The sequence below is a fragment of the Sturnira hondurensis genome, unplaced genomic scaffold, assembly GCF_014824575.4.
Source record: "Sturnira hondurensis isolate 20B ecotype Veracruz unplaced genomic scaffold, ASM1482457v3 Scaffold0011512, whole genome shotgun sequence".
Taxonomy (NCBI): Eukaryota; Metazoa; Chordata; class Mammalia; order Chiroptera; family Phyllostomidae; genus Sturnira; species Sturnira hondurensis.
The window spans coordinates 121-139,574 of NW_028084143.1; the positions used below are offsets into that span (position 1 = coordinate 121).

Consider the following 139,454-nt stretch of genomic DNA (forward strand, 5'->3'; position numbering starts at 1 on the left):
GCAGGAATGCTTCAGCCAATTCCAGGACCCATGGAAAGGCCAGGGTGGAGGGGAGAAGGGCAAAGAGAGTGAAGACGGGATGGGAGAGGCAGCAGAGACCACAGTGGGCCTGTCACCCACCCAGTTTTTTGTTTGTTTGTGAGCAAACAAACAAACAGACTTTTAAATACAGAAAACTAACTGATGATGGCCAGATGGGAGGGGGGTTGGGGAAATGGGTTAAAAAGGTGAAGGGATTAAGAAGTAATTAAGAAAGTGCCAGTTATCAAATTAATCAAAGAGATGTGAAACGCCTCACATGGAATAGAGTCAATAATATTCTCATAACTGTGTGTGGTTCCCAGTTTATATAAAGGTCTCATCACTACGTTGTGCACCTGAAACTAACATAATATCGCGTGCCAACTGTAACTGATAAGTAAGAGATTATTTTAGAACATTGCAAAAAAGACAAAAAGAAGAGCGACCCATGAATTAAGCGTTGTAACCACCAAATGCAGCGCGGTGGGGGCAGGGCACGGAGGTCCCATCGACACTGTGGTGCAGATCAGCCATTTAGGAGTCCGGCAGTCGGGGGAAATTTGAATGTGATGGGTAGTTTGCGATATAAAGGAGGTGTTGCTGACTTTTTGAGGTGCCACAATAATCCGGTGGTGGAGATGCTTGTCTGTGCTTGTCTTTATTTCATTTGGGTGTGACGGACATGCAGGCTTCAGGCATACAACACAATGTTTCAATATTTGTGTATTCTGCAGAACGATCACAACAGTAAGTCTATCTATCACCATACATGTTGCCATTTTTTTCTTTATGATCAGAACTCACAAGATTTACTCTCTTTAGCAACTTTCAACTCTACAATGCATATCATTAACTCCAGTCACCTTGCTGTATATTACATCCCTGGGACTTATTTATTCCTGGAAGTTTGTACCTTTTCACCCCTCTCCCCTTCTGCCCACACCTACCCCTCTGGTGACCTCTGATCAGGTCTCCGTGTCTTTGAGCTCATTTTTGGGTTTTCATTTTTAGAGTCCAGATGTAAATGATACCATGCCTTTCTCTGTCTGACGTCTATCACTTAGCATAATGCTCTCAAGATTCATCCATGTTGTTACAAATGACAAGATTCCCTTCTCTTAATTTCTGAATAATATCCGTATGTATATATCACATTTTCTTTATCCATTCATCTGTTGATAGACACCTGGCTTCCATCCATATCTTGGTTATTGTAAATAATGCTGCGATGAACGTGCACAGGTACATATATCTTTTCAAATTCATTTTGTTTTCTTTGGGTAAATAAATACCCGGAAGTGGAATTGCTGGGTCATATAAAGAGCCTGGGATTTGCATGTGTGCCTCCTGGGTTCACGCCCGTCACTCACTGACAGAGGCTTGGGGCTGAAAGCTGCCCCTCCAAGAGCTGAGATGGGTTGGTTATTAGAACTGCTGGTTTTGTCAGGTCAGACGATGGCACCTCGGGTGTGTAACCAAATGTCCTTTCTTCCTCTTCCTCCTCTTCTTCGACGTGGAAACCGAAGCATTCTGGGAGCAGGAAATGATGGGATGTTGGGGATTCACTCTACAATATATTCCAGCCAGAAAAGAAAGTGGCAGTGCCGTGGCAGGAGGAGGACCCAGGACCCAGGCTCAGCACAACGCTGGTGACGGCGGAAGCAGGGTGATGAGTCCATGGCGGGGGCTTTGTGCTCTCTGAGGAGACATTCATGTAACTTGGAAATTTTTATAATGGCAGTGAATAAACAAAAACCAAACAATGAGGCTTTTTAAAAAATTTTTATCGTTTATTTTTAGACAGAAAGGAAGGGAGGGAGGGAGGGAGGGAGGGAGAAAAACATCAGTATGTGGTTGCCTCTCACACGCCCCCTACTGGGAACCTGACCTGCAACCCAGGCAAGTGTCCTGACTGGGAATCGAACCTGCAACCTTTTTGGTTCACTGGCCAGCGCTCAATCCACTGAGCCCCACCAGCCAGGGCCAAACAACGAGGCTTTCAATTCCCATACCAAAATAGACATCACCGAGACATAGGATGCACTTTTCATAATTGCTCCCCTGGCGGTTTATTTTGATTCTCTGGGCGGGTTCCAGCTCTCATCCATCATCTTCTCCAGACTCAGGCTTGTCAGGCCCAGTGCGCAGGGAGGCTATTGTTCTGGATCCGACACCCACATTTTGAAAGTGACCAGTCTCCTCTTTGAAGTAACTCGAATACAGGAGTCTCATTTGAAGGTGTTGTCTCCCTCTGTCCCACTTCTGGGGGCTGTTAAGGAAAAACAGCATTGCGGGGAAGAGCCTAACCCCATCCGGAGAAGCAAGGCTGCGGGAAGGAAAGACGTAGAGAGTGGAGAGTGTAAAGCGAGGTTGGCGGTTTGATTGTCAGAGTCTCGAGGAGATAAAGAGAGAAATGAATGCTCACCACTCATTAGGGTGTTCACAGCTAGAGGAAGGAACTAGGGGAGTCAGAGCAAGGAAGAAAAGAAGAAAATCCGGGAATAAAATTGGAATGGGGGAGGAGGGGGACGGAAGAAAGTGTGAGAAATTGCGAGGCGGGAGGGGACTGCACCGGGCACAAACAGCAAAATTTGTCCATTTCGGGTCTTGATTAAGAACAAATATGTGTGCACACCTATTTATCTGCTGCGTTTTGATGACACTGGTGGTGAGGCATTCCTTTAAAAGCCTGGAAGGCTCGAAGTTGTGCCCCAAAGCTGCCCGCCCTAGAAATGAGCCCAAAGTTGAGCAGGGGGCTGCCCAGCTGACCACCTTTTCTTCCCTACAGCTCCTTGGAACTGGGCCCATGGGTGGGGGTGTTACGGTCGCCCCTGGCGAGACTGAGGGCGAAGGCCCAAGTCTCCCGTAGACACCTCAGCACCCGGGCGGGCAACTATGGCAGCGCATGGGGACGGGCCAGGGGAATGAGCTGGTGATGGGCCCAAGCCTGGAAGACCCGGCTGAGACTCAAGGGCCGACATTCAGCCCTGGGTGCAGTGCCGCCCTCCGCCGCACGGGGGCAGCGCCACCTGTCGGCGCAACGACGGCGGGCCTCGCGCCCCTCTTGGCCGCGTGAGCGGAGGCCGTCCGCGGCGCCCTCGCTCATTGGCCGCGGCTCGGGCGCTGCCATGTTGGCGGAAGCGGTGGCTCCTGTGCCGTGGAAATCGGTCGTGGCTGCGGCTGCGGCTGCGGCGTCGGTGGGCGCCGTTCCCTGCTTCTTCGTTTCGCTGGGGTCTCGGCGCTGACAGGCGGCGGCCGGCGGGATGGAGCAAAGCAGGATGAACCTGCCCAAGGGGCCGGACACGCTCTGCTTCGACAAGGACGAGTTCATGAAGGTGCGCTCCCCGGAGCCGGGCCGTGGGTGGCCTGCTGTCCCTTGCCCTTTGGGGACCCTGGTCGGGCTTCTCCTGCCCTGGTGCCCTCGGCGGGGACCTCACTGCATTTCGCACGGAGTGTTTTGGCACAGGTTTGGCAGGTGCAGCCTGGAGAGAGCTCTTCAGGGACAACGTGCTTATTGAGTTAAAAGGCCTGACAGTCCTGGGCAAGGAGTTTTGAGTTCAGTGTAAAAGCCCCTGTCGTTCCCCGACCCTGTTACTGTGCCGTGCGCTCAGATTGTCGGTCCCCTCGCCAGGCAGGAGCTTGGTGACTAGTGTCTGGCACGTGGGGCTCAGGAACTATGACTGAACAAAAAGGCTCTTCTCTTAGTCTAAAGTTTTTGCCTAACGTTAACTTAAATCTTCTGGAATGAGATAGTTAAGAGAGTCGAATATTCTTACTGATTTTGGTGCATTAGGACGAAGCAAAGCATTCTCGTTTTCTGCTGCTGCCCCACTTGAACAGGTGAACTGGAAGTTGGTGTGCAGGTAATTACAGGACATGAACTCACAGACTAGAAATATAATCTGAAAACATGTTACTGATCATCAAGATGAGTCAGGTCCAGCCTTGGAAATGTCCAAGATTTGAATCAGCTGGGAGGAACTGGGAGGAACCTGGTGTATGTATTCCTCTGGGTCTGCACTTAAACAAAAGTGTGTATGTATGTTTAATTTCTAAGGCTTGCGATTTTTGACACCTCTTAGTAGCTGGGTTCAGTGTTAAACAGTTAAAGGTCTTAGACACCTAAAGTTTTGAACGCGTGAGTTTTGCTCTGTTTTTTGGTGCATTCCAGTCATAATGATCTCTCTTTTTCTAGGTTAATAACCTGTCTCATTTTGATACTTGCTTTCTGATCACATCTCCAAAACTGGTTTTAAACAAGGATTTACATCTGGGTCTCTCCGGTGTGGCCATATCATTTTTAGTGTGCGGGGCTCTCCAAGCTCAGGAGTAATGTCCTCTGGGCCTTGTGCAGGGGTGTTTCTGCCCAGCCACTGGACTTGAAGGAGGAACTGAAATGGGGTGTCTGAAAGAGAGTGCAGGGGCAACTCACTGATCCAGAAATCCCTCATCCCACCCCCCGGCTGGGAGCCGCCCTGCAGCCAGAGAGAAACTCAGGATACCTGGTGGGAGAGGATACCTGCTGGAAGAAGAAAAGGAGCCCGTGGAGGTCGGGCCCTTGTTCTGACTTCAGGGATCTTGGAGCACAGAAAACGCTTAACTTGTCCAGCCCTGGTCTTCTTCAGGCTTCCTTCGGGCCCAGCACCAGTTCCCGTTCTAACTTGCTGTCCTCACTCTAAGCTGACGCGATGCCTTTGCTAAAAGCGGGTTCAGAAAGCAGAAATCTCAGGATATGCACAGGGAGAGGGCGGACTGGGGAAGGGGCTGGAGTGCCAGTCATTTCATATTCCATGGCTGTTCTACCTCCGCCATACAATCAATTTGTAGTGCCAGTAAGTGTGCCCCCTTCCCGTGTGGGTGAGAAACGAAAGAACAGCTCTTCTGTGTGAAATGTTATTGACTTTCTGGGTGGGGCCCGGAGGTAAAGGTTAATTGCAATTTGTGTTTCCTCTGAAGAGATGTTTGTCAGTTGTAATTCTGTGGCAGAAAGGCTGGGTGGAGAGCTTGCGGTTGGGGTTATACTTCCACACTGTATCTCATTCAACACATTGTGTAATTGTGTGGGTTTTAATGCCTGTGGGGAAGTTAGGGAATAGCAGGTTTGCATTAGGAATGCTAAGATTACTTGAAATCCAGTCATTTGATTGGAAACTGTTGTCATTCGTCTGCCAAGCCTGACAGGGACCCTGGGGGGACATGATTGCAGTTGCTCATTTAACAAACAGGCATCATCAGTCACCCGCTGTGTGCCAGCCAGCAGTCTAGACACGGTGGTACAAGGATAGGTGCGGTGTGGTTTTGGCTCTGGGGTATGGTGCTAGGAGAACCCTGGGTGCCGAGAAATTGCACAGTGTGGCTGGAGTTGCAGCGTGGCCAGGAATGAGACCGGTGAGGTAGTTGGGGCAAGGGGATTGCTGGTGCTTGAGCCTTGATACAACCATGAGGGGTTTGTGCGTGGTTCACTGTGGAGTTACAGTCCAGTTTAATGCAGGAAATCGGCCACATATGTTGCATTGGAACTGACTGGCGGCAGGAGGCTACTTGAGAAGTTATCTCTGTGGTCCTGTGAGATGTGACAAGAAGCACAGGGGAGGAGACAGGTTTGTGAGCGATGCAGGCGATCCGGAGGCAGGAGCGGTAAATGGAAGAACCTCTTGGAGCTGAAGTAGTGGTGTCATCACATTGTTAGCTTTGTCAGCTCTAAGAAGGTACAAAACTCCGTAGAGGGTTGACAGTGACCTAGTAGATGAAATTGGATGTAAGATACTGGCAGTAGGAGAGAGAAAGTGGCAAGCTGAGCTCAACTAGACCCATTTACCCAAATGAGCTGTTGAAATCCTAGCCTTCCCCTTCCATCTCGGCATGTGACTTCGTCTCCCATTTTACAGAAAAAAGCAGAGGCCATCAGATGGGAACTCCTTCACCTGTGGACACCAGTGCCGTTCTTGTGTTTATGCCCTTCCTCTTTCTCCTCCTCAGCTGGTGGGCAGGGCCCTTCCTCCTCCCCCGGGCGACTCTTCCACCTGGGCTTGGAGCCCGTGGCCCTGCTCTGTGCTCACTCCCACGGGCTCTCCAACACACTCCTGTTTTAGTCTCTTCCGCTCGGTCCTCCTGCCTCCCATTACTGCCCTGTTGCTGTCTCTTCAGTGTCACCGCCAAAGGCTCAGAGCTCTCCCTGCCCTCTCACCTGTCACTTGTAAACGCATTCCATTCTGTCTTCTGGCCCCACCATTCCACTAAGCAGTTCTCACCAAAACTGACAGACCTTCTCTCTCCCCCCGCTGACCTCGCAGCAGACCAGACGCTCACCGCAGAGCTCTCTGGTTCTCTCCTTACCGCTCTAGTCTTCGTCTCGTGTGCATAGCCGTTCTCCTCTTTGAAGCTATCAGTTGGACTGTTATGGGCTCAGTCACATGTCCTCTCCTTTCCCTGGGGATTCCTGCAGCTTCAGTGACCACCTATAGGCAGGTGTCACAGAGTCATATCCCCAGCCCAAAGGTCTCCTGAGCGCCAACCCACATATGGAACTTCTCCTTAACGTCTCTTCTTGGAAAGCTCTGTGCCACTCATGTTCAGACTCATGTCCAGAACTGAACCCATGAGCACTCCCCACGCAGCCCCCAGACTCGCCCTCTGGGGTTCCCCATTTCAGTGGCTGCTCCCCTATCTGTCCAGCTGTGAGTCAGAAAACCCGGAGTCCGGTCCTCTCCTCATCACCTCTCCCAAATCCAGTCTACTACCAAGCCCTTGGATTTCGCTTGCTAAACGTCGTGGGTCCATCTGCTTCTCTCCATCTCCCCTTTTCCTGCTGTTCTTCTGTTGTGACTTCTCAACTAGTCTCCTGGCATCTGCGTGCCGTTTTCCGGCCCACGGTCTACATTGCGACAGTGTGCTCATTGACAGTGTGCTCATTTCAGAATGCACGTCCGGAGCAGTGACGGGGCTCCTCAGTTCGCCTGGTCATGGGAGACTTTCCGAAATGCTTGACAGTGTTTCCCAGCAGTGCTTTCCGCCATGGGTAGTTCTCATCGGTGAACAGTCTGCTTCTGTGCTGAGCCCAGACCTGCCTCCGTTGAACTTCTTCTGCTCGTCTGTTCCCGTCCTGAACCTCCCTCGCTTAGCAGCTTGGATGGCAGTGGGGTAGGCGTGTGGTGCCTGTGATGGAAAGAGGAATGGGAAACCCTCCTTGCGGTGCCGATAAGCATCTACAATATGTTAAGAACTGGTAGAAGCCCAGGGAGCCATCGAGGTTCCTCCCCCTTCGAGTTGGCTGAACCATGAATGTTGAAACAGGAGGTGTGTCCCGTGGCGCCCCTGCGCCCTCGGAGCGTGTTTTGTAATGGACAGATGAAAAGGGGAGAAGGAGCAGTTGTTCAGACCATGCTGTGTGGGTGGGACAGCAGTGGCCTGGAGCTGGGACCCCCCAGTGTCAGCTCTGCTTGCTGCTCACCAGGGTGGGACTTTGGCTCCCTGTGGGCTCCAGTTTCCTTGTTGGCATAGCACGGTGGCACGGATCCAGGTAATATTTGTAGTCTCTTGCAGCTCTTGCCATTTTATGTTTCTGTGGTAAATGACCCCGGGCAGTGTTTCTGGTTTGCAGATAAGGAAATTGAGGCCCAGAGATGTGGTGGCTTTCCCCACAGTCACACAACCGGTTGGGACAACCTTATCGCCTGGCTCCCAGGCTTCAGTCCCGGGAAAATCGGGTACCACTGGGCTTTCCAGAGGCCGCAGCAGCAGGGAGCTCTGGGAGATGGGACGGTTAGAATAGCATCCCAAATAGCCCATGAGATGGCCCGTTTTAAAAGTGGGTTTGATTTTTTATTGTTAAGAATTCTTTGTACATTTTGGATCCAAGTCCTTTATCATGTATGTGTTGTACAGACGTTTTCTCTGTGACTGGTCTTTTCATTCCCTTGACAGTGGGTTCTGCAGAGAGGTTTTTAATTTTAGCGAAATCCAAGTCATCGATTTTTTCTTTCGTGGTGCATACTTTTGGTGTTGTATCTAAATGGTCATTGCCAAGTCCAAGGGCATCTAGATTTCTCCTCTTATCTTCCAGAAGTTTTCCGTTTTGCATGTAAGTCTATTTTGAGTTGATTTTTTAGATCTGTCGGTGTCTTTGTTCATTTTTCGTGTGTGGATGGCCCCTCGCTCAGCACCGTGTGTTGAAGACTTTGATGTCGTCGTGTTTGTGTGGCTGTCTTCTGTCCTGTGATGTGTCTCTTTTTGCCAGCACCATCCCGTCTCTACTCAGTGTAACTGTAGGTGGCTCCCTATTTGTTTCTTATTAATACACAATTCCCATAAATCATAAATTCCCTGTTACACGTCATTGGGTTTCAGTGTAGTTACGGTGCTGGGCACCCACCACCGCTGTCTGATTCCGGAACGTTTCATCTGCTCAGAGAGAAGCCTGGCGCCTGCTCGGTCTGGCTCTTCCCGCTCCCCGTCCCCCGGCGACTAATGCACTTTCTGTCCTTACAGACTTGCCTCTTCTGGGCCATCTCGTATCAGTGGGATCATTCAGTGCGTGGCCGTGTGTCTGTCTGTCTTCACTTGGCGCGGTGTTTGCACAGTTCCTCCAGCTTGTAGCCGTGTTTTACTCCTTGTTATGGCTGAACAATATTCCACCGTGTGTGGGCATACACACTTTGTTTATCCATTCATCAGTGGATGTGTGTTTCAGGGTTTTTCAGGTTTTGTGGGGTTTTTTTGTTTTGTTTTTTTCTGTTATGCATAATTGCTGTTAGGAACATTTCCTATACACGCTTGTGTATGAACTCCCGTTTTTGGTTCTCTCAGGTGTGGCGTTGCTGGGTAATTTTCTGATTGATTTTTAAGGAACTGCCAAACTGTTTTGCACCTTGGCTGTGCCATGCAGGCGACGGTTCCAGTTTCTCTTCACCAACACGTATTTTTTGTTCTTTTTCCTCACTGTATCGCGGCCGTGTTGGTGGGTGCGAAGTGGTGTTTCACTGTGGTTCCCTTCCCATTTCCCTGCTGGTCAGGGATGCTCAGCGTCCTTCACACAGGCCTGTTGGCCACGGGTGCGTTTTCCTTGGCCAATTGTCTGTTCCGGTCCTTTACTCATGTTTTAATGGGGTGTTTTGTCTCTTTATGGTTGAGTCATAGTTCTTTGTGTACTCTGGATACCAGATTCTCGTCAGATACACAATGTGCAAATATTTTCTCTCATTGAATGGTTGTTTTTCACTTCCTTAACGTGTTCTTGATTCACAAAAATTTTTATTTTGATCATACTCAACTTATGTATTGTTTCCCATGCTTTTTGGTGTCCTTTCTGAGAAATCATTGCCTAACCCAAGGTCACACCGATTTCCACCTCTGCTTTCATCTGGAAGCCTGACAGGTCCAGCTCTTCCGTGTGAGCCACGGTCCATGTTGAGTTACGTTTTTGTATGTGGCGTGAGGTTGGTGTCCAGACTCGTCCCTTTGCACGCAGGTACTTGTCCCAGCAGCACCATTTGCTGAAGAGACTGAATCTCAGCATTTGTGACAACAGGGGTGGCCCTTGAGGCCGTCATGCTCAGTGTAACAAGTCAGAGACGGACGGACACCTGTGACCTCAGTTGTATGTGGGTCTAAAAAGCGCCTCCAGAACCACGCGTGTCGGTGCAGAGAACAGGTTGGGGTTGGTGGCGGGTGGGGAGAAATGGGTTCAGGGCTTCGAATCTTCATAAGGTAAATAAGTCCAGGGGCCGTGGGGACAGCTCGGTGACAGTAATGCTGTGTTGTGTGGTCAAAGGTTTCTAAGGGAGCAAATTAAGATCTCGTCCCAAGAAAGAATTTCTGCATGGCGTGAGTGTTCACGACTTACCCGGCATACACAAACACTGAATCGTTATGCTGTGCACCTGAGCCAGTGTGATGATGTGTGTCAGTTATATCTCAATTTTAAAAGGTAATTCATATTTTAAAGAGAGAGACCAAAAAAGAAATCTGGCAGGGTGTGAATCACCATATTAAATAGTTAAAAAAATAGCATTTAACTGCAGAATATCCAAAGTGTGGGTGATTTTTTTAATCTGTTATACAGTTACTTCTTTCCAAGTTTTAGGTTGGACATTTGTTACTTTTAAAATTAAGGGGGACAGCTGTTTCTATTCTGAGAAGAGCCCATTTACACTGTCTAATTAAAAAGTAAAATAAAATCCCGTGTGAGATTTAGGCATCAGGGGAGAATGCTTTGGGCCGGGCCCCCCGCCCTGGCACCTTTGGAAGGTCCGCGGGACCCCGTGCCGCCCTGTGCACGCCGAGCGCTTTCCCTGTGGCCGCACAGCGTGTGAGTGTGGGGAATACGCGGGCGGCGTTCCCCGCCGGCGCTTCCTCTGACTTTGCTCTTACACACCAAGTGTATCGTTGCAGCAATTTTTGGCTTTCCCGGTCTTATTTTCAGGACGACTTCGACGTCGATCACTTCGTTTCCGACTGCCGGAAGCGTGTCCAGCTGGAGGAGCTGCGAGATGACCTGGAGCTCTACTACAAGCTGCTCAAGACGGCCATGGTGGAGCTCATCAACAAGGACTATGCGGACTTTGTCAACCTCTCCACGAACCTGGTAACCTCACATCCGCACTCCCTGCCGGTCGCTGTGTGTGCGCCCACACCTCCCTCCGCAGCTCAGGGGTGTTCTTTAGAGTGCTCTTTCCAGAGCCTTCCAGTTGACATTTCCCCTCAGAGAACTAAAGAGATGGCTCATTTCATTCATTAACGAAAGAACTAAGCTTTCTCGGGATACATTTTGGGTTTTTCTCATTTAAGACTCTTTTAGCTTATTTTTAAATTAGTTATTAAGGAAAGCTGTATGTATATATAGTTACATGTAAGCTATATACATACATAGAAATATGAAAATAAAGGACAGCAATACTATCAAAATACTTGTTTTTGCTGGTTGCCAAGTGATTGCCATGGCATCTCACTGGCTGAGACTGATCTGCAAGAGTTAGCATCAGATCCATTCTGAAGGGAGTATGTCGTTTGCTGTCAGGCAGTGTGCTGGCTAGAGCCCGGGTCAGGGGCCTTGGCCGCCGTGGCTCTGTAGGGGGCTGGGTTTTACAAAGACCTGAGAGTGGTTTGTGATGAACCTGTGAGGAGTTTATAAAAGTCGCTCAGAAACGCTTACGTTTTAATACTTGCAAAACAGTTGTCTTGTTCATATTTTATTTTGTTTTTAAATCTGTTTGTTTAAAGAAGTACAGAAAGTTCTCATCTCCATGGGAATTTCAGGAAGCATTAAAATTAATGAGCCATATTTGTTTTGGGAAATCTACCACTAAGATAAATGTGATAGATGTGAATTGAAAACTCAAAATATTTTATATCCCATTTATTTAATTTGGATTTTTCTCAAAGGTTGTAATCATGTTTAGAGGAAATGGAGCCCGTCTGTCAGACTTTTACATCAACTGGTGTTCACTTCCTGTTAAATTTTTTTCAAATTATTTGAAATTTCATCCAAAGGCAAACTGTGCCTAAGGAAGCTTTCACTTATTATGACTTCTCTTCTTTTATTATTTCATGTTTAGCAGCAGGTTTTTTCGTACTCTAGGAGCAATATTGATGGCAAAATAGCCTGTGTTATCTAGCCAGGTGCATACCAGTGTGTGGTTACGCAGAAGAAAAACCTACAGCTGGTGCTGATTTGGTCACTGAGCAGATGTGTTGCTGTCACTGCTGGCCCTGACGTGTTTGTGCCAACGTGGTTTTGCCCGTAGGTTGGCATGGACAAAGCCCTCAACCAGCTCTCCGTGCCTCTGGGACAGCTGCGGGAAGAAGTTCTAGTAAGTGTCCCATCCAGCGTGCTGTGCCCATGTGCCTTCTCCAGGAATGCTGCCCCCCACCGCCCCCCGTGTCTGGTAGGCGGGCGTGGCTCGGTGGTCCGTGACTAGCGAGCACCTTCAGAGAAGGTAGAGATGATTCTCGCTTTTTGCTTGTGATGTCAAAAACCTGTTCGGTTTGGCGATGACAGATTCTCAGAGTAGACAGCTTTGAAGTGTCAGGGTAGAACAAGAAGGCTCTTTCAGAATCCAGCCTGTGAGCACTACCTCACTCGTGTGTGAGTAAGTAGTCTCCAACTTACGAGTGGCTTATGTTTTTAAAATTTGTAGTACTTTTACAAGTACTCTCCCAGTCGGTGTTTTACATGTGGAAATGCCTCCAGACTGGTCTCCAGAAGCTGTTCACCACTTAGTCTAACTGAAGGGTAATGTCAGTACAGTGCGTACTTAGTAAAAGTCACATTTTATTGCTCCTCTGAGAAAGCCTCTGCCGGGGGAATAGGGCCTCCCACCCCCCTGGCCTCTAAGTCCCTGGGCACAGGGACTGCGTCAGCAGGAAGGGTGGAGGGGACTTTGGGCGTCCCTTCCAGCAGAGAGCTGTGCCGCCTTGTCCTGTCCCGACCCTCCTCCTACCGCCCCCCCGCCCCGCCCCCCCCCCCCACACTGAGCCCCTCAGGCAGAACCGAAGAAGCACATAGTAACAGCCATCGTGCTGAGAAGTTCCCAGGAGGGGCAGGCAGGAAAGAACTCAGACAGGGATGTTTCCAGAGCTGCACCTGGAAGCAGCAAGTATTCTGGAATGTTCAGATCTTGTTTGGATTTTGCAAAAGCTCCTTAAATACTTTTCCCTGGAATGGACATGGTGTTACCGGATTCCACATCTGCCCCTTCGTGGCTCTCCTGCTGCCGTCTTTGTGGTGCCCCGGCCTCCTGGCTGTGCAGCCTCTGCTAACCTCGGACTCCTCCCTGAGCACTGTCCCCACGGCAGATCTGCTCAGACCTGGTGGGCAGATCCACTCGGACCTGGTGGGCTGCTGCTCTCTCACGTGCAGGCCCCGCCCCGCCTCTCTTTGTCGCCTCCTGCCTGTCTCCCCGTCAGCCACGGACTCCCCCGCCCACCCCAGCCCTCTTCAAGCTCACCTCCTGAACCGGCCAGGGGAGCCTGCGGTCACTGAGGGGTGCGTTCTGTCCTGTTTGTCATTGTGTCCTCGCTGGCTGCCCCAACAGCCAGTGGTTAGTGGGTATTTCAGAATGTTCAGTGAACGAATGAACCACCTTTCGACAGAGTTTTTGTGATTTGTCCAGTTCATTCTCATTATTTGTCTTACCTTTATCTTAGACCTAATTCCTAGTTATCTCGTACTTGGCTAAGTTAATTGGCTCCTGGACATATTTCTCCACCTACCACCTGTCCCTTTTCCTAGTCAGTCTCTTTCCTCTTCCCAATATTCCCCAAACAGCATTACGTCGTGCTCCATTAGCACTCAGAAATTCGCTAGTTCTCCAAAAATGTATGGAATCTGTCTAGATACCTCATTTTGTCTAAGTGAAGTCCTCCTAAATAATTCCCTTATTTTCTACCGCTCTCCACAGTGAGGCCGACCGCGCCCCCAGGTGTCGTCCTCATCACCGTGAACATGTCATACTTGGTTATGTCTTTCTACCTTTTGTCTCCCGATAGTCTCCTCTCCACCCGAGTCAGCCTGCACACGTGCTAGAATCGAACTCCAGCCCCATCCCCACTGCCACGCCCTCCTGGACTCAGACCCAGACACAGCCCCTCCTTCCTCTACCCTGACCCTCTGAGGCTCTCGGTGCATGCGCACTGTTATTTTTTCGGCCATTACCCTGTGTGGCCTTGGCTTTATATGTCACTATGCCCCAAAATCAACAGCAGTTGTGTCTGAGCCCTTGTATTTTTATCAGTCTCTGTATAATACTTGCCTGCAGATACTGGAATTGAATTAAATACATGAATGCATTTCTGAAGAACTGAACTGAATGTGTGAATTTCATAATGTTACCAAACATTTTCACACTTTCTCTATTTTTTAGAGTCTCCGGTCGTCTATCAGTGAAGGAATCCGAGCAGTAGATGAACAGGTGTCTAAACAAGAGGACATCCGGGAGAAAAAGGTACAGTGAAGTGTCGTGCCATTGAAGCAAACACCCGTGGTGGCCCCTCGGAGTTAAGGCCCTTCCTCGCATGTGACTGGTTTGCCTCTCCGGTCCGTTTGCCGAAAGGAGATGGGAGAGGAGACAATGGTGTCGCTCGCCCCTTGAGGGGTTAGGAGCTGAGCCAGGTTAGTGAGGGCGGGGCCCGAGCCTTGGCCCAGGTCTCCTGGCTCCTGGGAAGCTCACACAGAGGCGTAGTAAAGTAATGAATTCTTTTAAGGACGACAGATTCTATAGCATTCTCATGCTGTAATTCATTTGCTATAGCATTAACATTTTTAAAGAAAGCTGTAGGTTTCGCAGGCTGCGTGCCTGTGCATGTTTTTCATTACTATGAAATTTTGTCCCCGGAGTTCTTTGACAGTTATATTGCATTGCATTGCATTGCATTATAATGTTGTGGTATGTATTTAAAATGGTGAGGCAGAATTTCAGAGGTACCCAAGGGGACGTAGATGGAAACACCTCACTTTTTCCCTAACGAGAAGGAGCAGTGACTGACATCAGCGAGGCAGCTTGCCGTTGCAGAGGCCCACGCATGACCAGCACCCCTGTACAGAAGGCACCCCCACTTCAGAGGCTAGGGAGGGAGTGGGCTCTCTGAGCGCGCCTTTCGGTGTTGTGCCCCAGGTTCCTTGCGGCAGAATGCCACTGTGTCGTGCTCTGGTTCTGCGCTGTCTGTCTCTTCTTCGGTTTCCTTCCTGTAAATAACCCTCTCCATGCCCTGCCTTTACTTTCTAGTGGCCTGTGTTTTCATTTTAGTTTCTGATGTATTTATCATCGTAATGATACAGTGGTGGAGTTGGAGTTAGGATTCAAGACTTCTGACTCTGGTCTGGAGCTCTTGGTGTTTTCTAAATTTACTTGTTAACATTTTTTTATTGTTATTCAAGGAGAAAAGCCTGTTATAGAGACCTTCTGTTTAAGTATGTTTAGGTATCCTCTTTAGGCATCCTCTAAGCTTTGGTCTAAAGATTTCAAGAAGGAAATGCATTCTGGGAAAGGTTATCAGCTTCTTGAGAGCAGTGAATTCTTATTGTTTCGTTCACTCAGGTCCCCACTTTCGAGAAGAATTCCTGTTCAAAATAGGTGGTCAGCAACTGTTTGTTATATGAATGACTTGTATCTTTTTGTCCTTTTAAGAATGAGAGTTTTTGTAATGTTCCTCAACCTCTTTGATAGTATTTGTGGTGTAATCGTGTATTTAATGAATTACACATTGAGACATGATAAATGTAGAGAGGTTCATTTAAGATAGGAAGAAGAAGAAGGAATAAGTACAGAATATGAGAGTAAAAAGTCCAGTTTCTTTTTATAAACTTGCGATAGAATATCGAATGCACTTGTGGTAGAAAGCTGAAATGAAGATCTACGTTCTTGGAAATTCAGTGTTGTATATTCAGCGTGCTCCAAATGTTCTGAGCTGACTTTTGGGTTTGTGTTTTCCTGCATTTAGCTTGGGGAAATCAGATAATTAAGATTAAACATCATAACATTTTTTTGCTTAATATTTATAGATGTGTGTGTTGAGACTTATACAAGTTATTCGATCAGTTGAGAAAATTGAAAAGATCTTAAATTCTCAAAGTTCCAAAGAAACATCTGCATTGGAAGAACGCAGGTAAGTTGTTGGTTTGTGGTTTTTTTTTTTTACTAAATAGCACACAGATTAATACCTTACACTTAGGCTATTTTCTTTCTTTTTTTAAAAGTTAGAACTCATTTCTGAAAAAGATGACAATCCAAGTCATTGGCTGAAGTGTCTTTGAATGTTGCCCAGGAAAAGTCGAGCGCACTCAGTGGTGACATTGTAGTACGTCGTTATGAACCTTTGGGGTTCTAGGCCGCAGCTCCGACCTCTCAGGGAGGCAGAAGCTGTCGGAGGCCATTCTTGTCTGTGGCATTGTCCGACCCAAGGTCTGGCAGCATCCTCGTTGATCTTCAAGGTGTGCAGTAGCTTTCGGCTTTCTCTGATGCTTTTTTAGACATGCCCAGAGTATTACTGTTGGTGTCCCTGGACCAGCACTGTGTCATTAGGAAGCAGTGTGGGACACACCTAGTTGAAATTTGTAATCAGGAAAGAAAAAGCTTATGAAATGGGAAAAAGGTGACCATTTCCTTGGTCGCAGTGTGACTGACTGTCTTACCACCTTCCTGGCCCGAGTTTCGAGTCCACCTGGTAGGTGAGTAACTGGGAAGTGAGCTGAGTGGGTCGCGGTGGCCGCAGTGGGACGAGCCACGGCCCCATGGGCGGAGCACGGGCTTCTGCTGTCCTGCCAGCCGGGCAGCCCGAGTCAGGGCCCTTCCCCGTCTCACCTGTGACTCAGGCTCGTGGCAACCCCACGCACAGGCTTGTCCGACAGTCACTGACATTCTGTCAGCCAGCCCCTGGCATACGCTGAGTAGTAGCCTTCTCACGTGTCTCAGTCCAGTCGAACATGAGCCTTACTGAAGGTTGCAGCGACAGCACTGGCGTTCTTTGTGTTAGTAACATCAGCCTAAGTGACATTGGCTTGTCTGCCGCGGAACCAACTGCACCCAAGTTGGATACTGTAGGTCAAAGTCTTCGCCGTGCTCTAAAGGCGTGTCGGGTTTCTTCTCCAAATTTGAGGCTTGGAACAACATACTCCATACCCTTGTTACGTAGATTTAGAGACGAGGCATCTGAAAGGGAAGCGAGTCTCGTGTCTTGGGTCTCTGCTTCCCTTCACTACCAAGCTGTATACCAGAGTGGTCGGTACTTGCCACACTTGTGCCTTGACCCCCGCGTGTGCCCCTGCGCTCCCGTCCCCTGGTCTGCACTTGTCAGTCACCACCGGAGTCCGTTCCCACCAGCCCAGGGTGTCTGCAGGCCTTGCTTCCCCGCCCCCCGTCGCACTGACAGCTCCTCGCAGCCGTGTCCTCCCTCCGCATCACAGGGCCTGCCTCCCCATCTTCGGCCCATCTCTGCCTTCCGACCCCGTCCCTCTGATAGAGACCTCGGTGATTCCCACTCTCCAACACCATGGCTTCGCAGTGTTCCATCTCGCACACAGCAGACATCGCGTTGTTTCTGGCTCAGAACCGCCTTTGAGGGCCTTTTCTTTGATTCCGGCCCACAGCTCAGAGCTGCAGAGAGGGAACTCGGGTCAGTGTGAGTGAGTAGTACATACATCGTGCCTGGTAGGCCATGGAATGTTCAGATAATCCAAAACTAATAAATCCACATCAGGTCACTCGGGAACAGGTTAGGAATGGACCTTTTGTGTTGGTCCTGCTGAGCAGTTCCTGTGCCTCCAAACTGGTCTGGGTGCGGCCAGGCTCACGTGGCATTTCGAGTTTCCTTACCCTGCGCGCTTCTTCCCCCATCAGTCACGATCAGGTACAGGCTGCCTCTGAAAAGCCCAGCGGGTACTTCAGTGCCTTGCTGTTTTCCATCTTTTGCTATTTCACTTCCTTTTGAGTGGTAGTGAGGCTTTATAATGTGTTTTAGCAGAAAGAAGGGCATTTATTAAACTTCGCAGAAGATACACAGTGAATGTGTCCTCACTGGGACATGACATAAACTGCTCTCAGCCCTTGGCTGGTGTAGCTCAGTGGATTGAGCACGGGCCTGTGAAGCATGCGGTCACCGGTTCGATTCCCAGTCAAGGCACATGCCTGGGTTGTAGGCCAGGTCCTCAGTAGGGGACACGTGAGAGGCAACCACAACTGATGTTTCTTTCTCCTTCCTGTCCCCTTTCTCTAAAAATAAATAAGTAAAATATTTTTTAAAAAAATTTAAAAAATTGCTCTCAGCCATTTGTTAAATGTCAATTTAAAGGAACCTGTCTTGAGATATTTCATTTAGTACTGCCAGAGGGCCAGTTGTGTTTTCTGGAGGAGACAACAGTATTTGATATTTGAGAGGTATCCGAGATATTTGAGAAAAGGTGTGAATAATGGGGCAGGCCAGGAGGAGAGAAGGAGGTGGTAGGTAAACAGGCCATGTGGGAGAGCCTGGAGAAGGCGGTGGGAATGGGTGGTCGCACCCTTACTGACCTCGTCCAGCTCCTGCTCTCTGTCCGGGCCCCTGGGCCAGCAGCCAGGCAGCGTCGGTGGCCTGGGGACTTCCCCACTGCATTCGCACTGGGCTGTGCGGACGGCTTGTGGTGAGAGTTGACGGCACGGAGGGTGCCTCGGCCTTCCCCGGGTGTCAGGCAGGGCGTGGAAACACTCTGGAGAACGTTGTAATAGTGGGTGTGCACACGACACCATTGCTCATCGTATGGTGTGTTCTCCTGGAAACAATACACTTCCTGGAAATTAATACACTTCAGGAATTAAATTTCTGTCACTGTCTCTGCTAGCCCACTTCTGACGGGACAGATTTTGGAGAGAATTGCTACAGAATTTAACCAGTTACAGTTTCATGCTGTTCAGAGCAAAGGCATGCCTCTTCTGGACAAAGTAAGACCAGTAAGTGTTGTTTTAAATTTTCATAATCTGGTATTTAGGAATTTGCTAAATAATTTTGGTTTAACCCAGTAATGCTCCAGGTAATTGTTGGTCTACAAGATTTTGAAGCTAGCTTTGAATGCTTGCATTTAGTTTTTGTGTTTTGGACCCTTGCTTCCTACACGTCATGTGTTCCAGATTTTGTGTAAAGACACGGGCATATTCTCTGAATTATAAGAGTAAAATTAACTCTGAATTTCAGGTAACTCGACACATTATGTGATGGAGTCAGAGTTAATTTCTCCCCAACTCTTAACCGGGCTTTAAAGTCATATATTTGTCAGGTTTACTCTGTAGCTTAGGAGGAAAATAACTTCTTTTCTAGTTCTGTAATTCTGTCTAAATTCTCTTTGAGGATGCAAAGGCTTATTAAGAGATTGTGGGGAGGAGGGGAACTTCATTGTTATTCTTCAAGAAATATCAGTACTTTACTTTTACATGTATTTTCTTCTATTAGAATGAAGGATCTGTTGTGTACGTATTTGAGTCTTTAGGAGCCGGTCCAATCAGGGCTTTTCCTTGTCTTTCCCGCGCAGCGCATCGCCGGCATCACGGCCATGCTGCAGCAGTCCCTGGAGGGCCTCCTGCTGGAGGGCCTCCGGACCTCCGACGTGGACATCATACGGCACTGCTTACGGACCTACGCCACCATCGACAAGACCCGGGACGCAGAGGCTCTGGTCGGCCAAGTGCTGGTGAAACCATACGTGGATCAGGTCTGTGCCTGTCAGACCCCGTCCCACAAACACCCTCTGGAGCGTCGGGCTGTCTCCAGCACCACGCTGAGTGTTGGGGGCTGACCAGAGTCCTTCCTGTAAAGAGGCCTGCATGCACTGCAGTGTTAGCTGTAAGAGGGAGGGCCGCGGTCGGTGGCCATCAGCATGCCGGCAGTCAGGCTTGCTCTTGTCTTTTTGAATGATGCCGCAGCCCGGAGACTGTCTTCATTTAGAGGGTGGAGTCTGGCCTGGAAAGGAGGTGTGTATGAAAACATTTTGGGGTCAGTTTTATGGTTTGTAAATCACACTTCGATGAAGTTGTTAAAAAGCCTTTTTAACTACTGGTCTTATGGATAGAGTAGAACACGCAGCAGATGGCAGTGCTGCCGTGCACATGCGTGGTAGGGGAGGGCCCAGAGAAGTCTGTGGGTGCGGAAACTGGGTTTGGGCCCAAGTCTTCGAAACTACGGAGGAGTTGGCCGGGCCAGAAAGGTGGAAGGGAGGGAGTATTCAGAGATAAAGGGCTGTTACAGGCAAGTTGCAGAGTAAGATTAATCCAGACCTTGGCCATGCAGTGTCCCTCCCCTGTTAGGATACAGTGAAGATGTTGGAAGTAAGTACATTCTGCCTTTGAGCAGCCAGAAATAGATTGTACCGCATGAAGATGCCAGGACTCGACAGCTTTCCGACCTACAAAATGGCAGCTTCATCCTGTGCAGACTGGTGGAAGTCACAAAGCCTGTCCCCAGCATGTGCAGACTGCCCCCTGGTCCCCTGTCCGGTGGGAGTTCTTCCTGTCCAGCGAGTACAGAACTTCTGTCACCGTGACTTCGGGATGAAAGTCTTCCACTTTTAAACCAGGAATATTGCATCCTGTTGATAGGGAAATTCAAGAATTGATTTAACTGTGACCTGTTAGTTGCGTTGCATTGTATTTCGCAGTTACCCCATTGGGGGTGGAAAAGGCAGTGACCTACAGCTCGTCAATGAGTGAAAACATTCGTTACTGATGTTTGCCTTTGTTTTTCATTGAACTGAATCTAATGTGCCAAATGGAAGAAATGGGAAGTTTCAGTGGCATATCGAGTAAAAGCAGGCCACATTTTTTAATTTTATTTACATTAGTCGGCTTATCATTTGGTTTACCTCTTGACTCTCAATCTTATCCCCAAAATAAAATTACAAAGTAAAGTAAAATGAATGATCTTCCATCTTTCTCTGTCTCCCCCTTCCCCTAAGCTGAGTGGTGGTGGAAGAGAAGGCCAAGGTCAGGGCAGTGAGAAGTTGTTGTCACTTACGTCCCAGCTCAGAAGGAAAGCAGATGGATGTGCCTGGTTTTTCAGCCTCGGGCTGGTCTCTGTCACCCAGCATCTGTCTCCACAGGGTCAGAACCGCGCACCCTTGTCCCGGGAACTAGTTTTGAGTGCAGCTGTCTTTACCCACTGGTCAGGAAGCACGTCAGCTGGGGAGGAGGGTGGGTGGTCTTCATCCTCTGAAGTGCGGAGCTCATACCTCCCCTTCAGATGCTTTCCCTTTAAATGCCGTCCCCTTTAACAGGTGGTTACGGAGCAGATCGTGGAGTCTCATCCCAATGGCCTTCAGATCATGTACAACAAACTCCTGGAGTTTGTCCCTCACCACTGCCGCCTTCTGCGAGAAGTCACGGGCGGAGCCACCTCGAGGTACTTGGCCGTTGTGGTGGCACCTGCCAGCCACAGTGCACGGCTGCTGTGCGCTGATGTGGGCCAGCTGGGTCCGGGGCACCGCAGTCAAGCGAGTCACATCCGTTCTTTCATTTCCTGGTGCAGTTATATCATAGTATCCTGTAGTTTGTTAAGTGTGCAGTGGCCTCATTTCTAAGATGAACAATGTGTCTACCTTAATTGCAAAATGTTTTATTGCTAAAAAAGCTAACCACCATCTGAGCCTTCAGCAGGACTTAGTCTTTTGGCTGGTGAATGATCTCACCTTCAATTTGTAAAAAAACATGAAACAAAGTGAAATACAGTAAAATACCTGTGGTCGAGGTACGCCTTGTTTCTAGTTCACTGTTGCCGCAGTGCCGTGAGGCAGGTGTCACGAGCCTCGTTCCACGGATGAGAGACTGGAGCGATGAAGCTAACCAGGGTCGCACCACCTCTCCGAGGGCAAAGCCCAGACAGACCCTTTCCTTCTCCACCCTCCTGCATCAGTTTGAAGTCGGTGTTGGTTTCTTTCTGTTGGTCTAATGTCACAATCTGTCTGGCAGGACTAATTCAGTCAAATTCAACAGAATTTTATACTGACTTGGCTGAAGTCATTTTCAGTTTTCCCTCCTCCTCTTGTTTAATTTCCATGACTTTCCAGTTCTGTGTCGTAAACAGCTCTTCGCCTTTCATCACTGCTGCTGCCCCAGGCTGGGCGCCTCTGCCCCCTGCCTCCGGAGTGGCAGGACCTCCCCTCTGGTCTCCCCGCCTCCATGCTCTTCCCCCCAGTCCAGCCTTTGTCACATCCACCCAGAGTCCTGGGATTCACGTGCTCTGCCACCTTCGTAAGTCATTAGTGGCTTCTCATTGCTTACTGAGGCAGCACCGAGGGTCCTCTCCACTCTGGCCCCGGGCTTCTCCACTGGAAAGCCCTCTGGTGGGACTCACCCCGCACCACCTGGTCTCTGTCCACACGGTGGCCTTGCTCTTCCCTAACACTCCCTGTGTCCTGTACCTGTGGTTTTCCTTCTGTCCCCTGCCACGATGGGCTCCAGCTCACATACCATTCCTTCGAGAGACCATCTTTTGTCCTGATCTCCAGCATTAACTGCATCCTCTGGATTCTGTTCCTGTCCCTTTCACTGCTGCTGGGGACCGGTTTCCTGTCCCTTTCACTGCTGCTGGGGACCGGTTTCCTGTCCCTTTCACTGCTGCTGGGGACTGGTTTCCGTCTTTGCATGTGCTTATCTCCTGCACTGCACAGCATTTGCAAAGAACCCAGTTCATTTATTTTCAGCATTAGAAAGGCAAAGTCTTCCTCTTCATGGAGTAAACAATATATTTGGTCTCAAATTTTTGTTCTTTGGAAAGAAAAGAAGCTGGAGTAATAAATATACTGCTTGGTCTTTGAAGTACTCTCTCTGTTTTCACAGCATGATTTCCCGTGAAACCTGATTTTGCCACTTTTGTTTAGTGATCATTCAGATTTGGGGGTAAGAACATAGGAGAAGTTATGAAGTAAAATGAAAGAAGCCACAGTTACAAGACAGCCGCTCATTAGATTGGACGCGGCTGGTCTTGTTCCTGAAATGTCAAGTTTTGAAACTTGTAAGTTCTTATCCACAGTTGTCAGTGTGGTAGGCGTCACAGGGAAGCCTCAGAAATGCGGGGGACCATTTGGTACTTCGGTAGGTGATCTTCCTTTGCTTCAGGCCCCGTCACCGTGCTGCCCTTGACCTTCCTTTGCTCACCTCCTGCCTTGAAGTGTCGAATGCTTCGTGTTTCCCTTTCTCCTGCATCGTCCTCCATTCCATTTGTAACTGGCAATGCCAGCGACATTCCGGCTCTGTCTTCCGAACAGTAAGGATTGGCTTTTCCGATTACCGTCTGTTTCCATCGTTGATCTTGCTCGTTTCAGTTTTCTCTTTGGGGCTTTGATTAGGTGTTGACCTTGGGTATGAGACTTTGTCATTTAATAGTGTTTATATTATGTGCATCTGTAGTTTTGAAGTCCTCGGTTTTATTCTTCCCTTGACCAGATACCTGAGTAGATCTGGTTCTTTCATGATGAAAACTGTATCACGGGGTGTGTGCAGCTGGCAACCTGACCTTCCTCGCCCTCCTCGGCTCCTCTCCTGCCCCGCCCGTGACCCCTTACCAGCACGTAACTGCAGTCAGGCTGTTGCGTAGCTTTCTGGGCAGTGAAGCACACCTTCCTGATGATTTGTTTTGTTTGAAAATTATGAACACTTTTTTCCGTTTGTTTTTAATGCATATCAGAATGTGAAGCCCCAGTTTGATCTTGATAATTTGACGACTTAGCCACAAAACTCACAGTTTTGCTAAAATAAGACCCCATATTGACTTGCTGAACATTTTAAAAGAAAGTTGTCTTAGAGCATATTACTCAACACACCACAGTCAAAGTGGGTAGATCAGTGAGACCGTTTGCCAGGGAGATGTTTATGGGTCTCTAAGTTCAAGAGAAACTTAAGGAATCTGCCTTTATTTAGTTATTTACTTAAGTGTTTAATCATCACTAACACAGCACTTACTGTTCGCTGGGCATCCTCAGTGCCTTCTGAATGTGATGGTTCACCCACGTGACGATCCTGTGAGGTAGATACCATCGCCATCGGCCTTTTCAAGTTAGAGAAACCAGAACCCAGAGCAGTGAAATGACCCAAGCTTTGAACTGAGGTGCCCAGCCCCTGAGGACCTGCTTTTACCTCATTGTGGCCTCTCCTCAGCTTGTGCGTTAGAACCCACAGTCTAGCTGTTGGCTAAAGATGCAGAATAAAGTGTGCATGCACAAAAATACCCTATATCGAGATTTTACGTGAAATAGCCATAGAATTTTACAACTGGAGGTAAACTGAGGGATAGTTTAGTGACGACAGAGCTGTCAGTAGTTGGTAAGTGAGTGTGTTTCCAGTGCTGTAGGGCTCGGTGGCGTTCAGGTCGAATGCGGAGACTGCTCTGTGTGCTGTTAGACTTCTTTGCTAAGGTAGAGGGTGGATGTGGTGTCCTGTTTTGGGGGAGAAAATTGTGCCCCGGCAGTTCGTTGTGGCAGTTCTGACCCATGCTTGACACCAGCTCACTCTGCTGTGTGATAGATTCAGGGGCTGTGTCAGGTTCAAGGTGAGACTCAGTTCGAGCAGTGAAATAGAAATTTGGAGACCAAAACAAACTAATTGACAGGGTTTCTTTTTTAAGGGTTGAAATATAAAATTTAGGCTTAGGAACTTCTGGTAAAAGCACCACAGTGGAATTTTGCTGTTTGTAAGTAGGAGACCACGGTGTATTTGACTGCAATTTTGTTCTTACCTTACAGTGAAAAGGGCAATACTGTTCCTGGATATGACTTTTTGGTGAACTCTGTCTGGCCAGAAATAGTGCGAGGACTGGAAGAGAACTTGCCCTCACTTTTCAACCCCGGAGACCCTGACGCATTTCACGAGGTACCTTCCCTCCTTCTTGGCCCTGGAGGACATTCATCAGGGGCTTCAGAATAATCGTGTTCTTTTCTGCACAGCCCTGGTTCGGTGATTGATTACAAATTGAAGTTGGAGTTGCTGAGTGAGCGTTTATCCTAAGATACACCCATCGGTTTATCCATGGAACAGTCCTCACTCAGTGCTTTAGGGCACGAGACTGTTTTTTTATTTTAAAGTGTAAAGTAAAAGTCAGTGTAAATACTTGTGACTAGATGTGTACAGTATTTTGTAAATTTTTTTAAAAGATTCTAGAATCATTAGAAGCTCATCTCTTCGCAGTTGTTTTCCATGAAAACTTAAGTTTGTATATTTCTGCTATATAATTTTGAAGGAAAAGAAAAATTATTGATTGGATTTTGAAATGTAGTATGTATTTGTCCTATATAGTTTAAAAGATGAGGCGGCCCTAGATTTAGGGATTTTTAAAAAAAATCACATTGTCATGTAAGGATTTCATGGTTTAGGTTTCAAAAGCGAGTCCGTGTGCTCACTTTTGGTTACATCGTGTTTTAAGGGCAACACGTAGTGCACAGTGGAGAGGAAAGACTCTCAGGCCGGCGGCCCGGCCCCCGAGGCCCAGCTCTCCTGGCCTCTCGGTGCCTCTCTGCCTGCTCCGCCCCTGGTTTGTTTTTTCATTCAGTATGACAGTCTTTGTCTTTCAGTTAGGTAATTTACTACATTCATAATGCCCGTAATTGCTGATACATTTGAGTCGTTGGACTTCCTGTTTGTCCCACTTTTCTTCCTTTTTCTTCTTTGCTGTCTTCCATTTCCACCTTCTCTGAATTTTGGGCTTTCGGGGATTTGTTCTCCTCCTCTATTCGGTTTCCCTCTGCTCATCCGGGGGTTCTGCCCGCTACGTGCGTACTCAGTAGCCTTAGCGGTTACAGACTCTGAAGTGGACCTGCGCTCCCCAGCCCCTTGGACAGCATGGCAGCGCAGGGCACTGTAACGCCGAGCGCCCCGTGTTACGGCGCGCGTTGTTGTCGTCTCCAGGGTCTTGTTTCTCGTCTCATCTCCTCCGCGTGATTCGTGTCGTCTCACGGTCGTTGTCCCCTCAGAAGGGCCACTTCTCACCACCACAAGCCTGTCGCGCCCTCTGCACGCTGCTCCCTCTTGCGTGGGAGACCCAGCTCCTTGGGCCCTTTCCCTTCTTCCTGCGATTCACGTGAGACCTGTTGGCAAGGATCTGTTGATGATAAACTTCGTTTCTTATAATAAACCCTTAGTTTGTGTTTGCAGGTAACCTTCTTGCTTTCGTGTTTGAAAAGTAGTTTTGCTGGTAATAGAATTCTCTGCGCTTTTGTCTTTTGACTTCCATTATGAAATTAGCTGTTAACCTAATTCTTGTTTCTTTGTAGTTAATGCCTTTTTCCCTCTGGCTACATTTAAAACCTCCTCTGTGACTTGGGCGTGCTCTTTCATTACACTATGTCTAATATGAGCTTTTTAAAGCATATTCTACGTGGGATTCATTTGGTTTCCTGAACCTGAGGATTGGTAGCTTGTATAAATTCTGAAACGTTTTTAAGCCATCAGCTCTTCAGTTGTGCCTCTCTGCCATTCTTGTTATTTTCTTCTAGAATTCTTGATCAGACCTCCTCACTGTATCTTCTATGCTTTCTAAATGTGTCAATACTCTTAAATTCTTCATCTTTGTCTCTGTGTTGTGTTCTGAATAATTTCTCAGGACCAGTCTTGTAGTTTACTGATTCCCTCTTCAGTCGTGTGTAACCTGATTTTTTCATCTGTACATTGTTTCCAACCTTAATTATCCTGATGCTCATTTCTAGAAGTTCTGTTTGCTTCTTTTTCCAATCTGCCTGGTGAATTTCGTTATTTTTAGAGTGTGGAGAGGCACAGGGTGAGTGTGGTGTGAGCCTGGGGCCTAGGAGACTTCAGAACAAATAAGGCGACATGTTCGGAGCTTTACTGGCCCAGAAATATCAATCATCTGTTCTCTTGGCTGAGTGTCCTATGTTACAGTACGCTGACAATGATTTTGTGATTTTAAAAGTAGGGTTTTTAAAAACATACTGTAAGTGGAGTGAGGTAGTGGCCGTCAGCATTTGCGATTTAAGACCCATTGCATTTTCCTGTTCTCCTTTGAGAATCACACTCATCGCACTGGGCCAAGAGCCGTCCCAGCTCGTAGCTGAGGCTTTCTGGTCGAACTTGGACTTGGGAATTCTGAAGCAGGACTTAATGTCCGGGGGCACAGTTTCCAGCAGGCATCTATCTAGTTAACAAATGCTTTCAGCCTCAATGTGACATGCTTCCTGTGAAGAGGGAAATAGTCTTGTCATCTTTTAGCATCCATCCCGTGCTGAGGCACAGTGTCACCCCAAAAGCGATGCCTCATACCTTCCTTTGCCTCAGCTCCACCCACCTGACCATACTCAAGAGACTCTGTAAGTGTCGCTCAAAACTAGCGGACAGGAATCTGAAACCTGCGGTGGTTACCGCACTGTAATGCCCTTGGAGGCGCAGACCTCAGCGCCCCCAGGTGAGCGGTCTGGCAGCTCAGGATCAAGCCTCTCGTAAACTGAGAAGTGCGTGGAGAGTCTGCAGGGCTCCCTGCAGAGCCCAGGACCCTGGGGACTAGCGCGCCCTTGACCACAGCCCCAGTTTTCTCCGCTGACCAGGGCTCTCTGTTCTATCTCCTCGCTTTGTCTTTGGGAAAATTCTCTGAGCCTGAACAGGAGAGGAAACGTCATCTGTAAAATGGGGGTTGATGACAACAACGGTTACCTTACGGGGTAGTTTTGTGGGTTGAATTAATTGATCCGATTTCAACACAGTTCGTAGTGGTGAATGGTAAGGAGTGTTGCCACTGCTCTGAATGGTGCCGTTAGATCCTCCACAGTCATGCGCCGTCTCCTCTGTGAAAGTGATTGATTATTCACACGGTCTGAGTCTTGTGTTCCGGAGATTTTCCACTTCTCCTCCTCCTGGAGAGACGATGGAAGTTACACCACTAGGTCTGCCATCTTGTCCGGTTACAGCGGACGGGGGGAGGGGTGCCCCAGGATATGAGTGCTGTCCCTCACTGGATGCAGGATCTCTGGGCTTCCGAACGGACTTGCCCTAGAAGACCTGGAGTGTGCCGCGCAGCCACCTGGGGCGCTGCGTGACCTTGGAGTGGGCACCTTGGAGGACGAGCCCTTAAGGTCCCTGACGGCTCTGGCAACTGCGGTTCTGTGTGCTGACCTTCTGTATCTCAGTTACAGTTTTTAGTGTGTGCTCCCAATTCTGGTTCGTTTGCCTGCACTGAAAATGCCACCTGTTGCTCCTGTTTTAGAAATACAGCGTAAGCATGGATTTCGTGAGAACATTTGAACGGCAGTGTGGATCGCAGGCCAGTGTCAAACGGCTGAGAGCTCACCCTGCCTACCACAGCTTCAACAACAAGTGGAACCTGCCCGTGTATTTTCAAATAAGGTCAGTAATTTATTCCCCTCCCACCTCCTTCCCAAGATGGGATTTGAATACCAGGTAAGGACATTGTCCTGATTGACAGCCTTTTCTTTGTGATCACTGTGCAGTTCCTTGGGAAGCAAAATTTAGAGTAGAAATTGACAGGAAATATCATGATTGCCAAAACGATGGCTTGCATGACGAAAAGCTGGGATCTGTTTTCTAGAACTTGGAGAGCTGAGAACACCAGACTCGGAGTGAGCCGACTCCGAGCCCAGCCTCGCTCCCCACGTTGTCTCCTGTGTTGGGGAGGGAGAGAGCGCGGGTCAGACGGCAGCGCGTTCTTGCCATGTTCCCTGTCTCGTCACCCGCCTCCAACAGCGGGCCTGTCCCCCATCCGCTGTGCTTGTTCTTGTGTGACATTTTTTCCCTCAGGGAGATGGCGGAAGCCTAGCATTAAGCATTTCTTGCAGCTGGTTCTGCGACCCAGCGTGCGAGACTCCTCGATGCCTTGGCTTTCTGCATAGTGCTTGTGGCTCTGTTGTCCTCACTCCGGTGCCGTTCTTCCTCCAGGTAGCGCTGACACGGTGGCTCCCTGAACTACTGGGGGACTTGATAAGCCCATAACAACGTGTGTGCCACTGGAAAAGATGGGATAATAGCCATTTTTGCAGGTTCTTTTTTTTTTCTTTCTTTGCAGATTCTCTTGAATGAGATTATGTAAGTTCCTTGTAGGACGGCATTGACCAGACCATCTGAGTTGGAGTGCTCTTTTAAGTTTTTGCATGCTTTTGTTAGTTATGACATAGTCCTTTACCCCAGAGTTCTGAAGAAAAATTACGGAGAGGGAAAAACATTAAGAGTCAGGTCCCTTGATTACAGTTGCTCACCATGAGTGCAAATGTATGTAATCATCTTCAATAATGAAATCACAGTTTTCAGAATGTTGGTATGGTGCCCTTTCACACACATCCGATGCGTACTGTGTTCTGTGCTCAATTTTTCTGGGTTACATCATCATATAGCTTATGTTTTGGTAGGAAATTAAGGGTCTGCTCATCTGAGATACTCATGGACTGCATTGGAAATGTACGGTATTTCCAGTGTCAGGATTGAGCCGGAGTAAGGAGCCCCTGTGACCCGGGAGCATAATCGAAAGTGCTGAGCATCCCTTTACAGGAGCAGACTGCAGTCGAGACGCAGTGTGCGAGCTTGGCTGTCTCTTCTGCGGTCCAGGTTTGGAGTTAGGTCGCTCTCCATGCCGCCCCAGCGTGTCCTCCCCTCTGCTGCCTGCAGACTCCTCTCTCCTAGTCGTGCTCCCCAGCCCCCCCGGCCCATGCTCAGTGACCCTGCCCCGTCCCTCACTCCTGGGCTGCCCCAGTCACCCCAGCCCCGCACTCTGGGCTCTGCAGGCCGGCCCCTCGGGTCCTCTTGGAGCTGGGGACTGAGCCGTGAGGTCTGTGGACGCTTGGCCCGTTTCCCAACTCCTCCGCCTTCGCCAGACTTCAGCCTTACACACTGAAGGGGCAGGTCAGCCTCTCTGCATAAACTGTTGTATTTATCATTCATGAAATTCTCAGAAGTTAGGTTTCAGATGAGGGACTTGTTCTCGATGTGTTTGTTTTTCCATCTAAAAAGTACACCCAAGTAGTACTTGGTAGGCCTCGCCTCCCGATTGCTATCAGATGTTTGCCTTGCACCGTGACAAGAAGTTCGGCAAACAGGGCTGGGGTCAGAGTGCACTGTCGTCTGAGTCACTGTAGGGTCACTGAAAGGAGCCTGAAAGCCAGGGGCGGGAGCACTGGGACGTGTCCCTGCGGAGGGGCGCTGCTGTTGCCCTGTCACTGAGGAGTGTGCGTGCGGGCGACCTCGCACACGTCTGCTCCCTATGCCTGCACTTCCGCTGCACCTGCAGCAGTGTTGGGAAGGGGATTCAGGGCGGTGCCCACTGGGAAGATGGGCCCCTCTTGAGCCTCACTGGGCAGCACAGGATGCCGCGGGAGACCCGCTCCGGGGTCCGGCTGGGCTGGGGGGCTGCCACGCGCGGCCACTGCACTGCACCGCACCCTCTCAGGGTGGGGCTGTCCCTTTTGGTCTGAAACACTGTTTCCTTTGCTGCTCAGTTTCCTTGAACTCAGTCTCTGAACTGTTTTTTAAAAGCACATGAGTACCATCAAAGAAAGCAAAGTATCAGTTAGGTAAGTTCATCTTGAGCCCGTATCAGAACTTACTGCCACCTGGGGAAGTAACCAGCGGTGACAGAGGGTGTGGAGGTGGGAGAGTTGTGCACTTGGGAAGCAGGGCTACTTAAGCAGCTAGTGAAAAAACGAAACATGCAGTTGCGCGCTGCAGAACGGCATCCCGGGCTGCACAGCCCACATGCACCATGGGGACCGTCACGCCGTGTGACAAACACCCCACAGTGTGACAGGGAAGCTGGATGTCCTGTGAGATGTGGTTCGGGAGGGATGTCTCGCACTCCGACAGGAGCAAGATCTGTGTCACTGCGCCTTCACCCCGAGGGCCCAGGTGACATCCCTGCTGCAGCCCAGAGGTGCCTGCCCTCCCCCCGCCCTAGCTGCATGCNACCTGGGGAAGTAACCAGCGGTGACAGAGGGTGTGGAGGTGGGAGAGTTGTGCACTTGGGAAGCAGGGCTACTTAAGCAGCTAGTAAAAAAATGAAACATGCAGTCGCGCACTGCAGAACGGCATCCCGGGCTGCACAGCCCACGTGCACCATGGGGACCGTCACGCCGTGTGACAAACACCCCACAGTGTGACAGGGAAGCTGGATGTCCTGTGAGATGTGGTTCAGGAGGGATGTCTTGCACTCCAACAGGAGCAAGGTCTGTGTCACTGCGTCTTCACCCCGAGGGCCCAGGTGACATCCCTGCTGCAGCCCAGAGGTGCCTGCCCTCCCCCCGCCCTAGCTGCATGCTCAGAGGACGACAGGCCTGCCAGTGGTCTTCAGAGGGCACCGCCGTGAATCCTCCGTCGGGGGCCTGTGTCCTGTACAGGGACGCGGGTCCAAGGAGGCACCAACAGGGTTGAAGGGCCCCTGTCCTTTTAGCAGGAGCTTCCTGTGTGGTGTGGGGCCAGCCCACATGCATGGCCTCCCCCATATTTGTGGGACACCTCAGACAGTCAATGGTCGCGCGCCACCCGCCGTCCAGCATGTGCTGAATGGAGTGTATCCGCTGGATGTGGTTGGACCAGCAGCCCTGAGCCCCATACTTGCACATGTCGGGCCAGTTGTGCCTTCGCATGGGAACTACTGCAGAAACTGGAGCTCTGACCTCCTCTCCCCGTGCCCTGCATCACATCACCTCGTGCCTCTCGGCCTCCCGCTCTCCCTCTGCCTCCATCTTACACGGGATACATGACTGACGGCACCCAGATGGCCCGGGGTCCTGTCCTCCCTCGGGGTCTCTCGTTTAGTCCCATCTGCAAGCCCCCTGTGCTGTGTAAGGTCCCAGCCACAGGGCCTGGGCGTCTTTGGGGGCCGTCATCCAACCTCCTGCTGTGGCCCCGGGAGGAGGATGTTCCTGGTACTTGGGAAGAAGGGAGAGTAGCTGGGGAGAGGGATCTAGCAGCAGTGAAAACCCTACTTTGTGCTCTTGTTTCTGTCCCAGATTTAGAGAAATAGCGGGAGCCTTGGAAGCAGCACTTACAGAGGGACTGGAAGACGCTCCAGGTAATTTCCTTTTTTCCCCCCCAGTAATTCCCTTAAAGTGAGAAATGACAGGATGTTACTGAATGAGCTCGTTGAGCTCACCATGTCGCCTAGACCCTAACCAATGCCCAACTCCCAGGCATGCCTTCCCCTCCCCTATCTGTGGAGCAGTATGGTAGATCTTAAAGGCTTCCTGTGGAGAGACAGAAAGAAATGGAATTTTTTGGTTTCTACAGTTTCTTGCATTGTAGAGATGATAAGAGGTTGCTTTAAGACTGTAGGAAGCAGACCTCATTTTTGTTCCTGAATATCACATGTCACATGGTCCCTGGTTGCTGAAGTGACCAGCCCTTTTTATAGCAAAGCGGCTGTGAGGTGCTTTCCTCCAGGACCAGGCTGGCCCTCCCGCCCTGGGAGACTCACAGCCAGGGCTTGGGCCTCTGGAGCACTGGGCACCCGCACTGGGGCACAGGACAGGTGACAGGTCGGTGTGCACTTCCCAGGCACATTTGCCTCCCTTCCAGCCTTGTCGGTCTCGTGGCGCGCCATGGCCATCCCTGGGTCTCTAGGCCACTGCGCGTAGATTCCTGCCGCTTTATGTGCAGCTGGGTCCGCCTGCACTCCGGAGTCCGAAAGTTGGTTTTCATCCGTCTTGGCCAAAAATGCTCACAGGGATTGAACTTCCTGTAGATAAGCAGCGCACTGAGGTGGGGAAGAAAAGGGCAGCGAAATTAAACAGGACAAATTCAGAACCGACGTGGAAACCCTTGCAAGTGGCTGCCACTTCCGCTCGTGTTTGTCGACTGGCTATGAAGTGCATCGTAGCAAGTTATTTCTGGATGTTTTATGTTTTGAATATTCATCAAACACCTGGGAGATGGAGTGTCAAATGAGAAATGTGTTGCTGTGAGGGACATAGCAGTGACCTTGGTTATGGCCACCTGGGTGTTCACATTGCTGACAGCGTCTACTGACATCCCCCACTGACGGCCGTGCAGAGCCCTGGAGAGTGCCGCTGGCTTCCCTCTTGAACTACACGTGGAAAATACAGCCAAACCTCAGTCCTTGAATGTCTCCCATCTCAAAAAACTCGGTTCTCGACCAAGTTGTTCACAGAAGAAATGTCTCCGTTGTCAAACAAAACTTCGGACAGCCCTTCTGTGCTGATACCTGTACGATCAGCCACCCACCTGTATTGTTTGGTGTCCAACAAATCGCTTCTCGAACAGTTTCCGGAATGAATGAAGTTCAAGAACTGAGGCTTCGCCATGGTAGGTGAGAGCCCTTGCCTGACCGATGTGTGTTCTCTCTCCAGCCGGGAGCCCCTACTGCCTGGCGGCCTCCCACTGCGCGTGGAGCAGCCTGCAGCGGTGCTGGTCGGCGCAGCTGTTCCTGCCGGCGCTGGCGCACCGCCTGTGGAGACTCACGCTGCAGGTGCTGGCGCGGTTCTCCGTGTTCGTCAGCGAGGTGAGGGTCCGCCCCACTCGGCCGCAGTCACGGCTGGTGGGGGTCAAAGACACATTAGGCTGAAAGCACCAAGGCACTAAAAGGCCATGGTGCCACGGGAGCTTAGTCTGCAGGACAGCAGGAGGCTCGCTCTTCAGGCCTGCACCTGCTCTGTTCCCGTGCCCCGTCCTACCCTGTCCCCCATGCCCCGTGCCCCGTGCCCCGGGGGCTGCCCGGCGTCCCTCGTGCAAAGTGCCGTGCCTGCGAGCTCCTTTTTTCTCTCCAAAGCCAGAGCCTGTGGGGTGCCTCCACATTAAAATAAAGATGCTCGTTTTAATGAAAATATCTGCAAATAAAAATGTTAGCTATTGCATATTGTAATAGTTAATATTTGGAAATTTAAGAATTATATCGTTGTTGAGATTAAAAGGCAGTAAAATGAGCCTTCCACACACTTCAGAGTGCCCTACATTTCTCTCCCTGGGTGGTTGACTGTATTAAAAGCCCGAGTGCCCGAGGTGATTCACTGGATATCAGGCACAGGGCCCCAGGACCGTTCCCACAGTCTGTCCGTTGCTGAGCACCCACCTTGCCAGGCCCAGCACCAGCATCATGGTCTTGGAGATGCCCATCTCCAGGGCAGGCTCAGAGGACAGGCAGCCGTGTGCCCTGGTCATTGCCACGCGATGAGCAAGAAAACAGGTGTGAGTGCACGTTTTAAAGGCAGAGTATGGAGACTGGCGTCGCGGGGCCTGGTCATCCCCTTGCAGAAGGTTTTCGTGAAGCGAGCATAGGCTTTCGAGTCCAACAAAGTCCAGCTCGGCTCTGTTGCCTTCTCACCTTGTGGCCTTGGGGAACTCAGGGCAGTCTCAGATCTGCCCTGTAAACTAGGGGAACAGCTCTCACACGCTGCCGTGCAGGGTCAGGAGGTACTTGTTGAATGGTACCTGTCGACTGAGGTGAGTGACGCATGAGGGCTCTCCATTGAAGCTCATTTCCTCCTTCCCTCTGCCCGGAGGCCCCGCAGAGCTGTGCCTGAAGGGCCCGCACGGCGGCCCGGACGCAGTGGGCTCGTGCAGGTCTTGACATAGGCCTGGACCTGCCGAGCCCTGCCTTCTTTCCTACTGGCCAGCAGTAATTCTTCTATCTCTAATCAACTAATTTGCCTTGAACATTCATCATTTCATTCTTTTCCTGCTGCTAGGACTTCTCTTCACTTTTCCCCTGTGAGACAATACATATTGCAAACACTTTATATTATTTGAAGCATCATGAGGTTTGGATTTTGAAATTTAATATTAATGTTGATAAATTAAGTAAACTCTGTATATTTACCTAATAGAGATAATTAATTTTTAAACGGATAAGAACAGATACTACACTTGATCTTAGCCAAAAGGCTGAGAAGCAATGAGATAATTAAAAAACCTGGTGATGTTCCAGAAATTAATTTGCCTTTGGTTTAGGGACCTATTATTTTACGTTTGCCTATTACTCTTTGGCTCCAGAAATTAGACACAGGTTCAGGGAGGAGAACATCCACGAGGTTTGTGCTTGTTTCTCCCTGAGCCCTTCACACCTGTTGAGAGAGACAACATAGTGCACTTTCACTAAGAGACCTTTAGCCCTGGCTGGTACAGCTCAGTGGATTGAGCATGAGCTGCAAACCAAAGGGTCACCGGTTCGATTCCCAGTCAGGGCACATGCCTGGGTTGCAGGCCAGGTCCCCAGTGGGGGCCACGTGAGAGGCAACCGCACACTGACGTTTCTCTCCCTCTCTTTCTTCCTTCCCATCTCTTTAAAAATAAATAAATAAAATCTTTAAAAGAAAAAAAAGAGACCTTTGCTGAGACTTCGCAGGTGACTAGCTTTTTATGGTGACTGGTCGACCCACATATATTAAGTGCCCGTGCATCTTTCTGTCTTGCTAGTGGAGAAGTATTTAGTCATTGAAATTCTTTTTCAGCTTTTACTCAGGCCCATCTCTAATGAAAGTGCCAAGGATATTAAAAAACCAGTGGTAACTGGTGGCAAAGACCCTTCCACCGCCCAAGGAAGCAGTGAGGACCAAGGAAGCGGCCCTCCCGAAGCGAAGCCTGTCGCTTCCATCTCCAGCACCCAGCTTGTGTATGTCGTCGCCGACCTGGACAGGCTTCAGGAGCAGGTAGGCGGTGTCCCAGGCGCTGTGTGCTCAGTGCGGGGTCACGCTAGCCCGGGGCCACCGCTGCTCCCAGGGCAGCAGTGGTCCAAGCTCAGCGAGAGCCGTTCTGCATGAGCTCAGCTTACAGCGCAGGCACAGTCCTCCCCAGGTCAGAGTGTGATCGTTTCTCATTCACGTACCTAGACAGTTCTCGGCAGCATTTTCTCTTCCGCTGGACTTCGAAAGTACTGAGCTATTAAATTTTTTCAGCTGTTTCTGTGTGTGCCCCATGTCTTTGCTTTTACCACCAAGAGAACATGGGATAAACTTGTGCTGAAGTGCTGTGTTGCATAACTGTGCTCTCCTCAAGTTTTAATAGTTGGTGGTGCTTAAACAAGTACTGTTCCTTTCGAGTGAAGACATGGTCTTTCAGTGGGGTTTTCGGTCCTGGGAGAGCCGCACATCACAAAGTGGTATCTGTTCTCCCTTACCAGCCACCCAGCTGCTGTTTCCCGAGGCGGACGGGTTTCCTGTAAAGTTTTCATTGAGAATTCTGCTTCCCTCCGATGAAAGTTCCCGGAAGTCCTGAGTTCAGTTTCAGCGTTCATTAGCAGTGCCCTAGTAGATGCAGATAGAATCACCTCTCCCCGTGGCTTAAAAAGTAACTGAATGTGTAAAGTGCATGTTTATTTCAGCTTCCAGAACTCTTGGAAACCATCAAGCCAAAACTTGAAATGATTGGCATTAAGAATTTTTCTTCTATCTCAGGTAAAAACGATTCTTTAGACTTAGCAAATCTTTCAATAAGAAAGAATTAAAAATAAAATTTTAGAGACTGGGGGATGTATTTCAACTGCCATTCTCTTTAAGCTATAAGTCCTTCATTGTTCCTGTATTCTGTCCTGCGATGATAACTTCACTAAATGAGAGGTTTTGTTTAATTCTGATTATTTAGTGTGCTCTGTTGTGCACGCTCTAAACACTGACCGCGGGACAGAGTGACTGAGCCCGTTCTGTGTGTGCCAGCAGCAGCCCTGGAGGACTCCCGGCGGGCCTTGTCGGCCTGCGTGCCCGCCCTCAGCAGCCGGATCGTCCAGGACTTGAGTGAGTCCTGCTTCAGTTACCTGAGAGGCGCCCTGGAGGTTCCCCGGCTCTACCGAAGGACCAACAAGGTCAGCGCCGTTCACTGAGAACAACGTGGCGGTGGGGGTACCGGCAGGAAAGCCCCGGGGAGGGAGTCCTGGAGCAGGAGGCAGGGGTGGGTTCGCAGGGGTGGGCCGGGCCGCCCCATTCTGAGAGATCGTGTCTGGGCCGCACCCCATGTGGACAGTCAGGTGCGGGGCGGTAGGACTTGGACAGTGTGGGCTTACAGGTTCCTTTCCCTTCGTGGGGTAGTTTGTCTACATGTTGCCTATTTGAAAAAATTAGAATTTACCTGTTCCCTTCATTCTGTCCTTGGAAGTACCTGTTTTCCCCTGTTCCTCTGTGGGCTGCGGTTTGGAAAGCTGCATTAAGAAACTCTGAAGTGATTCCCCTGCTTTCTGGTTTTGTGGAGTGGTGACTTGGGGGTTCGTTTTTACCAGGGTTCTGGCTCTCCCTATTGACCTCTCCTCTCATTCTCATGTGTTGGCAGTGCGTTCCTGCTAGATCTCACTTAATTTACCCTCTGACTTTTTTTGTCCCCAGTTTACAACTACCGTTACTCTCAGAGTTGTGAACATCTGCCGGGGCCTTGTGCCGTGTGGGAGAGTCCCTGGGCTTTCCGCAGACCTCCGTGGGGCGGGCCGGCCGCTCGGTTGTGCGGTGTGGCTGTCTCTCCGCCTACCTGACACGGGGTCCTGGGGACTCTTCACTGCTCAGCTGGGACTAGACTGACCTCTGTGGCTGGTCCCCTTTTCCTTTTAAATCCGCAACATGCAGTTGAATTATCCCTTGTAGAAAAAGAACCATGTCACCGGGTTTTCTGGTCTGACTCGAAGCTCCCGCTTAGAGGTGGGACAGACCTGTTTTGTGCAGCCAGATACCCCTTTCTGTCCGTGACCTGCCGACTTTCCCCGCCTGTTCAGTGGGCTCTCGTCCTTACCGAGTGCTGCACTGGGGTCAGACGCGACTAAACGCTGTGCACTCTCGCTGGTCCTTCCGCCACATGGGTGCTAGTGTCCTTCTCTACAGACGAAGAAACCGCATTAGAGAAGGCAAATCACTCACCTTAGGTTCTGCGTCTCGAACGGCGGCCTGTGGACCAGCAGCATTAGCTCAGCCCCCGCCCCCCATCCACACACACATACGCGCGCACGCGTGAGGAATCGGGCCGAAATGGAGTGAGATCGCTGGGTGACGGCTGTGGATGGGAAGCAATGCCCTAGAGAATGAAGCCGTGGGCGGCTGGCGCAGCCCCTGAATCCGTTTGGGCTCCAGACGCCGCCTTCCTGCTGCTGCTCGCTGAGTCCCTCTCGTCCTCCAGACCGCTCTCTGTAGCCAGCCCCGTGTCGCTTTCCAGAAAGGATGGAGGTCGCACGAGTCTCAGACCTGGAGCAGTACTAGCATCCTTTTGAACTAGGTGTTTGAATAGCTTACTGTCTTTGCTTTCTGTACCTCTTTCACCCCTACCAATGGCGCTCCAGGAGGTGCCGACGACAGCTTCCTCGTACGTGGACAGCGCCCTGAAGCCATTGCACCAGCTTCAGAGCGGGCACCAGGACAGGCTAAAGCCCGCAGTTGTTCAGCAGTGGTTAGAAGGCGCCCTGTCGGAGAGCACTCACAAGTAAGTGCCCTCAGAAAAGCCCCGAGTCAGGCATCAGGACATTATGCGAGGGCGGCGGGTAGATGAGGTGGGAGGAATGTCAGATGGCTCCGTCGGGGGGCAGCTCGGGGGAGGCACGCCGTCCCCTGTGGACGGTTGAGCTGTGCTGGCCACACTGCGCCCCCCACCACCCAGGCTCTCCCTGGACTGCAGCCAGCCCGCCGGCTCCCACTGTCTGGCATCTCCCAGGCCACACACCTCTCAGGGGTCCAGGCACACCCTACCTGCTCCCCGGGCGCACCTGCCTTGTACCGTTCTCCACACCCTCTCATGTGGGCACCTTCTCGTGCCTTCTCGTGATTTCCTTGAAGACGCTTTCTCTGCTCGACTCTTTCAGTTCGGAATGGCCTCGGTCATTCGGCGTTATCAGGAGGGGAAAATCATTACAGCTGGTCAAGGATCAGTGTCTGAAACCCCACAGCCCTTGAGACTGTGGGGAGTCTTCAGATCACCGACTGCGTGTCCCTTCGTTTCTAACTCAGTCTCCTTTCCCCAAATGCCAGCATTGACTTACATCAGAATCTGTTACTCCGTTTTGTCATTGAATTCTGCTTAATTGCTAATTTTGCCATAGTATTTTATTTATTTCAGTTACTTAAGCGTTAAGTGGCATTTGTGGGTTAGTTTAGAACAAAATGAATTACAATATTGTTTCTACGAAAATGCCCAGCCAGTAATCAGCTTGTAAACAGAGTTTTTAAATGTAATTCATATATAATCTGGACAATATATTGAGAATATTTTGAAGGCAACCAGCTTTATTTAATTCTGAAATGCTTTTACTCTTTAAAAGAAGAACTGTTCCTGGAACCGATTATAAATGAACTCGTGACTTGCACTGGGGAGTGAACTACAGATATTCACTCTTGACATGAGAAAGACAGTCTGGCCCGTGATTTTCCCTGAGTGTCTAGGACTGAAACTGTAACCAGAATCCGTGTGCATGTTCTTAGGTTCTCAGGGAATGCCGTGCTGGAGAATCGGGGCCCTATTTTTGTTTCAATCTTAAGAAACATTAAATATTTACCATGGCTGATTTTTTATTGGGAGTCAACTTTTATATTAAAAATCTTCTCTCTTGTTTTTGGTCCGCAGTGCCCGTTAGCGTGTTCAGTGTTACACGCACACGTCTGTCTCACCCATACATGTGCCTTGTGCCCCAGGTACTACGAGACGGTGTCTGACGTCCTGCATTCGGTGAAGAAGATGGAGGAGAGCCTGAAAAGGCTAAAACAAGCCCGAAAAACCAACCCTGCCAACCCCAGCGGGTCCAGCGGTGGCGGCGGCATGAGTGACGATGACAAAATCCGGCTGCAGCTGGCCTTGGACGTTGAGTACCTAGGGGAACAGGTAACCGCCATCCGGCATCAGTCCAGGGACTCTGAAACCGAGTTCTAGGGGCACCTGGCATTTCACATGAGCCCAGAGGTGCCGCTGAGGGGGCCGGGGGGCCGGTCGCCCATGCTAGAAAGGGGGGTCAGGGCCCCAAGGTACTTGAAGTCCAGATATTTGCACCTAGGAATTTAGAGAAAGAAAAGATAGAAGAACACTGAAAGCTGACTTTCTGAAATCCATCCGCTCCTTTGCGTGGTTTCGTCTGCTTGGTCTTCAGCGCTCACACTGGCGAGGCCCTCTGGAGAGGTGCCCACAGAGGTCCTGTCCTCCTGGTCCCCTGCCTGACACGTGGCCAGCACCACATCACAGTCTTTGGAAATATTAGCTAGTTTAGAACAGCTTAGGACAACCAGCGAAGCACCAGCCCGTTGGCCTTGCATTGTGGAACGCGAGAGGCCACCTGAGCACCGTGTCTCCGTAAAAGGCAGATCTGAGCGTCGTGGCGCACAGTGAGCACTAACATGCATGTTACCGTGCAGGGGGCAGGGGAGGACCACACGCAGGCCTTCCCTCGTGAGGCACAGGCGACTTCCCCGATGTCGCAGAACTTTCAGAGGCTCAGGAAGTGGGTTTCCTGGGTAGAGAACGGTCCTCGAGGCGGGTCCTCAGGGACAGCCCCTTTGCTCCAGAAAAAGTGAAACCGGAACGTTTCCATCCGGAGATGCGTGGTTTTCTGGCTCACCCAGGGCCTTCTCCTGTGCAGCAGGGTCGTCACCGAAAGTCAGAGTTCTTCTGCTTTGGAGCAGAGTTAGACATCTGTCCTGGCGAAAGTCTGGTGCTGTGTCTCCCTGCTTTACTAGAGAAGTGTAGTCTTCTTACAAGCAAGGAGTTTGTTACGAAAGCACATGGAACAAATAAGCAGAGGGAAAGCGGGGGCGGGGGGCCATCCTCACCCCAGGCCCCAGGATGGACCACAGCACTAACAGACCCGGTACACGGTTTTTCCAGAGCTCACTGTGAGCGCTTGTGTGTGTGTGTGTGTGTGTTGTCACTGCTGCTGCTGTCCCACGAGAGCGGGGACACCGGGCGCCATCTCTCGGTTCCCACGTAGTTCACGGGAGCTGCTGTGCCCGAGTAGTTTCAGTTAATCAGATTCTAAGAAAAGGTGGTCGCTATGTTGAGAAATTAAGACAGGCCAATTCCTTTTTCAGAATTCCCCATTTTAAAAAACAGTTCACTTGATTATTTCATTTGGTGTGAATTCTCTTTGCCAGTCCACAAAAGAGGCTCTTGTCCTGTTAGATGCTGATTTGATGGACCAAGATCAGTGAAACACACTGACTTCTTAGAAGGCCCAGTGTTTGACCCCAGAGAGTAAAGTTTCACCATAAGTAAACCCTTTTGCTCTAAAAGGAAAAAAATATTCTGCCATTCTCTGAAGCAGCTGCCTTTTTCTTATTTAGTAGATGCTGGGGATGAATATTTTGCTCTATTTTTTTATAAGGGTCTTTTTCACATTCAGCGTAAAGCGCAGTAACTCACCTCATTCTCATGGCCGTTGCAGATACAAAAGTTGGGCCTCCAGCCAAAGGACATAAAAGGCTTCCCAGCGCTCACACAGCTCGTTGCTGCCGCCAAGGACCAGGCAGCAGCGGCGGAGCGGCCGTAGGCATCGGGGACCACAGGCATCGGGGACCGCGGAAAGCCGGGCACCGGGCCAGGCGCCCGCTGGAAGAAAGTGGCTCTGTTCTCTCTGCAGCCCCAAGCCTCGGAGTGGACGGAGTGTCCCTGCCGTGTCCCCAGCGACACGCCGGCCCAGCTCAGCCTGCACATTTGGGTCTTCCTTCACCCAAAAAGAACACAAAAGCCTTTTTCCGTTGTATGGAAGATAGTTTTTAAGACATTTGAAACTTTCTACTATAGTTTACAGAGCAAATTATTTTATTTTTATTGTAAACCTTAGTGAGGAAGAGCTGATTTGTAAAATAGGATTAAAGTAAATGTATATATGCAGACGCAGAACGGGTTCTCCCTGGCCTGAGGCAGAAGCAGCCACCTGCCAGGGTGTGGCCGCGCCCGGGCAGCGCCCCCTCCGAGACACGTGTTGATGGACCCCCCGAGTGCAGCTAGAAAATGGCGGCTCCCCGCCCTCCCGCCAATGTTTCAGGCAGTGCTCTGGCGTGCTGTCCACCCAGCCCTCTGTTGGGAGTGGGAACCAGTCAGGGGGATTTATTTTCCGAATAAATGAAGTACCTGCCCAGAGCATGCGCACCTTTTCTTTGTGAACACGGCACGAGTTGCGTCTCCTCGCTCGGGCCCGTGGTGACCGGTTTCCATCTGGGCTGGTGCCTCCCCTCGCTCCTCTTTGGGGGGTCCTGTCCCCATAGAAGCACCCCTGGACATGCTGGATCCCACCCACGGGAAGGCAGCACACACGCCTGCCCCTGGAAGCCAGCAGCTGCTGGCGCTCCTGATGAGCCAATCCTGCTCGCGGGGGGTCAGCGGTCGGGCAGACAGAGAGTCGGGAATGTCGAGAAGAGGTGCTCAGCGCCTGTGGTTGGCTCGCTACCCTGTGGCAGGGTCCAGCCTCGGCAGGGTTCAGAGTCCCCGAAGGATGGATGGCGCAGGCAACGAATGACCAGTCAGACACCCAGTTGGATGTCGGAGAACAGCCAGCCTGTGAGGGCCCAACTGAGCTCTCAGAGTCTGACTTAAACTTTATTTTTATAGGGATCGTTACATGTCATTAAGGAAACAGGTGCATGGCATGATCAGTTAAGTGGAAAAAATCAATGCAGAGGTAACTAGGGAAAATAGAAGAAATTCCACAGACTCAGTCATGTTACACAAAAGTCATTTTGGCCAGGAGAGCCATCAGGTAATTAGGAATGGCTGTTTGTACAAAGCTTCAAATGTCTCATTGATGAGCAGATGTTTATTTAGAATTTGGCATGGGTCATAAAGATACACTAGACTGGACGGCAGTTCTGGGAAACTCACTCCGAGGCCTTTGTGGTGTCTAACTTGACTCTGTCTAACATGTTTCTTTACGTACTGTGGACTCTGACTCTTTGGTAATTGTTTCTACATGCTTAGTTTGTAATAGCTAACCAGCTTCTGTTTCTTTTTCTAATTCTAATTAGTATATATTCCTGTCCAAGGCAGAGGAGGGACTGGTACTCATCAACGTTCAGGGGCTGTCTCATTAGGGGGACTTTGTTCTCTGGCCAAGAAATCATTTTGTACAACTTCATTGGAATTATGCGGATCATTGGACCTGAAACACAGGTGTCTGAAAATCCCACCACCTAATAATCACCAAAACAAACCTGCAAGGAGAGAGAGCCAGGGAATCCAGCCTCAGTTGCCTCTGCTGTGCAGATGCATCTCATCCGTCCCGACAGTGTCAAGGGACGGGTGCTGGTCGGCTCCCAATGACCCTGCACACTGACACGCCCCTGCACCCTCGGGCTTGGGCGGGGCGGGGGGGGGGGGACTGCCCTTGCAGCATAAGGACGGCAGGAAAGCAGGTGGCATGTTCCTCTCCAGCTTCGCCTTTCTTTGCACCTTAGCCTCCCTCTGTTCAAAGGTTGGTTGTAGGGAGACCAAGGAAAGGAGTGAGTGACAGGAAATAAGCAGGTCTCGGATTGGAGCTCGCTGGGACGACTTTGTTTCAGCGCAGTGACAGAGTCCTGAAAGACGCGCCCCAGGAGCACCGCAGCCCAGCGGCATGGGCACCAGGAGCTCCCTGGGCCTGGCGCTCACACAGCCGGAGCAGCTCCCACCCAGCCCCGGTGCACGGCATGTGCTCTGGGCTTAGCCGCAGACCAGGGCCAGGCCCTGCCCCTGGACCCGCCAGTGCTGGACTCAGCAGTTAGGATTAGGAAGGTGGGTGGGAGCAGCAGAGCCGTGGGAGCGAGGAGTGGGGGGGGCAGGAGGGGTGCATCACAGGGTTTGACCTGACTCAGCCGTGGGGCCTGGCTCAGCCGTGGGGTCTATGCTCGGCTCCTCTTTGCTGGTGCAGCAGACAGTGGTGGGGAGGGAAAGGCAGACGGATGTAGGGGCCGGGAGAGCGGGGGCAGAGTGGAACCCGCACCAGGGTCTCGCTGCCTCCAGGCGTCCCAGGTTCAGTGACCGGTGTTCTCGAGGCCGTGCACACACCTGGCCCAGGACCAGAGGAAGCTGAAGGAAGAGGTCCAGTGGGGCCCACTGCCCGATGCCGACAGGTGCCCTGCAGCCTAGTGTGACCTGAGACCTGGACCCGCCTGCCCAGTGAGAGTGTGCCATGTCCCTCCACCTGCCAAATCCCACAGACTCCAACCAACAGGAACCTCGAGGGAGCCCGGGAGGGAGTCTGGGGAGCGTAGTCCCCACCGCACTGGGTGACCCGGGACAGACCCACCCCAGTGGCCACACAGCTGATCTGGCCCCTGCAGCCCAACCCCAGCTGGGGACAGACTCACTGTTGTCCTGTCCCCTGAATCCCCTGATGCCTCTGCCTCCCTCCTTGGCTCCAGACACGCAGGAGGGCGGTAGGATTTATTAGTCCTTCCCCGTCCACTATTAATCCCGTTTTACGGATGAGGAAACAGACAGAAACAGGCACTGAGGTAACTAATCAGTGGAATGTAAACCCAGGCGGTCGTTCCAGAGCCCAGTGTGCTCACCAGGAGGTAATGCTCCGACCTGGACTTGAGTGTGGGAACAGAGGCCCTGACATTGGGGGACCGGACCCAGGTTCCTGATTTCTCTCAAAGACTTTATTTAGCCTTAGAGGGGAAGGGAGGAGGAAGAGAGGGAGAGAAACATCCCTTAGTTGCCTGTCACACACGCCCCATCCAGGGACCAGGGCCACAACCCAGGCACGTGCCCTGACGGGGACTCAAACCGGCAACCTTCCACTCTGCAGGATGACACCCAGACAACGGAGCCACACCGGTCGGGGCCCAGGCTGGGGGCTGCTTTGCCTCCCATGAGGCCCCAGGCTCACTCCTTAGCCCATGACACCAGTTTCCAGTGTGTTGGACAACAGCAACACCATTAAAGCCATGATGTTCATTTCTGGATTTAAGGAGCAAGACTCTTAGTTAAAAAGCAGAACGCCCAGACATGCCTCCCCAGCTTCCTCAGATGCCTCCTCTATGTCATGTGTGTGATTACTAAGCTGTGTTTCAGAGAACTGTGATCAAATACTGTTTAAAGGTGAAGGAATACTTCTTGTAAAACTAATTTTTAAAGCTTTTTAACATAAAGTCAAAAAGGGGTCACAAGCGCCGGAGCTGGTGTGCTGGTGTCCCCAGGTACCCAGGCACCCGGGAGTGAGGCAGGGTGTGCCCGCACCATCTCAGACTTGGGAAAGGTGACCGCGGTGTCTGTCCTGCATGTCCTATGACGTCCCCGGTCTCCAGAACAGCACCTGCCGACCCAATGTGCACATCCTGGTGCCCGGATTCAGAACTCTGCCCTCCGTGAGCTGTGATGTGGAGTCAGTGGAGAGCCTGCATCACAGAAACCTTCTGGGTTTCTAAGCTCAGTGAGGGACGGGGGATCTGCTGACTTTCCTCGGCCGCCCCCGGCCCCCTTGGCTCCTGGCCTGGTGCCCAGAATCTCAGACTGGAGGGGTTTGTCCTGGCTGGATAATGAATCGCCTCATTACTGGATACACACTTTGCAACCCAGGGAGACGTAGAACGCAGTGAAGCAATGTCTAAGGAAAAGCAGCCCATAGAATTAATACTTTTGTGTTAAGTGGTGTGCAAAATGTTGGTGTTTTGTGTCTTTGTAGTGTCCTGACCCAATTCCCGGTGCCGGATGAGCTCAGGCACGGAGACCAGCGACCGGGTGGCAACGGCTTACTCCTAGCAACTGCCCAAACCCTGGCAGCCTGCTCAGCAGAGAGGCCTGTCAAAAACACAACATGCTCCGCAGCCAGCTGCCCTGTGAGTGGCCTCAGGATGGCGTCGCAGCTGGGGACTCGGGCTCCCTGCTGTGTCCCCACAGCCAACACGGAGCCGGGCAGCACCCATGTAAAGGATGGACTCTGGGTGATGACAACATGCCAGCGTCCCCATTACCAAGGTCCCTCAGCAGCATGGGACACTTGTTGCAACAGATGGACCTGCGCCGCCACATTGTCACCACCCGGCACCTGAACACATGTTGAATGGAATGTATTTGCTGGCGGGAGAGTGGGGGAGACCTGGGGGTGGGGGAGCTAGGGGAGACGGGGTTGGACCAGCAGCTCCGAACCCCATACTCACATATATCGGGCCCGTTGTGCCTTTGCGGCAGTCATGAGAATTACTGCAGAAACTGGAGCTCTGACCTCCTCTCCCCGTGCCCTACATCACATCACCTCGTGCCTCTCCACCTCCTGTGCTCCCTCTGCCTCCGTCTTACACAGGACACGTGACTGACGGCACCCAGATGGCCCAGGGTCCTGTCCTCCCTCAGGGTCTCTCGTTTAGTCCCATCTGCAACCCCCCTGTGCCATGTAAGGTCCCGGCCACAGGCCCCGGGGAGCAGGCTCCTGCCTCCTGCTGTGGCCCCAGGTGCACACCTCTGTTCCTGCTGTGCCCTTTAGAAGGGGACTGCCATGAGGGGTGGAGGTCACGGTCCTGTTAGGGACCAAGTGCCACATGGGGGTTACTACTCATTCATTCAAGTGTTTGCCATTCCGTAAACAAGGAGATGGCGGCAGATATACGAAGCCACTTGCTCCGAGTCACACAGCTGGGTTCCCTGTCAGCCCCCCTCCGAGCCCCCGCCATTCTGCCCCTGGGTGCCTGGCACACAGACCCTGTTACACCCACAGAGGTGGGAAGGACCAGGCATCCCCCTTGTTGCCAAGATAGGGAGGTATGCTGCAGGTTAGAGGGGTGCTTGGGAATGTGAGGGGACACACTGAGGTTTGAAGGGTGCCGTTGCTGTTCTGTGTGGTCCTGGGCCGCAGTCAGAGGAGTAGACCCCCCCACCTGTCCCCACGCATGCTCTGGTCAGAGTGTGGTTCCACGCCCCAGTGAGTGGGAGGGGTGGTGAGGCCTGGGTGAAGGGCGGGCACTGCACAAGCAGGACAGGAAAGCCCTGGGTCAGCTCTGACACCAGCCGTCCCCACTCCCAGCCTGGTGCTCCCCAGCCTCTGTGGGCCACGAGCCCCTCAGCTCCCACGGGCAGCTGCTCTCTCACCTGGCCGCTGAGTCTGTCAGTATTTACAGACGGGAAGAGAACATGCATCTGACCCTCTGCAGCACCCTCGCCAATCAGCGTGCAGCCTAGGCCTGCCGGGCACCCACCCCTCTCGGGCTCTGCCCAAGAGTTAGCAGACAGGGGCCTAATCCCACCAAGGAGGACAGGCAGGGACACTTAACGGACAGGAAGGAACGTGCCGTGTAGAGACCTCTCTGTCTCCTGCTCCCCAGGCACCACGCACGACAGCCTGGCCCTGCGTCCGGGAGTGAAGACGAGCCATCATCTGGCCCCTCCCCAGCTGCATGGGATACAGGGCCTCCCAGGCCCGCCTGCCCGTCCCACAGACAGTCACCGCCACCGAGGGAAGAAGCATCCAGAAAAACATCGCCTTCAGCTTCTTCGGAGTCCTGGAAAGCACTTCCGTGTGTGCGGTTTGTCTGCTGAACGGTCCAGCAGAAGTAACGCCTGCCCGGGTGTGGCTGGCAGGGTCATGATATAGGTGCGATGATTTATCGTTTCCATTTGAACATTTCACCTAACATGTCATACAGTGTGCTTGCGTGGGTGATATTGTGATGTTACAGAATGACATGCTTATGATTTTGTAATAAAAAGGGGGCGTTATTTGTGCCTGTATTTGCTCTGCGAGTGAAAGAATTGTTTTTCCCTTTTGCTTCCTGTTGTAAGGCGTTTATGAATAACGCAGGGCCATCAGCCATGGTCTAACGTCCATCAGATGCCTGTGCTTCTCCGAAACCACCAGCATCACGGCAAAGAGAAGCTCGGGCCTTGTGGAGACAGCGCACAGGTCATGACCCCCATTCACTAAGCTGCGTGTACACCCAGGGCAGTGAAAAACATGCGTTTTAATTTTAAAACCCAATTTCTGTTTCCAATTAGAAAGGAAACAATGACTGGTGTCACAAACACGTTGGTCTGTGGGAACTCTTTCTGTAAGGACATTTTGTCCTGTGCTGAGCGCTGGCCCTTGGCTGCCCCCACACTCCCGCGATAAACTGAAGGACCCAAGGGCCTGCTTCGCCCGCAGGGCCTGCTGCTCCCCCACACGGCGCTGTGCCGACCAAGGAGAGGCGGCTTCCTTCCAGCTCGAGGCTGACTCACTGGAAGAAAAAGCAGAAGACGGCGGTGACGAATGGGTGTTGCTGAGTGACTCTGTCTGACGCTGCCTTTGCCCACAGAGGCAGCGGAGCATCAAAGCAGGGCAGCCTCACACCTCGCTCTGCGGGTTGGCCACGCGGCCCAGGAGGTGGAGAGCCGTGGAGTCCTGATCGTAAATGGCAAACAGGAACGGGCGGTTCAGGGTCACCTCCAGGACCTCAGGCCCAGCCGGCTGCTGGGAGGTCTCTGTGGGCTGGTCCCCCTCGTCAGCTTTGAGTTCGAACAGCACACTGTTCAGCACCTGCAAAGCAGCAAGGGTTGGGGTTGCTCCGGACGTCCTGCAGGGCCCAGGGACAGCTGTGCAGAGCTGCCTGCAGTGGGACAAGGGTTTGGCCTGTCCAGACGATGCACGGTGCCTGTGGGCCCTCAACAGCTCTCACTCAGCACAGCAAGACGGCTCCTCCCCAAAGTGCCCTCAGACCTGCCCATCCCAGGCAGAACCCCTGGCCCCGCCCACAGTGGCCCACCAGGCCGTGAGTCCTCACACTCACTTACCACAGGGGGGCACTAGAATTAATTCTAGGGTGGGACACCCACCTGGCCAGGGCGTCTTCTCCCTCCTGCCCAAGCCCACCTTCCAGAAGCTCCCCGTGTGTCCCTTTCATGTACATCCCCCACCCTGGGAATGCACAGACCCAACTCAGCAACAGGCCACACAGTACCTGTCCGACGCGGAGGTTGGAGTCGCTGATTTTGCCCAGGTTTGCCTCGGCGCCCAGCAGGGTGGGCAGCTTGGCCTGGGCGAGCAGGTCCTGCAGGTCGTAGGACCCTCGCAGCGCCAGCTGCGGCACAGTCAGGCGCATGGCCCTGCGGAGATGACCCTCAGTCAGTTAGGAAGGCACCAGGTGGCTCCTGGGGCGAGGCTTGGGCACGCAGAGAGGGCTCTCGGGAGACCCGGGCAGCCAGCTAGCTGACATGTATGTGTCACCACTGGAGGGAGCGGTCACCGGGGGTGAAAGGAGTAATTGCCTTGTCACCATCAGGAAGAGGAGCAAAAGACCAGGGCAGCAAACCAGGGGGCATCTGGGGTCAAGGGTGGCTCCCAGGGGAAGGCCCCCGCAGGCTTCTTAGAGGGGGCCAGGCCCCCTGGGAAGTCAGCCCCCAAGGAGCGCTTATAACACACAGGCGGTGGGTGTCTGGGCTGGTGCCCAAAAGGTCCTGCTCACTGGGCACATTGAAATGCACTCTGACCCCCCACCTGGGGAAGAGGCGGGTAATCACCTCTCCTGTCCCCAGATAGATGGTGATTAATAAATTGAGTGCCGGGTCAACAGCCGGTGGAGAGATGAGGGTGGGTGCATGCCTTCTGCTCCCCAAAGTAGAGGCCCTGTCCCTGCTCCATGCCTAGGCCTTGGCCAACAGCGGCTCCCATGTCCCCCCAGGCTCCCTACGCCCCTTCCCACCCTAAGCAGAAGTACCAGCACAGCTCCCCACTTCCAGAGGGAGCAGCCAGGAGGTTCCCAGGGGTTCCCAGTGGCCATACCGGGGAGCCAGGTTCTTGGTCCACGTCAGGAAGTCATGCTGGAAGGTGAGGGCCTCGACCTCCCGCAGGGCAGAGGCACAGTGGGGCTGAATCAGCAGCAGGCCCACGTTCTGGCTGAGGGGCACCCTGGTCATGGAGAGGTGGTTGTGGGTGTCGCTCCAGTGCTGGAAGGTGCCGGTGGCCGAGAGCATGGGGACCGACACGGAGGTGGTGTTGTCCACCCAGAACTCCTGGGGGCCAGCCAGCAGGGAGAAGCCCTTCATCTGCCCTGGAGACCCAGACGGAGACAGAAGGGAAGGGTCAGCCAGGCGGCAGAGGCAGGCGGGTGCGGGGCCAGGGCTGGGCCGAGCTGAGAGCCGGGTTGAGGTGGGCGACACCAGCACTCTCAGGGCCACGGCGTTTCCCTGGGGGCGGGTCAAGTCCTCCTCCTGCCAAATCAGCCATTTCAAGTTCACTAAGGTGACGCTACCAGCCAATGCTGAAGACACGGTACAGCCAGGCTCCGGCCCGAGAGTGTATACTGTCCCCTCACTCAAGGACACCAAGGACCTTCAGGAACCTACGACACCAGGTGCTGATGGGGCAAACAGACCCCAGGTCTGTCGTGGCCTGAGGCCACTGGTCCAGCATGCTTCCTAGCTTTGGGGGTTTTTTAATCGCGTTTACTTTTTAGAGCAGTTTTAGGCTCACAGAAAAATTAGGAGGCAGGCCCAGAGATCTCCCACGTACCTGCTCCCCACCCCCAGCCACGCAGCCCCCCTCACCACCTGCACTGCCACCCGCAACGCCGATGAACCTACGGCCCCAGTGCCGCTGCCCACAGTCCCCCCTTCCCCCTCGGGCTCCCTCTGGGTGCGGTATGTCTGAGGTCTGCACGAGCACGTAATCATGTGAGTCCACCACTGCAGTTCCCTACGGGAGGGTCTCCCTGCCCCCGCATGCTCCGTGGTCCCCAGAGGGAAGGGGGTGGGAGAAGGCGGGAGGGAGGGAGGGGGCTAAGTGGTGATGGAGGGAGACAACTTGGGGTGCTGAGCACCCCGCGCACTTGAAACCAATGCAGTTCTATTGCCCAGCGTCACACAGTAAATTCAATGAAAAAGAGAGAAAGAAAAAATCTTCGGTGACCTTCCTCACCCACGGCCCCTTGGGGACCTTGGCACTGGCCCACCAGACCAGGCAGGAGGCTTTTTAGTTTAGAGGGGAAAAAAGACAGTATTTTTTCCACCAACAAACTGAACACAGACAGACGCCGAAATGTGAACCGAGCAAGGGGCCACCCTCTTCCTTCTGCTCATCTGAAAAGCACCATCTTCTCCGGAGGTTCAGTAAATCCCTCAAGGTTACATCAACAGCTGTCACCGGACCTGCCAGGGCCAGCGCCTGGGCTGGAGGTGACGGTCAGTGCCGGGCAGATGGTGCCCGGGGCTCACAGGCTCCCAAGTCCCCAGCTCTTGCTGGTTAGAAACTCCTGGTCGTGCAATGAGGTCACCGTGAAAAGACGTTATTGCCAAACGGGACTTCAAGCCCCTGACGCAGTCCGCTCATTTCATAAATGGACACACTGGTGGGCCGGAAGGGGGTGCGAAGCTCCATTTGATGGAAACTGAGGCAAGGAAGGCTCGGGCACATGAGGGCTGCACCAGGACGGGGCCGGGAGAGCCCCCCAGGACTTCGCCATCTTGAGTGTGGTTTGCCTTTTTCTGCGTCTCCCCTTCTTCCTCTCTTGCCTTCCTGCCCAGCCGTGTCTTGCAGAATCACGTGGATGGGCACTTCTGAAGCAAGGCCCCATTTCTGACCCAGTGGCTCTCTGGCTTTGCCTTTTGGGGGCGTGACGTTCTCGGTGAGCTCTCCCCTGGCATTGCTCTTAGGGACTGTACACCCTCCTCTGGCCTCTTCCCCCTTCACAGCGTGGCTGGACTCTGCCCCCGTGACCTGTCCGACCTGGGGCCTGAGCATTTGGGCCTGTCTTCTTCCTCTGACACCCAAGGGCGGCTGGAGGTCCTTTCCTGGTGCAATCTCAGGAACTTCCTGCATGTGGCCGGAAGTGACCTTGCTCTCTTCACCCTCTCTCTCCACAGCTCTGTCTTCAACTGCGGACTTTCTTGGCTCTCTATCTGCATGACACCGCTCACGTTGATCCAGCCTCCTCAGTGTCCCTGAGACGCAGGGCTCCCCAGCCCACCCAGCCATCACAGAGCCACTGGTTTAGAGCAAGTCCCCAGAGAGTCGCCTGCACTGTTGCAGACCCTTCGGAGGACCCACCAATCTGCAGTGCATGCAGCACGGCCAAGGGCACAACCTCTGGGCAGAGCACTTGTCCACGTGGACACCTGACACCAAAGAACTCTAACCTTCTCAGGCAGCACTGTCTGAGTCGCAATGTCTGGCCCCCACCCATCTTCCCAGCCCCGCCTTCCGCTGGTCCCCCTCTCTTATCCTAATTTCCCAATCTCGTCCCTCACCTTGAACTTGGCTGCCTCTGCTGGCAGGTTTCTCTTCACTGAAACCCTGCTCCCCTCATCACTCCAAGGCCTCTGTCCACTCCCCAGTGACCCCTACTCTGAGTGCTCTGAGCTCCCAAAGTATCTTCATGGGGAACTTTTGCCTGCAGCTCTGTGGCCAGGGCACCTGCCCTCAGGGTCTGTCCCCTCGTTGAACTTCAACAACCTGGGGTCCGGGCTTGTGCATCCCTCCTACTTGGCACCTCTGAGATGCCCAGCTCAGCATATGGCAGCTTCTCAACAATTATTTTTCGAATGATTGAGCAACCTGAGTAGTAGGGATTGCTTGGTAATCACCCCCCAACGTGAGAGCGATTTAAGCAAACAAAGGGGTTATTTTGCATGAGACAGTGACCTTCACAAGAGACAGAAACCGGGCCCTCTGAGCAGGGAGCTGGGCCATTGCGGGGCAGGAGATGCGGGTTTGGATCCCAGACCTCCTGCTCGTGGCTGGGCCACCATGGGCAAGTCAGGTGATTTCTCTGAGTCCCCATTTCTTTACCGGGGACAGAGGCAGTGACACCTCTTCACCACGTCGCCGGGGATCAGATGATGACAGTGAAAGGAGAGAGGAGAGTCACTGCAGAGACAGGGCAGCGAGTAGGGCAGGCAGATGCCCGAGCCGTGCTCACCCAAGGAGCCCAGGGGGACAGTCCCCGTACCTGTCACGTCTGCCACCCTGCCCACCTCCAAGGCTGGGCCCTGTTCAGCTGAAGCATTGGACAGTAGAGCCCTAGAGACAGAGAACTGTCACCCTCGGGCACCGGCCACTGAGCGGAGTCCCCCGGGAGGGGCTTTGCCTTACCTTGAAAGTGGACGTAGGTGTTGAAGATCAGGGTGGCATCTGGGCTGACTCCTGTCGGGGCACTGCCCATTTTCCACCCTGTTACGGCCTGCATGAACCTGTCGATCTTCTCAGCCGCAAGCTCTGGGTCCGTGGACAGGTCTAGAGAGCGTGGGAGGGTGATGGGGGTGAAGGGGGCCAGGCCCTGCACAAAAGACTGCTTCAGACGCAGGCCGGGGGCCGTGAACAGGCCCACCACGGTGGACAGCAGCAGTCTAGCCTGGCTGTCTGCCCCGCCATGCAGAACCAGGAGGCCCTGGATGGCCTGCAGGGTAGCGAGGACCTTGTGGCCGTCCAGACGGGAGGTGCAGCTCTGGTCCTCCCCGGGGACGCCCAGGAAGGCCTGCAGTCTGCGGGCCGTGGGGTCCAAGGACCCCAGGTAGAAGGAGGTCAGCGTGCCGAAGAGAGCGGTCGGGGACAGGACGGCCCCGCTGGTGGCTGTCCACGTCTCACTCAGCGTCTTGTACATGCGGAAGCCCATGAAGTTGAGCAGCATCCCCACCGTGGCCACCCTCATCTTGTCTTCACCCTCCAGCTTCCCGGCAGCCAGCACCAGCTGCTTCTGCAGCGCCTCCTCGTCCACTGGGGCCGTCTTGGCCTGAATGGGGACGGGTGTGAAGGTTGGCTCGCTGGGCGGCTCAGCACTGGGCGTCTCCAGCTGCTCGCAGCTGCTCTTGCTGTAGACGAGGAGGTGGAAGGGGTGTATGTACACCCGGTCGGCAGCAGACAGGCCAGCCCAGGCCAAGAGACAAAGCACAGTGGCCCCCAGACTCACACCGGCAGGGGCCATCTCTGCGGGCACTCGCTGCTGCTACCCTGAAACCTGCGGGAATGGTGAAACGCGCTTGTGAGTGCCGCCATTGCCAGGCGTGTTCCCACACCCCCTGCAGCCCTTCGCCTGGAGAAACCCACCCATGTCTGCACATGTCCACGTAAGAAAGGGACTCCAAGGCCCTCAGAAAACATCTCCGTGACTCAGGGCAGAGCACCCCATTGCGGCTGAGGTATGCTTTTGCAGGGCTCTGTTTGGGGGTTCCTTTCGTCGCATTTCTGCCACAGGGGCCTCTCCCTTCCTGTTTACATGGCCCATACTGAAGGTCGAAGGTCGGGTCACCAGGGGAATCCTGCCTCCTGAGTGCTGGGGAGAGCCTGCGGGAACAGGCCCAACCCACTTTGCGTTCTGAATGGCACGGACCCCCTTTCCGGTGAAGCCCCCTCACAGGTCATTTCCAGGGCAGCGGAGGTTGTTTGCCCTCGGTTGTGATCAGCCTCCCGCCCCGAGGGTGCTCAGTCAGCAGCCAGCCCTCAACGGGGGGTCAGGGCCTTGTGAGTGCTCCGGGCAGTGTGATGGGCCTGATGCCCACCCCCTGCAGGTCTCTCCTCCTCACCCCTTCCTGGTGTCCCTCTCCTCCGTCCTGGGGGCTTCGTGGCTCAGTGAAAAGGGTGAGGGTGGCAGCTCACAGAGTCCTGCTTCCCCTTGCCACGCGCTGCCGTGGGCTCTTCATCTATCGCAACAGCCCACCCCCGACCCCTGGGGCTTCCTCGGCCCCTCAGGGTTCCACATCACAGCTGTCCCTGCCACGTCCGGCTCTCCGAGCTCACCCTGCCCTGCCTTCCTTCTGCCGTGGCCCTGCTCACCTGGCGGCTCTGTGTACTGTCTGTTTGTGTATTGCCCACCTCCTCCTACGTGAATGCCGACCCCCTGAGAACAGGGTTCTTGCTCTGTTTTCTTTTGCTGACATATACCACATTCCCCACCCACCCCACCCCACCCCCACAGCGTGCCTGAGACATAGTAGCTACTCAAAAAGTCACTGTTAAATAAATTCATTAATGTTGCTCTGTAGAGGAGCAGAGAGGTTCAAGGTCACGTGGCTAGTAAGACACAGAAGTAGGATTCACACCCAGACCCTTAAAGCCACAGCCTGCACATGCAAGCAACCAATCTGTATTGCCTCGTGAACAGAACAGTAAGCATCTGCCTTCGTAGGTCATGCGGAAGTTTAGAAAGCATTTCATAGTCTACCGCTGTCCTAGTCCAAGAACAAGGGCGTCCCAGGCATTGCTATTTGTCCCATTTACAGATGAGCAAGCAGAGGCTCGGGGAGACAGGATGAGCCTGACCGCACAGACCCAGGCCTTGAGCCCAGAGCCAGAGACAGTTCTGCTCAAGGCGGCTGCAGGGAGATGGGGGCCACCCCTCACCTGCGCCCTGTGTGGACACCACGCTGAGCCTAGGCTCCCTGAGCCTGGCCGCTGCCCTGCCCCATCCCTGCCTGCTCAAACCTGGCTGTTCCCTCTGGCTGGAAGAGGACCTGGTGGACACTTGCCCACCATGATCCAGTCCTGTGTCAGCCCCAAGGGACACGGCCCTGCTCCGAGGGAGCAGGGGGACCGACCACCGGCCAACTGTGAGAAGAACCAGCCTTCTGGTGGAACCCAGGGTTGGGCTGAGGGGGAACGGCCCAGCTCTGGATGTCTGGCTTGACTGGAGGGGAGCGGCATCTTCTGAGTCTTCAGGGGTAACATCCCCAGTGGCGTAGGTCACCACTGTCCCCTGGCTTCTGGTTCCTGGATGCCGGTTTGCTCTGCCCCCTCCCCACAGAGACCCAGCAGACAGCTCAGCTGCCCTGGGAGAGACAGGAGGGGCTGGGGCTTGGGATGGGTGTGTGAAGACGGGCTCCCGGCTTACCTTCTGCTTCAGTCCCCGAAACAAGGGCAGCTCTTCCTCTGGCCGGCCACGGAGGCCTATTTATATCTGAGGGGTGGGGATGGAGCCGTTCCCAGACTGTCCTGTGCCCAGGCTGGGGAGGGGGGTTACATCACAGTGGGGGTGGGGACCTCAGGCAGCCAAGGGAAGAACGCCAGAGGGACTCACGCTGGGCCGGCTTCCAGGAAGGCAGGCCGATCGATGCGCGCTCTGCTGCTAAACAGAGTGAGCTGGAACTCGGTCAGTTACACATTTACTGGGTTCATCGGAGCCGGGGCTGCGGTCACCAGACATGGCAGCGTCCTGTGTGGGTGTGGGAGGTGTGTCTGACCCTCTGTGATGTGCTGGGCTAGGGCAGCCACTGAGCCTTCCGACGAAGTTCCCTCAGAGTGTGTGTGCTTCGGAGAGGTCCTGGGCGTGTGCACGCTCAGGAGGCCTGGGCTGGCTGCTGACCCTGCAGCCTGGAGCGAGTGGCTCAGCGGTTGTCCGCAGAGCCGTGTGCAGACCCCTGACAGCCCAGGGAGAGAAACACCCAAACAAGCAAAAGCATCTTCTAGAGGCTTGCAACTCAGCAGTGGTACAGCCAGACAGCAAGGCACCAACAAAAGGCTTCCAGATGGGGGTAGGCGTGTGAAACATTCTGTTAAAGCTGGGGAAGCTCTTGGGGGGCAGGGGATGTCATTGGAGCCAAACCTGGGGGGAATAGAAGGTGACTGCCGAAGAAGGGGCTTGCAGAGAGAGGGGCTTGTACAAGAGTAACAGAGAGGTGCGGCAGAGGGGGCTTGTTTGGGGACGCCAGCAGGCCCAGGTGCGGGAAGTGGGGGGCAGGCAGGGCAGCAAGACTGCCGCTGCTCCCAGGGCCTGCACGGGGTGAAACCTGCTTGCCGCCCCCAATCAGGGCAGGTGGCGTGAGTGGTGCAGAAAGGAGAGACTCTGGCTGGAGCCTGACCGCACTTGGAGGTCAGAGTCGGGCCGCAGAAGGGAGGGATGGCAGATGTCTGGGTGGCACGGTGACATAGGCTTGCCTCCCACTTTTAAAGTTCTCCTCTGGTGGGGACACTGTGATGGGAAGGTGGGGAGAACTTCTCAGATCAGGCCCTGAGAGGATGGTGAACTCTAACCAGGGGAGGGACCCAGAAAGCACGGAGCTTTGGGGAAGAATGCACAGTTGGATTTTGGACTGTTTCTTTTTCTTTTTTACATTTTATTTGTTTTTAGAGAAAGGGGAAAGGAGGTAGAAAGAGAGGGAAAGAAACTGTGTGGTCGCCTCCTGCGCGCCCCCTACTGGGGACCTGGCCCACAACCCAGGCATGTGCCCTGACTGGGAATCAAACCCGTCACCCTTTGGTTCACAGGCCCCTGCTCAATCCACTGAGCTATAGCAGCCAGGGCAAGGACTGTTTCTTTTGAAGTTCTATTGGCACCCAATTTGAAGACTTGAGTGATAGTCCCGATGGTCAGGAGGCAGGTCTGGGCCAGACACACAGATGTGACAGGCAAACACATCCCATGTAACTCATGGCCTGTGGGCGGAGGCGGTTCACCCGGGGAGGATTAAAAATGAGGAACGAGGCCCTGACCAGTGTGGCTCGGTGGGGTGGGCACCATCCCACAAAACTAAATGTCTCAGTTTGGTTCCTCATCAGGGCACACAGCTGGGTTGCAGGTTCAGTTCCCGGTCGGGGGTGAGATAAGGAGGCAACAGATCAATGTTTCTCTCTCACATTGATGTTTCCTCCCTCCCCCTCTCTCTCTCCTTCCCTTCCCCTCCCTCTGAAAATAAAGAATAATTAAACAAAAATGAGGGGAGAAGATAACGAGGGAAACCCAGAGAGCTGGGGACCCCTGAAGGGCAGTGCAAGGACCAGGAGGCGGCTTTCCAGAAGCCGGGGGCAGAGTTTGGAGAAGTGAGAAGGTGGGAGCTGAAAGAGGCCTTTGGGGCAGAAGGTCATAAAGACGTAAAGGCCTTGGTGCCGAGATGTCTCCATCCCAGCAAAGCGTTCTTGGGCTGTCGTTCACCAGCTCTTTGCTGGTCATCAAAGACCAAGCGGAAGTAGGTTGAGGTGAAGGTGGAGAGTGATTCGGGGAAGGATGGGAGAGGGCCAGGCTGAAACGGCCTGAGAAGCCAGGGGTAGGGGGAGGGGCAGACGGACTTGGGAGAGCTCCGCTTTAGGAAATGTTTTAACAGAAGGAGGAGGAGGGATTAGGAGACAGCGTTCTCAACTCTAAAACAGAGGAAGAAAGCTGCTCCTTTCACGGAACCTGCTACTTGGCAGTCGCCCCTGCCCAGGTGGCTGACCTGGGTGTTTGGGCTCCCAGCCTCTTCCTCCACGTCGACTGAAAGGGATTTGACACCGTGTTGCCCGGTTCCTTCCTCTGTCCTCCTGGCTTTCGCTGGGGGCAGGGCCCTGGGCCCGACCCCTTCTGTCCATCTTACTCAGGACTCACGGCTCCCCAGGTCACTCCCACACCACTGCTGGCTGCACTCTGAAAACTGGCGCCTGTCACCCTCGGGCCCTCAGGTCAAAAGTTCTCCTCCACCCTCCAGCCTTCGCCATGCTCACCCCGAGACCCTCCGCCCTCGACCCAGGTCACCTCCGCCCCGTCCGTTATCTGTGCCCTGTGATCTGTGTCCTTCAGGAAGTCACCTCCTCTTTCAGTGCCTTCTGCCCTGAGAGTCTCCATCACATGTTTGTACATCCTGAAGTATATTTGAAAACAGCTTCTGGGGTTTACAGAGCAGGTCAGAGTTCATTCAAACCGTGCCCTCCTCCTGAAAACGACGTGGGGAAAAAATAAGGAAGTAACCATCGTTAGGTTGCGCACAATGTCTCCTTAAACGTTCCGCCCAGTGAACGGCCCTTATTCAACTCCCAAGGTTGGCCATCAGCTGGGTGAGGTTTCTATGCAAGGCTTTTAAGCTCATTAGAATAAATCAAAACATTGCTGGAGCATGTTACCAAGAATTAAATTATTCCCAGAGGAGTATCCACTCAAATAGTCCACAGACTTTGACCTAGCTCTGATTTAGGACAATTTTTTTAAAGATTTTATTTTATTTATTTATCTTTAGAGAGGAAGGGAAGGAGAGAAGGAGAGAAATATCAATGTATGGTTGCCTCTCGTGAGTCCCCTGCTGGCAACTGGTCTGCAACCCAGGCATGTGCCCTGACTGGGAATTGAACCGCGATCATGTGGTTCACAGGCCTGCGCTCAATCCACCGAGCTACACTAGCCAGGGCTAGGACAATTCTCATCCCAATGGGTTCTACTTCTTGTGCGTTCATCTCATCGTGGGCACCTGGGGACAGTTGACCTGAATAAAGACTGAGGAGGGAAGAGTAAGTGCTGGCTAGGAAAACCGGTACCGTATTTTGCCGTGTACAATGTGCACCCATGTTTTTCTGTGCATTATACATGGGATTATTATACCCATCAATAAACCCCATGTTATTTCATTGTTATACCCAAGCACAATGCTCATCCTCATCTATCCCTCAAAAATTTGGGCATAAAGGTGCTCCTCCCATAAACTGTGCTCAGAGTCTGACCTGGAACCAACCGGGGGCAGTTGGCAGACCTGGTGACATACCGGCCAGCGGTGCCCTTCGAGCTGGTAACCTTTCAAGGCCAAGTCTGCCCTGCAGTTACTGAGAAATGGCTTGGTCTAAACCAGAACCTGCTTCCTCATCTCCTGACCAGCCAGGGCGTCACGGACAAAAACACACAAACTCTTGCTCTAACACAAACCAAAGACGAACCAGGAAGGCGGGAGCAGCTCTGTTTACGTCTGTGACGCAATCCGACTTAGAACCAGCTGTGACGAGGCGAGAAAAGACTGAGGGGGAAACGCAGCAACCAAGTCGCCAGTTTTGCTTCTAGGACAAAACTCGTCTCACGGGGGACCGCTTCCTGCCTGGGTCGGAACTGTCAGTCCCCAAACATGCCCGGTCATGTGACCACCAGGCATCATTTACTGGAACGGGGAGCCGGAGGAGCGCACTGACCTACTTCCAGGTTTCCCTTTTTGTGACGAGGACACTGTCCGCCACTCTGAGTCTGCATCACTGCTCATCTGAGAGCTGAACAGGCCCCTCGGGGTCCTCGATGGTAAAATGGGCTCCTGAAAAAAGGAGTCAGTTTCTGTCTTTATTTTAACCCTCACTGAGGATATGCTTATTGGTTTGAAAGAGACAGAAACATTGAAATGAGAGAGGAATATCAATTGATTGCCTTCTGTATGTGCTCAACCAGGGATTGAACCTGCAGCGTAAGCATGGGCCCTGATCGGGAATCACACCCACAGCCTTTCGGTGTACAGGAGAACGCTCCAACCAACTGAGCCACCCGGCCAGGGCCCATTTCTTTCTAATAAAAAGCACTCTCTCCCTGGCTGGTATGGCTCAGTAGATTGAGTGCCGGCCTGCAAACCAAAGGGTCGCAGGTTCGACTCCCAGTCAGGGCGCACGCCTGGGTTGCAGGCCAGTAGCAGACAGCCCAGTAGGGGGCACACAAGAGGCAACCACACACTGATGCATCTCTCCCTCCCTTTCTCCCTCCCTTCCCCTCTCTCTAAAAATAAATAAATAGAACCTTTAAAAAACAAAACCACTCTCTGTTGGGTCAACTGGGCTTCAGACTCCTGGTAAATAAAACAAAATAGTTCCACCTGCCCCGTGTGCCTAGGAAGAATCTGCCCCCCGACTTTAGCCCTTTTAAACATCACAGATATCCCGGTAGAGCCCCGTGGACCGCTGTATGTGAACTTTGCCTGAAGGAGGTGTGGCTGCCCATTCAGACGAAGCAAACCGTGGGCTGGAGGGGTTGGTGATTTGAAATAACGAAGTTCTAGGAAATGTTGTGATTAAAGCATGTTTCAGAAGTTATAGTCAAACTGAGGAGTTTTCTTGGTCATCAGTTACAATTGTGCAAATAAGAAGTGATGTGTGTGTTTGTGTCAGTTTCAATATTAGATGGTAGGATTAGGGAATCCAATTTCAGGTTCTTATGATGACTGATAATAAACTTTATACCAAACACTGTTGGGTACTGACCCCTCAATTCTCCCTATACTTTTCTCCTTTGTTCATGGCCACAGAGAAATGAAGAAAAGTAATATTCACTTTCCTAGCCTCCTCTATAAGCATTCATTAGTGGTCAGGTAAGCTGGTTCTGGCCAATGAGACAGAAACAGAAATCTGTTGAGGGTTCTCAGAGTGCTTTCACTCTCCTCTTGAAAAGAGAGTCAATGGCTCAGCTTTTACATGTCCTTCCACCCTCAAATGTTGATGCAATGTCTGGAGATAGAGCAGCCACTTTGTAAGCACGAGACAACAAATGACAAAGTAGAATGATTTTTTAAAAACTGGACTTTTGATTGCGAGGTGCCGGCAATTGCAAATATCTGGACTTTTACCTGTATGAGCATAATTAGTAACATTTTCAGACAATTACATGAGCTGAAAACATCCCAAAATAATACAACTTTTATTCCCACCCAGAGGCCAGAAGAGTGTTCTTCAAAAATGCAATTCCTTTGAGTAGAGTCTATTTCCTGACAGATGGCAGCCTCTTTGTAGTGGGTTTCCCGTTTTACGTCTATTGCAGTTGGTTTTGTTTTCAAGTGAGCAGTCAACACATGAAGCTTAGCAATTTCCCAGTTAAGTTCACGACTCTAAGCCTGGAGTGAGTAGCCAGCTTAGTGCTGGCCTTGCTGCTAGTTGCTATGCTCCCTCCAAAACTAACCCTGTGACGGAGCTCTGGGTGGTGGGCCTGCCTCTGTTTCCAACTAGATGAAACTAGGTTACCCTCCCTTTCTCCATTCCTGGGAGGTTTTATGGTTCTTCACTGACGTCTGCAGGGTGGTGAGTTCCTCTAAGAAAACTGTATGACCCTGATGACAGACACGTTGCTGGTGCACAGGGCTTCTCATGACACCGTGATCTGAAAGATGAGTGGAAGAAAGCATATAATGTGTACCCCAGAAGCCCTGTATCTGCAGTAGTCCATGGCCAATCCTGGCCAGTGAAGGAAACACTTATAAAACAGAGAGCAGAGTGAGCCTTCGGCTATTCCAGGGATTGGCAAACGACGGCACATGGGCCGAATCTGAACCACCATCTGTGAAAGTGAAGTTTCACAGGAACAGAGCTGCTCTCGTCAGTTTGCGTTGCGTCTGCAGCTCTTTCCAGGAGCTGGAGCTGCAGGAGCGGAGCTGGGGGGCTGCCACAGAACACACGGGGCCCGCAAGGCCTCAAACAGTCACTACCTGGCCCTTTCCAGCAAAAGCTTGCTGACCCTCAGTCCACTCGGCCAATGAGAGAGGCAATAAAGCTACATTTGCATATTGTCCTTTTATGTAAACATTGGCTTTGGGAACATCTGCTGTATTTTGCACTTATTTCAGTGTAATCTTATTATTTTATTCCTACGTGAAGAGGTGACTTTCCAGGCAGCTCTGAACATAATGACACACTAAAAATTAGATATATTTGATCTGATCCCTGATGAATAAAACACATTGAAATAGTCCGCACCACCTATGTAGTCCGTGGCTAGAACTGCCCACTACAAACTTGGTCACTGGCGGAAACTCGATTTTTAAAAATATTTTGGCAAAATTTAACTGGGACATTGGACTTGACTATAGGGCATAAAAAGGAAAGAAAAAAAGAAAACTTTGGATCTCACCACTTAAAAAAAAACTTTTCAGGAGCAGACGCTCTAATCAGCAACACTTGATACAAACAAAACCTAATTGATAGATCAGCTCCTCCTTACAAACCTCAAGTGGGAGAATGTATCCTGATGAAAAGAGCTTCTAAAACTGAAAAATATTGCAACAACTAACCTTTAGAAAAATAAAAATGATTTAACGTTACTGCATAGAAATTGATCGAGAAAATAAGTTGGCTTAAGGGATTTTATTCCAGAAAAGACTTTGTCAATGGAAATTCTTCAGTACTCATATAAATCTGCATACAGTGTCCTTATTTAAAATGGCACATTCTCACCCTGGCAGGGTGGCTCGGTGGATTGGGGCAGCGTCCCATAGGCCGGAGGACTGAGATTGCCCATGGCGCTCAGGGCAAATGGCTAGGCTGTGGGTTCCATCCCCAGTAAGGGAGGCAGCTGATCAGTGTTTGTCTCTCTCACTCGGTGTTGCCACCCCCCGCTTCCCCTTCCTCTCTCTCTTACATCAATAAACACACCCTCCTCGGGTGAGGATTAAAAATAATAAAATGATAAATATAAAGTAAATTTTAAAATAATAATAATAAATAACAATAAAAGGAAACAGCACATCCTCAGACATCCCCAGCTTGTTTTGTGGTTCTTTCCCAGGGCAGGCATGACCGAGGGCAGGCCTGGGAGCCGTTTCTGTGTCGGTACGTCATACACAGAAAGCACCATTTCCAGACCTATTTCTTCATTCAGGCTTTCTTGCGTTTACAGCTCTGCAGCAAAGGGGCCGAGCTCCATGTTTGCTCCGGCGCTCGGCATAGCCGGGAGAAGTCTAGAGGGGAGCAGTCCACTCACCGGTCATTGAGTAAGCTCAGATAAGGGCCGGCTGTCCCAATGGAAAATGTCGTCAGCCCTTCCCACTGGAGCCCTGACGCTGTGAGGACAGAACTCCTGTCCCCCGGGCACCTGAGGTGCTAGCGCTTGCAAAATCCGAGTTCCAGAAAAAAAATATTTATTCAGTGACCAGTTCTTCTCCTGTGGAAAATATTGTAAAGAAATTGAGAGAAAGAAAATATTAGTTAGTGCCTCCCTGCTGCAAACCAGGAGGAGAGGAGATTTCGGAGGGCAGTGGGGGAGCCCGGGAAAGGCTGGAGCCTCCGTGTACACAGTTAAATGCCTTCTGCTCTGTGAGCATCGTGTGAGAGGTGCCTGAGACAGTGGCTTTGCTCATCTTAATGAAGAAAGTGACCAGCTGCTCTAAAAGTGGTTCAATGGCAAATAGTCAAATTAACCGAACGTAAGGACTTTGACCTTCAACGTGACATTGTGAGCCAAGGTGGAAGAGGGCTCTATTTGGTTTGCATTTACAACGCTTCACAAAAAATGCAAAGCAAAGCACAGACATGTTGCTTGATGGACCTCGTGCATTACTTTACTGGGTCCTTAGCCAGCAGCCGGGAGTCTGACGGGGAAGGAGTCTCTCCCAGCACCCTTTGCAAACAGCCCTGTGTGATGATTTGCTCCAAAGCCATCTGTGTGTGCTCTTCAAACCTAAAGGACCACAAAGCTCCAGATGACCCCCAGGGTCAGTCATCACTCTTCCTCCTGTCTTCAGGTTTGTCCCAACCCCACCCCCTTCACCGGGGCCTCAGGGAGGGAACACAGGCCCCATGCCTACCCCGCCCCGCCTTTCCAACTCATACCATTCCCTTGGATCTCGAAGCATTTTCCAAGAAGACCCTGGACTACCAGAGGAAGGAATAAGGAATTTTGGTAGACAACCTGAGGTCCTCCCTTCTCACTCTCTCCTAAATGGTCATGCCACTGGTGACCTTCCAGGTCAAGGTTCCTACCTCCATTGTCTACACTGAGGGTAATAAATTGTGAGACTTTCTTGTGAGGACTTTCCCATGAACTAGCACCCCAGTGGCCCTTGGAGAGCCCTAAAATCCACCAGTGGTGTTCGGGTGTGACCCTTCAGCCCAGAAGGACTCCCTCCTCCTAAAGATTCAAGGCAAGAGAAAAAAATGCAACACCCCTCAGCATCCGGATCCGAAGATCCAGTCCGTGAGCCTTTGTGCTGGGAACTGCCTGTCACCCCTGAACCCATGTGGGGGGCTCCCAGGCCCAGGGCAGAGAGACCGTCTCAAATACCGAGCATACGGTTTTGAACCCAGATGCTTGCCCAGGAGGTAAACTCCGGGGTGAGTCCCCCACACTTGCCAGGTGAGTCTCCACCTGTAACCTAAAACTGTCCATCGGCTGTCAACAAATATTTACCGAGCACATGTAAACAGACTGCAGTCACAGAGGACATTAGAGAATGGAGGGAGTGGACCACACACAGCTTTGTGCCACAAAGTGTGAAAATCTAAGTGACGTGACAATTCCCTAGCAAAATGTGAATAACCAATACAGGCTCGAGATGAAGTAGAAACCCTAAGTAAATAACTAAGGAGAACATCTGAAGTCCAAAGGCACGATGTCTGCGTGAGAAAATGACAAGTCTAGCTACTTCTCAGGGACCCCCCCATCATTCTCATCTTTCGTGGATAGTTAGTGAGCCCCTACTCCATGTAAGGCCCCAGCCTAGGTGTGCTGGGAGACACACAGCACAGGAAGTTCTCCAGCCTCCAAGGATGTTACACCCAGCTGGAGACGCAATCAATTATCCACACGAAGACAGAACCAGCAGCAGCTCTGAGATGCTGCCGCTTACTAAGCACTTTCAACGCCTTCCAACCACTTCGTGTCTGCGGCTCCGTGTTCGTTCCTCCTCAAGGGGTGTGAGGCCATCAGAGGGAGGTCAGCAGGCGCTGTTTGCCCTGCATCGCCGTCAGCACAGGCATTATTTATTCATCACATGCTCTTTAATCAGGGTCAGGGAACATAGCTGGTGCATTTTTATATTCCCTGCCGTCCCCAGTAGAAAATCCCCCTTTCACGCAGTTATTTCGAGGGTTGAGTGACTTCACCTAAAGTGTTTGGAACAGAGCCTTGGGTGCCATGAGCTTCGTGCAGACACCAGCTGAGGTCACTTCCAGAAAGGCCTGCTGACAGAAATGCAAAGGCACCCTGACCCTCTGGGCTGACCTGGAGCCTGTGCCCCTGCCTCCTGAAGTTTCCTCACCCGCTGCCTCCTCAGGGTCCCCAGAGGCTCTTTGGCCTTCGCTCTCTCTCTCTCTCTCTCTCTCTCTCTCTCTCCGCCCCCCTGATTCACAGGAGCCTGATGACGCCCAAATAGTCTCCAGCTGTGAGCCTCTGCACTCACAGGCCGTGTCTTCAACTCTATGGGCCCCACACGGACCAGCTCAAATGAAAAGTAAGCGACTTCACCCCGGGCTGAGTGGCTAAATTGGCTGGAACATTGTCCTGTGCCCCAAAATGTTGCGGGTTCGATTCCTGGTCAGGGCACATGATTGATGTTTTTCTCCCTCTCTTCCTCCCTCCCTTCTCTCTAAAAATAAATAAATAAAGCCTTATAAAATATACAAGAAGTGCTGTGCCTGTAATATATACTATTATCATCTTTCCAGCTACAAAAAAAGGAAGGAAATTTCGGCACACACTGCCACATGACTGGACCCTCAGGACCTTGGGCTGAGTGAAATACGCTGGTCACAAAAGGGCACACAGTGCACCATCCCACTTACAGGAGGTCCCTAGAGGAGGGGTGGTGGGCAGGGCTGGGGGCGAGGGTGGGCAGGGGAGTTAATGTTTAATGAGAACAGAGCTCCGTGTGCGAAGGTGAAGTGTTCCGGAGACGGGTGCTGATGGATGCGCGCCATTCTGAATGGACTCAGAGCCACTGAGTGCCACACTTAAAAATCAAGGTGGTCACTTTTATATTGCGTGTATTTTACAACAATTCATGTGTATGAACCATCCCTATGTCAGGGCAGACCCCTGTGGGTCCCCGAGATGGAAAACCCTGAAGTCCTTCCTGCAACTTCCAGAGAAGAATTCAACTTAAAACCCCTTCGATAATGGGCTGTGCTTATCATCTTAACAAAAACCCGAGCCAGAGGCACTCTGTGGGGAAGGGCAGGTGATCAGACAGAGGATTGATAACGCCTGTCCTCAGACAGCTGCTCCCAGAGGGCAGGGGGCTCCCGGACCTAGGGGCCTCCTGCCATTTTGTGGGAGAGGTTGACAATGTCACTGCTGGAATGCTCCTGCCCTCCCGCCCTGGGATGGGGACCCTCCCTCACTGACTTTGGGGCCACAGCACTGTGTCTTATTCCTGGAGCAGAGGGACCACCTGGCATTGCACACCCAGGGGCCATCAGTTCCCCCGCATCAGGGTCAGAGCCACCAAACTTCAGCAGGATCACGCCGAGCCCTGCGGACACACAGCCACAGGAGTTCATGTGCATGGCACTCGGGGCAACTTGGGCACCACCAGCAGACAGCCGAGTGGCGGCAACATGGGCTGCAAGGCCCACGAAAGCAAAATACATTTACTACCCCGCTCTTTACAGGAAAAGTCTGCTGTCCCCGTGATGTATATACTGTCGATAGACTCCCTTCCGACTACCAAACTGCCGAATTCAATTGGAGACGTACACTCTCCCCAGGGCGAAGCGGTCCTGGCTACCACCTCCTGGACCTGGGGGGGGGGGGGGGGGGGGGCTTAGTTTTTTNCTTTGTTCTTGCCCTCTTTTCCTTAAAGCAACCCTTTCTCCTGCCGTGTCTGCCTCTGCAGGGGACAGCCCAGCCTCCCAGCTCCCTGTGGGTCTGCAGGCGCCCTGGGAGGGCACCAGGCTCTCTCTACAGTTTGCCTTCAGGGCGTGTCCCATCTCCGTCTATAGGGAGGTCCCCGGGCAAACAGCTGGAGCCGAGCACTGCTCAGCCCAGGAGCCCCTGGACGGGCACTGGCATCTCTCTCCTTCCCACCCATCGCCGACCCGAGCTCGCTGGCGGGGAGCAGCCATGCCTTACCCCTACCGGGCCGCAGGGCCCCAGAAGCACCCGGCTCCCAGGGGCGCCCACAGCACCCACTCCTCCGGACAGAGCTTCGAGCAGCTGAGGCAGGAGTGCCTGCAGAAGGGCATCCTGTTTGAGGACGCTGACTTCCCAGCCAACAGCTCCTCTCTGTTCTACAGCGAGAGGCCCCAGATCCCCTTCGTGTGGAAACGGCCAGGGGTGAGTGCAGGGCAAGGGGGGGGGGGTGGCAGGGTGTGTGGATCTGGGGAGAGGGCAGCAAGGAGGGGAGGGGCTGGAGGGCGACTGCACACACCTGATTTGAGCTCACCTGCTGAGGCTACTATGGAGATGCTGTGCGGTTTGCAGGCAGGAATGAGGTGCAGGGGACACACACCAGCAATGGGGGGCAGGGATGACACCCAGGGCCTCTGCCTGAGCCCCACCCCCAGCTCTTTGACTCCCACCGAAGCTGGACCAGAGTCAGAGAGGGTCCTGTGAGGAGCGGTGGGGGAGCCAAGATCAAAGCTTCCTCCAGGGCAGGTCTCAGGAGACTTGCAGAGATGGCGTGGGGGTGGGGGTGGGCATTTCAGAACCACCCCCACCTCCCCAGGGGTGCTAACGCTGGAATGACCCATGCAAGGTGCTTGGTGGCTTTTGGCCATGCTTCACTTGCCTGCTCCGTGGGGCGGACCCTCAGTCAGCAGGTGCCCAGCACAGGTATGATGCAGGGAACACTAGGGGGCGGGGTTCTTTTCCCAAACCATGAGTCTCCCTTCCCGGGAGGGAGCCGCCATCATCACGCCGCCCCACCCTACAGTCTGGAAGTCCCAAGGGACACCAGCTGGTGCCTTGGACAAGGAGTCAACCTTTGCCACGCTGGCTTAGTCAGGGCCCGACCTCTGCCTGGCACGCTGGCTCTCATTCCTTCGGGTGGGGCCGGCCTGGGAGCGGTCCTGTGGGGATAGGAGAGAGCTGAGAGTACTGGACCCAAAGGTGAGGCCGTGTGTGGTGCCGCCCTGCCACTGAGTTGTCCTGTGACTGCGGTCACTGCACTGCACTGCCTGAGCCTCAGTCTCCTCACCTGCCAAGTGGGTCAGCGATGACCAACATGGGCCCAACGTCCAGCTTGCAGATGTTCTTAGTAAATGATGGCTATTGTCCTCCTCTCACTGGTGCCACCACCACCATCATCTTCATCATCATCATTGTCCCCGGGTCTACATATGAGACCAGGGTTCATCATGTCTGCCTTCTCCCTGCCTCCCTGCAGTCAAACACTGTCAACGTTTCACACAGACACCTCTGGGCTCTCAGGCCCGGCCCAGAGGAATCACAGCTCTGGATGCTGCGTGAGCTCTTTGTTGCTGGTTCCTGTGGGTGGCTGTGTGTGCACGTGTGTGCATGCATGTTGCAAGTGCATCTGTGTACATGCGCTCACCTACATGCCGTCCTGCCCTGGCCCGCACGTAAGCTGCCGCTGGTTCTCTGGTGTTTCTCTGTGTCTGCCAAGGCTACGTCGGGAAGGCTAAGCCTTCCTCCTGAGAAATCCCAGCAGCTTCTTCCCTCCTAACTGGTTTCCCTGCCTCCAGTCTCATCTACCTGCCTCTGGGGCTCATGCACCCTCCCCAGCACGCTCAGGGGGCTTGGCGTTGCCTAGCAATAAGGTGGGGCTCCCCCTGCTGCCTGCTGCCCTGGGCCAGTGCCCCATCCCCCTGGTCTCTGCTCTCACAGCAGCCCGTCCTGTCCGGCCCCGCATGCTCCCTTGGCCTGGAAGGCCTCTCTCTGCTGGGAACCTGGACCTCTGCTCAGTGGCCTCCGTGCACCCCAAGGGCCCTGTGGTCCCTATTTCAGCACTGATGCTGTTTTAACGTGAAAGCCTGTGCTCTTCCTCCTCTCAGTCCCGTTCTGTGAGCCCCACTGCGCCCTCAGCTGCGAGCACCATCTGGCTCTTTCAAAACGATGGTAACAGCCAACAGTCACCATGGCAACAGCCAACAGTCACTAGGGCCAGGGGAACATCTGCTGTTGACCAGGATTATCTCCCTTAATTCAAACAACCCTGAGAGCTGGGCATTGTTACGTCCCTGAACTACTGAAAAGGAGACCTGGCTCGGAGGAGTACACGGGGCTGGGATGTGGCAGCCCAGGGTGACCTCACTCACTAACGCACTGCTTCCTGATGGAGTGGGGACACCGCGTTGGCCAGAAGCACACTGTGACTGTGGCAGAGCCGGGCCGGGGTGCGCCCCACCTGGGCAGCCATTCTCGGCCTCCTGCTTACGTTCTTCCAGGCCAACAAGCCACCTCTGCAGCGAGATGAGCGTCTCTCTGACCCCAGACAAAATTGGCTTGTAGGGAGCCCGATCATCTTTTTGTCTTGTCGGGGAGCACTTAGGATAAATGCCTGGGGAAGGGAAGGGCCAGAGTCAGGCAGAAGGAGCCACGGGGTGTGGGGTGGCCCCAGGAAGGCGTCGACGAGCACGGGGGGCGCTCTGCAGCTGGGAGGGCCCCTCGAGCACGCTGCAGAGCAGTCACAGGCCCGCCTGCGTCTGTAAACCAACCCCAGCCTCCTCCCATCCGGGAGGCCCCACCCTTGCCTCCCACACTGCCGGCCCCTGGCTCCGAGTGCCAGCCTGCAGCCTGCAGTTCCCCGTCTTTGCCAAAACTGGAGTTTCTCCGAGACCACGGCTGGACGGCCTCAGCCCTGGTCCTGTGTCCCAGACACCCAGCCCTGCCTCCTGTTGAGGAAGTAGGGGGCGTGCGGGGGCTTCGCATTATGCCTCACAGACTCCTGGGGTCTGGGGGCAAGGTGTGGGCGTGGGGACTGAGGTTCCACTTGCAGGATGGACCTCCAGGTCCCTGGTTGGGGGACACAGGGCCAGCAGGGAACTGGTCAGTTTGCAGGGCCCTCCCCGCCGCCCCCAGGCCTGTGGCTGGGGCGCTGTCTGCACATGTCTGCAGTGTGTTCTGGAGGCAGCTGTGGGCCTCCCAGTGAGACACGGGGCAGGGTGCCCGCCCCCGCACCGCCTTCTTGGCAAACACAGCTGTGCTTGGCGTCAGGGGAGTGGCATGCAAGAGCAACCGGAACCAGAAAACGCAGGGGGACATCACAGGGCAAGGGGCAGCCGGGAGGGCCAGGAGTCACTGCGACCTGCCATAGGGGTGTGGTGACAGGCTCCCTGGGAAAGGTGAGGTCCACCCCCAGTGGGCGTGGTCTCTGCCAGGCCTTGTGGCGGGGCGTGGGTCTGAGTGAGTGGAGCTGCTCTGGGACCGGATCTCTTTCCCAGCCTGAAAGGGGGTTGACAGCCAGGTGGGTGAAAGGCAGTCCACCCACAGCCTGCCCTCCTGGGCCAGCAGTCTGACCTGCTCGGCTCACAGTGCCTTGGCCTTTGTTTTCTTCCTGACACCCTGTCTGCCTGAAACCGTCTGCTTTCTTCCATGCAACCCGCTCCCCCACTTCTCAGCCTCAGCCCCGCACACCCAGTTGTGCCCCTCTAGCCCCCTGCCAGCCTCCTGTGTGCACCACAGCACGTGGCCATGACCTCCCAGCCTGGCAGGCTCACGCCCGGAGGCTGTCGGCCGCTCTAAGACACCCCCGAGTCCCCGCCACAGCTCCAGGACACGCCAGGACCCGCACACAGCTAACAGCAGCAAGGTGCACTGCTCCACCGTGTTGGCAATGTGCCTCTTCCCTTGTTGAATAAATTACTTCCAGAGAAGTCTGTGCTGGGCTGAGCCCTGGCCGGCAATGCACAACCTGAACGGAGCAGGCCCTGAAAGCCCCCAACCCACACCTGGACGCTGCTGGGTCCTCAGTCCCCCAGGACCACCACTGGGTGGCGCCCAGGCCGGCCCCGCTCCGGGTACCCAGCTGCAGGCTGGGCTCCCATCGGGCTTGTCCAGACCCCTCTGATCCCAGCGCAGGGCTGTGGTTTCAGGTGCCCCTGACCTCAAGCTCCAGCATAGCATTTCACATGATCAGACATTCCTATGGGCCTGCACATGTATGCAGGGCCTGGGTACACGAGCAACCTCATGGGACACATGTGTGGGTAGAGGTGTCCCACAGGCCTACACAAGTTGCACACGCCTAGCACACAGCACAGCCGCCGCTCAGCACACACTAGCACAGAATGCCCGATGGGCGCATGCATGCTCTGTGTCACGCAAACGCCAGGCAGACAGGGCGTCCCCACACGTCCAGGGCCTCGCCGGTGGACACCGGATGGGGAATCTGTGTTCGCTGGGTGAGTCCCTAGTCCTCTCCTTTCCCACTTTTCCCTGCCCACCCACTGCTGGATGCTGTCTGATAAAACTCTCTGGGACAAAGACAGCCCACTGGGAGCTGGGAGCTGGGAGGCAGTGACCGCTGCAGTGCAGGTGGCTGGCCAGGCCCACAGAAGGTCGGGGCGGGTAAGGCAGTGAGGTGAAGGAGGGGAGCCTGCTGGCCCACAGCTGGGGAGGCTCAGAGCCTGGCACGGGCTTGGTGGGGGGGGTGGTGGTTGCCAGCCTCAGAGCCCGGTTTACATCCCCTCTCGGGCTGAGTAGCCACGGCAGTGCAAGCATCACTTGTTCGGTCCCTGGAGTGGGGCTGGGGGGCTGTGGGGGCCCCTGGGGGCCCTAGGGGGCAGAGGCTCCCGTACAGTTTCTGGGAGGGGCCCAGAAAGTCCAAGCTGGAGGAGGGTGGCCTGTGCACCACGTGGGAGAGGAGAGCGAAACCTGGAGGAGGTGGGTGACCCGCCCAGAGCCTCTGCCCGCCGGGAGGGCCGCTGCTGGGACCTCACACGTGCCTGCCTCACACCGTCCCCTGGGCCGGTCGGGCCTCCGCAGCACCCCTGGGACCCGAGGTCGGGAGGGAGAGAGCGCCCCCTTTCTGCACGGCACAGGTGGGGGAGCTCTGCACAGGCTCCCGGAGGAAGACCTGCCCCCAACCCCCTGCCACCCGTTACACAGTGCTGGAGACTGGGTGAGGTAGGAACAGGACCCCAGATTTCCTGGCTAGAAGGCAAGGGGCTGCGTGCCGGTTGTCGGGGGACCTCTGCCAGACCTGGCTCCGTGGTGCGGGGAGCACTGGCATTCTCCGTAAACTCTCCTGGCTGAGTCTACTGGGATCTGTTAAGAACCGACAGCCCCACCTAGTGGTCCTCTCGCAGACAGATGCCCAGGAGCCCACCTCCACGGGGCTGAATGCCCTGCAGCCTGCAAGGGCAGCAGGTCATTTCACACTGGAGCCTGGTCCTGGGGAAGGCCCCGTCCTGCAGAGAACTCGCCACCACCACCCCCTTCCCAATTCTCTGGGCCCAGACCCCAGGGGAAGCAGTGCTGGTGAGTTTGAGGAGGGCAGTTCAGGGCAGAACCCTCCCCAGCCTCGTCCACATACTGCTGGGGGGTGGGGGGTGGGGCGGAGCAGCTTCTGTCCCCAGTTTCTGGAAATGGGTAGGGAGGTCCCTTCCACACCCTGCATTCCGATCCGGTTGAAATGATCAGGCATCCGCCATGGCCAGACGGCCTCTTGCTGGACCTTCACGGGACCCCCCCAAACAACTGGCTGCCTCCCCAGAGGCCCCTTGACGACCCCCACTAAACCAGCCCTGCCCACACCACCCTTCTCTGACCTGGCCCTCACCCCTCCGGAACCTGCGTGTCAGTCCGTTGGCCTAGGGCCTGATTCCCTGAGTCCCACTTGGCAGGAGCTTTCTCTCCTATTCTTCGCTGTGGTCAGTGCCAGGGATGGAATCTGGTGCCTCGAACAGTGGAGAAAATACGTAATTTTGTACAATTGCTTTAAATTCTTTCACATGGATGTTTTATACTTATCCCTCCATGTAATCTATGTAGTCATGTAGATGAATGATTTTATTATCTACACATAATAGACATGATTGATTGTGTATAATATATAATCAAATGTATCTAATGCATTTGGTAAAATTATATGAGGCATATATGTACATATCTGTCACTACAGTATAGATATATTTAAAAACTATACCTAAAAAAACTATACTTAAATGCGTATTTTGAAAAAAGGAGGAAGATGGGTAGCAGGAGTGGAAACTTTGTTTAACCCCCGGCACCAGGCTGTATGCGTGACTCCCTCTGACATGCGTTTGGAGCCCACAGAGGCACATAAATGGGGAGCTGGGATTTGAACCGGAGATGCCTGACACCTGGCTCAGGGCCTGAGCGGCCAGGGAAGCCTCAGGGCCTGGTGACGTCCTGCTTTGGCCAGAGGACTGAGCTGAGGGGCTCAGAAGGCAGGACCTCTCCCCAAGGAGGTGATCTACCGCAGAAGGCCTGGGATTGTGGGGCACAGAGCTCTGGCCACCTTTCACCTCCTCATGCCCCCGTCCCCCCAGGCAAGAAAACCCAAAACCAGGAAACAGCCCGCTGCTCTGAGAAAGGAGAGGAACCCTGAGCCTCCCCATGGTGGGCCTTCTTTGAATAACAATCTCATTCTTCCAGGAAATAGTGAAAAATCCAGAATTCATTCTTGGAGGGGCCACCAGGACGGACATCTGCCAGGGGGAGCTCGGTAAGTGGGAGCAGAGGGAGCACCTGGTGACAGGCTAGACAGAGGGCCCCACGGGGGCCAGTGGGGCCCAGCCTCTGAGCTGTGGCCACAAGAGCAGCGCCAGGCGTGGGGCTGGGGCACCCACACAGCCACCCCCTCGGCTCCTCCCTCCCTCCCTCCCTCCCCCAGGCGCCTGGCTGCTCAGGGGTTGGAACCCAGGGACCCTGGAGCGGCCTGGGCTTCCTGTGGGAGTTGGGACTCAGAAGTTGGGAGTCAGGAATGACACGCGCAAGATACTGTCTGAAATCTGACTCTCATTTGCGTTGCCCTGTCGTTGTGTGCTAACACAAACACACAAGTGAAGAAATAGGTACATTACTAATCCACGAGTCTCGAAAACCCACGACAACTGAAAACCAGTGATCCCAGAGCTACCATTACCTATGACTGAGCCTGGACTGGGGGGTGGTCCTGGAAATGTGCCCCCAGGCACCGCAGGGGCCGTTCCTGAGGTGCCCGGGGCTGAGATACCGGCCCACCAGGCCACGCTGACCCTGAAGTCTGAGCCTTGCTCCTCTGGACGGGGCGTCACAGGAACATCACACAGCTGATGCTTATGGAACGTAGTCTGACACCCAAGTCAGCATGTGCCGTGACACCGCCATGGCACGGACAGCTGTGCCTGATGACCGGGGCAGGAGAGCGGGAAGGGAGGCAGGGGGGAGGCCCGAGGCATCTGCTGGTGTCTGTCTGCTCTCTTCGTGTGCTATAGATGCGGCCCCGCCCAGCACACCCCCATCTTCCCCATTTGCTAGGAGTGAGCAACAAAAACCGTGGTCTCCAACTTGCATCTTGCAGGGGACTGCTGGCTGCTGGCCGCCATTGCCTCCCTCACGCTTAACGAGAAAGCGCTGGCGAGAGTCGTCCCCCAAGATCAGAGCTTTGGCCCCAGCTATGCCGGGATATTCCACTTCCAGGTAAGCGGGGCGTGGCCGTGGCCATGCCTCTGGGGGTCCAGTGTGATGCCAGGGACATCCTTGGCTGCTGGGAAGCCCTGAAGGAAAGCCACGCTGGCTGGGTGACAGCGGCATCCCAAAGGACACACTGTCATGGGTGACCTCCGCAGGCACTGGACGAGGCCAGTCCTCTCAGAAGCCAGCAGTGAAGCTGGCGCTGACGTCCAGGCAAACCTGGAGGTCCGATGTTAAGGAACTACCGGGGGTCCCTGTGCTTCAGACATAAGTGGCCTAAAACTACGCTGCCTGTTGGGCACTGGCATACCCCATCCAGGGGGTCCCATCGCTCGGAGCCCACAGAGCCCACATGTGACGTCCCCTCAGGACCCTCAGGGTGGTTTGGTCCCACGGAAGAAAAGCAAAGTGATGCGCATTTGCAAATGGAGCTGGGCTTGCCCCCTANCAGCCTCTGAGCTGTGGCCACAAGAGCAGCACCAGGCGTGGGGCTGGGGCACCCGCACAGCCACCCCCTCGGCTCCTCCCTCCCTCCCTCCCTCCCCCAGGCGCCTGGCTGCTCGGGGGGTTGGAGCCCAGGGACCCTGGAGCGGCCCTGGGCTTCCTATGGGAGTCAGGACTCAGAAGTTGGGAGTCAGGAATGACACACACAAGATACTGTCTGAAATCTGACTCTCGTTTGCGTTGCCCTGTTGTGTGCTAACACAAACACACAAGTGAAGAAATCAGCACATAACTAATCCACGAGTCTCGAAAACCCACGACAACTGAAAACCAGTGATCCCAGAGCTACCATTACCTATGACTGAGCCTGGGCTGGGGGGTGGTCCTGGAAACGTGCCCCCAGGCACCGCAGGGGCCGTTCCTGAGGTGCCCGGGGCTGGGATACCGGCCCACCAGGCCACGCTGACCCTGAAGTCTGAGCCTTGCTCCCCTGGATGGGGCGTCACAGGAACGTCACACAGCCGATGCTTATGGAACGTAGTCTGACACCCGAGTCAGCATGTGCCGTGACACCGCCATGGCACGGACAGCTGTGCCTGATGATCGGGGCAGGAGAGCGGGAAGGGAGGCAGTGGGGAGGCCCGAGGCATCTGCTGGTGTCTGTCTGCTCTCTTCATGTACTACAGACGCAGCCCCGCCCAGCACACCCCCATCTTCCCCATTTGCTAGGAGTGAGCAATGAAAACCGTGGTCTCCAACTTGCATCTTGCAGGGGACTGCTGGCTGCTGGCCGCCATTGCCTCCCTCACGCTTAACGAGAAAGCGCTGGCGAGAGTCGTCCCCCAAGATCAGAGCTTTGGCCCCGGCTATGCCGGGATATTCCACTTCCAGGTAAGCGGGGCCTGGCCGTGGCCGTGCCTCTGGGGGTCCAGTGTGATGCCAGGGACATCCTTGGCTGCTGGGAAGCCCTGAAGGAAAGCCACGCTGGCTGGGTGACAGCGGCATCCCGAAGGACACACTGTCATGGGTGACCTCCGCAGGCACTGGACGAGGCCAGTCCTCTCAGAAGCCAGCAGTGAAGCTGGCGCTGACGTCCGGGCAAACCTGGAGGTCCGATGTTAAGGGACTACCCGGGGTCCCTGTGCTTCAGACATAAGTGGCCTAAAACTACGCTGCCCGTTGGGCACTGGGTTCTTTCTCAAAAACCGAGCGTCTCCTTCTGGGGGAAATGCGGACGTGGAGACCTGAGTGAGCTTAAAAACTGAACACAGAGGAGCAGAGACGTCATCTGCTGGGACCCCGTAGAGGGCAGAGCCCTGCTTGTCCCCTGCATAAACGCACATGTGTGTGAGCGTGTCGGCACACATGCACACGCACCTGTGTGTGCACACACTCCCCTTGAGTCTGCGCCTGGCAGGAGGGTCCGTCTGTCTCACCACAGCCTCTCTCTGAAGGAGAACGGCCAAAACACCAGGATGGAGGCTCCACCTCCGAGCAAGGAGGGAATGTGGGTGCAGGGGCAGCTGGGATGGGGCCTGAGCGTGTGTGAGAGGGAGGAGGGACCAAACCCTGCCGGCACCTGGTTTGACATAGAGGGCCCATCAGGGCACCATGCAGTGTCCACGTGCCACCCTGTCCTGCTTCCGCTGGCTGTGAGGGGTCCGCACCAACTCTGTGAGCCAATGTCAGGGGCAGGGTCGGATGCCCATACCCCATCCAGGGGGTCCCATCACTCGGAGCCCACAGAGCCCACATGTGATGTCCCCTCAGGACCCTCAGGGTGGTTTGGTCCCACGGAAGAAAAGCAAAGTGATGCGCATTTGCAAATGGAGCTGGGCTTGCCCCCTATCCCGCCCCCCCCCCACAGTTCTGGCAGCACGGTGAGTGGCTGGACGTGGTGGTGGATGACCGACTGCCCACCTTCAGGGACCGCTTGATCTTCCTCCACTCCGCCGACCACAACGAGTTCTGGAGCGCCTTGCTGGAGAAAGCCTACGCCAAGTGAGTGCCAGTCCCACAAGTGCCGGTGCCGGCTCCCAACCGCTCTGCCCGCCCATCCCCACCCCCACCCCACCCCGTGCCCTTTCATGCACTTTCTGTGGAGGGAAGACGGAGATGGGGTTTACAGGCGTGGCCTCCTCGGGGCTGGAGGTGGGGAGAGAGCCATATTCCTGTTGTGGCATCGGTGTGCCCAGCCTCATGCCACACGTTCCCTTCCTCTCCCTGTGTCATGAATGTGGCCCTGGGCAGAGCTGGGAGGCAAGCAGAGGGGAATGCGGTGGGCTGAGAACCCCTGGTCCTCCGGGGCCCCTGCCAGACCCTGCCGCCGCTCAATCACCAGGGCTGCTACCCCTGTGGAGAGACATCACATCATTTTCCTTTCAGAATGCTCCTTTCTTTCCATTAAACAAATTGTGGCAAAATGCACCCTTTTAACCATTTTCAAGCGCACAGCTCCGTGGCGTTAAGTGCATTCACACTGCCATGCGGCATCACCGCCCTCCATCTCTGCCAGGGTTGCAGGCAGCAGTCTCCACCCCTTACACGCTCACACCCCACCCTCAGCCCCAGGCCCTGCCGGCCCTTGCACTTTCTGTCTCTACGAATCTGACAGTCCCGGTGCCTTGCAGAAATGCAATCGAGACCCCCATTCTTGGCCTCATTGCCCTCGGTGGCTGGAGGTCAGCAGAAAGCCACAGCAGCCTGATTTCTGTGCTTCAGACGGCAGCAGGGCTCCCCCCGTCCACCATCACACCATGGTGGGGGAGGGTCCCTCTCGGCTCCCGGCTCCCGGGATGTTCAAGCCAGGGAGTCCTGTCTTCAGTGACAGGAACTAGGAAGAGCTCCAGGCCTCTGCGTCCAGGTGGAGCACACAGTGGCTAAAATGAAATGTGGTTGTGCTCACTGGGTTTTGCTCACCCTGACGTCAACAGGATGGAATGTAAGGCCTTGAAGAAGCACCACAGCGGCTCCCTTTGCCCTCCTGCCTCCCCTGGCTCTGTGGCGCCCTCAGCGCCACCGGACAGGCTTGAGTCGGCCAAGGGGGTACTCCTTCCAGCCACAGTGGGAGGCTCCCAGCTTTGGCTCTGCCCTTGGGGAGGACGCCCAGCAGGGCACTTCCACGAGATTCTCTCCAAGGGCGGCTCTGGTGGTCCCTGGGGCTGGGTCGGCCCGGTAAAGAGCATGCTCTTCCTTCTCAGTGAGGCCAACACAGGGAAATCGTTGTGGGAAAGACGGGGCCAGGGACTCCAGCTAGTGGGAGTCAGTGGGATGTGAAGTGTAAGGCTTTTCCCTCAGAGAGAAAAGAACAGCTTTCCTACAGAGAAAAAATGTGTGTTTATTTTTTGATCATTAAAAGTGGCCCAAAATGGTGGGGTGGACACCTCACCCAAAGGGATGGACAGATGGCAAACAAGATTGCGGAATGACGCTCAACGTCGTTGGGAAACTGCAAATTAAAGCGAACGTCAGGACACACCTGCAACACAGTGTGGACAAGGGTGCAGGGCAACGGGTGCCCCATTCATCGCTGCCGAGGGTGCAGAATGGCTCCGTCATCTTGGCAGACACCTTGAGGGTTTCTTCAAAAGCTAAACACAGTCTTACCAAATAACCCACCCACTGCACTCCTTGGCAAATGAGTCAGGTTAAGAGTTGTGTCCACACAACAGCCGTCACACAGAGCTGTAGAGCAGCTTCCTTCGTCATCGCCCGGAACTGGAAGGCAGCAAGAAGGGGCTGTAAACGAAGGGGTAGACAACCCGTGGCCCATCCAGACAACCAAATACTATTCAGTGATACCAAGAAATGAGCTATCGAGCCATGAAAAGACATATGAGAATCTTAAATGCACATTTACTAAGTGACAGATGCCAGCTGAGAAGTCCACCTACTGTATGATCCGAACTCTGTGACATCTGGAAAAAGGAAAACTATGGAGACAACTCTGGAAACCAGGATCAGCGGCTGCTAGGAGCTCCGAGGAGGGAGGGAGGGACGAGCAGGCAGAGCACGGAGCATTTCTTTAGGTCAAGGAAACTGGTCTGCGTGACACTGGAACTGGGAGTACCCGACACCGTGCATGTCTCCAACCCACGGACCCCGACAGCACAGAACAGTCGTGTAGGGGGAGGAGGGACACAGGAGGGCACGCAGACTGACAGCACCTAGCTGTGTTTCCCGTCTCTGAGGCCGGCTCACCGAAGCGGGAGGAGAGAGGGGCTGGCCCAGTAAGGTCGGAAATGCATGGTGCGTGTGACGGTGAAAGACAGAGAACCTTCGTCCGTTCTGCCTGCACGGTTGAGCCCTGGTGTCTGTGGCCCCAGAGAGAGAGAGAGACAGACTTTCATTTAAACCTCACAGCAGCCCTGGGAGGGAGAATACAGCCATCCCCTTGTTCTGTAAATTAGGGAAGCGAGTTGCCCAAGATTACTGCACTTATAAGCGGTGGGGCTGGAACTCGAACCTGCAGCCAGTCAGGGACCAGAGTCCATGCTCTTTACCAACACACCGCGCTGCTGTCTTCGAGGAGTGCTCGCGGGTCTTGTTTCTGTGGAGTTCGGAGCAAACTCGATCCATGACGCCTGCTTCCCATCCTCCCTCCGCAGCACCGGGCCTGGGCTTGGCCGCGGAGAGTTAGGGAAAGACTGCCTGGGGGCGCCACCTGGTGGCCGCGCTGTTCCCGGCCGCAGTTCCCACGCTTTTCCGCGTCCCTGCAGGCTGAACGGGAGCTACGAGGCTCTGAAGGGAGGCAGCACCATCGAGGCCATGGAAGACTTCACCGGGGGCGTGGCAGAGACCTTCGCCACGAGAGAGGCTCCAGAGAACTTCTATGAGATTCTGGAGAAGGCCTTGAAGAGGGGCTCCCTGGTGGGCTGCTCCATTGACGTAAGTGGCTCCTGTTCGGGGCACTGGGCTGGGGCCAGCGGTCTGAGCCAGGTACCCTGGCCTCATTCCGGGTGGGGGGGGGGGCATGACTTTCAGTGGGGGAGGGAGTATTCATTTTAAGTGAATGTTTATGTATCTAATGAAGACAAAGGCTTTTCTTTGACGTTTTTCAAATTGCAAAGGTAAGGTATACTCGCTGTATCAGGTGGAACAATCCTGAGATTGCCCTGCGGGCACATTGCTGCCTCTCCCCCACCCCCACCCCATGCGGCCCTTGCGAGGCCTGACACATGCCCTCGCCCTCCCCCTCGCTCACACAAATGGGCACATGCACCCATATGCACAAACAGGGGCGGGTTGGCTTGGTGTCACTACATGACCTTCCTGTGTACTTCCTAGAAACCTGTGTATTTTGCTTCCTCTATCATGAAAAAACCCATCAGCAGAGAGAAATCTAACAGCTTTTTAAGAGCTTTTATAGGTACATGCACATAGATGACTTTACCTCATGTGCTTCTGAAACCTATTCAAGTTTTCTCTTTCCTCTTGGGACTTCGTTCTTGCTGGTAAACAATCTGTTTCCTCTTCACCTGCAAGCGTGTGACACAGAGTCGTACGTAACGCTGTCCTGGGCTTCCTGCAGCCCCTGGTGTGTGCGATGGCGCTTCTCTGTGCGATGCCACAGGATGGGTCAGCCAACTCGTTCTGTTTGGTGGCGGAAGAGGAAACTGGTTGCTGGGGTCTCCTCACCTGGAAGAGACTGGGAGTTGCCGGATGTCACTGTCGACCACCTCGGCGTGTCCTGTGTGCCCAGTTCCCAAGCCCTGGGCACAGGGCCCTCCCCTCAGGGCACAGGAGAGGCCGGGCGGGCCTGGAGTGCCATCTGGTGGGGTAGCACAGGCCTGACTTACCCAAAGGGCCCAACACTGCTCTTCTGTATTTTAGATCAAAAACTCCGCAGAATCAGAAGCCCGGACGCCTTTTGGTCTTATTAAGGGCCACGCCTACACGGTAACAGGAATTGACCAGGTAGGTGACGTGAACCCCTGTGGACGGACTCAGCAATGCCTGTCCCCTGTGCTCACTTAGCGACAGACAGCTCAAGCCCACTTCCAGGAGCTGCAGAGCAGGGCTCAATGAAAGGGCGGCTGGGGCGCAGGACAGCGAGGTGGGGACGAGAGAAGCGTGCGCCTCCGTCATAGCGCCAGACTCACTTGACCCATGTGAGAGCCTGGCCTTGGATTTTTATGTTCTTCCCCAGTTCCAGTCCTGTAAGAGTCCGGGTTCTCTGGCGAAACAGAACCGACAGGAGACAGGGCTAGAGGTAGAGACAGACAGACAGACAGAGAAACAGAGAGACATAGGGAGAAATGGAGAGAGAGGTTGAGATTTATTATGAGGAGTTGGCTCACGTGTTCGTGGAGGCTGAGAAGTCCTGTGATCCGCCATCTGTTAGCTGGCAAGCTGGTAGTGTAGTTCTAGTCCAAGTGCAAAGAAAGGCCTACGAACCAGGAGAAGCCACGCTGTAAGGCAACAGCAGAAGGGCACCAAGGTCCCAGCCTGCACTCAGGCAGAAACCGCAGATTCCTCCTTTCTCCACTTTTTTCTTCTATTCTGACCTTCAGCTGATGGCACGAGCCCCAGCGACAGTGGGGACGGCTGTCTGCTTCACTGAACCAAATGCTAACCTCACCCTAAAACACCCTAAACACCCTCACAGATGCATCCGGAATCGTGTATGACCAAACACCAGGGTCCCCCCGACCCAGTCAGGTGGACACACACAACCAGTCATCACAAGGACTCTTCCCCACAGCTATTGTCTGGGGTGGGACGCATCCCTGGGCCCACCTGGTGAGGGCTCGGGTTTGGAAGGGAGCCCCTTTCGGGACACATGGGAACGAGCAGGGCAGAGGACGGAGAGAGAGGAAGACAAGAAGCCACCGCTGCACCTCCTCAGGCTCCAGTCCAGTGAGGTCCGAAGGCCGGTGGTGGGGCACTCAGTCTGCGGACGAGTCTCAGACCAGTGTGTGGAGGGCACAGGCACTGCGGGGCTCTGCCTGTTGCTGCCCGCGCTTCGAGCACTCTCCACGTGAGCGGGGGTGAAGCATGCAGCAGGAAGCACCAGTCCCCCCTCATCACCGCACCGGGACCCTGAGCAGAGCGGCCGAGGTGGGCGATGCCCCCCCAAGGCATTTAGGATTGCAGGCACTTGCGTTGGCTCCTCTCCTCCACCTTCTCCCCAGGCCTTGCCGCCCACTCCTTGAAGGAGGCTGTGATTTTTAACGTTAGACCTAAATACTCTTCCAAGTAACTGAAGAAACTCTCCATCTCCCATGACGCTCTGTCCAAGTGCTCTTTCTTCTCTCCACCTGCAAGGACTTTGCCCTCCCTGCTCGTGTTACTTAGTGACCCTCCAAAACAGTGCACCGGAGAGGGCACACCGACAAAGGACTCTTTCTCATCAAAAATACAACTGGCACCACGCGCACGAGGCCACGCTGTTCTGAGAGTCGGGTGTCCGGCAGCTGGTGCATTACGCCCACCCTCCTCCCTCCAGAATCTCTGCACAGGGCACACGTCCGTTCGCTGCTGCCGAGCAGGGCAGAAATCACGGTGGATGCATCTTCTTTCTCTGCTCAAGGGTTCTCTGTGTGGACAGCAGAGATCCCCCATCACCCCTGATCGGGGGCCTAATGGGAGTCAGAGAGCTGGGAAGTGCCTTTTGCTTATTGTCGTGTGAATTCCCAGTGTGTGTTCATGTTCTCATCACTGGTCTGTGAGTAAGGTGCTGAGGCTGGAGGACATTCGGCACAGTCGTGAGATGCCTACGTTCGCAGCACTCTGTGATGTGTTCTCAGGGAGATCCGTTCTGAGAGGTGTGCAGCGCAGCACTTTCAGTGCTGGGCGAACATCGCAGAGTGAGTGCACTCACGCCAACCTGGGTGGGCCGAGGTGCGCAGCAGCCCACCTGGTGTGCGCGGTGCGTCGGTGACTGAAATGTCGTCATGTGCACGTGACTGATAGTTCATGAGAGCTCTCCAGTCACTGTGCTGGGTGCTGAGGACACACAGAAGAGTAAGACCTGGCCCCCGCCTCTATGGAGAGACCAGTCTAGAGAGAAAACGCATGCATTTGAAGACTCGTGTGGACTAATGACTTGCTCACCAGGATTCTACTTTGGTTCCCAGATTCAGCATCATCGGCCTGGGGTGATTCATATAACATCGCTGGTAACCCAAGCCGTTCCGTTCAACAGGGATTGGAAAGTTCTCAGGGCCCGGGAAGAAGTGATGAGTTCTGACACGTCTCCGGCGTGTTGCCGTTGTCACAGGGCTCTCGGCAGCACCAGGCCCTGCTGGAGCTCAGGGACGAACTTGCCGTTCCTCAGGGGTCCGTGCTTTCTCTTCCAGGTAAACTTCCGAGGCCGGAGAACCGAGCTCGTCAGAGTGCGGAACCCATGGGGCCAGGTAGAGTGGAATGGGTCCTGGAGCGACAGGTTGGTCCCGCCACCCCCGCTTTGGGCAGATTGCCCCTTCTGGGTATTCACAGGTCCCCTGGGGCCAGGCTGGCCTGGGCAGGGGGAGGAGGAGGAGCTGTTCATTTGCCTACAGCTCTCTCCTGGCTCTTATTCAGGGCCCTGTCCTGCCTCCCGGCACCTGACCTCAGCCTTCAGGTCCCCCTTGCTGTCCGACTTGGTTCTCAAGGACCATTCTTAGCTGTTCTCTTTAACTTGCTCTGATGAAGTTGCGGTCAGTGAGAGCATGTGCCCCGGTGGGGACCTTCCACACCCCGGTGCTGCCGTGAAAGGCGCATGTCTCAGCTGAGGGGCTCCAGGAAGCATCGTCTGTGGGTGTGCATGCACACGCGTGCTGTGGGTGGGGGCGGCAGGGAGTGTGTTTGGTGTGAGAGTCCCTGAAATATGGCCACACAGGTCACCAAAGCCTTCTTTCTAACGGTCCCTGTCCCCAGCGGCCCAGCAGAGAGACAGGGGAAGGGGAACAGGGAATTCGTCCATTACCGAGCAGTTAACCAGGGCTATGCATCTGGTCCTCAGTGAAAAGAAGGGTCTGCCTTCCTGGCTGTGCCCCCTCCTCGATCCTTAGGAAGTGGCCCAGGTGACTGGGATGGGGGTTCCCCGTGCTCCTGGAGCCGTCTGTCTGTCCCCCCTGCCACTCCCTCCTCCCTCCTCCAGGGCCTCTGCTGCCCCCTCACCCAGTGACTGCTGGAGGGGGCCTGCAGCTAGTCTGGTACTGGGCTGACACTGAGTCGGAGTTGGTTCTCGGCTCAGACAAGGATGCCGGGTCACCAACCACCCGGGTGTCGGTGGCTTTGAGAACCAGGCTCCAGCCTGGGGACACAGCACAACCTTGGGGACCAAGGACAAAGGAGGGAAAGACCAGCCTGCCTCTCCTGGCGGAAATGGAAAGAGCGGGGACGTTGAAACCAACTGTACGGGGTCTGATCCCGTTCACAGACAGGCCTGCAGAACCCCTCACTTTAGGGGACGCGCTCTGCAAGGGGCCGGGGCCACCTCTGCCTTCTCCCAGGAAGCGCACAGAGCGGGAAATGAAAACAGTGCGTTTTCACAGGAATCGAGGAGGGAATCAAGTTTGCCTCCAGGGCCACACAGCTTTGGGGAAACAGGGCCACTCTGATCCCCGCTCCGGTCCCGCCTGTCACGAGCACAGGACTTGAGGGCACAGTCAGCTCCCCAGCCCCTTCTTGGCGGCGTGTGGGCACCCAGAAGCTGGTGGCTCAGACAGGGAGTGACAGCGGTCAGTCCTGCTGTCCCAGCCTTGACATGAGGGACCAGGAAAGATGTTCCTCCCCAGCAGCCCCACCCCAGGTCAAGATCTGCGGTGGGGGGCGAGGGGGGTGAGGCGGCCACGACGGCTACGGCACTGCAGTGTCGGTGACTCAGTCTGACCCGCGTGGAGGCAGCCATGGGGTCAGAGACACAGTGGACTTGGGGGCTGCTCGCCTGAGCCCCCTCGTCCATAGGACGGGCGAGAATCCTCGCCGGCTGCCTAGAGAGGCCAGGCAAACACCCAGTGTGGGTGAGCATAAGGCATTATTATCACTTCTCAAAGGGTCAGTTTATAAACAAAGAGGAGGGGTCAGACCTGTGCTCCAGGCCACACCTTTCAATCCACTGGGCGCGTCCAGTCGGGCTCTCTGTGCTGCACTGTGACGGTCCTGTGATCGTGGTTCATGTGGGGGGGGGGGTAGTGGTCTTCAGGGCCTTTCCCCATCAGCGGCCAGCCAGCCTGTGGGTCCCCAGCACATCTCTGGGGCCCAGTTAGTAGCCACCGACCGGGATCTGTTCCCTCCAAACGCACACGCAGCTCCCAGGGCCGGGCCACTCTGCCACCTGAAGCTGCTGAGGTTTGGCTGCTGTCCGAGACCTGACCCTGACCCTGACCCTGACCCTGACCCTGACCCTGACTGTGTTCACTTCCAGCTCCCCTGAGTGGCATGCCATCGGCCCAGCTGAGCAACAGCGCCTGCGCCACACCACTCTCGACGACGGAGAGTTCTGGTACTGTGCTGCCTCTGTGTGCATTTCCGTTAACCCCCTGAGTGTGAGTGACCCCACAGCCCTCGGGTACAAGGAGACCTTCCTTCCTTCCTTCCTTCCTTCCTCCCTTCCTTCTTCCCACCCTCCCTCCTTCCTTCCTCCCTTCCTTCTTTCCTGTTCTTTGTTTATCCGTGTAAATCAAATAATTCTGTCTCAAACCCCTTCTATGCACCCAGGTTGGTAGAGAAAATAATGTTATGTTTTGGAGAGCTCACCCCACCTCCAGGCTTTTTGGGGTCTCAGAAACCTGCAATGATCCAGAGAATGGGGGGCTCCCCTCCAGCCTGCCTCCGGCCTCCAGCACCCCACCCCAAGCCCTCCGACTTGGCCTGGGGAGTGTGAAGGCCCAGGGTTCACAAATCCCTCCCTGCACATCCACTTTGGGGACAGGGACCCTGGAAGGCGGCTACCTCGAGACCGTCTAAAAACAGAGACCTAAGTGAGAAGGAACTACACCTAATTGAGACTGAAATTCCTTATTTAATAAGAAGATTCTTTAATTTATTGCTCACAAAAAATTCCACTTTATTGTTTTACAGCTGTTTCCGTGGCCCCCCGGCACCCGTTCCTGCCCCGACTCCTCCGAGCTCTGGGTCAAGCACAGAGACGTTCTTCGTCTGCTGCCTTTACCTTCTTTCAGCCGGGCCCCCCGCTTTGCACCCCCGTCAGTCTGTTCCGTGTTTCTATGCCTCTGATTCTATTTTGCTCAAGTTAAACAAAAAATGTTTGGTGGGCCTTTGTTCCAGAAGGTGTTTTTCAATCTGATTTCTCCCTGTGGGGTCCAGAAACTGCTGGCTCTTCCAACCCTGCCCAGCCACACTCTCCGACCTCCGGCTCTCTTTGCTGTCCTGTGCTTACCCCAGCCTATTCCTGTCTAAGATCGTCTCTTTCTTGTAGCACCATATTAAATACAACTAGCGAAAACTGGCAGCCATGAATATTTCAGCTCTTTCCATCCTTTCCTCAGGGCACAGCCCAGGGGGCACTTACCTGCTCCGTCTTCCGTGTATTTACAGATAACAGACTTAGCAATTATTTCGCCATCCATAGCATGCATATCTGTGTTCCAGCTCCAATACTTCCTTGCCACCTCCTGCCCAATGGCTAAGTGGGTGTCACCTATTTAGAACTGTTACGGTAGCTCCATACTTCAAGGACCTAGGGTAGCACCAGCTGCTGTAACAAATACGCTCAAATTGCATGAAGACGCAAACACAACCCAGCCGACCTCTCACTGGTTGGAATGGTCCAGGAGGCCACTCTTATTCTGTGGTAGCCGCCTCCAGGCGGTGATTCAGGGATCTGAGCTCTCCTCACCATGTGGTTCCGCCACCCCCGGGATCACAGTGTCATCCACAGGAAGCCAGCAGCAGAGGGGAAAAGGGGGAGATTGGAGAAGACACCCCACTTCCTAAAAGCCTTGACCCAGAGGCGGGGCACATCACGGCTCACCTCTCGCCTTAGACGGAGGGGGCGGGGTGCCGTCCCCAGCCCTGTTCTGGGGGGCGGGCTTTGCCATCTGCCTCAGGAACCATGAAGTGGAAAGTAGAAAAAATTGTGGAAACGAAGCAGAGTATTTGAGAGATGGACAAGCTGTGGAATTGGCCATTAGAGACAAATTGACCTTAAATTTGGGGGACAGAGGCTCTGGGTGAGGGAGTTGCAGGAAAACAGCCAAACTTGCAGGAAAAGGTGCAGAGGCTGGCAAGGCAGGTCCTCACACTGTCGGACAGGAGCAGGACGTAGGAACCAGAGTCTGAGAGGCCCCCTGTGTCCCTCAGGCCTGGCCGAAAGGAGGAACGAGGCAGGGGACGCGAGGAACCCAGTGCGGGAGGTCCCACGCAGACAAACGTCCTCGGTCTCCGCACCTGGTCAGCGAGGCCTCCCCTGTTGGCACCCGCCCTGCACCCTCCTCCCTCATCGGACTTCACTGACTCTGTAGCACTTAGATAATCCACCTATATTTTTACCCTTTTGAAAGTTACTTTTCTAATCCTTTCCTTAACTTTTCTGGTGCATTTTCGGTCTCCCCACACCTGCAGTTTCCGTCCCGGGAGGACAGGGCGGGCAGGGTCCACCAGAGGAGCATGTGGATGACGGTGTCACGCCATCGCCGTCACCGCCGCGTCGTATCCCTCTGCTTCCTGCAGGATGGCTTTCGGCGACTTTACGGCCCATTTTGACAAAGTGGAGGTCTGCAACCTCACGCCCGACGCCCTGGAGGACGGCGCTGCACACCGGTGGGAGGTCACGGTCCACCAAGGAAGCTGGGTGCGGGGCTCCACGGCCGGGGGCTGCCGCAACTTCCTGGGTGGGTAGCCTGCCCGCCACTCACTCTGGCATCCCCAAGGGGCCAGTTCAACCCGGGGACGGCAGTGGGTCAGGGCCAGGACCCCAGAGAAACCCTGGCCGCGGGCGGGGTTGGATAGCAGGGTGTCAGGCGTGAGCGGGACAGAGGGCTGAGGAGGCTTGGGAGGAAGCTGGGCCAGAATGGCTCCGGGAAACACCCTAGTTTTACCACTGAGGTTATTTTCCATCACAAGTGATCTTGTGCACGGTGCACGCTTGTCCTGCAGTGAAAAGGGCCGTTGACCTGCATCACCGCAAAGCTCAGAGGAATAGGGCAGCCTTCGACCTGTGTGTGATTCTCTGCTCCACGCTCTTTCCTCTGTTCACTTCCTCCTGCATTGGCTTTCTTGATAGTCACAGCAAGAGCTCCTAAATGTCATTAAACCAAAGTCCTCAACGCCCTTCTAGTTGGGAATTCCTCGAACCAACCCTGCCTGGAGACTGGCTGGTTCGCTTTGTCCCGGTTCCCGGGGCGAGAGCTGGCTCGCCTGGATCAGCTGGGGCTCGCCCTCGGAGCCAGGAGGGAGGCCGATTCCCCTCAACCTGCACGACCCCCTGGCGGATGCCGGGCACAGCCTCGGGTGCCCTGCTCTCCCCCCTGAAATGCTGAAAGGGAAAAGTCAGGTGGCACAAACGTACCAACTAGACCCCCAAGAAGGGACATGGTTCCAAAGATGGTGGAAATGAGCAGAAGAACACTGCTTGCTCACAGCAGGGTCTAGAAAGTAGGGCGAGAGGGCGACCGGAACAGGGAGAGAAGAAACTGTCTGCCCCAGTTTGGGAGGATGGGGTGAGCTGCTTGGGGGGGGTGTCTGTGTGTGCGTGTCTCTGTGTGTGTGTGTGTGTGTCTGTGTGTGTGTGTGGCCTTTACCTCGTTCTAAAAGGGGGAAGAGTGATCTGCCTCTTTCGTGCGGCAGATACCTTTTGGACCAACCCGCAAATAAAGCTGTCCCTGACCGAGGAGGATGAGGGGCAGGAGGGGTGCACGCTGCTTGTGGCTCTGATGCAGAAGGACCGGAGGAAGCTCAAGAGGTTCGGCACCGACATGCTGACCATCGGCTATGCCATTTACCAGGTGGGTAGGGGCCAGCTGCCTCTCAGAGCTCACCCTCGGGGTTCTAAATTCTCAGGCCCTCCATGGGTCCATGCCCGAGACCCCGCGGCCAGGCCCCAGCCCGTGCCTTTCCCGTTGCAGTGCCCGGGCAAAGAGGAGCACCTGAGCAAAGACTTCTTCAGGTACCACGCTTCCCGGGCCAAAAGCAAAACCTTCGTCAACCTGAGAGAAGTCTCGGACAGGTTCAAGCTGCCCCCTGGGGAGTACATCCTGATTCCCAGCACCTTCGAGCCCCATCAGGAAGCCAATTTCTGCCTGAGGATCTTTTCGGAGAAGAAAGCCATCACCCAGTGAGTAACAGGTGCAAGAATCCGTCTCGCTCCGTTCCTGGAGAGGCCACGAGGAAACTCCTGGGCTGTGAGCCCACCCTGCCCATTTCCGCTTGGGTTCTGCGCCTCCTCCCTTCAAACAAACCATTGAAAAGTTCCTCTCTCCAGCTGCTCCCAGGAGGGGGCTCGCGGACCCTCTTGGGTTGCGCCCTTCATTTTCCAGATTGTTTTACCCAGATGCTTCCGGTGGGGGGGCCACAGGTAGGGATGCTGGACTGAGTTCTGCGCACAATGACGGGGTTTTGACAATGACATGTTGTTGCCGCCCCACTTGGAATAACTCTGCCCCCTAGTGGACACACCTGGCATTCTCCACCTCCTGGGTGGTGTCTTAACAGAGTTACTTTGTATCACGTACTTCTATGGGAAAAAAATTCCCGTTACTGCCCGTTCCCCATTGGTTGCTCTGTAGCAGAGGAGACAAAATAGTTCAAGATAGGAGAATCCCCTTCTTTGTCCAAGGCAGACCTTGCAGGGATCACGAAAAAGGGTAAAATCGACGAATTCTGTGTTTAAGCCAGATCGCTCCCCAACAAAGGACAACCTCAGCCAACTCGACAGAGACGGCCGTGGCTGCACAGCCTGCCCTGGGTGACTCAAGGGTGCATCAGCTTCCGTTTGGTGGGATGGAACTGGGTGGATGGCACTGACACAGAACACTTCCGATTGTAAAGTCTGGTTGGGTTTCCCAGGCTGATTACAAAAGGCATGGCTGGTTCTCATCAGCTAAGTGGAAGCAATGGCGTCTTTAATGTTTAGAAACTCGGCTGGAAAATTGTCCTCCAGCCTCTCCCAGACGCTAGTACAAGCCGAGCGTGCGTTTCCCAGGATCTGTGCACAAGAAAGCACCCCAGAGGGGAACCGTGCAGATGGGCAACTTCCGTGGGTGGCAAGAACGAGAGAGAGCACTAGGCTGTGCAATCCCGCACTCGGTGTTCCCTGTCCCATCAGTGGGTCTGTCCTCTGCAGGCAGCTGACACGTGACGGAGCTAACTCTCCAATCACGCTTCCTGGACAAGCACTTTCAACTGCTGTGATATTGAGCACGGAATCAGCTCGTCCCACAATAAAAGTATTCTGACTGGCGCCGTCCTGCGCTCCAGGGATGCGGAGCATGGGAAGGTCACCCCGCCTCCGTCCCAGCATTTGCTTTTTTGTGCTCCCTTCCAGTTTTTTTTAAGATTTTATTTATTTATTTTTAGAGAGAGAGGAAGGGAGGAAGAAAAAGAGGGAAAGAAACATCGATGTGTGGTTGCCTCTCGCTCTCGCCGCCCCTGGGACCTGGCCTGCAACCCAGGCATGTGCCTTGACTGGGAATCAAACCAGTGACCCTTTGGTTTGCAGGCCGGCACTCAGTCCACTGAGCCGCACCAGCCAGGTCTTGCTTTTGAGTTTCTAGCAGACTTTCTCTGGGCGTGCGCCAGGTTTTGCTCTGCTAGACTGGAATCCTTCCTCCAGACGTTTCCAGGATCGACAAAAGCTGAAGCCCGCTCATCCTCTCAGCTCCCCTGCTTTCCATACTGCTTTCTCCTGACCATGAGAGCAGTGCACAAAGGCATTTCCAGCAATTTCCGCAGGCAGAGCACATCCACGCACGCGCCCCAGCCCACCTCGCAGTGGGGTCAGGGACCTACTGCCTGGGGAGGGGCGTTTCAGACGCGCTCTTTCTTATTCCCACCCAGTTTGCTCTACCATCTTTAAAATTCCCCCACGAATGTTCAACCCTCCGTGGCTACACGGCTGTCTCCAATGACCACGGGTCTCCTCTGGCGACGTGCAGTGTATAGGGAGCGCGATGACACTGCTTGGCTCCCGGGGCCTTGGGGACTCTGCTGTCCTACACGACTCTTCATTAATGTCCCGTTAAAGCACGCCCGGGAAACCAGAATGACTGCAGCTTAGCTTTTCCTCCCGGAAATCCAGAACATGCATGTTCCCCTTGTGGGGAGGCCCAGCTGCCGCCCTGTTTTTTTGCTGGGCAGGCTCCGAGTGACGTGGGGAGGGCTGGTGCCTGGGCTCCACGGACCCTGCGAAAAGTCAACACACTGCAAAGTGGGGCTCGGGTGGGACGGAACCGGCCAGCCCCTCCGGGCCCTTCGGTGCCGCAGACCCTAATGGGGAAGCGGATGCACCCTCGAGTCAGCCTGTTTTCTGCCTGCACAGGGACCTGGATGGCGACGTGGACCTTGAGCTTCCTGAGGTGAGCCTTCTCACGATACTCTGGAGGGTGGGGCTCGGTGGCTGTCCTGGAGCCTGTCCTCGCAACCAAAGCGTCACACAAAACTCAGAAGTTCGGGGAGTGGTTACCTGGGATCAGGTAAGCACCTGGATCCTTCCCTCCTGGAAAACAAGACACCTCCTAGCTTGGCATGGCCCAGCAGGACCCAGGAGGCGCCCAGCAGGAAGCTGCTGGGGGTGAGCTGGCCGCCACCTGCTCTCTGAGAGGCAGCTGCTGCCTCGGGAGGGGACAGGATAGCTTTAAAATGTAGTCGATTAAAGAGAAACAGTTAATAAAAAGGAAATGAGAGAGGCCAGCCGATTCTTTCACTGTGGACGTAGGGGAACATGTTACTCTTTCCCTGTGTTGCGTGTTGGGGGGTGGGGCCTGGATTTCTACTTGTCCCAAGGAACTCAGGTGTAGCCAGAACAGCCCGGCACCCCCCGAGTAGCAGTCATCTGGTCTTAGGGGGCACCTCACCTGCTGCTCTTGCTGCCCTCTCTGGGCTGCGGCTTATTAATGGGCCCCCCCCCAAACCAAGACAAACTCCCCAAAGACTTGCTGAGCTTTTTCCTCTTTCCATGCACCCGGCTGCATGCCTGGTGCCAGGAACAGACTCCTGTCCTCAAAGACTCAGCCCTCAGTGCCGATGACTTAGCAGCTAATTCAGATGAGGGTGCTGAGTGGGGGAGAGAGAGTAAGCGCTGGGAGCAGAGACAGCCCCGGCTGGGTCCTAACTCGGTCAGGCATCCACTGCCTTCAGCGCTGTCCTCTGTGCGGTCACTGACAGGTCCTTCCGAAGGCCCTTCCAAGGAGTCCCCACAAGGAATCATGGGGTGCTGCTAGTGCGCCCACAGGGCCAGCTCCGAGCTCCGCTGCGCAGCACGCTGTCACCCGGCTGGGAGGTACCCACTCCTCACCCGGTGGCAGCCATCTACCCAGGCCTCTTCCTTCCGGCTCTTTCTACGAGAGCCCAGGCGCCAGTGCCTGTTTGGTGGGTCCATGCAAGCTCCCTCCTCTGTTCCCTTCTCAGCCTCCGAAGCCAACTCCACCGGACCAGGAGACAGAGGAGCAGCGGCAGTTCAGGGCCCTGTTCCAACGCATCGCCGGGGAGGTGAGGTTAACACAGGGGTGTTAGTCAGCGGCACGTCCCAGAGGCTGAGTGTCGAGGGGCGGGGGTAGTCCCACAGTGAGACTAGCCTGAGCCAGCCTCCCCACAGCACCTCTCACGCGCCCATCACGCTCGGGTGAGGGAGCTGGGGCGCCCTCGAGACGAGGATCAGTGCAGGGGACCTTCCCGGGGCGGCTCCTCTGAACTCTGCCCAGAAATCACGGCCCTCTCTCCACTCTACTTCAAGGTGGTGCTCGGGCCACTGGTCAATTCCAAACCCATCCAGCGTTTTGTCCCTTAACCCCAGGGTCGCAGGAGCCACCAGGGAAGAAGAAAGTCTGTCCCTTTGCTCTCAGCTCCATTCCCGTCCTCTGTCACTCTGCTTGCCTGCTGGGTTTTCCCTGTCTCTGCTCAGGCCTCCATCCTCCGAGAAACTGCTACCTCCGTGTCCCCATCAAGCTTCTTCGTTGGAGCCACAAATAACTGTAGCCTGGGAGCCAATTCATGGCAACAAGCTAATGACTACATTAGCTCCCCATCCCTGACCGGGCGCCTGAATTGTCAGAGACAGACACCTAAACCTGGGGGACACGGGCCTGACATGACAAGTCAGGGAGACTTGGGGACCATGGTCTGGGGTGGGGACCCATGGGGCTTTGTCCAAACCACAACAGGCAGGGGGGTGGGGGACAGGGAGCAGATGAGGGCGGCAGGGTGGGGGAAAGCCCCAGCCTGGGGCCCATCTGTAAGACCAGCCCGGTGAGTGAGTGCCCCCCACCAGGGGCGGAGGGTGGGGAGGGGGGTTGTGGGGAGGGACAGAGGTACCAGAAATAGAGATCCGGGTTTGGATGGAAAGGGAAACTGAGAATTCAAACTCTCACCTTTCTCAGTAGCCTGGGGGAGGAGCCTAGGGGAGGTCGCCTGGGCAGACTTACAGTGAACACAGCTCCACCGGTTACTTGCTGGTTCGCTGGTTTGAAACCCTGGGCTAAAGGAGGCCTTAATTCCTGCTACTTGGACCGCCGCACCCATAACCACCGCCTGGGCCTCTGGGAAGTGTGGGAGGTGGGGGCAGGTCTGGGACTCCGCATTTCTAACCAGCTCCTCAGGGCTGTGAGTGCTGAGAGATGTAGCAGGATTTAAAGGAGGGCCCGAGGTCCATGGTTCTGAACTTCAACCCTAGAGGTTTTGAAAACAAGAGCCATACTGCCAGGCCTCCCGAAGGAAGTGGCACCCGGGGTGGGCGTTTCAGGGTTCTCCGGGCGCTGCTGCACTTGGGCAACTGGGGCCTCAGACCCACGCGGCCTCCAGCGTCAGAATTTTGTGGGAACTTCAGCTCCGTGCCCGGGAAGCAGCCTGGCCTGGCTCAGTTTTCTCCACCTTCTCTGGGTTGATGGGTCTCAGGTCCCTGAGAACTGAGTTGGCTGCAGCCACAGGGGACACTCATCCGGGCCTGCCACAGGCTCCTGAGAGCCGGTCTGTCACTTGAGCCAAATCAAGGTCAGAATTAAAAAAAACTCACTGCCGAGGGCCGCAGCAAGCAACTGCCTTACTTTCCCGACAGGACATGGAGGTCACCGCAGAAGAGCTGGAGTATGTTTTCAACGCTGTGCTGCGAAAGAGTGAGTTCCCCCCACCCCACACCCCCACCCGGACCCGGACGCCTAGGAGGGGCCTGGGACAGCACCCACCTGGGTCTCAGCTCCCGGGCCCCCGGGCCCCCAGGCCCCGACCGGCTTTTCAGGGCTGACACTGGACACTGGAAGAGCTTCCATTGCTTATTTCCCCATTACAAAAGTGGTGCGGGTTTATGGCAACAAATCCTAAAAAGTGCAGGAAAGCCTAACGACAAAGATAAAATCACCCATAATCTCGCCACCCATCATCGACGACAACATATGTGTGTGTGTCTTTGTGTGTGCATCATCTATATAGTGTGTGTGTCCACACACACACACACACACACACACACACCCTTAGTATTCAATTACAGACACAGTTTGTATTTTAACATGCCAGCTTCCGGATGTAATTCCCAGGCTGTATACTTCCCCCACTCACTCACAGTATCCACGCTCAGGGAGGGGTGCCGCCGTCACCACGGCCGGTCTAGGACCTTTCGTCCCACTCCAGAAAGAGACCCCACACCCGCTGCCGCTTCCCCCAGCCCCCCGGGCACACACTCGTCTCCTGTCTGTTTCTACAGATCTGCCTGTTCCGGGCTTTCGCTCTGAAAGGACTGACATGATCTGTGAAATATTATGGCGGCTCCTTTCACTCCTTTCACTCCTTTCACTCCACATAGTGCGCAGGTGGCAGACACGAGGCCTGCGACCCGAATCCCACCCCCCACCTTGTTTCATCCGGCCTGGCACCTTGTCTCTACCTGGCGGCAGCACCCAGCGCCAAGCTCCTTGGCCCTACTTACAGAGCAGTTACATTTCCACAGCCCTAAATTCCTAAAATTCCATCCGGCCCTTTGAAGGCAACTGCGAGGCTGCAGGGGCCCCCGGTGAAAGTGAATTTGACACCCCTGGCCGACATGTGCACGGGTGGCCCGCGCTGGGGCGTGTGTTGGTGCTTCATCTCTTTGTATGATGGCCGGGGAACAGTGCCCTGAGTGGACTGCGTTCTGCTCCTGCGTCCCTCCGCCAATGCACGCACAGGCGGGGGCCACCTTGCTGCCACGAACACCCGTGTACAGGTTATCCTGTGGGTATGCGTTCCCCTTTCTCTGGGCAATAGTACCGCTGAGGGGATTGCTGGCTCACTATATATGGCAACTATATATTTAATATTTCGAGGACATGCTGGAGTATTTTTCCACGGCCCTCCCACATTTCATACTAGCTGTGTGTGGGTGTTCGAATTTCTCCAGTTTCCCGGGTCATTAAATGTGCTTCACCAACGTGATCCTTCGGAATTGGGTGACACTGTGCTAATGTATCGTGTGGGCATAACTGATTGCCCTTCCCTTGGTCACGTATATCATTTCTAAATCTTTGCCATTATAAATAATCTGAGGAAAACATTTTAACTGGTAGTTCTTTGCTTGGGATTCTTAAGACTCAATCATGGATAGAAGGATATTCCCATTTATAAGGGGTTTTTCATATTTTGCATGTTTCCCCCCAAAAGGCCATGTCAACTTCCACTCCTAAGGGACCCTGAGGGAGTGAGCATGTCAACACCTCACCCCAGAGCCCCAGATCTGACCGCACCGTCGGACTTGCCGCAGGTGGAAATAGGTATGTTTTCAGGAGTGATCTGAACTCCGTTTTCACGTGTCTTTTCAGAAAAGGGCATCAGATTCGACCAGCTCAGCCTGATTTCCTGTAAAAACATCATTTCGCTAATGGACGTATCCTTCCCGATGCCTGGGTGGAAGCAGCTGCCGAGTGTGTCCTAGAGGGTGGCACCCCCACCCGGCAGGGTGGTCTCCTTCACCGGAGCGACCAAGCCGGGGAGACCCCTGGCTAGAACCGGGGGCAGAGTCAAAGACACGGACTGTCCAAGGATGGGAGTGTTTCTGAGGGGACTTGGGGGTCTTGCTGTTATTTGGGGGTCCTGTGCAAGGGAATGAAGGGTTTTTTACAACCTTTTGGTGTTACTGCCATCTCACCCCTGCCAGGCCCCCTCTTCAGAGACTCGTGGTGTAATCACTAAACCAGCCCCCTCAAAGCCCTGCACCCGTGTCCCCCTGGTCCCCCTCGCCAGCCCTCTGCCCCTCCGCTCTGCAGGGCAGCCACAGGTCCCAGGAGGAGCCTCAGACCGAAACGCGCTCCTGTTTTCCTTAATGCGCTCGACACAGACCAGTGGCAACGGGAAGCTAGACTTCGAAGAATTCAAGGTGTTCTGGGACAGACTGAAGACGTGGACAGTACGTAGCCTGGCGAGTGCATGGCCTCTAGGGCCCGTGCAGTCCCAGAGCAGAAGCGAGCCACGGGAGGACGCTGGGGTGGGATTCCAGCATTCGCTTCTGCTATCATGGAAGTATCTCAGTGCAACTGCCCCAGGGAGAGGAAAACCAAAGGGCCCACCTTCCTCGGGGGGGGGGGGGGGGGCCCCACCTNGGGGGGGGGGGGGGGGGCTCCCCAACCACTGCCTCCCCTCCGGCCCTGGCCGTCCCCCCTCGCCGCCATGGAGCGCCTTCCGGGACTCCGGGGTCCTCACTGCCTCCGCTGCGCTCCTGCAGGACCTTTTCCTCCAGTTCGACGCCGACAAGTCCGGCACCATGTCCTCCTATGAGCTGCGCACCGCCCTGAGAGCTGCAGGTGAAGCAATACCCCTTCTCTGTGCCCGCGAGTCCGGTCCGTTTGTCCGCGTATTCCATTCCTTAGATCCCACATGTGAGCGGGATCACGTGGCATTTGTTTTTCTCTGTCTGACTCATTTCACGGAGCTTAATGTCCCCTAGGTCCATCCGAGCTATTGCGTTCTTTGGGAAATGCTATTTCTAGAGCCCCCCCCAACCCCTGTGAGCTAAAATGCCCTTGAGACATTGCCACTCACTGCAGGTGTCACGGCTGGAATCCACAGCAGGAGCCCACCTGCAGCTGGGCGTGGGCTCAGACGCAGAACTGGAGGGAAGGCTGGTGAGAGTGGGGGCGGGGCTCAGACGCTGCCTCGGGTTCAGTCCCCCCAAACAAGGCTTCCTGGGCAGTCAGCAAGGCACGATGGGCCATGTTGGCATCCAAGCCAAGACCCTGAACTCGTCAAACTCAGAAGGTGCAGCTGTGACTTCCCCTGCACCGCCCCCCCCAACAACGGGGTCACACTGCAGTCAGACCACATCTGGGGCTCCCTTTCGGTAGCCCACCACTCAGCTGACCCGACACGGCACCCACGACATGGCACCCACGAGACTCAGCCACAGGTTGTCCCCCGTCTGCCCCCCACAGGCTTTCAGCTGAGCAGTCGCCTCCTGCAGCTGGTCGTTCTCAGGTACGCGGACGAGGGGCTCCAGCTGGGCTTCGATGACTTCCTCAACTGCCTGGTCCGGCTGGAGAACGCCAGCCGTGAGTGCACGGGGTGGGGGGGAGTGCATGTCCTCGGTCCCAGAGACGGGAGTCCACCTCCCCTGAGTCCCCTCTCAGGAGCGTACAGGGGACAACCTGCCAACAGTCACGGTGAAGACAGGCCTCAGAGAGGCCCGGCCTGGTGTCTGTGACTGGAGGATGGTGGCTGAGGGGGGCAGTGCTCAAGTCTCGGCAGTGCATTGTCCCAACAGCCCTCCTCTGTGTACACGCAGTGTCTTCGTGGAGGGTGACGGGGTGGTCCTCCCGCATGTGTGATTTCAGGTCCCCTCCACCCTGGCCCATAGAGTCAGAGGAGTCTCTGTACCCTCTTTCCACCTGCCTTTGCGTTTTGTGAACCCCTGACACTGACCCAGATACCTGCAGCAAGCTGTGTTGCTCCAGCGAAGGGGAGGGAGCTCCTTGGAGCTGCCAGTTTACTGTCATGGGGTCACCAAAGTGAAGCTGAATGAAGTGCATCCTGGGACCCGTTAACTCCGCCCCAGGGCGACCCCCGGGGGTATCTTCCGGGCAGGTGCAGAGGGCCCCCTGCCCCAGCAGGCACCCACGCCTGATTTAACTCTCCGCAGTCACCATCTTGACTCTTCATAATGTTTGCACAAAGAGCCTGTACTTCTCGTTTGCGCTGGGGGCCTCGAATGATGAGGCCGGTCCTGTTGGCACTTTCTAAGGTGTGTCTGCCAGGTGCTTTAGGGCACATGCTAAGCCAAGGCTCTGTGCTCCCCAAGTCCACCAGCTAGAGCTCCCTGTGGTTCCTCTGTGTCATTGGAACACGTGTGTGACTGGTTGGGGCCTGTCTTCCTGGACTGTAAGCTCCAGGAGGGCCGCCCATAGTGGGCAGTACAGCACATGCGTTGACTGATGTTGCTGATCTGAGAGAGGCTAGCAGGCCTCGAGCGTCAATCAGGAGGCGGGGTTTTCTCCAGGCCACCCAGCACTTAGAGGTGGGCTTTACAAAGAACTTCCTGAGAAAGAGTCACTTATTAGACCTATAGGGTGGTCACAAACGGCCTCGAGATGATGCAACTTGATGGTTTCTCTCCCTCACCTGCACTTTTCCTCCCTAAATCCCCTGGGGGTGCTCAGCTTGTTTCTCTCATGGAGGAATATTAGACAGCAGGCGCTTCAGGTTTCACGTTACCTGCTGGGATCTGCTGGTAAGGTTCATCACCTGGGGAATGCTTAAAAGAACCAAGGCGAGGGCTTTACCCAGGGTTACTTTAACTTTTTATTCTACAAAGTTTTAATCAAACACTTCAGTATAAAGAACAATCTTGGTTCCCATGAGCCCTCCACCTGTGCTTCTCAAACTTTGCCACACGTCACAATCCCCGGGGGAGCTCCAACATTTCGATGACCAGGCAGCTCAGTAGAGCAGCTAAGTTAGGAGAATATGGGGTGGCGGCGGCACAGAACGTCAGTGTTTGTAAAAATTCCCCAGGTGGTCCCAGCTCCTTGTACCCAGCCTCGATAATTAATTACCACCTTGTAACCTTTTCCGTACATTCCCCAACACATACTTCTTTTTCTGAATTACTTAATAACAGATCTCAGAAATGCGGTTCCTTTCATCTGTAGTTATCTCTAGCAGATAGGCCTATTTTTAGCATCATCACCATGCAATTTGCACACCTTAAAAAGCCTTGACAAGTTCTCCGCATCATCCAAGACTGGTCCATGCTGAAATTCCCCAGGTCCGCTTTTTACATGTGCCTGGCTGTCTCAGGGTCCACTCACCGCGTTTGGCTGTTGGGTTCTGTCTCTTTTGTTCTATGACAGCCTCTTCCCCCAGTTTGTTGTGTCTCTGAAGGTCTCAGGTGACTGTCAGGTGGAGCCAGGGTTGACTGGCTTCACTGCTTGGACTAAACAGGAGCCTGAGGCTGAGAGAGCAAAGCCACTGTCTCGGTTATCACAGTAGACGTTGCATCTGAATCAGATGGGCTCTCGATCCTACCCCGGCTGCTCCTACCTGTAGGAACACTCACTAAGCTCCCCTTCTCGTAAACTTTAAGACTCATGCAAAATTTCATGTACGTGTGCTTTTAGTCTGAAAGCAGGGCCACGTATTGCAAGGGATCTTAGCCCCCCAAAAGTTAAGACGAGGAGATGTTTTGGACCCAGGCGCTAGCTGGATGTGTAGATGACAACCCATATCCCACCCAATGCCAAGGCCAGGTCTTCCTCCACCCCCGCCACCCCCCCAGAGGAATCCCGCAGCCGTCCTGAGTCGGGCCTGTGCTATGGAAGATCACCACCAGGTGGCGCAGCTCCTCCACAAGCTTCACGGAATGCCCCTGGTACTGGGGAAAAACTAAGCCTGTGGAAGGACCAGTCCCTGCAGTGATGCCTTTGTCGTGTCTTTCCCGCCAGGGGTGTTCCAGGCACTCAGTACGAAGAACAAGGACTTTATTCATTTGAACATAAATGAGGTATGACCAAGACTTCCACTCAGGGATGCAGCCAGGGCTAGGCCCAGAGTTCACGTTCCATAAACGTTTGTCAGATGCATGTGTGGGTGAACATTTCGCTTTGGGGGTAAAACAACAAAAATATTGCTAATATTTTAAAGGCATTATGCATTATAATTGTTACAATAGTCCTATGAGCTAAGGACTAGTAATACCCCCATTTTGCAGACCTGGAAACTGAGGCATGGAGAGATTAGCCACCCGGAGCAGAGTGAGCTAGCAAACCCTGCCTCCTTCTCCGTCTGGTCTTTCTGCCAGACGGGCTCCTCGGCCTGCCTGCCTTCTGCATTCTGATTTGTTCACTCCCTTTGCTCCCTTAATCCTGCGGGATTCTTGACATGTGTGTGCTCATTGAATGTATACATACGTGCAGACTCCTCAAAACCCCCTGAAATACACAGCTGCTACCAGTTACAGGGGCCGATGACAGCCACAGTGGTGGAGGGGAGCCGGATGGAGTTTCAGAGGCAGGGAAGAGGAACTGGGGGGGTGGCTTGCCTTCTCCCTGGCCCCCTGTGGTCCCGGCACCAGCCGCCTGGGCTCCACCTGGGGGAGCGAGTAGGAACACAGAGTGACTACAGACAGCAGTGGTCTGTCACGAACTTCAGAGTTGCTCAGACTCGACCTTCATTGTTTTCGGTACAAAAAGGACATGAAAAGTATCATCACGATGGAGGCGTGAGCTAACTCTACAGTGGCAATCATATTGCCGTATATACATGTTCCATATGAACACATGCACACCTTAAATCTCGGCAACTGTTCTGTGTCCGTTATATCTCAATGAAACAAGCAAAAACAAGTGCAGGGCACCAGCCCCACCCCGGGCCTGCTGAACCAGGTCTCACTGGGTGGGCCCCCCAGGGACTCCTGAACCCAGTGAAGTTGGAGAAGTTGTCTCCCCACCCCCTCAGCTCTGATTTTAGCCAGTCAGCCTGCTCTGTGCCTCCGTCTCACCACTTGCAGAAAGAGATCTGGGCCTAAAACTTATACCCAAAGTTTGGTAAAGACCATATTGTGTCATTTGGCAATTTATTGTGTTGATTCGTCACTAATGTTCCCGTGTGCCCAGCCCACACCCTGCGTACATTATAAGTAGATTAGGACTAGAAACTGGGCGTTTTCCTTCCCTGGCATTCTCGTTCATCTTTCGCATGGACAACACGTTCCTACACAAAGCTCCTCTGATCGGTGACTGTAAAAAACACCCAGGACTCTCAAGACGGGTGTGCAAACCCACACTGGTCTCTGACGGAAACAAGAGGAGCTGCTGGGCCCACCTTTAGTTCTCCTTCACCCCAAGGCTTTGCCACTAATAAGCATGAAGCAAGTGTGACAGTTGCCACCCGTCCACAGTGCAAGGGGAACAGAAAGGCTTGGTAGTCAGTGGCCCCTCGGCCAAAGACCCAAAGGGCCAGAAGCACAGGGGAAGCATTCCATTGCTTCAGGTTCAAGGTGCCATTTCTCATCTAAGTCTCCACTGGTGTGGGGGCTGGAATGAGCTCTCTCCTGTCCCCCTGACTCAGGGGACCCAAGTTGTTCGGTGTGAGTTCTTGTCCCTGGCCCAGCATTAACTGCCCTCCAAGACAAATCCGCATCCTCTCCCACCCCTGTTTCTACCTGCTCCACTCCAGCTGAGTGTTAGCATCTCCTGGGGAGATTTCACACCACTGTGCCTTGGCCATACCCCAGACCCATTCAATCCAGACGTCAGGTGCTGAGACCCCAGCACTGGTGTGGCTTAAATTCCCCGTGGAGTCCTGTGTGTGGTCACATTCAAGAGCCACCATTCGGAACACCTCTTCCTTTTACCCAGGGCATAGAAACTCTGCCCGAGTCGGCCTCACCAGCACCTTCCCTGCTGAAAGAGTCTGTATGGCTGACTTCCATGCCCCTGGCCTTGGCTCATGCAGTGCCCAGAGCAGGGGGAAGGTGGGAGGGGTGGCAGAGAGGAGAGAAAAAACACATTTACTGGAAACCTGTTCCCCTCAGGGGCCACCTGGTGATGAGAAAGCTGGTGGGAAGGGGGGGCATGAGGGACTCAGGATGGAGGAGGTAAGGAATAGCTCCCCTCTCCTGCATCCCCTCCGTGATGGGGGCCACCTCTCTCTCAAGGTGAGGGGACCCCTGATCAGGAAAAAAACACTTAGGCAACCTTCCTCCATGCCTTGGGGAGGCCGCTGGGATCCACAGGGAGAAAGCAAGGTTCCCTCTCTGTCTGCACTTGACCTAAGCTTGCTCAGAAAGGGCTCAGGAGCTCTGGGAAGGGCAAAGGGCTAAGAATCTACTGTTTACATGTTTCAAGTTGAGGCCAAAGTCCACGTCTGCAGGCGGAGTGGTCAGCGAGAGGCATTCCTGTGGCGGGAAGGAAGGGGGGCCATTCCTGGGCTGGGCGGGAGCTGGAGGCTTGCCCACCTTCTCTGTCCCCTTCTCTCTCTGTTTCTTTTTGCTGCCAGTTCATCACCCTGACCATGAACATCTGAGGCCTCCCTGGTGAGAAGCAGCCCGTCCAGCTGGGACTCGACTTTTGGGCCGTGAACTTCAGTAGGTCTCCTGGTGCAGAGCCCTCACGCTCCCCTTTCATTGTCGACCCCCTGCCTCCCCTGGGACCCCCCTCTCCGTCCTGACCTCGAAGACCAAAGTGGACTCCGCGTGCGGACTCTGTGCTGCCTCTTCGTGAGGCCACAGCTCCGAGATGGCCAAGACCACCCGCCGTATCCTACGTCCTGGTCCGGGTGTCTCTGCCAGCCCCTCCTGTACTTCTCTGACCTCCTCCCTTGACTAAGTACTCGAAGGTCCAGCGCACAGAGCCCTGGCTTTCACCAGCTTCCGGCACCGGCTGGCCTGACACAAGAAGGGGCCGCATGGGGCCCTGAGTGAGCATTTTCTCACCATGGGGGTGTTTCCCCCCTGGGGCCAACACAGGGGGTCCTGGGCGCCGACTGGGCAGTGTGAAACTCTCCGCCCCGTCCCCCGAGAGCCGGACAGTCTCTGCCTGCTCCAGACAGTCTGTCCCCAAAGTTCCTGGGACAGAAAAACCCGTACAGTGCTGCTTCTCCCCAGGGAGTCCAGTCCCAGGTCAGACTGGACTTCATCCCTCCCCTCCGAGGGGGGGTAGAAGCAGGGAGGGGGCTCGCTCTGGGTCCCGGCCCTGAACCGGAAACCCCACCCAGCTGGAGGAATTTGAAATAAAGGAAAAGATGCTGGCTCAATAAATTCCAGGCCTCAGGTCCTTACGAGCATCCTTGTGGCAGAGGAGGGGTCCTGGAGGGGTGTGCAGAGAGGGAAGGAGGCAGGGTGGGTGGCATGAAGATCAAGTTCGAAGCGGAGCTTCATCAGAACCCTGTCCGCCGACTCGGCGAAGGATATGGGAGCAGCAGTCTCCCCCTCACTTCCCAACGCTCCCCAGGAACGGACACAGGGTTATTGTAAATAATATACAATCAGCCACTGGTAGGTGCTCATTCCATCCTCCACTTACGCCCAATGCCTAGAAAAGGCAAATCTATGGAGCAGAAAACAGGTCGGAGTCCCTTGGGCTGAAGTGGGGGCGGGTGTTAACGGCAAACGGCCGAGGGAACTTCCTGGGTCCATGGAAAAGTCCCAGAAGTAGCTCACGGTGATGACTGCACAACGCCCTGTGGGGTGACGAAAAGGCACAGAAAGCGTTTGTTTGAACACTTACAGGGGGAGCGTTTTGAGTATTTAAATGATCCCTTAATAAAGTTACTTTTCATTAATGAAAAGTAACTGATCTATGAGGTGAGACAAAGGTGCAGAGAGACGGTAGGTAAATGGTACTAAATGAATCAAGGTCAACCTCAGCAACGGGCTTGTTAAATCGGTCAAAACCCTTGTCTGTGTTTCCCAGTTTCAAGGTGAAGTGCAGTCATCGCCCGTCTTCCACAGGGCAGGGGGTCTCATCCAGGGCGCTGGCTGTCAGCTCAACGAAGCACAGTCGAGGCTCCACGGGAATGTGTCTAAGTGGGTTTGTCTGTCTGTCCACTTCCAACTTTTCCGTCACGGAGACCTTGGCTTGGTTCATCTGTCTATTAATTTTCAACTTTTTAGTAGAGATGTCGGCTCGGTTGGGTGAGGCGTGTTTGCAGGGTGAGGTTCAGGCATTGAACAGCCACACGGACACACAGTGGGGCCACCGTGTTCAGTGGATTTGGCCTTGACCCCCCACCCAGACCTTGGACGGGACATTTTAATTGCCGAACGGGGAGTATGTTTCAGGAGCTCCAGCCCCCATAGCCCTCTCTCCCGAGGGGAGCCCACGGAGGCAGGGGGTCTGCCCGACCTCACCAGGGCCAGGGAAGGACCTCCTCGGTGACTGCGGTGGATGACAAACACCAGATCATCTTCCGACTCCATTGTATTCATTCAAAACATCAGTCACACTTTACAAAAAGCTTGCTTCATATCAGACGATCCGAGAAGCTTGGTTTTCTCATCCCCGTAAAACAGGTTTTAAAACAACCTCATCTGAGGCTCAGAGGGCTCAGGAACCGGCCAAGGAGCAACTTGAAAAAATTGCCGTCTGCTTCCTGCTCAAGCAATGGCTGGACGGGGACACCCGAACCTCGGCGGGGGGAAGTGGCCTCCTTCCCGATCAGAGTCGAAGATGCCGCAGAATGACCTGGAAAATATTCTCTGTGTGACCAACGACACCTACTTTTTTATCCTCACCCAAGGATATGCTTATTGATTTTAGAGAGAGGGGAAGAGAGGGAAGGAGGGAAGGACAGAAACTTTGATGTGAGAGAGGAACGCCGATGGGCTGCCTCTCGTACCGTAACTGGAACCGAACCGTGGCTCAGGTACGTGCCCCGACCCCAAAACAAACCCACGACCCTTTGGTTTATGGGATGATGCTCCAACTAACCGAGCCACACCAGCCAGGGCACTAATGTCACTTAACCTCGCCCTCCCAGCCCCCATACACATTTCAAAGGGAGAGGGAAGGATGGTCTTCCCGGGTGGGATCCCAGGTTCTGAGAGGGGGACAGATAAATATGGTGTGTGTGGACCTTCCTGCTGCTGGCAGCTGCCGCCTGCTCACCTGGCCAGCTTAGCCCTGAAGGTGGCCATTGAGTATCCATGTGTCTCAGCTTCCCTGTGGCCTGACGGACCTGGGCACAAACTGCGTGGTGGACGACAAGCTGAAACTCCTGTACATGCGCGATGGTGGTGTTTGACACCTTGTAGCATTGCAAGTCCTCAATGAAGGACAATATGAGGCAAAAAATTCTCTGAATGAAGGCTTCTGTGAGCTCTGAGCTAGAACGGGGGCAGCGTGTGAGCGAGGAGTGGCCACTGCTCCAGGCCCGTCCCCTCAGCCAGCAGCAGGGACCCACCTCCCCTGCCTCTCCCCACAGGGCTGGCCCAGTCACAGCCCTGCGGTCACATCCAAAGAGGCTGCACTGAACCCAGGGAGTTCATGTCTTTCCCACGGGTCCTTAGACCAAACCCTGGGGGCCTTACCAGGAGGCAGTCCCAGGCCCCGGGCGCCTTCGCCTTTGTCTGACCTGGGGAGCCTGTCCCAGCTCCTCTCTGCCCTGTCCCTTGCAGGGCCACACCGCGCCCTGAGGGCCAGAGCATGTGACCAGGTGGGCAAGGGTCATCCTGCCGCTCACTTCGGTGTGCAGGATCACGGGTGGTAACAAAGCACCATTCTACTGAGAGCCCAGGCCGCCTGCCAAGCAGCAGCGCGTAGGCCTTGCAGGCTCCACAGCTGTGGACTGGCCGTGGGCTGTGCTTGCTACAGACGCCTTCCCCGGGGCACTTTCCCAGTGCCACCGCCACTGAGCCTTTCTGAAAGGGGAGGGGCTGCAGGGGGAGATGGCAGGAGGACAGCAGAGAGAGGGAGAGGGAGGAGAGGCAGCCAGAGCGGGGGAGGAGGAGGGAGGGGGAGGCCGAAGTTCCCCACCGTCCCTGGGGAACTCTATTCCACCTTCTGTCTTTATGAACTTGACTCATCTAGGTACCTCCGATAAGTGGAATGATACAATTTGTGTCCTTTTGTGTGTCTGGCTTATCTCACTTAGCGCTGTGATTTTGAGGTTCATCCACGTTGTATTAAGTGTCAGAATTTCCTTCCTTTTTGTGGCTCAATGTTTCATGGCACAAACATGTCCCACTGCCTTTGCCATCCATCTGTTAATGGATATTTGGGTTGTTTCGCTCTTTTTTTTTTTTAGTGGTTTTTGGCTATTGTGAATAATGCTGTTGTGACTATGGGCACACCTACGGGATTGGGTCTCTGTTTTCAGTTCTGCTGGGTGTTAACCCAGAAGCAGAATGCTGGGTGACCTGATAATCCTACGCCAAATTTTCTGAGGACCAGCCAGACTGTTTCCGCTGTAGCTGCGCTATTTCATGCCCACGCGGGCAGTACAGGGGGGCAGTACAGGGGGACTACAATCTCTCCACATCCTCGCCAGCACCTGCCGTATTCCTTACGTTTCTGTCATGTTTGTATTATTTTTATAAGAGCTATCCCAGCGGAGGTGAAGGTTGAGGCCCCATTTCTGAGAAACCGAGCCAAGGGGGTTGAATTAATTAACATGTTCTCATATTTGTCCAAGCATACTTGCAACTTTTTTCCAGGTCTTCTTTTCAAATTGAAACCCGTTTCCTGAGAAACAGCCATCACTGTTGTGTAGTCTTTGGTTTCTGGCTACTGCATCTCCATTGGGATTCTCCAGGAAGTCTTGCCTCTGTTCCGGAAGGTGGGAATGCTGCTCACTGGGTGAGTCCCCTCTGCTCAAGCACAGCTGGAGCTGGCGAGCTATTTGCATTTCAGCAGGACGGTGGGCAGGTTTGGAAGTCAAGGCCAAGTCGGAGCAGACCACCTCTTCTCCAGACACCACGGAGGTGGGACTGCAGGCCCTCTCCGAGATTTGTCAGTGCTCCTGCGTGAATCCGGGGACTAGGGCCTGGCAGGGCGTGCTAAGCGTTTGTCTTTGGTCTAGGACCATGGCTCTGAAGGTGGCAGAAACATCACTTTTTAAGTGTAAACAACAAAGCCGTAGAGTCAAAGCTCCTTGTAGACAAAGAGTCCCTCCTAGACCAAACTCGGATAAGGCTCCGAGCGCGATCTTCCACCCAGCCAGGCCTCCACCGTGGACTTGCGTGTTCTTGTCTGATTTTAGCAAGGATCCTGCTCAACCAGTTTAACCAGAATCCTCCATCCTCAACATCCGGTCATAGTGGATACCCAATCAGGTGCCTCGGCCCCTGCCTTCCCCAGGTGATGTCTGATGGCCTTCGCCTGCCTCCAGCAGGAACCCCATTAGAGGCTGGAAGGACCCCTGATGGTTCCTCTTAGTGATTTTCCAGCCTCTGACCTCCCTGCCCTGCTCCTTGGCTACAAATTCCCGCTTTTCCCAGTTGCATTCAGAGTTCATCCCAGCCACTCACCCAGGACAGAACCCCAAAGGCGGGGCCTACACCTATCACCTGGGGCCCGAAGGAAGTCTGCCTTCACCAAGCGCCTTCACCAAGAGTCTCACGTAATTTTCCTTTAACATCATCTCCCGCCCAGGGCCCCTCCCACCCACTTCTGACTCTGCCTGCGAGGAGGGGGACAGATTCACTGCTGCACACGCTCCCCCTCTCAGCCCTGGCACTGCTCCTAAGTCACAGGGCATTGACTTCCCAGGCGAAAACTTTCCTAAAACAAGCCAGATCACAGGCACACACTCTCCAATGTATTTCTCTGTCCATAGCACTGAAAAAAACCTATAGAGATTTATGGACTTGAGTGTATGAATCGGAACAATACATACAGCCATCCTGTGTGAGGCCACTTAGTAGGAAACTGTAGCCATGACGTGTCTATGAAATAACAGCAAATGAAATGTACGCTCGAAAAATAAGCCTTCAACCGAGATCAAGGAGATCGTTTTCTTGGAAAGAACTTGGCCGGGAGTGCAGGAGTTAAAAGTAACATATGAGGAAGTTACAAGGCCAAGGCCAAGTCTTCTTTGTACTTTCACCAGGGTGTGGGGATGCTTTTCAAGGTCAAGGAGAAAGAAAGAGGATTAGATTCCTCGGTCTGTCTGTTTGTTTGTCTGTGTGTCTCTCTCTCCCCACCTCACATCCTAACTATCCCAGCACTGCCCATGGCCTTGCTGGTGACGTAAACCAGGCAAATACAAACTGCCTGATGCCCGGTTTCCTCGCTCCACAAACCCAGACATTGTAACGGAGTCTTTGCAAAACGGTGGAAGTGGCGCAGAGAAGGATGACTCATCCGTGTCTCCACGACCTTCTGGAGTACAGCAGCGGGCCAGGCCCAGGCTCGATGGAGGAGAAACGGGGACAAGCACCATGGCGTGAGGAGGCGGAGGGACCGATGTCCGGGGTGTGGGACAGAGCCAGCAACAGGGCCACCAGCAAAAACGCACCAAGTGGGACAAGGAGCCCATCCCCACCTGAGAGTCGGGGTCATTGTGGACAATCAGTGTGAATTCGCCTCGACAGGAAAGGGGAGTCGGTCCTCAGGGGCACTGCAGAGCTGGTGGCTTGGAAGGTACTGATTCAGACACACCACTGAAATTCAGGCGCTTGCAAGAGTTTGAAAAGAGAGCACCCGGGGGCGGGGGGCAGAGCCTTCAAAGGGCCTGGTGTCAGGACACGGAAGAAGAAATTAGAGGCAGGGAGGGGAGAGAGAGACGAGAAGGCTTTGCTGGGGTGGAAAAGAGAGACATCCGAACCCTGTCCGTTTGAATCTAGTCTGCGTTTTCCCCCATGACTTCCAGAACCAGCTGCAGCCCCTTCACCAGGCAACCTGGCAGAGGGCTGAGGACCGAAAGCCAGTCAGAGCCGAGAGCCGAGCCGAGAGCCGAGCCGAGTGTGTGTGGGCCAGGGGACAGGGGTCAGTCCCTGCCTGGGTGACACTAGACACCTCCCAGCACACTCCCTTGGGGACCTCCCCTGGTCAAGTGACTCCAGGCACCAGGTCACTAGTGCTGTGTCTCTCCAGTATCTGTGTAAGGTGTCTTGCGGTGAGGGAAATGCGACGATCCCCCCAAATCTAACCGTGTCCACGTGGTCGGGAAGAAGCCCTTCTACTGCTGTTCCTCCGATGCTTGGCTGGTCCCCCCCACTCCCCGGGATGGGGCCAGGCCAGGTGGGGCAGACAGAGTGGTCAGTGTCAATGACACGGGTGGTGCTGGTGGCACGGAGTTCAGGAGCTGGGGCCTCACTGGAAAAGCTCTTCTTGCTCATCCCGTCCCAGGAAAATATTGCCTCTGTTCTCCCTGAGAGCCAGGTTCCGGCTGGCGAAGAATCCGCTAGCAGGCCCTTCGGTGGAAAAGTAAAAATCCCCACCTCTCCTGCCAAAGAGATGTTCAAATTGGCCGACTCTTCAAACCAGTTCCAAATTTGCAGGGAAGGGGAGAAAGGAAGAGGAGGGGGGTGTGAGGGCAGCGAGCACACCAAAGGCAAGCCATTGACAACACCAGGGAGCTCGGCAGGTCCGGGAGGCCAGCCTGCAGCCGGCCCGGGGTGCTCAGGGCCCGTCAGGCCTGGACTCCCAGAAACAGGCTGTGGCGGGGTCTGTGAGTGGGACCTCTTTCTCCCCAGGAGCCTGAGGAAATCACACCTCAGGTCATTTGCTTCTAGAGATTCAAGTCTTTCTTTTTCTGCCTCCACGTTCTGGCGGCTGCCCGGGCACTGAGCTTGGCGAGGGCTCTCCCCACGGAGGGGATGGAAGTGCGGGGGGCGGGGGCGCTGAGGAGCATCATGCCCTCGGAGACTGCTGGTCCCCCTCACCTGCTTTGTGCACTAAACCCCCCATGCCCCAAACTGCCCCATTTACAGGCTTCTGCTCTGTCCTAAAGACAGCAGGGGAAAAGCGTTTTGTAGAGAAAACTGACAACCCAACTTCTGCGTGTCTAGAAGCTGGAGTGAGTTCAAAGACTGGGAGAAGCCACAGGGAGCGTTTTGTTGCCCCAGCAAGGGGCCCTGGAGTCCTCCTGCCCACATCCGCGGCCACAGCCGCACCAGCTCAAATCCAGAGAACCGGAGGGCGGGGGTGGGTGCTGGGGTCCGCTGTCTGCCCCAGAAGAGGCCCCAGAGCCAGGAGAACAGCGGGAGCAGGTCCTAACAGGAGCATCTGTGTCTGATTACCCGGGAAGAGATGCTCTCGAGAGGAAGAAACACAAGTGTGACTCGACCCACCCGCCGGCCCCAGCTTCCCCCCAGAGCCACAGCCTCCCAGGCCCCTCAGAGTCATACTGCCCTGGGCTGGAGTTTGACAACCCCCCCTGTCAATGTGGGAAGCCTGCAGATAGGACAGAGTATAGAATAAACTCTATCCCGATTGGTCACTGTAGTTCAAGGTGAGCCAACCTGTATGCCTGAAGCAATTGGAAACTATTCAAATGTTAAGTTGTGAAGTACCTGAAATTGCTTCCTCAATGGTCTCCCTCTGACTCAGCTCCGTTCCTGGAGCTGCTGGAACGTTCTGTCCCCAAACACTCTCCTGCTGAAAGTAGAGACGGATGGAGAAGCTGCACGGACCAGAGGGACACCCCTGGGCGTCATAAACTCGGCACATCACTAAGTCCCCCAGCCCCTTGATTTCAGGGAAGATTGAAGGCAGCTGGTCCAAGCTGGCTCATCTCTTCTCTATTTTGTATTTAAGGTGCATTTCTTACAGACTCCTTATAGCAGGGGCCTTTTATAAATCTAGTCTGACAATTTCCGCTTTCCAATCGAAGCATTTCGGCCACTTGCATTTAACATAACTAGCAAGATCGTTGTGTGTGAACCCACCATGTTGCTCTTTGTTTTATATTTGTCCCTTTTTTTCTGTTTTCCTCTCTTCCCGCTTTCTTGCTGAGTAATCTTTAACATCCCATCTTATTTCCACAATTAGATTATTACTCATGCATCTTTGCTTTAATTTTTTAGTGGTTGCTCCACCATTCACGACTGGTATGTTTGACTCATCCCAGTCTGCCTTTCAATGCTATATCACTTCGTGTGTCACATAGGAACTTGGAACTTGACAAGAGAACACACCCATTTCTCCCGCCCATCTTTTCAGGTGCTGTGCATTTTATTTCTACGTGAGACAGAGGCCACACACAGCATGATTATTTTTTGCTTTAAACAATTATCCTTCTAAATGTTTTTAAAGCTGAAAAAACGGCATTTATATCTCCTCCTATAGTTACCATTTCCTGCCCTCTTCCTGCCTTTGTGCAGATGCAAGCTTCCGTCTGGTATCATTTCCCTCTTGCCTGAAGAACTTTAATATTTCTTGTAATGCAGGTCAACTGGGGACACAGTTTCTCAGCTTTTGTGTATGTATACAAAGCTTTTCTTTTGCCTTCAGTTTTTAAGGATTTTTGTCGTTGCTGGATTTTGAACTTGAGGTTGATAGTTCCATTTTTTCCAGCACTTGAGAGATGTCATTCCATTTGCTTCAAGCTTGCATATTTTGAGATGAGAAGTCAGCAGTCATGAGGTCATTCTCAACACCCCCCTACCCACCCCACTTTCTAACATGTCTTTTTTAACGCCAGCTGTTCTTATAAATTTTATTACTTTCAGCCACTTATAACATTGTGTGTGTGTGTGTGTGTGTGTGTGTGTGTGTGTGAGTTCATCCTGCTGGAATTTCACTGAACTTCTGGAATCTGTGCATTTACTGTTGTTACCAAATTTGGATAAATTTGGCCAGTATTTCTTCAAATACTTGTTGCATCAGCCTCCCTCTCTTCTGCTNTCTCAACACCCCCCCCACCCACCCCACTTTCTAACATGTTTTTTTAACGCCAGCTGTTCTTATAAATTTTATTACTTTCAGCCACTTATAACATTGTGTGTGTGTGTGTGTGTGTGTGTGTGTGAGAGTTCATCCTGCTGGAATTTCACTGATCTTCTGGAATCTGTGCATTTACTGTTGTTACCAAATTTGGATAAATTTGGCCAGTATTTCTTCAAATACTTGTTGCATCAGCCTCCCTCTCTTCTGCTTCTGGGACTCTGATTACTCACATATTGGACGACTTAGTGTTCTCCCCCATGACATCGAGGCCCTGTTCATCCCTCCCCCCCACCATGTTTCTGCTTCATTCTGAATAATTGTACTGCGGTCTTCACATTTACTTACTTCTGAAGTATATCATCTAACTTTAATATATTCCAGTGAAGTTCTCATTTCAGATATTTATTTTTAAAAGTTCCATTTCTTTCTTTGAAACATTTTACTTTACATCTCTGGGCAGATGGACCATATGAATAAGAGCTGTTCTAAAATCTGATTTCCATCATCTCCCTCATTTCTGGGCTGGTCTCCCGATTGACGTTTCTCCTGGTTGTGAATCACATTTCCCTGCTTGTTCGTGTCTAGTCATTTTGATTAGCTGCTGACCATCATGAAGTTTAGGTTTCTTGCTAATTTTGTAATAGTTGTATAAAGAATGCAGGACGTATCCTGGCAGGCAGCGAAGTTCCTTGTGAATTGGTTTGATTCTTTTTTTAAAGTATTTTATTTATTTATCTTTAGAGGGGAAGGGAAGGAGAGAGGAAGAGAAATATCAATGTATGGTTGCTTCTCGTGCATCCCCTGCTGGGAACTGGCTGGGAACTGACCTGCAACCCAGGTATGTGCCCTGACTGGGAATCGAACCGTGGTCGTCTGGTTCACAGGCCCACGCTCAATCCACTGAGCTACACCAGCCAGGGTTGGTTTGATTCTTTTAAAGCTCTTTTACAACAGATCTAAAGTACCTGTTATTTTAAGGCTGACAGCCCCACTTCCAGCGCATGGTCCCCCAGGATCTCTGACGGGAGCCCCACATGTTCAGCATGATCTGCGCTCCACCCAGGGGCCATCTGAGCGAACCCTGGCCTTGTTTGAACTCTGGGACGTGTTTACCTGACAGCTCCCTGATATACTGCCTTCTTGGAGGCCGTTCCTGCCCAGCCCATGAGGGTTTCACCTGACACTTGCAGCAGTTTGGTCTTTGGCCAAAGACTTAAGGGAACCCCTATGCAGATTTCTGGAACTCCTCCTCTCTGGAGCTCTGCCCTTTCAGTTCTAGCCCCCATGGCCTTTCCAACTCCAAATGCATTCTCCCCACCTCAGCAAGATCGCCAGGCTCCACTTGGACTTCCCGCCCCCACCTCCCGCACTGCAGTCCAGAAACTGCCTCCAAGAGACTCACGGAGAATTTGGTGCATCCTTCTCTGCACACTCCCCTCCCACAGACCCCAGCTACCTTTTCCTCCCCGAACTCATTCGTCTCAGCTCAGGAAGACTCCCGGCCATACAGTCCAGCGTTGGAAAGCCAGGACAGTCTCACCACACGTACGGTCCTGCCTCTCCTATACAAGGTGTAGCAAAAACACATTTACAGTGGTTTGCATGGAAAATAATACAACTATCAGTAAATAATACAAGAACAAACTTTCCCACACTCACAACCGTGAACCTGACTTTCGCCCCTCCCTGTATTTTCCCCCATTTTATGGTTGTTTATAACACGAGGGTAAGTCTACTCCCAGTTACTCTGCCATGGCGAGAGCCAGCAATCTTGTCCACTTTTAACAATTTTTAACTATAAATTTGTTTGCATGGTCCTGTGTTCAGCCTGCCTCCTCCCCTACAGTGTAAGCCCATGAGGGTAGTAGCATCTTTGTGTATCACACACTACTGAATCCCGGGGCCCGGCACCAGGCTGCGACACAGTAAGAACTCGGAAGGCAAATGGGGCGCTGTGATCCTGAGGCCACACGCTGGCGTGAATCGATGGACAGAGACCAGCTGAGGGGGTGGTGGGCCGAGAAGGAGCTCCTGGCACCAAGCACACAGCCACGGCCCATGTGTTGCCAGGGTTTCGCGTGGATCTCACTTCCAGTCTGCACTGTCCCTCTGACACATGCTCTGCACTTGTACCCGGACACTGTCACACACACACACAGGCCCCAAAGACGGGCAGTAAATGCTTTGAAACGCCGGTACTGGGTTAAAGCAGTAGACTGTGTTTCCTGCATTTCTGTGATACAGTTAGAAAACCCGAGATAACTCTGAAAGACCTTCACATACGTCACGGTGCGTGTTTGTCACGTGACAGATTCTCGGGAGGGGCAAACTTTGGCTGCTGTGGGAAAGGCCGTGGCCAACTGACGAAATCGGCTTTTCTGCCCCGCCCCAAACAGCTGGTGTGATTGCATCTACACAGATCACAACCAGAGCTGAGCCTCGGGAGAGCGGAGCAGTGCTGGCCACCGGCCACCGCCAACCCGAAACACCAGAGAAACCTACGAGCCTCCTGTCCGACGTGAGAGCTCAGTACCAGACGCAGGTTACGAGAAACACCAACTTCCTTTGCAGGCAGGCGCCCACTGGCACATCGCCATGGGTCCATGCCGATCTCTGCTCTTCTTCTTTCCCGCCTCTGATTCCCGCCTCTGCCACCTCCACGGGGGCCGGCATTGCTCCGTTGAGTCTGTCTTGTGTTACACGCATGTTTTTAACTGATGCAGATGGCGTATTGTTCGATATTCCATCTTGTTTGCTGCTTTTATTCACTGAATGCTACATTTGTTCAGATCCACCCATGCTGCCACGTGGACACCTCATATGCTGCTTTTAGGTGCCACTGAATAACCCCTGGTGAGAGCATCCCATTTCACCCAACAACCTCCCCCTGACAGATGGACATCAGCTTGCCCCTCCCCCACCGAGTTGTCACAAACAGCATTGCAGTGAACAGCCCTGTGCACACCCCGTAAGTGCCTGTGTTAAAGACTTCCTTTCAGACTTATGTCCTGGAGCAGAACTGTGGGGCTGCAGGACATACGGTGAAACCCTGCCACATTACTCCCGAGACCGTATCTGCGCAGTTCCTCTAAGCCAGGGTTTCTGAACCCCAGCACTACCGACGTCTGGGACCAGACCCTTTGCTGTGGGACCTGAACCGGGCACTGAGGGGCGTTCGGCAGCGGCCCTGCCCTTGCCCACCAGACGCCGACAGCAGGCTCTCCCCACCCTCGGTGGTGTTGGCACGAATGACCACCAAGTGTCCGAATTTGCTGCTGGTTGAGAGCCGCTGCCCTAGCCCATTTCTGAGATTATCCAACTCTCTCTACTTTTCTCTCCGATAACCAGTTACCTGATGCACCTTTTCACATGCTTTCCAGTTTTTGAGGGTTTTCCCTACTGTTCCGTTTCAGTTGCTGGCTTCCTGTTGCTGTGCAGGAGTGCCCTCTGGATCCCCAGTGCTGGTCCTTCACTGCCAAAGGTGTAGCAAATGTGCTCTCCCACCCTTTCAGCTCATTAGCTCTACCCATGCTCACTCCACTGACAACAACCCTTCATGTTCACGTACAAGATGCAGTAGGCTGCTTTGTGGTCTGCACGTTTGAACTTTCACGGAAGAAGCCCTTCCTTGTCCTCGGGCACGAGATAGGTTCCCTATTAGCTTTACACCTACACCTTCTTTCATTTGGTCTGGACTCCACGTGGAGCCCCCTAGTGCCCGGTGTTGGGTACTTCTGTCTCCATGCAGTGAACCCAGCCACTTCATTCCTGTGGTGCCACTCGATTGTACACTTAAGCTCCCACGTGCAGGGACGTGCACATGGGCTCCTGGTCCACTCTGATGGAACCCCTGGCCCCTGCAGCAATGCCCACAGACTTGCTTTTACGGCTTCATGACGTGCTTCCACAACTGAGAGCCACACCCCTCATCCTTTGGTGAACGATTAGCCTGCAGGTTCATGTAAATTTGTCAAATTTCTCAGAATAGCCAACTGCAATGTTTGTCAAGATTGCACTGACTGTATAAAACGACTTGGGGGAAAATGACATTTTTAGAATATTGTTACCCGACCCGGGATCATCACGTCTTCCTCCAGTCCTTCTATTTCATTTTTGTAGTTTTTGTCGAAGTTGAGTCCTGGACACTGTATATCTCTGGCTGCCATGAGGAGTTGGTACCTTTCAATTCACATTTCCCGTTGGAACTGCTGCCCTTGATTTTGAAGTTGATCTTACATCCAGAACTGCCTGAGTTGGGGGACTTCAGCATCACTGGTTTCCCTTCTGGGCACCCCACCCCCCCATCTTCGTATCAATGCACCTGGAAGGCGGTTAAGTTCGTTAGAAGACTGCATGTGAGCGTGGAGTCAGACCGACCCGAAGGCGGGAAGGGCCCTATAATTCCCCACCCTCTTGCCCCCAGATTCCCTATTTTCCCTCCGGGCTGCAAAGTGTAAACAGGCCCGGGCATATCTTGTCTTTATGGGGACAGCTTTCCCTCCAAAGAAACACTTCTTTTAAAAAAAGGTATATTAGGACCACATGCTGACCTACCATCCAAGTTGCCAAACGCACAGGCCAGGAGCTATCGTGCCTCCTCTCCTCANACGTGCTTCCACAACTGAGAGCCACACCCCTCATCCTTTGGTGAACGATTAGCCTGCAGGTTCATGTAAATTTGTCAAATGTCTCAGAATAGCCAACTGCAATGTTTGTCAAGATTGCACTGACTGTATAAAATGACTTGGGGGAAAATGACATTTTTAGAATATTGTTACCCGACCCGGGATCATCACGTCTTCCTCCAGTCCTTCTATTTCATTTTTGTAGTTTTTGTCGAAGTCGAGTCCTGGACACTGTGTATCTCTGGCTGCCATGAGGAGTTGGTACCTTTCAATTCACATTTCCCGTTGGAACTGCTGCCCTTGATTTTGAAGTTGATCTTACATCCAGAACTGCCTGAGTTGGGGGACTTCAGCATCACTGGTTTCCCTTCTGGGCACCCCACCCCCCCATCTTCGTATCAATGCACCTGGAAGGCGGTTAAGTTCGTTAGAAGACTGCATGTGAGCGTGGAGTCAGACCGACCCGAAGGCGGGAAGGGCCCTATAATTCCCCACCCTCTTGCCCCCAGATTCCCTATTTTCCCTCCGGGCTGCAAAGTGTAAACAGGCCCGGGCATATCTTGTCTTTATGGGGACAGCTTTCCCTCCAAAGAAACACTTCTTTTAAAAAAAGATATATTAGGACCACATGCTGACCTACCATCCAAGTTGCCAAACGCACAGGCCAGGAGCTATCGTGCCTCCTCTGCTCATGGGCAGACGAACCAACGCAAGGCGTGCGGGCCCACTCGCCTCCCCACAGTGGCTGTACAAGTCAGCAAGTACAGTCAACTGCTCACCCAGAAATCCCTGCTCCCAAGGCGGCAAGGCCCCACTGGCCACCTGAGTCACCGATTTCCTGACAGGTATCCGTTTTAGAAGCGCATTCACCTGCAGGTTAATGAAACAGATCGCCTGGCCAGGCTTGACATGTTTCTTCCGAGGAAGACCAGCTCAGCCAGGTTCCGTGTGAAGGGTCTCTGGGAGACAGCACCTGCCCTGCCTAGTCGGTCACTTGCTGTGAGAAGCATGTCACCCAAAGGTGTACGCGAGCCCTCTAGGACACAGCCGGGGACCTGTGCACCCTGACACGGCTTCCCACCAGCCTTCGGAAGACCCGGGTCAGGACTGCGCAAGGGGGGCCTCCTGAAGCAGTTTGGCGCTGGTTTAACGAGTAAGAATCTGTTTCTTCTCTCTGTCCATCCCCGCCCCAGCAGAGGCCCACACAGACACGTCTAAGATATTTTAAATGGCTTTATTAAAGGTTATTGATACAAAATACAGCCAAGTTACAAGTAGCCAGTAGGAATTTGCATTTCTGAAAACGTGTATCAAAGAAAGGGAGGCCGCTCCGACGCCCCCGCGGGGGCTGCGACCCCCACTGTCCCCAAAGTGGGCGGTGCTCCCAGGCCTGGGGGAGGGCGGGGACGGACCCCCAGGGGAAAGAACTGAGACTAGTTTCTGGCTTCTTGGGAGAGATTTTGCAAAAGACAATCACCCAAAGCAAGACACTGACTCCTGGAGCTGAATCCCAGGTGCAGGGGTGGACGTGGGGGTGGTGGTAGGGGAAATCCAAAAACACAGAGGCTGCAGCTGAAAAGTATTTTTAAAATAATAAATGGAAACTCCTGATACATGGCGGGGTGGACATAAGAGCTTAATTTTCCCTTATTTGGATGCACTGAAGGTAGATTCCCAGGAGAACGGGAAAGGAACCATCTTTGTATCTGAGTTGCCATGGTTACAACCCTCCCCACCCCCCCCACAAGGTCAGGCAATATGCAGACCAGGAGCCAGGATCCTCCAAGCCTTTGCTTCTCTCTCTCCCCTTTCCGTACTTCTGAAAGCGAAGCAAAACAACTCGACTTCAGGACTCCCTCTAGGATTTCTGGGTTCGAAGGGGATATTGGGCTTGATGGGAAAGTGGGAAAGAAATCAGAAGTGTCTCCCAGAAGAACAGACGGATCACGTTGGCCTAACTGTCCCAGGGCCCAGATCTTTTCTCCTCTCAACGCCAAGGAGCACCAACTCACGTCTGCACATCTCCTTGTTTTGAAGGGACCCTGCTTTCAGGCCTGGGTTCGAAGACAGCTCACTGCCCCCACTGAGGCAGGGGTAAGCCAGACTCGACCCTCCGCAGCTGGCCCGAGGGGCTGGCCCCCTTCTGTGCTGCCCCAATGGGATTTCTAGGCTCCTTTCCCTCACCTCGAGCTAGAAATCTGTTTTCCCTTTTATAGTTCAACTATACTTAAGTGGTACAGGAAAGAAAACGCCCTTCATTTGCCATAGGAGAGTCACCAGAGGAGGAAGGTCAACTCCAGTGCCCCGAGGAGCCAAATGAGGTTTCGGAACATTAAGAATTGGCAGGAACCAAACCACACGTTGGCTAAGCCACAGCTTTGGCAGAAACTTTCCTGGAAAAAATAAGAAAATTGCCATGTGCTTCCCCTTGGAGCCAGATAAAATATTCTGGAAATCATTTCAGATTTGTCCTATGAAACAAAGAGGCATTTTTTAAAAAGACACACTTTGATATTGAGAGCAGGCGCGGGCTGGCAGGACTCACTGGGATTAAGGCATCGGGTGAGGAGAACACAGTGAGAGGTGCCGTGCAGACCACACTTGGGCGTGTCCTGCAGGTTCCCGCAGCTCAGGGGCCAGGTGCCACCCCCATCAGAGCAAATGTGGGCGGGAGGTCCCACTCCGGGAGATGCCGTTGCTATGACACAAAAAGGTCTCCAGGAGGCGCTGCTGGGCCCGAGCAGGAGCCTGACTTCCACTTCTGCTGGCAGCCGGGGTTGGGGGAGGGTCCATGGTGACACAGCTGGACCAGTCCTTGGGATGAAGGCGCCCCTGCCAGGCCCACGCTGGGAGGTCTAACACAACTAGTCAGAAGAGCCCTGTCCACCAGCAACACCTGCCGTCAGCCCTTCCCCCTGCAGGTGCCCAGGACAGGGGACACCCACAGGCCACAGGAGCAGCAAAGAACTTCTACAACCGCTAAATCTAGATACAAAATAATGCAAAGTTAATACAAAACTTTGAAACATGCAACTCTTAAACAAGGATAGTTTGAATAAGTATCGGGGCCGCTTGAAGACGCCCTCTGCCTCGAGTCAAGTCTGTCCCCTCCAAAAGACGCAGGGCGGAGGGTGGCACTCGATTGGAGAAAGCTGGGACAGCTGGGAGCATGGGGTGGGGGGGGTGTGTGTGCGGGGGGGCAAACCTTTCCATGGTCACAGCCAGCATGCTGATGTCACCGTCGCTGAGCACATCACTAACCATCACCCACCAAAGGCGACCCACACACTCAAAAACAGGGAGGGGATCAAGGGGGAGGGGGTGGAAATCACTTTTACAACTTTGGTGACATGGTGGAGAAAACTCTTTCTCCGAGGACGGGGGGAACTGGGTGCAGCTGGAACAGAAGATTCATTCACAGGATTGACTGAACTCCAACAGTCTTAAAAAATTCCAGATGTAAAACGTGTTATCAAATCACTGAAAATAGCATGTATCTCTGGTCTTACCAAAAGGGGAAACTGGAAATCTGGACAAGGCAATATTTACCAGTTTCCAAAAGACTAAGAAATTTGCGTAGAGAAACCAGAAAACGAGCCAGGAAATGCCGCACTTTTCATCCTCCGCCACGCCACTCTAGAAAACATTTTGGGGGGGTGGGAGCTCTTGGTTTTTGGTGGAGGTTTTTTTTTGGTCTAACACAGTTTACCAGTTGTCCAGAAAATCGAACCCCGTCTTCAAGATGGCGCTGCTTGAGCTGACCTGCTGGGGAGACAAAAACACCAAAGTGAGGCAGGAGGGTGTTTTCAGTTTTGCGTAATCTAAAAACAGCATCTCATTTAAAATGACCCAAATGAAACAGAATGCCTCTGTCTCAGAAGCTCCCTGACCTCAATTTGCCTCGGAGCCTGAAACCAGAACACTAAATAAAATTCAATGCAAGCTACTGTCCCCAGGCATGTCTGTGAGCAGCTTCCAGACCTACCTACAGAGAAAAGGAGAAAAATGTACCTTTCCTCTTTCTGGAAGACAGGCACGTTTAAACTTAGTCATCGTGGAATCAGAGAACATGGTACAAATGGAGTCTTTCTAACGTAACATACACATACACACAACTTGCAAAGTTGAGGGAATAAAAAAACATGGGGAGAGGATGTAAAGCTTCCTTCAGATTACGTGGAAGGTTCTGGAGTGTTTTCCCTAACCCAGGGACATTTTTCATGTCAAGGACCTACCACGTGAACGACAAGGGTAAGTTCAGGCTGTCTCAAGCTGCTGAGATATTCAGACACGTCCCAACAGGCTCCCGCCAGCCCTGTGACTAAGGTGCCCCTTTGTTCCGGTCCAGCGTGGCAGATATCCCCAGGTGGCCAGCAGCCTTCCTGGGCAAGGACACTTTGACAATCCACCCTCCAGGCAGCTGCCAAACGCAAAGTGCATCCGCGGCAGCAATGGGCCACGCAACTTCCCCGGTGGCCTGGCTCCAGCCCAGTTCTGCCGCACCCGCATTGGAGAGTAAGCGAGCCAAAGTGGAAAACACTAAGGCGCTCAATTGAGTTTTCCTTTTTCTGGCTGCCTAGCAGTTTCTTCAACGTGGGAGCATCTCACTCTGGGCTCTGGGCTCAGAGCGCTGTCCTTTCAGAGGATCTTGGACTCCTGAGTCCCCTCTCCCCGAACTCGGTCCTGCGTCTCTTACGATAGAGACTCTCCACTGAGCTGGGCAAGCACTTCCTCTGGAGGAAAAGCCGACTGCAGGGGGTCAGAGAAAGACGCCCAGTCGGGGAGAGAGGCAAGTGGAGCCCGTCTGAGAGGCGCTGAGGGCAGGAAGACTAGACACACAGAGAGAGGAGATGGGCGGGAAAGGGAGGGGCCCAAAGCCCTGGCTGAAGACCCCGGGTAAACCCAAACCCATCCGCTGGGGGGTGGACCTGCAGCTGATGGAAGGTGGGCGGGGCGCCCACCACTCCATTTGGGAAACACCCAGAGGATGACCAGGGCCCAACCACAAAACACCCACCCATAAAAACTGGGCAAGGGACTTGAAGAGGCGTTTCTCCAAAGAAGATACACAAGTGGCCAGTGAGCAACAGGAAGACACTCAACATCACCAGTCACCCGAGACATGCCAATCAAACCCACAGCGAGACAGATCTCATTAGCATGGCTGTGATCTGTCTTGCTGGGCCTCCTGCTCACAGGAATGTAAAATGGTGCAACCACTGTGGAACTACCACAGGACCCAGCAACTCCTCCTCGGAGGTACACCCCACAGAACTAAAGCAGGACCTCAAACAGCTACTTGCACATCCGTGTTCACGGCAACATAAGCCACAACAGCCAAGAGGTGGAAACGCTGATGTCCCTCGTGGAGGAAGGGGCCACCCACCTGTACAGGTGCGGGTTCTGAGAACAGCTCGTCCTCCACGTCGTCCCTGTCCCCCAGGCCAGCCACGGGGGAGGGCTGCTTGCTCACGGGCTCGGAGAGGACCACTTCCTCCACGGGGCTGGCACTGGCCTGGACAGGCTGTGGCCCCTCACGCTCGACAGCAGCACTGGAAAGAACTCGCGGCTCTGGGCACAGGTAGCCGGGCCTCTCCGCCTTGGCCTCCCTGTCCTTTGGGGCAGGGTCTTGCCTGTAACAGGCCAGCAGGACCTTTTCACCTTTCTCCATGGACTTGATCTGGCTGGGCGTCAGCGACTGGAACTCGGCCTCGGGACCCTCCCCGCGTGACCGCTCCGCGTTGATCTTCCAGAAGGACGCTTCCTCCTCCTTCCGGGCGGGACCCAGGGCATCCAGGCTGGAGGACTTGCTGCCCTGGGGGGGCCGGAGGGCCTGCGAGCCCTGAGCGGCTTTGGGCAGCTGCCTAGGCTCGCTGGCGGGGCCGCCGCTCGGCTCCTGGATGGATAAGGCAGAGATGCTGAACTCCATCTGACTCTGCGCCGGGCACAGGGGGGAGAGAGCAGAAAGCAACCTTTGGAACCAACCGGAACAGGTATGCCTGCCCGCGCAGCCCACCCCCGCCACCGGCAGCAGTGTTAGCCCCTTGGGTCCATTTTCTGGAACTTTCTTGCTCTGATGCCAAGGCCCCGCCACAGCCCACACCACAAACAGCTCAGAGACCCCAACTCCTACTGCCTGTCGGGGCTCTCTCCGCTGGGCAAGCAGAGCACCAAGCAGCCTCCTCCGGAAGAACTCCACGGCCTTCCGGAGGAGCTGCTGGTGGGCGGCCACCCTCCCTGGGAGGGCGACGAGGGTCAAAACCCAGCCCCTGCCCCGGCCTCTTCCCCTGGGGACCTGCATCAGCGAGCAGGAGTTAAAGAAACCACCAGAGCCAGACCTTGCCTTCCTGGTCCAAAGCAACAAAGTCCAGGGCAGGCCTGAGAGCGCTGCAGGGGCCCGACCTCCCCTCCTGCCCCTCACACCTGCTCTGAACTGAATGGTGTCCCTCAATTCACACACTGAAGCCCTAACACCCAAAGTGAGGGTGTTAGGAGGCAGGGCCTGTGGGAGGCGATTAGGCTCAGGTGAGGTCAGGAGAGGGGAGTCCCACGATGGGGCTAGCGCCCTTGTAAGAAAAAACTGGAGAGATTTCTCTCCACCACGGGAGGGCACAGCAAGAGGGCGGCCCCCTGCGAAGCCAGAAGAGGGCCCTCACTGGGACCCAACCGCACTGGCACCCTCAGCTCCGCCTTCAGCCTCCAGAACTGCTAGAAATTTGTCTGCAGTTCAAGCCACCCTGTCTGTGGCATTTGTTACAGCAGCCTGAGTCGAACAGGGTGGCACATCACTCCAGAGGTGTCCTCCCGAGACGGCCCCACCAGCATGGCTGTGCGGGGCTCACCCTGTTGCTGGTCCTATAAGCCAGAACGCCACCCCCGACCTGAGATCGAGGATGCTGGAGGCACGGCCACACCCCACACCGCAGAGTCCCAGAAATGCTTTCTGCAACCCGATGCTGCTCGATCTCTAAAAACGATAGTGCTGAGCTGTTCTGACCGACAAATCGTTACATGGAAAACTAAAGCCTCTTTGGATCTGAACCCACAGGAGGACGCCGTCTCCCACGCTCAGCAGAACAAGCGACCGGCTGTCTCACTCCCTCCTAAAGTCAGTCTTGACAATGCCTCTCTTCCTCACCACTTCGGCTCCCCTCTTCTGCATGTTTTCAAATAAAAGTAATATTACACTGAAATAGAGATACTTGGCCAACTAGAAAGAAGAGGAAGAAAATCACTGATCACCCTTACCTCTCCCATAATTATTACTCCTTTTTGGATATTTGTGCAATCTCTTTCATGTGCGTATTTTATGAGGCTGCCGTTCTATAATGCCTGTGATTTGGGGCATTGTTTTCTCACTTAATAAAAGCGTCATCCATTATGCCACACGGTCTTTCTAATTCTAATGGGCACAAGATGTTGCACAGAGTAACTGTCCCGCCACCTACTTAGTCACTTCCTTGCTCCGGGACAGTTCTCTGCTTCTAATCTGTTGCTCTGATTAAGGTCACCACGGATGTCTTCAGGCACACAGCTCTGTCCCACCTGGAGTTCATCTCTGCAGACAGACTTCCAGAAGCAAAACATCGACAAACAAAGGGGTTCCCTAAATGGTTCTAGACGCATACAAACTACCCTATTTGTTTCCCAGAACCTGCCCCCTTTTTTGGTGCCAGCAGCTCCTTATCAAAGCAGCGTCACCAGCCACCACTCCCTCGTCACCACTGAGTGTCATCATTTAAAACTCTTCACTTATACTCGAACCGTGGCCCTTTATTACTTTAATGCCCACGCCTTCACTTAATAAATGGTTGACGCGGGGGTTTTTGTTTTGGTGAACAGCCCTCTAGCCCTCTCCCCATCGGGCGCGGGTAGGATTAAGAAAAGGATAAAGCACTGGTTTTCCTGTGGAAACCGCAGGTCCCGAACCTGGAAGCCACCCACTCTCTCAGTCTGAGACTTCCAAAAGGCCGCATTCCTACAGCCAGAGGTCAAGGCCCAGGGGAGATGACGAGGCCACGAAGAACTCAAGATCCAGTCACAAGCACAGGCCACCGTAAAGCTCAGCGTCGAAAGAAATAAAAGACACCAGAGCTCCTGCCCAGCCAGGTGCTAAGGTTCATCAGGTGTAGGTTCCCGAAAGCGGTCAATGCCACGGGCGCCCTTGGCGGGTGGTGGTTTTTGTTTTCCGAATTTTCTTTCTGCCGATCAGAGATGGGAGGTTTGGAGCAAGTCCATCAAGAATCATGCAGCTGAGGCTTCGACCTGGATCCGGCCCGTCCACGGCGAGAAGCCGTGCTGGGCACCTCGGCACCGACCCAAAGCCAGGGACCAGCAGGAATGCCGCCCACAGGCACAGCAGAGAGCCCGGTACCTAGCAGGATTGCTGTGCAACTATGTCAAGGACCTGGCTTGATTTTTAAAGGTCTGTTTCTGAGTAAACCACGTGCCCTCGGCATATTTCCAAATTCCACAACAGAATAGATGCTGTTGAGCACAGAGATGATGGTTTCTTTAAATAAGCAAATTAAAAATAGCTCGGAAGTGGGGACCAAGACTCCAGAATGGAGCTGACTTTGATCTGGAAATTGTAGTGTCAGACGGCTCTTCGAAGTGAGCCCTCTGTCAAGCCCCAGGCTTTTTTAGGATCAGCAATTTCTCCGGTGGGGGCGGAGTGGAGGTCTGCCTAGGGGCCTCTGGAAAACTAGGCCGGACATTGGCCTACAGGGAAGGCAGCCACGGACGGGACAAGCCAGGGACGCTGGGGAGAGAGGGCGGTCACAGCGCTTCCAAGACTGCTCCAGGCGTGTCGAAAGGGCACCAGGGCAGCACTGAGCTGGATGTGACATTCTCAAGCAGGACAGAGGCTATTCCCATGGCTCTTGGACATGTCACAACTCCTCGAGCAGGGTGTCACCTGGTTGGAAGAGAGGGCTCTGCTGGCAGAACTAGTTACCTGGCTTGGAGGCTTTAGAGCAAAAATGGGGAAAACCAGAACTTACAGCAGGAAACCATCCCAGGATATCTAATTCTCCTGAGCAGATGCTGTTTTGCAGTTTTCAAATAAGACTGTAATTTCCTGACTGGTGTGGCACAGTGGATTGAGTGCCAGCCTGCGAACCAGAAAAGTCCAGATTCCCAGCAGGGCCGATGCCTGGGGTGCGGGCCGGGTCCCCAGTTAGGGGCGTGTGAGAGGCAACCTATCAATATACTGCTCACACATGGGTGTCTCTCTCCCTCCCTTCTCGTCTAAAAAGTAAAATAAATTAAAAAGACTACAATCTTCTTTAAAAGTCTCCTCCCCACTGCTCGCCCTGGACGAAAAGGGTTTGTTCCTTGTATTTGAAGCTCGCACCCTTGGGAAGGGGCCAGGAGGAATGGGCAGAAGGGGCCAAGCGTCTGTTTCCCTGTGTCGACCCCGTCCTCCCGGCCCCGGACGCCTGCATGAACAGACTGGGCCGCGTCTGGGGGAGCCGCCCATCCAACCTGGGAGGGCGGCCCAGGGATCCCAGTCTGTAAAGGTGCCTACACACAGCAACAGGGCAAAGGGAAAAGGCCCAAACTCATCTACCTGCAACCCCACGCAGTCACACTTGTAGGTCATAGGGAAGGGGCACCTTTCCCTCGGGCAGCCTTTGCCATTTCATTTTTAAAAACTGATTTGAGAGAAAGAGAGAGCTACTTGCTGTCTTTATGCTGATTCCTGCATGAGTTCTGACCAGGGATTGAGCCCAAAACCTTGGTGCGCTGGGACGATGCTCTAACCAACTGAGCCATCAGGTCAGGTCAGCCTTTGCTGGTTCAAAGGAGCCTTGAGTGCTTCTCACTTCGTTGATTCAGCTCCAGCAGGGCTTCCCTCTCCGGTGGCCACTCACCTGCCCTTCTCTCCCAGACCAGGCTTAGCCTGGGCGGCCTCTGCTAGCGGAGTTCCTCCCTGGAGATGCCCCCAGCTCCTCCTGGGGCCCTAGACCCCCTCCCAAGGTGCTTCCAGACACCACTCACTTGCCCATCCCCTTCCTCCCCTCTAACGTGCCCCTCCTCAGTGATGGCAGGCCCGCCGCCAGCTACTCGACCCCTGAACGTGGGCTTTTTTCTTTAGCAACAAGGGAATAACAATCACCCTTTACTTCATTAGACCACTGTGAGATCACATGAGCGGACGCTCCTCAGGGCTTCAAAACAGGGCCCAGCACATAGTAAGTGTGTTGGCCTGGCCTAGCCCCTGGAGACTGGGGGTGTCAGACCACTGGGCAGGCAGGCAGTGGCTGTCCGGGTAGATGCCTGCCCTCACCCTGAGCACCGGTCATTACCAGGGGCTGAACAAACCCCTGCATGCTCACTGGTAAATGCACTTGACTTTGCTCTCCTGGCTCTTTATGGTCTGAGGTCAGCAGAAGTCCACCTCCATACCCCCAGCTATCAGGGCCACTCGTGCACCTCCTCTGGTCACCAGGGCAGGACAGGTGATGACCAGTGCCCATAGCTAGGACAGGCGGGCAGCATCTGTGCCCACATGGCAAGCTGGGTCCAATGCTACCCTGGAGTCCCCCTCTCTGGGTGCCCAGGGGCAGGCCGCGAAGTCTGGGACAGACAGGCACTGTGACCTCCTCACCTTCCACCATGCCTTCGAAGGCCACACCACACTGCAGGTTCTGAGAGACAGGGCCATTCTGACACAAGGACAGGTCAGAGAACAGGACTGGGTGAACCCTGCCTCCAGGAGGTGACCAGTTAGTGGAGAATGAGCCCTTGGGAGAGGAAGTAATGCCAGCCCTGTCCCAGAGCGCAGAGCCACACCGAGCCAGGGCCCCAGCAGGACTCTGCCTGTGAACACTGATGGGTGGACAGATGGTCGCCTCCCATGCAGGGATGGGCGGGAGTTGGGTGGGGGCTTCAGGCGGCCTCGGAGCCTGGAGACGAGAGGAGGAGCAAACAGGGAGCCCACTCCCCTGCAGCGACACCGGCGGCCCCGCCTGCCACGTCCCCAGCACCGGCCGAAAAGCCAGGGGAGGGTGTGCCGGGGAGTCGGTCCAGCCACCCCAGGACTGGGCGTCAGTCACCCCGCGTGGGGAACTGGGGCTCAGCTGGCCACGTCCGTTCTAAAAACAGAAAGACCACAGCTGAGCCCCGAATCTATTTTTACGTCCCGCTCACTGGAGAGGAATGTGTAAAATTTCAGAGAAGGGGGAGCTCGGGCCACCAAAACTAACTGTTTGGCTTGGCCGCCTCCGGCAGATCCAAATCACAGAGCACAGGCTGCGGAGCCACTGTCGGGAGAGACGCTCGTTTTCTGGAGCAAATCCAGACAAATTCACAGACCATCTACTCTGTCCATGGAGGGAAGAGGAAAACTCTGAAGTGGGAAATCACTGAACACTTTTAGAATCATAACATCACTCGAAGCGACATCTTGACAAGGAAGAGACAGCCTGGACCAGCCCCTGGAGACTGGGGGTGTCAGACCACTGGGCAGGCAGGCAGTGGCTGTCCGGGTGGATGCCTGCCCTCACCCTGAGCACCGGTCATTACCAGGGGCTGAACAAACCCCTGCATGTTCACTTGGGGGCACAGGGGCCTGGAGAGCTGGAGGGATGGGATGAACCCTGCCCGGACCCCACTGCCCATCTGTCAGGCCCCCAGCAATGTGAGCCCCCCAAACGCAACAGAGACCCAACAAGTGGCAAAGATGAAGGAGCCTCTGTCCTGTGCTTGTGAGATTAAGGGACAAATGATAGCCTCTGCCCTCCGGGGGCTTGTCACCTAATGTCATGTTCCCATCCACCCCAGCCCTTCCCAAAGGTGGTAGGGAGGAGGAGAAGTCCCCTGGGACTGCCACACAGGGTCCCAGGTTCGGATATCCGCTCCACTCTGCCTCAGTGTCCTCGTTTGTAAAATGGGTGCTTGTGAGGGTTGAACGAAGGAAGTGGCCCAGAGACGCCCGGCACGGACAGGCACGAGGTGAGCCGCACAGACGCTGCCATGCTTGGCAGAATCACAGGAACCGGATTTGAGGGGTGGACCTTCAGATGGTCGTGGTAGACGGGGGGCTCTGAGGTCAGAAAAGGCAGGGTCGCTGAGGATGGGCAGGGCACCTGACTGCTCTGCAGAGATGGGGGTCTGGCTGAAGAGGGCCTGGGGGACCCCACACAGCACAGGAGCTGAGCTGTGATGGGGAGACAGCGCGGCTCCACGGGACGGAGCCTCAGAAACATCCAGCTGTGAGTGAGGAGGGACAGCTGAGCAGAGCTGGGAGCCCAGAGGATCCTCTGTGTAGAGGACAACCCAATGGAATGCCCTCCCCCCCCCCCCGTGGGCAGGAGACCCCAGGGAGCCTCGGACAGACCCGGTGCCAGCCTCTCCTTGTCCGTTGAGCCCACCAGTCCCCACCTTCCCTGAATCCGGGCGTCCTGGCCCATGGCAGGACGGCAGCCCTGGTCTCAGCAGAGAGAGTTGGATGTGTGCGCAATTCCGGGCGCTCCTGCACTTTCTCTCCCCGAGGAAGGGGCTGGAGCTGCCCCACTGGGACGGTCTGCACTGGCCCTCAGAGTGCTCTGGATGCCACAGAAACCAAGGAACTGATGTCCACGAAGCCCCCTCACTGACCCCGAGTAGGCAGCCGACCACCAGGTGAAGGATGGGGAGTGAGGGGAGACGGAAAGGAGAAGTCCAGACAACTCTGGGGAGCAAAGTACAGGTGGGGGGGGTGTCCCTCTGCAGGCGTCCCTGGAAACTCCCAGCCCAGAGCGACTGGCAAGGCCAGGAATCTTCTCAGCTCCCTGCCTCCCTCCCTGGAGCATTCCAAGGGCTGGGTTTCTTTCCTCTTGAAATATCAGTAGCATGAGAGAGGAATCCAGCGTGGGGTCCCAGGGGCACCCTCCCCACCCCCTGCCTGCCTGCCAAGCTGACAGATGAGTGGGTGGAAAGAGGCCTTCCAACCCCCCACCCCCACCCCAGCTGGGACAAGCAGCGCTCCCTCTGAGCCCCCCTCCTGTGACGAAGAGGTCAGAGCAACAGAGGCACCGGCTGGGTCACCAGGGAGGAAGGAGGGGCCCAGGCAGGGAGGACAGGCTGGAAGGCAGAGAGGGATTCCAAGGAGCCGATGTCAGGCTGAGGCCACAGTGTGCCTGCTCGTCAGCAAGGGCTGTGCTCCACTGGGCAGTGACCTTGATCCCCACAGCACTGGGCAGCGACCCCGGTCCCCAGTGCTGGGCGGTGACCCCCATCCCTGGTGCTGGGATGGGGGTCACCACCCAGCACTGCACCAGCCCATGCTCCTTGGGTGGAACCATGTGACGAGGGTCTGGCCTAGAGGAAGGAGCCCACCCAGAGGTGCAGCCGTCAGGGGCTGGGAGGCAGAGCTGAGGAAGAGAGGGGCACCAAGCTGCCGCTCGTGGAGTCTGTTGGACGGAAGAGCTGGCGGAAGGCTGAGGTCACACCTCCAACGTGGCCATAAACACGGCCAGTGAACGGGTCAGTCTAACGTCTTCCTCCCACAGGGGTTCTGCTACCACACGAAGCTCTCCTCCCCCAGGGCAGTTTTTTGAGAACAGAAGGGTTTACTTATCTCAGTCATAAGCACAATGGCTGACACAGAGGATGTACAATAAATGACCACTGAATTTTTAAATCAGTGGGTGATGTCACAGAGACAGACAGTAGAATGGGTGTTGCCAGGGGCTGGGGGAGGGGACAGGGAGTTAGGGTTTGATGGGACAGAGCTTCAGTTTGCGGAGGCGAAGGGAGTTCTCTGGCTGAACGGTGGGGACGGTTGTGTAGCCTCGAGCACGTACTGAACGCCACTGAGCTGTACGCTGACAATGGCTGAGACGGCACATTCATGTTATAAGTATCTTGCCCCAGCTGAAAACTAAAATTTAAAAAAGAAACCAGTGGACAATGGGTAAACAGTGGAAGGAAACAGCCGGTTCCAGGCCACAGAACCACAGATTGAAAATCGCCACAAATTCTCGGCTACTCTCCACCAAGGCCTGTGCTCTGTCCCCGACACCCTGAATCCAGGCGGGGCTGTCCCTTGATTTGACCAGCAGAAGGTGGCAGAGGTGACACTGTGGCTAGCATGCCCGAGTGTCGAGAGGCCCAGTGAGCTCTTCCCCCACCATATGGGGGGCCCAGCTGACAGCCAGGCCCACAGACACACACATGGAAGTGAGATTTCCTCAGCCCCCCTCAGGCTGTCAGATGACAGAGGCCCGAAGACCTCGGAGCCCGCTGAGCCCTGCCCACTGTCCAGGCGGCTGACCCGCAGAATCCCGAAGCCTGGGGCAGTCGGTTGTGTCAACAGACCACCGAGGAATCTACTCAGGGAGGGCAAGCCACAGGCTGGAGCCTCCATCCTGCACTCGGAGGTCAGGCCACCCACACTGGCTAAAGCCACCTCCTGCCTGAAGCCCTCCACAGGGGTTCTGAGCAGTCTGTAAGTCCTAAGGCAGAGAGCGACAAAGTCTGGGATGCAGGGGACAGGGCGCTCCAGGCCTGAGGCTGAGAGAGGTGGGTGGGGGCTTTGGAAAACTCAACGCTGACTCATGGGGACAGAGGTGGGGACAGCTCCTCGGCTCTCTGGAATGCTGCCCATAAAGCACTAACCCTAAACAATACAAATCTGTCCTTGAGAAGACCAAACCAAAAGGTGAGAACACACCGTGAGCCCCCCCAAATCCATGAAATGAGCTGCTGCTTACTGAAGGGGAACAGGAAATGGAACGAGAACTCTGGCCCACAAAGGCTGCGCTTCTTGTGACAAGGACACAAGTGAAAACGGGTGACACACTAACTTGATTTTATCGAGCCTTCTCAATTCACCAGCTTCCCAAGGGACCTGCTGGTGTCCGTGGACAATGCCCGCCAGCAGGAGCGTGATCCACACCGGCCCGTATTAGCGTCCTGCTCTCCAGGCCTCGTCTGGACACCTGTCTCCCACGCTAGTCCCGGGAGCTGAGTCCCAGATCAGCAGCCACCCCAGGCCCCGCCCTGCCCTTGTCCTGGAATGCCATCTGTGCAGGGGAATTAACAAAGAGGAAATGGGCCGTTCCCCCAAGAGCTGATCTGGGAACACTGAACAAGTAAGTAGATTCTGGAGACAGCAAATAGTCTTATGGGGCACACGATGGACTCAGGCCTTGGGACGGACACCTTCGGCAGGAATTTTGACCTCTCAGTGTCTCCTTCGCTGCGGTATCATCAGAGGAGGGCCTGCCCAGTCAGGGGCTGCCGAATACCTGTGCGGCCCCCAGGCCACTGCACCCGGGCTGTCGCTCCACAGCCAAGCACCATTTGCCCGCTGCCCCTAGTTCTCACCTGTAGGACTTGGGCTTCTCGGTCACCCTTTCGGAGAGCCTATATATACACACAAAGAAATTGAGTTCACTGGCTGAACGCCAATGGGGTCACCCACAGCTAGCTTTACAAGGCACCAGACAAGGTTCTACTGTTGGACTGAGGAGCCGTGGCCACATTCCAGCCTGCTCTGGGACACCCTTCTTCGCTCTCCCCCACCCCACCCTCAGCTGCCCCTTCCACCAGTGTCCAGGTCCCTAGGGGGACTCCAGCTTCCAGCCACACCACTGCCCCTCATCCTGCTCACCGCACAGACCCAGGGTTTTGACCTGCGGTGGAAACAAAAGCAACACATGCGGGATGCAGACGTCCGCAGCTTTGTTTCTGAGACGTCTGGGAGCCAGCACAGTGGTCCACCGAAGGCAGAGGCATCTGTGCTCTCGGAGAGACCACGCGGCCCTTCTGCACACACACTGCGTGGTCCCAAACCACGCCTTAATCTGACGTGAGGACCACCTCCGCTCTCAGGCACCTCCACGGCCTTCAGTTAGGGCGGCCGTCGGTCATTCATTATGATTATAATACTTAGATGATTCTTTAATACAAATGTTAACTTCATGCAACCCACTGTCCTTATCCAGCTGAACCCTTGTCCAGTATTTCACTCGAAGGCCCCCATGGGAGAGCTCTCACAGACCCCCTTAGTGCTTCGCCCCACTCTGACCCACCCCCACCCTCCTCCAACGCCCCCTGGGGGCCCGTTTCTACTGAGACGAGCAACTGTGGGAACAAGAGAAAAACCAAGAACCATCCCCTGCAAACGACGCACTTGAAAGCACCTACCTGACCTCAAGCCTGAGCCTCGCCACCCCCATTATGGAAAGAACCCTCAGGCACACAGCACCGAACGTTCTAGAATGCAGAGCATCCTGGGCTTCGCCCTCCTTTTCGGTGGGTGAGAGACACCTCCCTTCCGGCCATTTCGCTGCTTTTTAATACATTTCTACGGGGCAACTAGGGAGGGTGTGGTGACAGATTGAAAGCTAAGCCTGATACTCTTCAGCAACTCTGGCAATAATAATAATAAATGATAAATGATGACTGTCTAGAAGACCAGACTCAGCATTGGTGACCCAGGTCGGGCTTCATTAGCTCACGCACACACATGCACACGCGTGCTCGCGCGCGCGCGCACACACACACACACACACACACACACACCCTCCTAGAGATTTCAGCAGCGGGCAGTACAAAGCCCTCTTCTCTCTCACCCTCGGGGCTCCTGCACCTGAGCCCTGACCCTTCCAGGCAATTCCGTTGGATACACAGACTTGTCTGCCACTGTCTCTCTTGTCCCCACACCTACCCACACCTATTTCCTGTCCCTCCTGCCCTTCTGATTTCGTTTGAATGACAGCAGCTGTTACCCTCTCCCACCCCTCAAAAAACATTTTTTAAGCTCCGCTGGCAGCTGTGCCCACGGAACGCCTCCACCAAGGTCTGAGTGCTGGTGGACGAGGCAGGAGCAAGGATGGCCCATGAGATGGCCCGGCTTCCCAGAAAGGCCGCCCCAGGCCTCCGGCACCAGTCTGCTAACTCATCGCCAGCCCCTCCTGCCTCCTCTCTGGCCCCACCAGCAGTGGGGCAGCTGCCTTCCGAGACCAAAGGCTGAAAAAAAAATACACAACGATGCAATTCTTTTTAAATGAACAAGCAAATCTAAATTTAATCCAACTTACCCTTGTTTCCCAGGAGAAAGGGGCTGAGTGCTCATCTTGCCAAGTTATGTCCTGAAATGAAAATTCAAGAAGAAATCTGAAATCCAAACCCAAACACCCCGCGCAAGCATCCCCCACAGCCACGGGGGAATCGGGATTTAAGAGTAATCCCAACGCCTGGCTTGAAACGAGCCTGCTGTTTTGATGCTCTGCAGAGAATGTGCTGACCTTCCCAGTCTGGCCACAGCCGACCTTTCTGGCTGGGGCTGCCCGGCACACTCCTCCCGGGCCCGACAGACATTGAGGAGCCCCTGGGAGGCCCCAGGCCGGATTCAATGATGGGGATGCTGGGTAGAAAGGGGGCTTTGGGGCGCAGGGCTCAGCCCTACAGCGATGAGCCAAGTGGTCAGAGGAAGATGCTTGGCCTTTTGAGCCCCAGTTTCCTCATCTGTCAGAGGAGAACCATTCTTCCCTTGCAGGGACGCCGTGAGGATTAAATGGATAATGTAAGGAAAGAACACGGGTGACGATCTGAGTCCCCATTGCCCCCGATATGTCTACCAGAGATCTGAACGGCACCGATCAGCAAAATCAATGGAGAAAATGCCAACTTAATGCGAGTACCTAAATATGAGGAGAGCTGATATCACCTCCCCACCCTCACCACACAGAACATGGCAGAAAGAGCCGTTCTGAACAGCCGTTGAGAATGCGGCCTTGGACCCATTCTGGCTGCTCACTGGCATAAACAATGACGGGGAAGCGGCCTTTCCTTGGGGACCCTCTGACCCACGGCTCTCCTCCTGTGCTGGCGAAAGTCTCGTCTGGGCCCCACTTCTATCTGTTCCCAGATGGGCCTGCCCGGGGCCAGCTGTGGAGGGCGGGTCCTTGACTTCGTGTACAAAAGATTTCACAGCACGAGCCCAGTGACGGTGAGGGTACAGTCATTACCCTCACTGTTGGGGACAGGGCAACAAGGAAGGGCTTATGTAGAAGAAGCAACAGGAGAGCCGAGGCTGGGCCACCATAGCTCCCTGGGAAGTCAGAGAAAAGGGGCCTTGGGCACCGGGTCAGGGGATATTAGCCGGGACAAGCTGCCCTGCCCATTACCTGAGAGTTTAGGAGACACGTGCCTGCGGGGGAAGAAGTGGTGGTGGGGGGAGAAGTTGTGGGGGAAGGAGGGGAAGGGAATGGTGGGGCTACCCCCAGAGGGAGAACCCAGGAGCCTGGGCCCTTGGTCTTGAGGTTTTTCTGTCTTGCAGGTGGGAATCTGAGGGGAGCTCTCAGAGGAGGGTCTCAGCAGGATACTCATCAGTTCCCCAGGTGTGCCCTGTGGGGGTCAAGGTCTCCACTGATGGGTCAGTGCCAGGGCAGAGGGTCTTCAGTCACTGCAGTTGGTCCTGGGCCGCCCACCTGGCTTTGCTGCTTTTCTGGGCCTGGAAATAGCGCCGAGGCCTAGATGTCACCTCCAGGGAGAAAAGGCAGGGGCAGAGAGGGCACCCTGGGGGCGAGACCTCTGTCTTCCCAGGTTTGGCAGGGCTGGTGCCCATGTGCATCCGGGTGTAGACTGCTCAGCACTCTGTCCGGCTATCTCAGTTTCTATATTCCACTTGCCAAGGCACTTTCCTAGCTTCTTGCTCCCCTGTCTCTCATACTGGGGATCAGACGTTCTAAACCAGAAATTGGGACATACTGGGTGCTACAGGATAAAATTTTTAAGTCGAGTCTGTCCCCCCATACGTCACCCCAGGTACATCATGTCTTCTTCTTCCTCCCCAGGGCACCCCCTGCCCTTGAGCTGGGTTCGCTGGCTCTCCCCTCCTCACCAAGGCAAACCAGTCCAGCAGACATGTCCCCACCTGACCCGACCCCCACGTCGGCTGCATGTCTGCCACCACACGGGCTGTCAGGCAAAGCTTTCAAAATGAGAGGGAGCTTGGGTCGCCTCCCTCCCGCCTGGAATTTCAGTTAAACCCAAGTTATTTTCAATTTACGAACCCTGTCCCTCCAAACAAGGAAATGCGCTGCCGGAGGAATGTGAGTTAAGGAGCCTTTGAGCAGGAGTCTCCCAGCAGTTCCTGTGGGCCCTGCGTCCTGTCCTGTGTGTGTGTGTGTGACAGGGTGGCAGAGGGGTGCACTGGGCTAAATGACCCCGGGGGTCCCCACAGTTCTATGATCTCAGGACCCCACAAGGTCCTCTCAGAAGTAATAAGAAGGACTTTGTTATAAGATGGGAAAAATAAAGGCAGCCGACGGAATATAAATATCACTTCATCTAGGTTTGGACCTGTACAAGGAAGTAAAAGGATCTCAAGGAACAAGTGTGCCTCTGTGTCCGGGGGGGGGGGGGACAGCCCAGCAGCCACCTGGGTGGCCAGGGGCAGTGCATGAAGGCAGGGAAGGGGTAGGGCCCCTGGCCGAGGGCACCCCCCTTATCATGTGATATGATCTCACTTCTAAATATTAATTATGCAGCTTGAGTCCCTTTGAATCTGCAAAAGTTAAAATAAGGTTTTAGCCTTGGAAGGTGAATGAGTTCAAGACTCTAAGCCACACAGACTCCATCTGGAACCTGGTGGGCCAGCAGCCTCCGGGGGCGGGGGGCACATCCCACAGGAGCTCTGGTTCCAAGGGGGTCAAAGCCGAGAGGGACCACTCAGTGGTTTCTCCCCAGTTTGGTCTCAAGTTAACAGTCGTTGTTTGCTCCAGCGAGAAACTGAGTCCAGGGGCAAATTCCTTAGATTTCTGCAATCCTGAACTCATAAAAAATAATAAAGCGCTCAGGAAAAAAAACATGCCAAATGAAAACACGACAGAAGCTCTGATGCCGGGCACCGGGCACCAGCTGCACAGCCCAGCCCCAAACAGCGTTGGCAGCGAGAACAGGCTCCCCAGGCCATGGGGTGCAAAGCGGCGGCAGAACTGCAGTGCGGCGGCAGGCACACGTGCGTACAAACACACTCACACACACAGCTCTCTTTCTTCTAACCCCACGATGACCAGCAGGCCCACCAAACTTGGCCAGGCGCATGCCTGTGGACAATCACATACGTCTTCGGCAGGGTGGCTTGGAAGGCTCCCCCACCTGCCTCCCTGGCGCCCGAGATCTGAAACCAAGCACCGAAACAGCTGCTACAGAGACCACAGGACAGCGGGGCGGCCTTCCTTTTGGCCAAGAGTTCTCCTCCGTGTTGAATTCCGCTCCAGGGGAGACGTGCAGGCCAGAGACAGCACTGAATCTCTGGGAACGGCTGCTGCTCTGGAGCACGGCCCGGGACAAACAGCAAAGGGGGAGCCACAGAGGGCCACGGGGCGCACGGCTCCGGACGGCCAGCCAAGGCCAGTGCACACGTGGCGGGCTCTGGGGGTCCCCATGTGACCCCGAGGACTCAGGACGGACACACACCGAGTGTGTTTCCTAACGGTCCAGAGGCCTGGCCTGTTGCTCTTGTCGGGGACATGTTCACCCAACACAATGTCACCTCCTAATGGAAATAGTCATTTTTTAAAAATAAGAATATGCACTCCCTGCCCATTGTCCTAGAATGTGTGTTCGCAGGGAGTCTCCAGCATTTACTGCTTTCCCACTTGGGAGAGCAGGTTCCGGGGAGCTGGGAGACCTCTGCGGGCCAGAGAGCTCTACACTCCGAGGCCGCAACCCGCGGTGGGCTGGAGCCGCCCACCCTGCTCTGCAATGACGCAATGACGCAATGACGCAATGACGCAATGACGCAATGACGCAATGACGCAATGACGCAATGACGCAATGGCAGTGGCGTTGCTCTCCACGTACTAAATTCACACAAAAAAATGGTTGGAATGGTGTATTTTGTTGTGAATATTCTACCACAATAGAAATAAATCTGAAAAGGCTACATACTGAATGAATCCAATTACACCGCCTTCTGAAAAAGGCAAAATTCTGGCATCAGTGAAAAGCTCCGGGGTTGACGGGTTAGAGGGCAGGAGGGAGGAGCAGGCAGCGCACAGGATGTTGAGGGCGGTGAACTCTTGGTTCCATGCTGTGATCACAGACGCCTCTCTCAAAACCTGTGGAACGTTCACCACCACGAGGGAACCCATGTATGCCACGGACTCTGGGCCGTGATGCTGGGCCAGTGCCTGCCCGGGCAGGGCGACAGAGGCTCCGCTCCGCCGGGGACGCCGACCGTGGGGGCGGCTGTGCCTGTGTGGAGTTGGGGGTCGGTCGGAATTCTCCCAGGGGTGTCCGCCCTGCAGACGGGTGGGCCACACACAGCCCAGGATGGCTATGGATGCTGCCCAATACAGAATCGTCAATTTACTTAAAACACGGTGAGATTTTTCTTGTGATTACGTGTCACGATGTATTTAATGTGTGGCCTAAAACAACGCCTCTTCTTTCAGTGTGTCTCAGACATGCCCAAAAGTTAGACACCTACTTTCCACTCAGTTTTGCTGAGAACGGAGAACCTAAAACTTCTCTAAAACATAAAACCTATTTTCAAAACAAGTGTGTGTCCCCGGAAAGAAAAGCCCACAAAGGCAAGACATAGTCAAAGGTCATCACTTCCTAGCCGGTACATTTTGCAACGATCTGTGCCCTGGAGAGGTTACCACCAGCTGCTGCTTCTCCAGGGAGGAAGGTGATGTGGCTGCTCCTCCCACGGCTCTCACTCAGCGCATCCCCCGGGGGCTTGGATCCGGTGAGCCAGCAAGTGCCACTCTGCCAGGCCACCACCCCTGCCCCCCACCCCCACCTCCTGGAACACACTTCGGCTGTGGCCCATTCACCAGTCTGCATTAAATGTCATTTCTGCAATTCAATTTTTAAAGGATCTTCGTAGTTTTGCTTTTGAACTTACTTGGTTACAAGTAATTCTATAATTAATTGGCTAAGCCTTCTCTGTAGAAGTCAAGATGGACTATTCCAGAAGTTTTCTAAAAGGAGAAACCCTGGACTGAAAACTCATTTCAAATGTGGTGACATTTTATGAATATTCACTTTTCCTTTTGATGAACTTGATTAGAGACTACCAAGCACTTCTTCTTTAGTAACTTTTTTCCCGGTTTAGGGACAGTGAACCTGACTGTTCCATCTGGAACACACAGCACCTGCAGAAGGCTCTGTCTGCGTAGGGGACCCCCAGGTCCCCCCAGATCGGTCTGAGGAAGAAAGGGGGAGCGTGGGCTTTCTGGAGTCCCCTGTGGGCCCCCACGGCACAGGGCCAGGCCACTCGCAGCCAGCAGAGAGGAAGCTCTTGTAGAACATTCAAAGAATAGCTTCTGCAGCCGCCAGCAGCCCCGAGAAAGTCGAGTCCGCACTCCGGGCCTCTCTGAAGGGCAGGCTGGGGCCCTCCTGAATCCTCAGCCTGAACAAACTGCGCCTTCCTGCAGCTGCCCTCTCTTCGACACACCTGTCACAGGTATCTGGACTTGGATTCACACTGGAACTGTCCACCCACAGCAGACTCAAGACTCTCCGAAGAGGTACCCTGGCCTGGTAGTTCCCAGGCCTGGCTGCACGTCTGAATCACGCAGGGCGCTGTTTCAACAGGCCGGCTCTGTGGGGCCCACCTGACTCAGTTTCGCGAAAGCACAACTCCCTAGGTAACTAACTCCCGGGCAGCCACTCCGCTGAGCAGCTTACCCAGCTCAGCCCTTCAAGGGACGCCGACTCCCCTTCGTGTCGGGAACACCTGGCCACATGGCCACTCAGGCTGCGCTTGCTGACCCCCAGGGCTCAGGGTCCACCTCTGTTCGCCCTCCATCAATGTGGCCCTGGTCATCCCCAAACAGGGACGTCTCCTCAGCCAGGCCCAGTCCAGGCCGCTCTCTTGAGGGGCCCCCACACTCTGGGCAGCTCTCACACTCCCTGCCTTGGAGCAGGGGAGATCCTGTCTGCGCCCCCGCAAATGATCAGTCTCCTAGCACAGTGAGAACCACAGTTAACAGCTCCGTGTACTCTCCCAGGTATTCAAAGATTAAAGAACTGCAACAACTGCACTTCTAATAACGATATAGCAAGTATGTAACCACAAACAGTAAACGGGCCCATGTGCCAGACTCGCTAGACTCCGCTGTGTCTGCTCCGTCTGTGAAATCTACCAGGGCGGCTGGGTTTCCTCCAAAAGTTACAATCCCGAGCACAAAGTATATTTGCTTTTTTCTGGACTGATTCGGAAACAGCCCCACGATCCTGGAACTATCAACTGTAGTGTGCTCCTGCTTCTGGTTGACAGATGGTAGCATCTTGGCTTAAAGGTAAGAATTTCAATTGTAAAATGCTGTAAGCTGGAGAAGTTCGAAAAAAGCACAGCCTGAA

The 139,454-nt window shown here is 54.2% G+C and overlaps 4 protein-coding genes and 1 pseudogene across 9 annotated transcripts in view; 2 read left to right on the forward strand and 3 right to left on the reverse strand.

Annotated features, from left to right (window-relative positions):
• The first annotated feature begins 3,144 nt into the window (after positions 1-3,144).
• COG2 (component of oligomeric golgi complex 2) lies at positions 3,145-41,450 on the forward strand. 3 transcript variants are annotated; one of them, XM_037060209.1, is made up of 18 exons: positions 3,145-3,356; positions 10,442-10,603; positions 11,763-11,828; positions 13,881-13,961; positions 15,518-15,621; positions 18,329-18,437; positions 19,013-19,192; positions 20,750-20,874; positions 24,212-24,338; positions 27,676-27,815; positions 31,424-31,485; positions 32,780-32,931; positions 34,877-35,074; positions 35,746-35,818; positions 36,077-36,222; positions 37,675-37,814; positions 39,017-39,203; positions 40,753-41,450. In XM_037060209.1, the coding sequence occupies exons 1-18, from the start codon at positions 3,285-3,287 to the stop codon at positions 40,855-40,857; spliced, it is 2,229 nt and encodes a 742-aa protein (XP_036916104.1). In that variant the 5' UTR covers positions 3,145-3,284; the 3' UTR covers positions 40,858-41,450. The 3 variants fall into 3 exon arrangements, with proteins under 3 accessions (XP_036916104.1, XP_036916105.1, XP_036916106.1); XM_037060210.1 differs by having other exon boundaries at positions 36,080-36,222; XM_037060211.1 differs by lacking the exon at positions 40,753-41,450 and having other exon boundaries at positions 38,949-39,031.
• On the reverse strand, positions 34,210-34,322 carry LOC118996710 (uncharacterized; annotated as a pseudogene).
• A 5,773-nt stretch (positions 41,451-47,223) lies between the features above and the next one.
• On the reverse strand, positions 47,224-55,161 carry AGT (angiotensinogen). Its single transcript, XM_037060212.1, has 5 exons — positions 55,076-55,161; positions 52,345-53,199; positions 49,039-49,306; positions 48,218-48,362; positions 47,224-47,796 (listed from the first exon to the last, which is right to left on the reverse strand). Exons 2-5 carry the CDS (start codon positions 53,171-53,173, stop codon positions 47,605-47,607), a joined length of 1,434 nt encoding a protein of 477 aa, XP_036916107.1. The 5' UTR covers positions 53,174-53,199; positions 55,076-55,161; the 3' UTR covers positions 47,224-47,604.
• An 11,476-nt stretch (positions 55,162-66,637) lies between these two features.
• On the forward strand, positions 66,638-102,927 carry CAPN9 (calpain 9). Of its 2 annotated transcripts, none has more exons than XM_037060213.1 (20): positions 66,638-66,922; positions 73,169-73,238; positions 74,076-74,194; positions 76,500-76,633; positions 79,351-79,519; positions 80,465-80,548; positions 82,933-83,018; positions 84,984-85,061; positions 87,251-87,411; positions 88,367-88,524; positions 88,645-88,853; positions 91,056-91,092; positions 92,144-92,224; positions 93,786-93,843; positions 95,518-95,582; positions 96,033-96,101; positions 96,417-96,495; positions 97,123-97,239; positions 99,628-99,686; positions 102,182-102,927. In XM_037060213.1, exons 1-20 carry the CDS (start codon positions 66,710-66,712, stop codon positions 102,206-102,208), a joined length of 2,073 nt encoding a protein of 690 aa, XP_036916108.1. In that variant the 5' UTR covers positions 66,638-66,709; the 3' UTR covers positions 102,209-102,927. The 2 variants fall into 2 exon arrangements, with proteins under 2 accessions (XP_036916108.1, XP_036916110.1); XM_037060215.1 differs by lacking the exon at positions 74,076-74,194 and adding an exon at positions 75,405-75,523.
• A 14,429-nt stretch (positions 102,928-117,356) lies between these two features.
• CUNH1orf198 (chromosome unknown C1orf198 homolog) overlaps positions 117,357-139,454 on the reverse strand; it is a 29,448-nt gene continuing 7,350 nt past the window's right edge. The window contains exons 2-4 of one of the 3 annotated variants that reach the window (XM_037060218.1): positions 133,172-133,222; positions 121,525-122,034; positions 117,357-119,903 (exon numbers count right to left, since the gene is read on the reverse strand). In XM_037060218.1, the coding sequence (XP_036916113.1) occupies positions 119,844-119,903; positions 121,525-122,034; positions 133,172-133,222 (621 nt within the window). In that variant the 3' untranslated portion in view covers positions 117,357-119,843. Of the gene's footprint in view, positions 119,904-121,524; positions 122,074-133,171; positions 133,223-139,454 lie in introns of all 3 variants that reach the window. The other 2 variants (XM_037060217.1, XM_037060216.1) reach the window with 2 other exon arrangements.

Coding starts and splice junctions, on each gene's coding strand:
- COG2 (XM_037060209.1), top strand. CDS start 3,285: ATGGAGCAAAGCAGGATGAACCTGCCCAAGGGGCCGGACACGCTCTGC. Junction 11,829..13,880: donor AGCTGCGGGAAGAAGTTCTA/GTAAGTGTCCCA, acceptor TCTATTTTTTAG/AGTCTCCGGTCGTCTATCAG. Junction 18,438..19,012: donor TTCTGGACAAAGTAAGACCA/GTAAGTGTTGTT, acceptor TTTCCCGCGCAG/CGCATCGCCGGCATCACGGC.
- AGT (XM_037060212.1), bottom strand. CDS start 53,173: ATGGCCCCTGCCGGTGTGAGTCTGGGGGCCACTGTGCTTTGTCTCTTG. Junction 48,363..49,038: donor ACCAAGAACCTGGCTCCCCG/GTATGGCCACTG, acceptor TCATCTCCGCAG/GGCCATGCGCCTGACTGTGC. Junction 47,797..48,217: donor CCAACCTCCGCGTCGGACAG/GTACTGTGTGGC, acceptor GCTGCTTTGCAG/GTGCTGAACAGTGTGCTGTT.
- CAPN9 (XM_037060213.1), top strand. CDS start 66,710: ATGCCTTACCCCTACCGGGCCGCAGGGCCCCAGAAGCACCCGGCTCCC. Junction 80,549..82,932: donor CGGTAACAGGAATTGACCAG/GTAGGTGACGTG, acceptor TTTCTCTTCCAG/GTAAACTTCCGAGGCCGGAG. Junction 99,687..102,181: donor TTCATTTGAACATAAATGAG/GTATGACCAAGA, acceptor TTTTGCTGCCAG/TTCATCACCCTGACCATGAA.